Source organism: Pelophylax lessonae (genome assembly GCF_965119305.1).
Source record: "Pelophylax lessonae genome assembly, chromosome: 9".
Classification (NCBI taxonomy): Eukaryota; Metazoa; Chordata; class Amphibia; order Anura; family Ranidae; genus Pelophylax; species Pelophylax lessonae.
This window is the reverse complement of record NC_138776.1, coordinates 101,748,326-101,892,504: the sequence shown is the minus strand read 5'-3', so window position 1 is coordinate 101,892,504 and position 144,179 is coordinate 101,748,326. Positions and strand designations below refer to the sequence as shown.

At 43.0% G+C, this 144,179-nt stretch overlaps 1 protein-coding gene across 1 annotated transcript; it reads left to right on the top strand.

Annotated features, from left to right (window-relative positions):
- The first annotated feature begins 37,638 nt into the window (after positions 1-37,638).
- LOC309564242 (uncharacterized protein) lies at positions 37,639-120,309 on the top strand. The gene is made up of 8 exons (XM_082268868.1): positions 37,639-37,814; positions 53,738-53,798; positions 63,037-68,614; positions 79,192-79,344; positions 85,657-85,807; positions 108,460-108,596; positions 119,505-119,609; positions 120,036-120,309. Exons 1-8 carry the CDS (start codon positions 37,781-37,783, stop codon positions 120,177-120,179), a joined length of 6,363 nt encoding a protein of 2,120 aa, XP_082124994.1. The 5' UTR covers positions 37,639-37,780; the 3' UTR covers positions 120,180-120,309.
- Positions 120,310-144,179: the final 23,870 nt, after the last annotated feature.

Genomic DNA, 144,179 nt, shown 5'->3' with positions numbered 1-144,179 from the left:
GCAGGTCTAATACAGGATAGAAGGAGATGAACTGCAAGTCAAATTTATGTCATTAAATTCTAAATGACCTCTGAAGCCTCTCCTCCATCAACACAAGCCCAAAGCCCATCAAGACAAACACAAGCCAAAGCCCATCTTATCGCAGTATAAAACACTCAGCAGTTTTTAGCTTGACACAATGAGCACCACTAAATAAACATTTACCAGTAAACTATTTGTTAAAATTCTTACTCCAGCACACGCAGTTTACAACTTTCATTGCTGCTGGTTCCTGCTCTCTCAGTACCGCTTCCCTGAACTTGTGATCTTTACAGGAAAGAGCTAACACTGCAGTCTCCAGCCAGCCTGTTAGCTTGGAGAAGGGAGGGGAAGGCGAGTTCCTTGCCACTGTAACATTTGTCGCATATGTATGTATGAATGTGAGTTAGGGACCTTAGATTGTAAGCTCCTTGAGGGCAGGGACTGATGTGAATGTACAATGTATATGTAAAGCGCTGCGTAAATTGGCAGCGCTATATAAGAACCTAAAATAAACAAATAAATAATTGCTTTAGGGCAATGCAGTACCTATCATTTTGAATGAACCCAAACACCCATTGGCAATGGACATGCATTGCAGCGCACCATAATGCACAGAAACTCATTACCTTGCATCATAAAAAATGGTGCTTGGACTATTCAAATGAATAAGCTGTCTTAAAGGATAAGTTCACCTTTTGTGTTATATTTATGGTGTAACATGTTACAAATGCACCAGCCCCCCCCTCCCCAAGTCCCTGTTTTGACAGTGAGCTGTGGATCTTTTCCCTCTGCTTGCTGTCACAAACTAAAAAAAAAAGAAAACATGACCATGTGGGGCTCCCCCTACCCGGCCGCATCATTTATTCACAGATTCCTGTGAATGGGAAGACTACAGGGTCCAACAGCCTTTGCGGCTGTCACATTGTAGTTCTCAGTGAACTATCAGAGCGCTGTTGAGCACTCCCAGATAGCAAGGATAAATTGCTCCAAATGTGTGGCAGTGTTGAATTGAAGGTCTGTTAACTTGCTGCACATTTTCACTGGCAAGTTGTACACTTGCAGAGCACTTGAAGCACAAGTTCTAGTAGACACTTTTCTAATTTGTAGCAAATTTGCATGGCAGGTTTCTAGCATTGAGTCTACAGCAAGAGCTCTCCAAGTCTACAGCATGAAAATTCAGGAACAGTGACCCCTGTGGTGGGATGACTATAGCACAACAGCACTGAACCAGAACTTGCAGCAGACTTGCAGAATGTTTGCAAAGAAAGTGGATCTGGAGTCATGCAATGTGGACTTGCTGCAATTGTTCAACAAACTTGTGAAGCCTGGCAAGTCTAGAAATAGCTTAGAAAGTCATTTTCAAACTAGCAGCTCAATTGCTTGCTATCTGCGACTCCAGGTAGTTCATAGAGCTTCCTGTCATTGTGTACCTGCCTGCCCGTATCGGAGATATGAGCAGACAGCTACACAGACAGTCTACAGTAATGTGGCATTACAAGCACAATCCGTTGATTGTGGATGCAATGCTTTACAAGCACATAGCATAAAAAATTATAAAAGCACATTTTTTTCCCCTGCAAATGTGCATTTAGTATTTTTTTTGTAAAAGTGAACTTATCCTTCAATGCAACCCACATTAATGTGCAATATATGCAGCACAACAGTTTCAACAGTTTCCTGTTAAATCACTCTGTCCTTTTCTTGTTACCTGTTCCCTTTTTACATTGTTTTTCGGGGATATGATGTATAGAGATAAACCTTTATAAGTAAATGTGTTGTTTAAGAGCCTGTTCACACTGGGGTGACCTGTCAGGTGACCTGGTCGCCTGACAGGTCGCCGTAGGTCGCCTGCCATAGAGAAGCTGTGGACCCGTTCTAATAGGAGCGACACAAGTCGCTCCGACTTGGAAAAAGGGTCCGGAGCTTCTTTGGGGCAACCCGGAGCGACCTGCATTGACTTCAATTATACTGTATGAAGTCCGTGCCGGCCGCTCCGGCAGGTCGCCCGGCAAAGTCGGCTCGCCCCAGTGTGAACGGGGTCTAACTGTTACATGTTTCATTTTAGCCAAAAAGTTTCCTTTTTGGTTTGAAATAGAGTAGAACATCATTAAAATTCTGTTGTAAAGATTCTCTTTCCTGTCTTGTTCTTAACACACAACAATAAGTTCTCCAGAATATAACACCACAATGCATGGTAGTTTTTTTTTTTTTGTAATTGATATTACATATGTTTTTTTTTTTCAGACATGTCGCTCTTTTTTTTGTTAATAGCGCAAAAAATAAAAATCGCACAAACAAATGCCACCAAAAGAAAGCTCTATTTGTGGGGAAAAAAGGACATCAATTTTATGCAAGTACAGCGTTGCACGACCGCGCAATTGTCCATTAAAATAACGTAGTGCCGAATCGCAAAATATAGCCTGGTCATTAAGGGGCAAAATCTTCCGGTCCAGAAGTCAGGGCTGGCCCAAGACATTGTGCTGCCTGGTTCCAAGAATAAAATGCTGCCCCCCCCCCCAAAAAAAAAAAAACAACAAAAGGCCCCCCCCACGTCCATTATTTTATATAAATATAAAATTTAGAAAATATTATATATATACTGTTATCTTCTTCCATAACTCATCACCGGACCGGTCCACCAAACACCCCCTGTCTGTCCTCAGTCCTCCTGTCACTCATGTGTCTGCAGTGCCCACCACCCTAGAAGATCCAGCCTGCCCTGCGTGAGATGAAGTGCGCTGAGGCCTGATGTCATTTTGTACACCACAAACACGTGGGGCAAGTTCCCCGGAAGAGAGACTCCGCCTCCTCATACTCATCAGTTTGCACAATGGGCGGCAGCATGAGATGGGACAATGCCGTCCGTAACACGCCGCAAACTGATGACAACACAAAACTGCTGGAAAAAAAATATTGGGAGTCAATTTGCTGCCCCTCTCAAAGTGCTGCCTGGGTCCAATGGACCCAGGGGGACCCATGGTAGGGCCAGCCCTGCCAGAAGGGGTTAACCACTTGCCGACCGCCGCAAGTACATATACTGCGGCGGTCAGCCCCCCCCCCCGGGCAAAGTGACGTATCGGTATGTCACTCGCCCACGAGCCAATAGGGGAAGAGCGCGCGCCGCCGGAGGCGCGCTCCCGCCCCCGCTCGGTCACTGCCATCCCCGCGCGAGTGACCGGTGGCTCCAATGTCCACTGCTCACTCGCGATCTCCCGCTGGAGAGGGAGAAAGGCAGACGGCTAATGTATAAAAAGCCACCTGTCATTCTCCCTGGTGTAACTGCAGAGATAATACGATCCTGCTATGTAGGATCGTATGTCTTTGTGGTTACATCAAAAGCCACACCCCTTGACAGTTAGAAGCACGCCCCTAGGGACACACTTATCCCCTGGATCTCTAATAAAGTGAACCCCTTCCCTGCCAGTGTCATTTTACAGTAACAGTGCATATGTATAGCACTGATTACTGTAGTAATGTAACTGGTACCCCCAAAAGTGTCAAAAATGTCAGTCAAGGGTCCAATCTGTCCGCTGCAAAATCGCAGTCCTGCAAAAAAAAAAAAAAAAAATCGCAGATCGCCGCCATTACTAGTTAAAAAAAAAACAATAAAAATGACAGAAATCTTTCCTGTAGTTAGTAAGCGCAATAACTTTTGCGCAAACTCGCCTATTGCAACTTGTTTCACCAAAAATATGTAGCAGAAAACAAATTGGCCTAAAATGTTAAAAAATTTTGATTTTTACTTTTTTTTGGGGGGAATTTCATATAAAAAAATGTGAAAAATATTGTTATTTTTTCAAAATTGTCACTCTTTTTTTGTTTATAGCGAAAAAAGTAAAAATCGCACACAGGTGATCAAATACCACCAAAAGAAAGCTCTGTTTGTGGGAAAAAAAGCACGTCATTTCATTTAGGTGCAGCGTCGCATGACCGCGCAATTGTCTGTTAAATTCACGCAGTGCCGAATCGCAAAATAGGCCCTGGTCTTTGAGCAGCCAAATCCTCCGGGGCTTAAGTGGTTAAAGTAACGCAGTGCAAAATCACAAAAAGTGGCCAGGTCATAAGGGGGGTAAATCTTCCAGATGTCAAGTGGTTAATAAGGGTCTGCTCATCCTTTAATGCCCTCGGTTCTCTTTAAATGTAAGATGATTGGACTTTCTGACTTTTCTTGTTGCCCGGAATGGTTCTTTTAAGTGAGAATTACTTCCAGCTCTGGGATCATTGTACATCTTTCACAGCCACTATTTTGGTCAGGAAGTGCTGACTTACTGCAAGCAGATTACTTGTCTTGGGAACTAACTAATCAAAGTATTTGACACTTGTGTTGTGAGGGCAGCTGTACTTTTTAATGGACTAACAACGTCTTGTATTGATGATGTAACCTGTCCCTTTCATTCTGTCAGATATAATGCACTGCCAGGCATTTCTCGCATCTCCTGAAAGGACAGTCCTTCAGCCCCGCTAATCCAGCTGACAAATAATACTGTTAGACCAATAAACAGCAATCGCTGGGACCTGAATGGCTCCCCCTTATTTATTGATCATGTATGCCCTGATTCTTTGGAGATGATCCAGCTGCCATATAGTCTGACACATAAAAGAAATACTTTGTTGACAGTGGCACGGCTGCGATCATGGAAGGATGTTCTATGTGAAAGGTTTAGCATTTATTTCTTTATAGTAAGATGTAGGTTTCGGATTGGTACATTCGTTTTTCAGTGCTGGGATACACAATTGTTTTAGTAGGAAATAAAATAAACATTTAAAGCCCAACTCTGGGAAATCTGAAAATCCTCCTTTGCAGTAGGGCTACACACGCACTGCAGGGGTTGACTGCTTGTTCAGTCTAGGGGGGAGTAAAGGCACTTTGACTTATCTGATCCTCTGCTTCCCCATGCTCTGGCAGTGGACTGTCCCTCAATGTCATCATGTCCAATTCAGGCCTATGGACCCTGTATCGGTCTTGATGACGTCAGGACCAGAGACCAGTGGAGCATGGGACAAGAAGATGCTGTGGAGACTGGTCTAGCAGCATAAAGGATCAGGTTCAGGTAAGTAGATCTTCTTTTCCGTGATGCCTAGACCTAAACGAGTAAGTAACTCTTGCACTGCAGGAGATCGTTTTTCGTTTTTCCAGAGTTGGGCTTTAAAGCTGAACTCCAGACAGAAATAAAAGACACAAGTGACTGCATCATTAGATGTATTTTTTTTACAATGGAAACAGTGTAAGTACCTGAATTTACCTTGGTATAAGCCTCTTGTAGCCAACTGTACGGTCTGAACAGCAGAGCTCAGAGAGGAGAAGGAAGAAGCAAAAAAAGACAATCAGGTAGGCTGAATAATTACTAAAATACGTCTACCCTGCGCTTGAGTAAGTTTCCCGCACCTCAAATACTGCTGCCGCTGCTCATCAATCAGTGACTCAAAATTATATGACAAAACCACTGCGCAAAAAAACAGATTTTAAACCCCTAAAAGTGTGACAGGTGCTACCACATATGACTAATAAAAATTAAATCAAAAACAAAGGGGTTCCCCTGTAGGTGGGACTTTAAAGGCACTGATATTTCAGAAATTACACATAGGTAAGAATACAAAAATGTAGCTTTATTGAAATTGTTTATACAAAATATATAAAAGATAAAAGCAGAGGCAAGCAAAATTATACATCACATTACAGGGTTGAACATCCACCATAGGACCCCCATGTAAACACCCGACGCGTTTCGGAGAAACACTCCTTCTTCAGGGGTGCCTTGGGAGGGTGGTCTGTAAACAATCAGTGTAGATGTACATATTATACATAATTACAGAGTCAATCTGGCAAGAAGAAATCATAATCAAGTCAAAAAAGTTTCACTTACATGTTTCACTGTAATGGTTGAAGAAAGAGTGCCTGCCTGCAAGGCTAAAAACAGAACATCGACAATGCCAGCGTGGGTCTATGGTAAGCCGATTAAATTCGATGGAGTTGGCTTCATACAAAAGGAGAATTTTTTAATTTGTAGAATTGAAATTAGATCAAGGTTGCTTGCTACCAGACGACTATGTGGGTCTGGGTGGGGACAGCTGAGATCCCAAAAAGGAGGCAATCCTGCTGGGCAAAAAGCCGAGATAGAGAAGAAAAAAAGAAAAGAAGTATATGGTAAATAGTGTGTCATGTGAACAAGTCAGGGGACACACAAGACACCTAGGGGTTAATCTCACCAGAGAGCTGCTACCCATATAAGAGCTACAGGCTCTCTGAGGTAAGGGAATCACCCTGGAGGCTCCAATGCTCATAGATATATAATATAGATTAATTATTGAGTAATTTAATAAAAAGAGGGGGGGGGGGTTTAGTTCTTTTTTCTCTAAATGAACATTGTAACTACTTAAGAGCAGAGGAGCCAACAAAAATGGAGATCCCAAAAACAACAGTCAAAAAAGGGTAAATTATGTTTAAGAAGTATAGAAATACCTTTTCAAATCCAATCTTGGTAGAATGAATGCAATGTCAGGATAGATGTTGCTCCACGCTCGGCAAAGGAACATATGAGTCCGACGCCGAGCGTGGAGTATAAATGAGGAGTTGCTAATCAGCTGAGAGCAATCTCAGCTGGGCGGCTATTGCGTCCAGCTGACTGCCAAAGGGATCTCCCGGGTCACATGGGCCAGCGCCGCCCCCAGCCGGAAGGAGTCCGGCGGAAGTGATGGCAAGTCAACACCGCCGGAAATGATCCGGCGGAAGTGACGTCGGCCCATGCGTCCCACCGACACGGTACAGACTTCCGCCAACGTTGAATACGTCAGGCGGAGTCCATTGGGCATGCGCAATGGGAATGTCCCATGAGCCAGGTGTGCAAGGCTGCTGCCCCCATTGGCGAACGCCACGAATGGCGTTCGCCTTACCGTGCCGGGCTGTACCCATAGCAATCGCAGAAGGTAGTTATTTTCTGCGCAACAAACTTGATAAGAATAAAAAATCATGTCAAAAGTGTATATTATCTGTATGCCAAAGGCAACATATTGGTTCAAAATACATCTCTGTATGGATTTATAGCCATTTAAACAGAGAAAGAAAGAAGAAAAAAAATTAAATTGGCAACCATAATTACAACCCAAGGGCAAGTCGATGTTCATGTGTACAAAGCAAGACAAATGCTTAATACAATAATGTAATCACAAAGGCTAACTGTAGAAAAAGAAAAAGAAAAAGGGGAAGGGGGGAGGGAAAAAGGAAAAAGGGGAAAGGGAAAGAAACTAATAATAAATAAAATGGGTATACAAGCAGCATATTTCTATACAAGGAGTCTATTGTAACAAAGACAGAGCCGGGGATTTCCTCCAAGAGGCAAGTGCTAGATCGAGATGTGTTCCCCAGGAGGCATAAGAGAGATTATTTATCTCTCCATGCCTCCTGAGGTGAATCCCTCAAGAAATGGCTTGAACGAAATCATCTCGTTCAAGCCAGGAGGTTCTGTAGCCCTCAGGCGGTAAATCCACCGCAGTTCAAGTTGGAGGAGGGTCTTATTCCAATCCCCTCCTCTTGGACTGGGGTGGACTCTATCCAGGATCAGAAACTTTATTTTTGGAAAAATCCCTGCATGGACTAAACTGGTATGTCGGCCTAGTGGGAGATCCGGATTGCAAGTTTGCATGCTTTTTATGTGTCTGTTAGCCCTTTTGGTGAAATCTAGTTTTGTTTTGCCAACATAAAAACAGCCGCACCCACAGAGGAGTAAATAAACCACCCCGTGGGTGCGGCAGTTGGCAAAGTGCTGGGGTATAAATGTTTGCCCATTCGGTAAAATGGGATTCTTTTTAGTCAGCATAAATTTGCAATATTTACAGGCACCGCATATAAAGGTGCCTTTGGCCTTGCAGGGATCTCTCCCATTTTGAGCTGTGTATTCGCTACGTACCAATTGATCTTTTAGAGCGGGAGCTTTTTTGAAAGTAATTTGGGGAGCAGGTGGAACATGTTTGCCCACGATGGGATCGAGGGACAACAGGTGCCAATACTTCCCCACGATTCTCCTGACCTCAATATGTTGTTCTGAATATTTCATGATTACTCTCAGTGTTTGGTCAACTGGTCTGGCTGTGTTTGTGGCTATTAATGAGGTTCTATCTTTCATCAGGGCCTTTCTATAAGCCTTCTTTAAGGTGGTAGGGGGATATCCTCTAGTCAAAAGTCTCTGTCTCAAATCGTCAGCTGCCTTCTGGAAACTGATGAGGTCTTTACAATTGCGTCTAGCGCGAAGGTACTGTCCGTATGGAATGGATTGCACCAATGTAGATGGATGAAAACTAGAGGCATGGAGGATGGTGTTACCAGCAGTGGGCTTACGATAAAGCCCACTGTGGAGAACACCATCCTCCCCCCTAGTCACTGTGACATCAAGAAACGTGACACAAGAAATGTCATATTGCATTGTAAAAGTTAAGTTAAAGTCATTTTTGTTAATTCGGTCCATAAATGCATTCAAAAGTTCAGGGGGTCCATGCCAAAGCATGAACACGTCATCGATGTATCGGACCCACAATCTGATGTGGTCCGTGTACATCGAGAGCATGTCATCATTCAGAAGAGCTTGTTCCCACTCCCCCAGGTACAGATTGGCGTAGGATGGGGCACAACATGTGCCCATCGCTACGCCCTGCACCTGGAGGTAGTGGGAACCATCAAATGTAAAGACATTGTGAGATAATATGAACTGTAACATGGACAGAATAAACTCTCCGTACGCATCCAAAATTTGGTTTTCTATTAGTGTGTGTCTAATTGCCGAAAGGCCACGATCGTGAGGAATAGAGCTATAAAGTGCCTCAACGTCAATTGTGACTAGGAGACACTCATCTGGAATCCATATGTTTTCAATTCTTTGTAAAAAGTGTATCGTGTCGCGTACATGGGATGGTAGTTGTGTGACCAGTGGTTTCAAGAAAGAGTCAATAAGCCTGCTAGCGTTGTCTGTTATAGAGCCTCGCCCCGAAATAATGGGGCGCCCTGGTGGATTAGTGGCGTCCTTATGTATTTTGGGGAGGGCATAAAAGGTCGGGGTAATTGGAAAGGTTGTGCGTATGAATTCCCATGTATGTTTGGGAATGACTTCGTTCAAATAGGCAGTATCAACCAATTTGTAAAACTGGAGCTGATACTTACTGTTAATATCAGCTGGAATTTTACGATACCAGTTATGATTCTTCAGAATCTTTTGGCACATAGTCACATAGTGAACATTGTTCATAATCACCACGTTGCCCCCCTTGTCAGCCTGCTTAATAGTAATCGAGTGGTTGGTTTTTAGGCTTTCAATGGCCTGTCTTTGATTGAATGTTATATTTGTTTTTGTAGGTTTTTTGATGTTGAGTTTATCAACATCTTTAGTTACCAAGCTGACAAAGGCGGCAACGTGGGGATTGGAGATGCACGGAAATTTATCTGATTTTTTCCTCAATTTAAGATTATCTTTTTTATGTATGGATTTTTCGGAATCTAAATCTGTCAAAAGAGAGGGCAAGTCGACTCTGTCAATAAGATCCTCATTTTCCTCCAAGAGAGAGATTAGTGTTTCTAATATAGGGTCTTTGTCAGAACGTGTAGTCTTGGATGAATTCTCTTTGTCGAAAAGAATTTTAAAATTCAGTTTCCGAGCAAAGAGATTTATGTCTTTGATAAGGTCAAATTTGTCTAGCTTTCTACTCGGGCAAAAGCTTAGACCTTTTTTGAGAACATCAATCTCATCTTGAGACAAACGGTAATCTGAAAGGTTAATGACTGAAAGATCAGTGTGTGAAGTTTTAGAAGTAGGTGCCTCTGGGGGGGGTGAGGGGGGTGGTGCTGCGGTTAAATTTAAAGGGGAGTGGTGGGAGTGAAGGTTGGTGCTTGTGCATGAATAAGCTCTAAAAAAGTGGTGTCTTGCAAATTAATTGTGGAAGCTAATGAAACAGGTGCTGAATTCAAATTGGAAAGTGATGTTTTGGTGTTAGATTTTGTGCCTTCTTGAGGTATGTCAGCGTTGTAATCTGATCTCTGTGTCGTGGGTTTGAATAAAGATATGTTTGATCCTGTGTCGTGTAAAACGTTTGTTTTTTTAGAAGATTGTTTTAGGTCATGTTCATCATGATAAGCCCGTTTCGTTGTTTTTGATTTGGGCATGTTTGAGGGACCATTTCTGGATGCATTTTTGGAAGGAAGTTGAGAGATAGAGAAATGTTGTTACTTCTGTGTAGGTGGAAAATAAGGAAATTTATTTATATTCCATCTGTATGCTTTGTTTTGATCAAATGCAATAGTGTCACGTACTAGTTTTTGTTGTTTTTTTATAAGAATATTGCGGTTGAAAACCTCTAAGTGGTCTTTAAGCTGTTTTTCTTTAGTTGAAAACAGTTTGTGAGATTTGTATTTCTGGAGCTTTTGACAGAGATTGGTGACCTCAGTATCCAGCTTGGAGGCGCGAGTGGTATATTCAGTAATGAGGAGAGTCATCAGAGTGGCTGAACATTCACTTAAAGTGTGCTCCCAATTGGTTTTGAACTCTGGACTCAGGTCCTCAAGGAGAGGAAAAACCTGTATCCTGAGGCCAATTGGGTTAGTCTTATTTTTGATGTAGTCCTTAAAAGACTTTACATGCCAAAAATAAGCAGACTTTTTTTCAAGGGTTTTGGATAACTGAAAAAATAGTGTCGATAAATCAGCTTCTACATACTCTTTGTTTCCGAAATCTTGTAAGTATCCAGCCATCAATGACTCCCACTCATCGCCTACATACACAGACATATCTGTACACCAAATTTAAGTGTTTGCTGCAAAAAGATAGAGAGATAAATATATGGACCAAGACAAAGACAAAGCAAAGAAAGAGGGGATTGGAATAGGAAAAGATTGTGTGATTACACAAAATATTACAAAATCTAGACAAAACTAGACCAATATTATGGTCAAAATACAAGAAATTCAGAAAATTGTAGTTTTAGTTAGGATTGGGACAACGCCACATGAACTGAGGCGGGGAATGGTATTTGCTACCTAAATCAAATTGTACATATGTAGTTCATGTGGAGTGGTCCCTAGCGTGCCACATCCCGGGTATAGAATCAAAAACAAAGGGGTTCCCCTGTAGGTGGGACTTTAAAGGCACTGATATTTCAGAAATTACACATAGGTAAGAATACAAAAATGTAGCTTTATTGAAATTGTTTATACAAAATATATAAAAGATAAAAGCAGAGGCAAGCAAAATTATACATCACATTACAGGGTTGAACATCCACCATAGGACCCCCATGTAAACACCCGACGCGTTTCGGAGAAACACTCCTTCTTCAGGGGTGCCTTGGGAGGGTGGTCTGTAAACAATCAGTGTAGATGTACATATTATACATAATTACAGAGTCAATCTGGCAAGAAGAAATCATAATCAAGTCAAAAAAGTTTCACTTACATGTTTCACTGTAATGGTTGAAGAAAGAGTGCCTGCCTGCAAGGCTAAAAACAGAACATCGACAATGCCAGCGTGGGTCTATGGTAAGCCGATTAAATTCGATGGAGTTGGCTTCATACAAAAGGAGAATTTTTTAATTTGTAGAATTGAAATTAGATCAAGGTTGCTTGCTACCAGACGACTATGTGGGTCTGGGTGGGGACAGCTGAGATCCCAAAAAGGAGGCAATCCTGCTGGGCAAAAAGCCGAGATAGAGAAGAAAAAAAGAAAAGAAGTATATGGTAAATAGTGTGTCATGTGAACAAGTCAGGGGACACACAAGACACCTAGGGGTTAATCTCACCAGAGAGCTGCTACCCATATAAGAGCTACAGGCTCTCTGAGGTAAGGGAATCACCCTGGAGGCTCCAATGCTCATAGATATATAATATAGATTAATTATTGAGTAATTTAATAAAAAGAGGGGGGGGGGGTTTTAGTTCTTTTTTCTCTAAATGAACATTGTAACTACTTAAGAGCAGAGGAGCCAACAAAAATGGAGATCCCAAAAACAACAGTCAAAAAAGGGTAAATTATGTTTAAGAAGTATAGAAATACCTTTTCAAATCCAATCTTGGTAGAATGAATGCAATGTCAGGATAGATGTTGCTCCACGCTCGGCAAAGGAACATATGAGTCCGACGCCGAGCGTGGAGTATAAATGAGGAGTTGCTAATCAGCTGAGAGCAATCTCAGCTGGGCGGCTATTGCGTCCAGCTGACTGCCAAAGGGATCTCCCGGGTCACATGGGCCAGCGCCGCCCCCAGCCGGAAGGAGTCCGGCGGAAGTGATGGCAAGTCAACACCGCCGGAAATGATCCGGCGGAAGTGACGTCGGCCCATGCGTCCCACCGACACGGTACAGACTTCCGCCAACGTTGAATACGTCAGGCGGAGTCCATTGGGCATGCGCAATGGGAATGTCCCATGAGCCAGGTGTGCAAGGCTGCTGCCCCCATTGGCGAACGCCACGAATGGCGTTCGCCTTACCGTGCCGGGCTGTACCCATAGCAATCGCAGAAGGTAGTTATTTTCTGCGCAACAAACTTGATAAGAATAAAAAATCATGTCAAAAGTGTATATTATCTGTATGCCAAAGGCAACATATTGGTTCAAAATACATCTCTGTATGGATTTATAGCCATTTAAACAGAGAAAGAAAGAAGAAAAAAAATTAAATTGGCAACCATAATTACAACCCAAGGGCAAGTCGATGTTCATGTGTACAAAGCAAGACAAATGCTTAATACAATAATGTAATCACAAAGGCTAACTGTAGAAAAAGAAAAAGAAAAAGGGGAAGGGGGGAGGGAAAAAGGAAAAAGGGGAAAGGGAAAGAAACTAATAATAAATAAAATGGGTATACAAGCAGCATATTTCTATACAAGGAGTCTATTGTAACAAAGACAGAGCCGGGGATTTCCTCCAAGAGGCAAGTGCTAGATCGAGATGTGTTCCCCAGGAGGCATAAGAGAGATTATTTATCTCTCCATGCCTCCTGAGGTGAATCCCTCAAGAAATGGCTTGAACGAAATCATCTCGTTCAAGCCAGGAGGTTCTGTAGCCCTCAGGCGGTAAATCCACCGCAGTTCAAGTTGGAGGAGGGTCTTATTCCAATCCCCTCCTCTTGGACTGGGGTGGACTCTATCCAGGATCAGAAACTTTATTTTTGGAAAAATCCCTGCATGGACTAAACTGGTATGTCGGCCTAGTGGGAGATCCGGATTGCAAGTTTGCATGCTTTTTATGTGTCTGTTAGCCCTTTTGGTGAAATCTAGTTTTGTTTTGCCAACATAAAAACAGCCGCACCCACAGAGGAGTAAATAAACCACCCCGTGGGTGCGGCAGTTGGCAAAGTGCTGGGGTATAAATGTTTGCCCATTCGGTAAAATGGGATTCTTTTTAGTCAGCATAAATTTGCAATATTTACAGGCACCGCATATAAAGGTGCCTTTGGCCTTGCAGGGATCTCTCCCATTTTGAGCTGTGTATTCGCTACGTACCAATTGATCTTTTAGAGCGGGAGCTTTTTTGAAAGTAATTTGGGGAGCAGGTGGAACATGTTTGCCCACGATGGGATCGAGGGACAACAGGTGCCAATACTTCCCCACGATTCTCCTGACCTCAATATGTTGTTCTGAATATTTCATGATTACTCTCAGTGTTTGGTCAACTGGTCTGGCTGTGTTTGTGGCTATTAATGAGGTTCTATCTTTCATCAGGGCCTTTCTATAAGCCTTCTTTAAGGTGGTAGGGGGATATCCTCTAGTCAAAAGTCTCTGTCTCAAATCGTCAGCTGCCTTCTGGAAACTGATGAGGTCTTTACAATTGCGTCTAGCGCGAAGGTACTGTCCGTATGGAATGGATTGCACCAATGTAGATAGATGAAAACTAGAGGCATGGAGGATGGTGTTACCAGCAGTGGGCTTACGATAAAGCCCACTGTGGAGAACACCATCCTCCCCCCTAGTCACTGTGACATCAAGAAACGTGACACAAGAAATGTCATATTGCATTGTAAAAGTAAAGTTAAAGTCATTTTTGTTAATTCGGTCCATAAATGCATTCAAAAGTTCAGGGGGTCCATGCCAAAGCATGAACACGTCATCGATGTATCGGACCCACAATCTGATGTGGTCCGTGTACATCGAGAGCATGTCATCATTCAGAAGAGCTTGTTCCCACTCCCCCAGGTACAGATTGGCGTAGGATGGGGCACAACATGTGCCCATCGCTACGCCCTGCACCTGGAGGTAGTGGGAACCATCAAATGTAAAGACATTGTGAGATAATATGAACTGTAACATGGACAGAATAAACTCTCCGTACGCATCCAAAATTTCCTTGAGGACCTGAGTCCAGAGTTCAAAACCAATTGGGAGCACACTTTAAGTGAATGTTCAGCCACTCTGATGACTCTCCTCATTACTGAATATACCACTCGCGCCTCCAAGCTGGATACTGAGGTCACCAATCTCTGTCAAAAGCTCCAGAAATACAAATCTCACAAACTGTTTTCAACTAAAGAAAAACAGCTTAAAGACCACTTAGAGGTTTTCAACCGCAATATTCTTATAAAAAAACAACAAAAACTAGTACGTGACACTATTGCATTTGATCAAAACAAAGCATACAGATGGAATATAAATAAATTTCCTTATTTTCCACCTACACAGAAGGAACAACATTTCTCTATCTCTCAACTTCCTTCCAAAAATGCATCCAGAAATGGTCCCTCAAACATGCCCAAATCAAAAACAACGAAACGGGCTTATCATGATGAACATGACCTAAAACAATCTTCTAAAAAAACAAACGTTTTACACGACACAGGATCAAACATATCTTTATTCAAACCCACGACACAGAGATCAGATTACAACGCTGACATACCCCAAGAAGGCACAAAATCTAACACCAAAACATCACTTTCCAATTTGAATTCAGCACCTGTTTCATTAGCTTCCACAATTAATTTGCAAGACACCACTTTTTTAGAGCTTATTCATGCACAAGCACCAACCTTCACTCCCACCACTCCCCTTTAAATTTAACCGCAGCACCACCCCCCTCACCCCCCCCAGAGGCACCTACTTCTAAAACTTCACACACTGATCTTTCAGTCATTAACCTTTCAGATTACCGTTTGTCTCAAGATGAGATTGATGTTCTCAAAAAAGGTCTAAGCTTTTGCCCGAGTAGAAAGCTAGACAAATTTGACCTTATCAAAGACATAAATCTCTTTGCTCGGAAACTGAATTTTAAAATTCTTTTCGACAAAGAGAATTCATCCAAGACTACACGTTCTGACAAAGACCCTATATTAGAAACACTAATCTCTCTCTTGGAGGAAAATGAGGATCTTATTGACAGAGTCGACTTGCCCTCTCTTTTGACAGATTTAGATTCCGAAAAATCCATACATAAAAAAGATAATCTTAAATTGAGGAAAAAATCAGATAAATTTCCGTGCATCTCCAATCCCCACGTTGCCGCCTTTGTCAGCTTGGTAACTAAAGATGTTGATAAACTCAACATCAAAAAACCTACAAAAACAAATATAACATTCAATCAAAGACAGGCCATTGAAAGCCTAAAAACCAACCACTCGATTACTATTAAGCAGGCTGACAAGGGGGGCAACGTGGTGATTATGAACAATGTTCACTATGTGACTATGTGCCAAAAGATTCTGAAGAATCATAACTGGTATCGTAAAATTCCAGCTGATATTAACAGTAAGTATCAGCTCGAGTTTTACAAATTGGTTGATACTGCCTATTTGAACGAAGTCATTCCCAAACATACATGGGAATTCATACGCACAACCTTTCCAATTACCCCGACCTTTTATGCCCTCCCCAAAATACATAAGGACGCCACTAATCCACCAGGGCGCCCCATTATTTCGGGGCGAGGCTCTATAACAGACAACGCTAGCAGGCTTATTGACTCTTTCTTGAAACCACTGGTCACACAACTACCATCCCATGTACGCGACACGATACACTTTTTACAAAGAATTGAAAACATATGGATTCCAGATGAGTGTCTCCTAGTCACAATTGACGTTGAGGCACTTTATAGCTCTATTCCTCACGATCGTGGCCTTTCGGCAATTAGACACACACTAATAGAAAACCAAATTTTGGATGCGTACGGAGAGTTTATTCTGTCCATGTTACAGTTCATATTATCTCACAATGTCTTTACATTTGATGGTTCCCACTACCTCCAGGTGCAGGGCGTAGCGATGGGCACATGTTGTGCCCCATCCTACGCCAATCTGTACCTGGGGGAGTGGGAACAAGCTCTTCTGAATGATGACATGCTCTCGATGTACACGGACCACATCAGATTGTGGGTCCGATACATCGATGACGTGTTCATGCTTTGGCATGGACCCCCTGAACTTTTGAATGCATTTATGGACCGAATTAACAAAAATGACTTTAACTTAACTTTTACAATGCAATATGACATTTCTTGTGTCACGTTTCTTGATGTCACAGTGACTAGGGGGGAGGATGGTGTTCTCCACAGTGGGCTTTATCGTAAGCCCACTGCTGGTAACACCATCCTCCATGCCTCTAGTTTTCATCCATCTACATTGGTGCAATCCATTCCATACGGACAGTACCTTCGCGCTAGACGCAATTGTAAAGACCTCATCAGTTTCCAGAAGGCAGCTGACGATTTGAGACAGAGACTTTTGACTAGAGGATATCCCCCTACCACCTTAAAGAAGGCTTATAGAAAGGCCCTGATGAAAGATAGAACCTCATTAATAGCCACAAACACAGCCAGACCAGTTGACCAAACACTGAGAGTAATCATGAAATATTCAGAACAACATATTGAGGTCAGGAGAATCGTGGGGAAGTATTGGCACCTGTTGTCCCTCGATCCCATCGTGGGCAAACATGTTCCACCTGCTCCCCAAATTACTTTCAAAAAAGCTCCCGCTCTAAAAGATCAATTGGTACGTAGCGAATACACAGCTCAAAATGGGAGAGATCCCTGCAAGGCCAAAGGCACCTTTATATGCGGTGCCTGTAAATATTGCAAATTTATGCTGACTAAAAAGAATCCCATTTTACCGAATGGGCAAACATTTATACCCCAGCACTTTGCCAACTGCCGCACCCACGGGGTGGTTTATTTACTCCTCTGTGGGTGCGGCTGTTTTTATGTTGGCAAAACAAAACTAGATTTCACCAAAAGGGCTAACAGACACATAAAAAGCATGCAAACTTGCAATCCGGATCTCCCACTAGGCCGACATACCAGTTTAGTCCATGCAGGGATTTTTCCAAAAATAAAGTTTCTGATCCTGGATAGAGTCCACCCCAGTCCAAGAGGAGGGGATTGGAATAAGACCCTCCTCCAACTTGAACTGCGGTGGATTTACCGCCTGAGGGCTACAGAACCTCCTGGCTTGAACGAGATGATTTCGTTCAAGCCATTTCTTGAGGGATTCACCTCAGGAGGCATGGAGAGATAAATAATCTCTCTTATGCCTCCTGGGGAACACATCTCGATCTAGCACTTGCCTCTTGGAGGAAATCCCCGGCTCTGTCTTTGTTACAATAGACTCCTTGTATAGAAATATGCTGCTTGTATACCCATTTTATTTATTATTAGTTTCTTTCCCTTTCCCCTTTTTCCTTTTTCCCTCCCCCCTTCCCCTTTTTCTTTTTCTTTTTCTACAGTTAGCCTTTGTGATTACATTATTGTATTAAGCATTTGTCTTGCTTTGTACACATGAACATCGACTTGCCCTTGGGTTGTAATTATGGTTGCCAATTTAATTTTTTTTCTTCTTTCTTTCTCTGTTTAAATGGCTATAAATCCATACAGAGATGTATTTTGAACCAATATGTTGCCTTTGGCATACAGATAATATACACTTTTGACATGATTTTTTATTCTTATCAAGTTTGTTGCGCAGAAAATAACTACCTTCTGCGATTGGTATGGGTACAGCCCGGCACGGTAAGGCGAACGCCATTCGTGGCGTTCGCCAATGGGGGCAGCAGCCTTGCACACCTGGCTCATGGGACATTCCCATTGCGCATGCCCAATGGACTCCGCCTGACGTATTCAACGTTGGCGGAAGTCTGTACCGTGTCGGTGGGACGCATGGGCCGACGTCACTTCCGCCGGATCATTTCCGGCGGTGTTGACTTGCCATCACTTCCGCCGGACTCCTTCCGGCTGGGGGCGGCGCTGGCCCATGTGACCCGGGAGATCCCTTTGGCAGTCAGCTGGACGCAATAGCCGCCCAGCTGAGATTGCTCTCAGCTGATTAGCAACTCCTCATTTATACTCCACGCTCGGCGTCGGACTCATATGTTCCTTTGCCGAGCGTGGAGCAACATCTATCCTGACATTGCATTCATTCTACCAAGATTGGATTTGAAAAGGTATTTCTATACTTCTTAAACATAATTTACCCTTTTTTGACTGTTATTTTTGGGATCTCCATTTTTGTTGGCTCCTCTGCTCTTAAGTAGTTACAATGTTCATTTAGAGAAAAAAGAACTAAAACCCCCCCCCCCTCTTTTTATTAAATTACTCAATAATTAATCTATATTATATATCTATGAGCATTGGAGCCTCCAGGGTGATTCCCTTACCTCAGAGAGCCTGTAGCTCTTATATGGGTAGCAGCTCTCTGGTGAGATTAACCCCTAGGTGTCTTGTGTGTCCCCTGACTTGTTCACATGACACACTATTTACCATATACTTCTTTTCTTTTTTTCTTCTCTATCTCGGCTTTTTGCCCAGCAGGATTGCCTCCTTTTTGGGATCTCAGCTGTCCCCACCCAGACCCACATAGTCGTCTGGTAGCAAGCAACCTTGATCTAATTTCAATTCTACAAATTAAAAAATTCTCCTTTTGTATGAAGCCAACTCCATCGAATTTAATCGGCTTACCATAGACCCACGCTGGCATTGTCGATGTTCTGTTTTTAGCCTTGCAGGCAGGCACTCTTTCTTCAACCATTACAGTGAAACATGTAAGTGAAACTTTTTTGACTTGATTATGATTTCTTCTTGCCAGATTGACTCTGTAATTATGTATAATATGTACATCTACACTGATTGTTTACAGACCACCCTCCCAAGGCACCCCTGAAGAAGGAGTGTTTCTCCGAAACGCGTCGGGTGTTTACATGGGGGTCCTATGGTGGATGTTCAACCCTGTAATGTGATGTATAATTTTGCTTGCCTCTGCTTTTATCTTTTATATATTTTGTATAAACAATTTCAATAAAGCTACATTTTTGTATTCTTACCTATGTGTAATTTCTGAAATATCAGTGCCTTTAAAGTCCCACCTACAGGGGAACCCCTTTGTTTTTGATTCTATACCCGGGATGTGGCACGCTAGGGACCACTCCACATGAACTACATATGTACAATTTGATTTAGGTAGCAAATACCATTCCCCGTCTCAGTTCATGTGGCGTTGTCCCAATCCTAACTAAAACTACAATTTTCTGAATTTCTTGTATTTTGACCATAATATTGGTCTAGTTTGGTCTAGATTTTGTAATATTTTGTGTAATCACACAATCTTTTCCTATTCCAATCCCCTCTTTCTTTGCTTTGTCTTTGTCTTGGTCCATATATTTATCTCTCTATCTTTTTGCAGCAAACACTTAAATTTGGTGTACAGATATGTCTGTGTATGTAGGCGATGAGTGGGAGTCATTGATGGCTGGATACTTACAAGATTTCGGAAACAAAGAGTATGTAGAAGCTGATTTATCGACACTATTTTTTCAGTTATCCAAAACCCTTGAAAAAAAGTCTGCTTATTTTTGGCATGTAAAGTCTTTTAAGGACTACATCAAAAATAAGACTAACCCAATTGGCCTCAGGATACAGGTTTTTCCTCTCCTTGAGGACCTGAGTCCAGAGTTCAAAACCAATTGGGAGCACACTTTAAGTGAATGTTCAGCCACTCTGATGACTCTCCTCATTACTGAATATACCACTCGCGCCTCCAAGCTGGATACTGAGGTCACCAATCTCTGTCAAAAGCTCCAGAAATACAAATCTCACAAACTGTTTTCAACTAAAGAAAAACAGCTTAAAGACCACTTAGAGGTTTTCAACCGCAATATTCTTATAAAAAAACAACAAAAACTAGTACGTGACACTATTGCATTTGATCAAAACAAAGCATACAGATGGAATATAAATAAATTTCCTTATTTTCCACCTACACAGAAGGAACAACATTTCTCTATCTCTCAACTTCCTTCCAAAAATGCATCCAGAAATGGTCCCTCAAACATGCCCAAATCAAAAACAACGAAACGGGCTTATCATGATGAACATGACCTAAAACAATCTTCTAAAAAAACAAACGTTTTACACGACACAGGATCAAACATATCTTTATTCAAACCCACGACACAGAGATCAGATTACAACGCTGACATACCTCAAGAAGGCACAAAATCTAACACCAAAACATCACTTTCCAATTTGAATTCAGCACCTGTTTCATTAGCTTCCACAATTAATTTGCAAGACACCACTTTTTTAGAGCTTATTCATGCACAAGCACCAACCTTCACTCCCACCACTCCCCTTTAAATTTAACCGCAGCACCACCCCCCTCACCCCCCCCAGAGGCACCTACTTCTAAAACTTCACACACTGATCTTTCAGTCATTAACCTTTCAGATTACCGTTTGTCTCAAGATGAGATTGATGTTCTCAAAAAAGGTCTAAGCTTTTGCCCGAGTAGAAAGCTAGACAAATTTGACCTTATCAAAGACATAAATCTCTTTGCTCGGAAACTGAATTTTAAAATTCTTTTCGACAAAGAGAATTCATCCAAGACTACACGTTCTGACAAAGACCCTATATTAGAAACACTAATCTCTCTCTTGGAGGAAAATGAGGATCTTATTGACAGAGTCGACTTGCCCTCTCTTTTGACAGATTTAGATTCCGAAAAATCCATACATAAAAAAGATAATCTTAAATTGAGGAAAAAATCAGATAAATTTCCGTGCATCTCCAATCCCCACGTTGCCGCCTTTGTCAGCTTGGTAACTAAAGATGTTGATAAACTCAACATCAAAAAACCTACAAAAACAAATATAACATTCAATCAAAGACAGGCCATTGAAAGCCTAAAAACCAACCACTCGATTACTATTAAGCAGGCTGACAAGGGGGGCAACGTGGTGATTATGAACAATGTTCACTATGTGACTATGTGCCAAAAGATTCTGAAGAATCATAACTGGTATCGTAAAATTCCAGCTGATATTAACAGTAAGTATCAGCTCGAGTTTTACAAATTGGTTGATACTGCCTATTTGAACGAAGTCATTCCCAAACATACATGGGAATTCATACGCACAACCTTTCCAATTACCCCGACCTTTTATGCCCTCCCCAAAATACATAAGGACGCCACTAATCCACCAGGGCGCCCCATTATTTCGGGGCGAGGCTCTATAACAGACAACGCTAGCAGGCTTATTGACTCTTTCTTGAAACCACTGGTCACACAACTACCATCCCATGTACGCGACACGATACACTTTTTACAAAGAATTGAAAACATATGGATTCCAGATGAGTGTCTCCTAGTCACAATTGACGTTGAGGCACTTTATAGCTCTATTCCTCACGATCGTGGCCTTTCGGCAATTAGACACACACTAATAGAAAACCAAATTTTGGATGCGTACGGAGAGTTTATTCTGTCCATGTTACAGTTCATATTATCTCACAATGTCTTTACATTTGATGGTTCCCACTACCTCCAGGTGCAGGGCGTAGCGATGGGCACATGTTGTGCCCCATCCTACGCCAATCTGTACCTGGGGGAGTGGGAACAAGCTCTTCTGAATGATGACATGCTCTCGATGTACACGGACCACATCAGATTGTGGGTCCGATACATCGATGACGTGTTCATGCTTTGGCATGGACCCCCTGAACTTTTGAATGCATTTATGGACCGAATTAACAAAAATGACTTTAACGTAACTTTTACAATGCAATATGACATTTCTTGTGTCACGTTTCTTGATGTCACAGTGACTAGGGGGGAGGATGGTGTTCTCCACAGTGGGCTTTATCGTAAGCCCACTGCTGGTAACACCATCCTCCATGCCTCTAGTTTTCATCCATCTACATTGGTGCAATCCATTCCATACGGACAGTACCTTCGCGCTAGACGCAATTGTAAAGACCTCATCAGTTTCCAGAAGGCAGCTGACGATTTGAGACAGAGACTTTTGACTAGAGGATATCCCCCTACCACCTTAAAGAAGGCTTATAGAAAGGCCCTGATGAAAGATAGAACCTCATTAATAGCCACAAACACAGCCAGACCAGTTGACCAAACACTGAGAGTAATCATGAAATATTCAGAACAACATATTGAGGTCAGGAGAATCGTGGGGAAGTATTGGCACCTGTTGTCCCTCGATCCCATCGTGGGCAAACATGTTCCACCTGCTCCCCAAATTACTTTCAAAAAAGCTCCCGCTCTAAAAGATCAATTGGTACGTAGCGAATACACAGCTCAAAATGGGAGAGATCCCTGCAAGGCCAAAGGCACCTTTATATGCGGTGCCTGTAAATATTGCAAATTTATGCTGACTAAAAAGAATCCCATTTTACCGAATGGGCAAACATTTATACCCCAGCACTTTGCCAACTGCCGCACCCACGGGGTGGTTTATTTACTCCTCTGTGGGTGCGGCTGTTTTTATGTTGGCAAAACAAAACTAGATTTCACCAAAAGGGCTAACAGACACATAAAAAGCATGCAAACTTGCAATCCGGATCTCCCACTAGGCCGACATACCAGTTTAGTCCATGCAGGGATTTTTCCAAAAATAAAGTTTCTGATCCTGGATAGAGTCCACCCCAGTCCAAGAGGAGGGGATTGGAATAAGACCCTCCTCCAACTTGAACTGCGGTGGATTTACCGCCTGAGGGCTACAGAACCTCCTGGCTTGAACGAGATGATTTCGTTCAAGCCATTTCTTGAGGGATTCACCTCAGGAGGCATGGAGAGATAAATAATCTCTCTTATGCCTCCTGGGGAACACATCTCGATCTAGCACTTGCCTCTTGGAGGAAATCCCCGGCTCTGTCTTTGTTACAATAGACTCCTTGTATAGAAATATGCTGCTTGTATACCCATTTTATTTATTATTAGTTTCTTTCCCTTTCCCCTTTTTCCTTTTTCCCTCCCCCCTTCCCCTTTTTCTTTTTCTTTTTCTACAGTTAGCCTTTGTGATTACATTATTGTATTAAGCATTTGTCTTGCTTTGTACACATGAACATCGACTTGCCCTTGGGTTGTAATTATGGTTGCCAATTTAATTTTTTTTCTTCTTTCTTTCTCTGTTTAAATGGCTATAAATCCATACAGAGATGTATTTTGAACCAATATGTTGCCTTTGGCATACAGATAATATACACTTTTGACATGATTTTTTATTCTTATCAAGTTTGTTGCGCAGAAAATAACTACCTTCTGCGATTGCTATGGGTACAGCCCGGCACGGTAAGGCGAACGCCATTCGTGGCGTTCGCCAATGGGGGCAGCAGCCTTGCACACCTGGCTCATGGGACATTCCCATTGCGCATGCCCAATGGACTCCGCCTGACGTATTCAACGTTGGCGGAAGTCTGTACCGTGTCGGTGGGACGCATGGGCCGACGTCACTTCCGCCGGATCATTTCCGGCGGTGTTGACTTGCCATCACTTCCGCCGGACTCCTTCCGGCTGGGGGCGGCGCTGGCCCATGTGACCCGGGAGATCCCTTTGGCAGTCAGCTGGACGCAATAGCCGCCCAGCTGAGATTGCTCTCAGCTGATTAGCAACTCCTCATTTATACTCCACGCTCGGCGTCGGACTCATATGTTCCTTTGCCGAGCGTGGAGCAACATCTATCCTGACATTGCATTCATTCTACCAAGATTGGATTTGAAAAGGTATTTCTATACTTCTTAAACATAATTTACCCTTTTTTGACTGTTATTTTTGGGATCTCCATTTTTGTTGGCTCCTCTGCTCTTAAGTAGTTACAATGTTCATTTAGAGAAAAAAGAACTAAAACCCCCCCCCCCCTCTTTTTATTAAATTACTCAATAATTAATCTATATTATATATCTATGAGCATTGGAGCCTCCAGGGTGATTCCCTTACCTCAGAGAGCCTGTAGCTCTTATATGGGTAGCAGCTCTCTGGTGAGATTAACCCCTAGGTGTCTTGTGTGTCCCCTGACTTGTTCACATGACACACTATTTACCATATACTTCTTTTCTTTTTTTCTTCTCTATCTCGGCTTTTTGCCCAGCAGGATTGCCTCCTTTTTGGGATCTCAGCTGTCCCCACCCAGACCCACATAGTCGTCTGGTAGCAAGCAACCTTGATCTAATTTCAATTCTACAAATTAAAAAATTCTCCTTTTGTATGAAGCCAACTCCATCGAATTTAATCGGCTTACCATAGACCCACGCTGGCATTGTCGATGTTCTGTTTTTAGCCTTGCAGGCAGGCACTCTTTCTTCAACCATTACAGTGAAACATGTAAGTGAAACTTTTTTGACTTGATTATGATTTCTTCTTGCCAGATTGACTCTGTAATTATGTATAATATGTACATCTACACTGATTGTTTACAGACCACCCTCCCAAGGCACCCCTGAAGAAGGAGTGTTTCTCCGAAACGCGTCGGGTGTTTACATGGGGGTCCTATGGTGGATGTTCAACCCTGTAATGTGATGTATAATTTTGCTTGCCTCTGCTTTTATCTTTTATATATTTTGTATAAACAATTTCAATAAAGCTACATTTTTGTATTCTTACCTATGTGTAATTTCTGAAATATCAGTGCCTTTAAAGTCCCACCTACAGGGGAACCCCTTTGTTTTTGATTCTATACCCGGGATGTGGCACGCTAGGGACCACTCCACATGAACTACATATGTACAATAAAAATTAAATATGCATCGAGGTAATAAATAAAACTAGCAAGTGAAGTCCATGTTCTAAAAATTCCAAATGAAATCCAAAAACACTTGTGTTAGAAACAATCCATATATAAGCAAATGTCCAGTGAAAAATCCAAGAAAAAGTAGTCACAAAAAATTGTGTGCTGAAACGAATGAAAAAATCAAGCAAGTGTCCAGGGAAAATTTGTGAAAAGTGCTTCTTAATCCAAGATATCCATGTGACTTTAGTGCAAGGTGAATGTGTTTCATGCCCCCCAAAGTGGTTCCAATTTACCAGACAATGTGGACCCCCCGGGCAATACTGCACAAGGGCCAATCAGGCTTGGGATGGTAAGTCTGGTGGGTGCAGGTTCTTGGATACCTCCTAGTGACCAATGCTCACAATAGAAGAAAAAGAATAGCCCAAATAGTGAAATATGTATTTAATATGTATAAATAACAGAATTGCACTTACAATATTCCAGAGAAGTAAATCGCATAAAAAATCTGCCAATGTTTGTCGGAAGCGCTGTAATGATGAGAACACAGCGGCGTGCGTTCCACCACACTTCTGCTTGTGTTCCAATACCCCGGAATTAACGTTATTCTGAAAAGGCCGTAATCCACGTCAACGTGTTTCACCCCTCCCAGTGAGCGTTCTCACCGTTTTGCCCCTCCCAGTGGGCGTTCTCACAGTTTTGTCCCTCCCAGTGGGCGGTCTCACAGTTTTGCCCCTCCCAGTGGGCATTCTCACAGTTTTGCCCCTCCCAGTGGGCGTTCTCACAGACCGTCTGAGAATGCCCACCTGGAGCGATGATACGCCTCAACAACATTCCCAATAAAAAAAGCATTCCCAATAAAATAAATGTAAAAATCAAATTTTTTCATAATTTTAGGCCAATTTATATTCTGCTACATATTTTTGGTAACAAAAAAAAAAATTAAAAAAATTGCAATAAGCGTGTTTTGATTGGTCTGTGCAAAGGTTACCGCGTCTACACATTCACCTTGCACTAAAGTCACATAGATATCTTGGATTAAGAAGCACTTGTCACACATTTTTACTGGGCACTTGCTTGATTTTTTCATTTGTTTCAGCACACAATTTTTTGTGACTACTTTTTCTTGGATTTTTCACTGAACACTTGCTTGTATATGGATTGTTTCTAATACAAGTGTTTTTGGATTTAATTTTAAATTTATAGAACATGGACTTTACTTGCTAGTTTTATTTATTATCTTGATGCATATTTTATTTTTATTAGTCATATGTCGTAGCACCTGTCACACTTTTAGGGGTTTAAAACCTTTTTTTCGCGCAGTGATTTTGTCATATAATCAGTTATGCTACACTTCAAGGCACATACTCAGGAAGAGAAAGAAGAGTGACAAAGAGATGAGCTCATAATTGTGCTTCTTGGCTCACTAAGGTGGATTTACTAACATTAGAGAGTGCAACATCTGGGGCAGCTCTGCATTATTTTTATTACTATACAGGATTTATATAGCGCCAACAGTTTGCGCACCGTTTTACAACATGAAACCAATCAGCTTCCAGGTTTTTTTTTTTTGTCAAAGCTTAATTGAACAAGCCGAAGGTAGAAGCTGATTGGCTACCACGCACAGCTACACCAGATTTTGCACTCTCCAGTTTTAGTAAATCAACCCCACTGTCCATTCACAGGCTGGGGGAGGGAAGAGGACCTGTAAAGTGAAATGGCAGCAGAGAAAGATCAGATCCCCCCCTTTAGACAAGGCTGTGCTGTGGAACAGAAAAATTATGTAAATTTTGGGATTGGATAGAAATGGAACATACTTTGTCAAGTACAACTGCTCCTATGACTGCTCCTAAATATGTATTTCATCTGTGTATTTATTAGTTTGGCGTTCCTGACCCTTTCTCAAGCCTCCCTCTGAAGTGGCTTGAAAAAGGGACAGGAACACCCTGTCATCACGCCATTCTGGTGCCCTTTTTCTACCCTGGCAATCCCTATGCAGTCCACGGCGAACCTCCTGGTTCCTGGTAAGAGGCTATCTGCATGAGGAAGTGCCTGGGCTGGGGAAAGGCTGCCATCTAGTGGAATTGAATTATGCTGCTTTTTGGGTCACACGCTGTGAGTGCAAACCTTCCAGCTTTCTGAGATTTGAGCAAGGGACACTTATTAGCAAAAGTATGTAGGCATAAGACACACCCCCTTCTATGCCTCCCTTAACCACTTACCGCCCGCCCGCCGTCATATGATGGCGGGACGGTGCGGCTATTATCCTGGGCGGACGTCATATGACGTCCGCAGGAAATGCAGGGCAGGCACGCGATCGCGGGCGCGCCGCCGTGCACTGCCGTTGTCGGCGTGTCCCCGGGACACAGCCGGTCACCGGCAGGGGGGAAACAGCCAATAGGTATGGCTGTTTCCCACGTGATCGGCTGTGTTCCAATGACACAGCCGATCACAATAGCGGAGCCCGGAAGATGACCGCGCATGCGCGATCGGGAGCGCGCAGCGCGGTCATGTCGGTGGCACTGTGTTCCGTAGGAACACAGCTGTCACCGGCGGTAGTAAACAGTCACTGACAGTGACTGTTTACTAAGTGATCGGCTGTGAATCCATTCACAGCCGATCACAAAATGTAAACACAGAGCAGTAACTGACTGTTACTAGCTCTGCTCCCCTCATACAGTTTCCAGTATGAGGGGAGCAGAGCTAGAAATAGTGAGTTATGCCCCGTACACACGTGCAGATTATCTGCAGACTTTTGTCTGCAGACTTACCTTTTCTATGTAGTGCAAGGGCCTGCCGGATTGCATACAAATTGAAAGTGTTTGGGTTTGACCTCATATTATATGGTTTTGGTAAGTCTGCAGACAAAAGTCTGCAGATAATCTGCACGTGTGTATGGGGCATTACTGCTCTGTACACAAGTAAAAAAGTAAAATCACACAAATAAAGGTCCCCCCACACAGTCCTCAGCCCCCCCCCCCAATGTCACCTGTCACCCAACAGTCACCTCATCAGTGCCCAGAAATTGACACCCATAAGTCTACGTTCACATGTGAGCGCAGCGATCGCAGGCAGAATCACCGCGATTCTGCCCGCGACCTGGAAATCATTGCAAATTGCGGGACGCCTGTGCGTTGCCCGTTTTTTGCAATAGCACCCCAAACGCTGTGCGATGTTGCCGCCATTTCCGCCTTCCGAATCGCGGTAACATCGCGCAAACATCGCATGACGCCCAAAAAAGGTACAAGAGCTTCTTTGGGGCGCCATGCGTTGTTTGCGTGATGTTACCTCGATTCGGCAGGCGGAAATCGCAGCAACATCGCACAGCGTTTGGGGTGCTATTGCAAATCACAGGCAACGCACAGGCATCTCGCAATTTCTGGATCGCGGGCAGAATCGCAGTGAATCTGCCCACGATCGCTACGCTCACATGTGAACGTAGCCTAAAGTTCACCGGTCACCAGAGACTGCCATCAGTACCGCCGTGCACTATCGCCCGTCACCTGTCACCCATCAGTGACCATCGCCTGTCACCTGTCACCCCATCAATCACCGTCACCTGTCACCCCATCAGTCATCGTCATCTGTCACCCCATCAATCATCGTCACTTGTCACCCCATCAGTGATCGTCACTTGTCACCCCATCAATCATCGTCACATGTCACCCCGTCAGTGATTGTCATCTGTCACCCCATCAATCATCGTCACTTGTCACCTCATCAATCATCGTCACTTGTCACCTCATCAATCATCATCACCTGTCACCTCATCAATCAACATCACCTGTCACCTCATCAATCATCGTCACCCCATCAGTCATCGTCGCCTGTCACCCCTTCAGTCATCGTCACCTGTCACCCCATCAGTCATCGTCACCTGTCACCCCATCAGTCATCGTCACCTGTTTGCCATATACATGCAATCACTTACTGACCGCCTAACGACTATATGCGTCGCCCATTAAAAGCTAAATACTGGGGTTATGGCAGCAGATAGCCCCCATAACCCCGGTATTCTTTTAAACGGCGGGCGGTCGGCTTTCAGATAAGGGTGGTCCCAGTGGCGGATTCGCCGCGGAATTACCCTTACGGTGCAGGGGAAGAGGTGCCCCCCCCTCCTGCCGCGTCCCAGACGTTTTCCCAGCTTACCGGACCCGCCGGCAGCGGGGAAAACTATCCGGTCCCGGATCCTCAGAGACAGGAAGTCGAGTGAGGGCAAGATGGCCCTCACTCGACTCTATGGTCTTGGAGGACCGGAGCTACGTCAAAAGACGTTGCCTAGCAACCGGTTTGAAGGGCCACTTTTTTTTTCTTTTTTTTTTTTTTTCCTCTTTCAACAATTTTTTTTTTTTTCTTTATTAGTGTAGTTGTGAGGTGTGAGGTCTTTTTGACCCCAGATCTCACAATAAAGAGGACCTGTCATGCCTATTTCTATTACAAGGGATGTTTACATTCCTTGTAATAGGAATAAAAATGATCAAAACATTTTTTTTTTTAAACTGTGTAAAAATAAAAAAATAATAAATAAAATAAATAGGAAAAAAAAAAAAATTAAAGCGCCCTGTCCCCGTTAGCTCGCGCGCAGAAGCAAATGCATACGCAAGTCCCGCCCACGTAGATAAACGGTGTTCAAACCATACATGTGAGGTATCGCCGTGATCGTTAGAGCGAGAGCAATAATTTGAGCCCTAGACCTCCTCTGTAACTCTAAGCTGGTAACCTGCAGAAATTTTTAAAATGTTGCCTATGGGGATTTTTAAGTACCAATGTTTGGCGCCATTCTGTGAGCATGCGCAATTTTGGCGCATGACATGTTGGGTATCTAATTACTCGGCGTAACATTATCTTTCACATTATGGAAAAAAAATGGGCTAAATTTACTGTTTTCTTATTTTTTAGTTCAAAAAAGTGAATTTTTTTCAAAAAAATCGCATTTGGAAGACTGCTGCGCAAATATGGTGTGATAAAAAATATTGCAACGATCTCCATTTTATTCTGTAGGGTCTCTGCTAAAAAAAAAATATATAATGTTTGGGGGTTCCAAGTAGTTTTCTAGCAAAAAAAATGATTTTAGCTTGTAAACACCAAGTGTCAAAAATAGGCCGTCTTAAAGTGGATAAATGGACAACTTTGTGTAAAGCGCTACTTGGATGTTAGGCCTATGTATGTGGCCAGGCTGTGAAAAAGTGTTACACATGTGGTATCGCCATACTCAGGAGGAATAGCAGAATGTATTTTGGGGTGCAATTTTTGCTATGTACATGCTATGTGTTAGAAATATTGCATAAATGGACAGCTTTGTGTAAAAAAAATGTGTTTTCATTTTCTTTCCACATTTTCCAAAAACTTGTGGAAAAAAATGACATATTCAAAAGACTCATTATGCCTCAAAAATTATACGTTGGGCTGTTTGCTTTCCAAAATGGGGTCATTTTATGGGGGTTTCCATTGTCCTGGTGCTCCAGGGCCTTCAAAAGTACGATAGGTTGTCAGGAAATTATATGTGTAATTTGTGGTCCTAGAATGCCGGACGGTACTACTTGGATGTTAGGCCTCTGTATGTGGCCAGGCTGTGAAAAAGTCTCACACATGTGGTATCGCCATACTCAGGAGGAGTAGTAGAATGTGTTTTGGGGTGTAGTTGCAAGTATACATATGCTGTGTGAGAGAAATAACCTGTTAATACGTCAATTTGTAAAAAAAAAAAAAAAAAAAAAATCTTCATTTTGCAAAGAGTTGTGGGAAAAAATGACAACTTCAAAAAACTCACCATGCCCCTTATTAAATACCTTGGAATGTCTACTTTCCAAAAAGGGGTCATTTGGGGGGTATTTGTACTTTCCTGACTTTTTAGTGTCTCAAGAAATGAGATAGGCCTTCAGTACATCAGGTGTGGTCAAGTGTGATCAATTTTCAATGAATAGCACCATAAATTGTGGACTCTATAACTTTCACAAAGACCAAATAATATACACTTATTTGGGTTATTTTTACCAAAGATAAGTAGCAGTATAAATTTTGGCCAAAATTTGTGAAGAAAAATTACTCATTTGCTAAATTTTATGACAGAAACAAAGAAAAATGCGTTTTTTCACAATATTTTCAGTCTTTTTTTATTTAAAGCGCAAAAAATAAAAAACCCAGTAGTGATTAAATACCATCAAAAGAAAGCTCTATTTGTGTGAAAAAAAGGACGCAAATTTTTTATGGGTACAGTGTTGCATGACTGAGTAATTGTCATTCGAAGTGTGAGAGCGCTGAAAGCTGAAAATCAGTCTGGGCAGGAAGGGGGTGAAAGTGCACTGTAGGCAAGTGGTTAAAGGAGAATTGTACAAAAAAATTATTCCCCAAACCCACAAGTGCTTTTTTTTACCACTACTATTCCTTTATACCGGATTTTGAAATTTTCAAATGCAGCAATTTAGAAATCAGATAAAAGGTTTAGCACTGGGAAACACTTTTTGCTAGATAAGTAGTGCATTTTATATACAACTATATAGATCAGACCAAAATGAGGGACAAGAAGGACAGAGGGACTTTGTTCCAAATGAGGGACTGTCCCTCGAAATCAGGGACAGTTGGGAGCTATGTGAGTCCATACTGTCTTATCTTTGTTTTTATGAGAGCTAATAAACTACTATAAAATACTATACTTTAACCACTTAAGCCCCGGAAGATTTTACCCCCTTCCTGACCAGGGGGTATTTTGCGATTCGGCACTGTGTGACTTTAACGGACAATTGCGCGGTCGTGCGACGCTGTATCTAAACGAATTTGGCGTCCTTTTTTTCCCACAAACAGAGCTTTCTTTTGGTGGTATTTGATCACCTGTGCGATTTTTTGATCACGCGCTATAAACAAAAAAAGAGCGTAAATTTTGCAAAAATAGCAATATTTTTCACATTTTTTTATATGAAATTCCCCCCAAAAAAATGTAAAAATCAAAATTTTTTAACATTTTCGGCCAATTTGTTTTATGCTACCTATGTTTGGTAAAAAAAATCACAAAAAGCGTATATTTGATTGGTTTGCGCAAAAGTTATCGCGTTTACTAACAAAGGGAAAGATTTTTGTCATTTTTGTTGTTTTTGTTTAACGCGTAATGGCGGCGATCTGCGATTTTTTTTGCGGTACTGCGACATTGCGGCGGACAGATCGGACCCTTGACTGACATTTTTACCACTTTTGGGGTTACCAGTGACATTTCTACAGTAATCAGTGCTATATATATGCACTGTTACTGTAAAAATACACTGGCAGTGAAGGGGTTAACTTTTTTTGAAAGGGAGGGGCTATGTGTGTCCCTAGGGGCGTGCTTTCTACTGTGATTGGCTGTGGCTTCAGGTGTATGAAGAGTGATCAACGGTTCTACATAGTAGAACCGTATGATCATCCTTCATACACAGGGGAGAATGACAGGCAGCTTGTTTACACAAGCCGCCTGACTTTCTCCCTCTCCCCCGCCGATCGCAGAGTGACCGGCGGACATCGGGTCCGCCGGTCACACGCGCGGGGGGGTCCGTGACCACGCGGGAGCGCGTCTCCGGCGGCGCGCGCTCGCTCCCTAGACCCTCACAAGCTAGTGACGTAGCCCTACGTCACTTTGCCTGTGAGGGGCTGACCGCCGACGTAGATAGTCGTGCGGCGGTCGGCAAGTGGTTAATAAACTACTATAAAATACTAAACTATAATAAACTCCTATAAAATACTATACTATAATAAACTACTATAAATTACTATACTATAATAAACTACTATAAAATACTAAACTATAATAAACTACTATAAATTACTATACTATAATAAACTACTATAAAATACTAAACTATAATAAACTTCTATAAAATACTATACTATAATAAACTCCTATAAAATACTATACTATAATAAACTCCTATAAAATACTATACTACACTATAATAAACTCCTATAAAATACTATACTACACTATAATAAACTCCTATAAAATACTATACTACACTATAATAAACTACTATAAAATACTATACTACACTATAATAAACTCCTATAAAATACAATACTACACTATAATAAACTACTATAAAATACTATACTATACTATAATAAACTCCTATAAAATACTATACTACACTATAATAAACTCCTATAAAATACTATACTATAATAAACTGCTATAAAATACTATACTACACTATAATAAACTACTATAAAATACTATACTACACTATAATAAACTCCTATAAAATACAATACTACACTATAATAAACTACTATAAAATACTATACTATACTATAATAAACTCCTATAAAATACTATACTACACTATAATAAACTCCTATAAAATACTATACTATAATAAACTGCTATAAAATACTATACTATAATAAACTCCTATAAAATACTATACTATAATAAACTGCTATAAAATACTATACTATAATAAACTCCTATAAAATACTATACTATAATAAACTGCTATAAAATACTATACTACACTATAATAAACTCCTATAAAATACTATACTATAATAAACTGCTATAAAATACTATACTATAATAAACTCCTATAAAATACTATACTATAATAAACTGCTATAAAATACTATACTATAATAAACTCCTATAAAATACTATACTATAATAAACTGCTATAAAATACTATACTACACTATAATAAACTACTATAAAATACTCAGCAGAGCTCCCCCTCATTTACTAAACTCTACAGCACCTGCAATGTGCACAGTCTTATTTGCCTTTAGTAAATCAACCCCATTGTGTAATATACTCTATTCTTTAATCGTATCTGCCTCCTCTCAGTTGTAACTATAATTAACCACTTCTGGACCAGAAGATTTTCCGCCTTAATGGCCAGGCCATTTTATGCGATTCAGCACTGCGTTACTTTAACAGACAATTGTGCCGTCATGCAAGGCTATACCTAAATAAAAATGTTTTTTTCCCCACAAATAGAGCTTTCCTTTGGTGGTATTTGACCACCTCTGCGATTTTTTTATTTTTTGCGCTATAAGCAAAAAAAGAGCTACAATTCTGAAATTTTTTTACCTTCTGCTATATAACATTCCCAATAAAAAAAAATGTAAAAATCTAATTTTTTCATCCTTTTAGGCCAATTTGTTTTCTGCTACATATTTTTTGGGTAAAAAAAATTCCCAATAAGCGTATTTTGATTGGTTTGCGCAAAAGTTATCGCATCTACAAACTAGGGGAAAGATTTATGTTATTTTTAGTTATTTATTTTTACTAGTAATGGCGGCGATCAGTGATTTTTTAGTGGGACGGCGAGATTGCGGCGGACAGATCGGACCCCTAACTGACATTTTTGACACTTTTGGGGGAACCAGTGACATTACTACACTGTTACTGTAATAATGACACTGGCAGGGAAGGGGGTTAACCCAGGGGCGATCAAAGGGTTAAATGTGAGCCTAGGGCAGTGTTTTCTAACTGTGGGGGGTAGGGTGGGCTTATGGAATCAACACAGAGACCTGTGATCCTAAATAGGAAGAACACAGGCTCTCTGTATTTATTCCTGAGAGAACAACGGTCTGCTGTGTTTACAACAGCAGACTGACTTTCTCTCTCCACTGGGAGCGATCGCGGGTGCTGGCGGCAATCATGGCCGCCGGCCCCATGGATCGGCTTCCCCGCTGGCGAGTGGGTGGGTCTGCGTGCATCCCCTGGGATCGCTCCCGCGGACTGCCGTACAGGTATGGCGATTCGCGGGAACCTGCCGCCCTATATACTGTGGCTGGTCGGCAAGTGGTTAAATTAGATCTCTGTGCTGTTAGACTGGTCCCTGCAGCCTCTTCTCTATGCTCTGGAGGTTGTAGGTCCTCTGACATTATCGAGTACAATTCAGGGCCCTTGCACTGGACATGAGGATGCCGAGGAACAGTACCCGCTGGAATGTAGGGGAGAAGGGGACAGTGCCTGCTGCCGAGGGTGCAGGGATCATGTATGTAAAACGGTGTTTTCCGGTACCCTAAATCTAAGCAAGCATTTAGCCCTCATTAACATTGAAGCGACTTGTCTTGCGATTTGACAGGTCAAATCGCATGACAAGTTGCACCTTATTGACAGTAATGTTCATGTACAAATTGATGCAATGCCCACTCTGCGTTGCCGCATCTAGTTAAAAAAGTAGCTCCTGATCTACTTTTTGCGATTTTGAGTGTGACTTGCATAGACATCTGAGCATGAAGCCGCACAGAAGTCTTCAAAGTCGCACCTGGAGTCGCACCGACATGCGGTTTTGAAATTGCACAATTTCAGATGAAGCTGCATGATTTCAAAGCTGCATTCAATGTGAACCAGGGCTTAATGGTTGCAATGCAGAAACAACCCCAATATGAGGGACGGTTTTCCTTTCCCTAGGGATGGAAGTCACACTTTAAAGTGTTTGTTACCCCAACACTTCATATGCCTGATATGTGCCTGCTATACCATGTACAGTACTTGTATGATAAAGTCTCCTGTTCTCTCTGTATTACTTCCTTTGTGTGAAATCCCTGGTGTTCCTGTCATGCCCTCTGCTTTCCTATTAAAAACTGACCCCACTGAGCAGGAAAGCCAAGTGTGGTTAGTTCCTCTAGCTATGCTGGGAACTCAGTCAGTATGCTCTCCTCCAATGATCAGACTTGTCCTGACACCCCCCCCCCGCTGCACAGCCATTCACTGGGAAGCTCAGTGTGCTGCTGATTTTCCTCCTCCCCGAGCCATTATGCAGCTGAGAACAGAGTGACTGTGACCACTTATAAAAAAGGAAAACAGATATTTATAATATTTTTTTATATCTATACAAAAAATAGTTTTGCCTTTCATTTCTATTTTAAACTACATGGGTTGTTTTACAAGTTGATCGTTTACAATCCCTTGAGCCAGGGTTCACACATATACGATGCGGGAACCAGTGCGATTCTAGTGCGGGTTCCCATATCGCATCCCCCCTTCAGGCAGTTTACACTGCCCTCTGCGAACCGCTGCGGGTGTCAATACAAAAGTAGTGACACACCCAGATCGGATCGCAGATCGCAGTGTGAGCTGTGAATTTGGACAGGAATCGGATTGCATGGGTGTGAACACCCATGCAATCCGATTTCAGTGCGGGGAAAAAAAGGTTCCCGCACCTTTTTTTTATGTGAATCCAATGCGAGTTCAGCCATACAAACTGTATGGCTGAATTCACATTGCACAGACATTGCATGTTATCTGCACAGCAATGCAGTGCGAATCATGGGCGATGTCTGAAATTGCAGCGGTGTGAACCCAAGCTTAAGGCTGTAGCAGGAGATTTTAGGGTTCACTTACTAGCGTTCTTCAGAAACAGTTTGGTTGAGTTACTAAAATTGAAGAGTGCAAAATCTGGTGCAACTCTGCATATAAACCAATAAGCTTCCAGATTTTATTTTTGTCAAAGCTTAACCACTTGCCGACCGCCGCACGACTATTTACTGCGGTCGTCAGCCCCGTACAGGCAAAGTGACGAAGTACTATGTCGCTAGCCTGAGAGCCTCTAGGGGGCGAGCGCGCACCGCTGGAGGCGCGCTCCCGCCCCCGCTCGTTCCCTAACAAGTCCGCGCACGTGACCGGCGGACCTGATGTCTGCCGGTCACTCACGATCTCCCCGTGGAGAGGGAGAAAGGCAGGCAGTTGATGTAAACAAAGCCGCCTGTCATTCTCCCTGGTGTAACTGCAGAGATCATACAATCCTGCTATGTAGGATCGTATGTCTCTGTGGTTACATCACAAGCCACACCCCTTTACAGTTAGAAGCACGCCCCTAGGGACACACTTAACCCCTGCATCACAAATAAAGTTAACTCCTTCCCTGCCAGTGTCATTTTTACAGTAACAGTGCATATGTACAGCACTGATTACTGTAGTAATGTCACTGGTATCCCCAAAAGTGTCAAAAATGTCAGTCAAGGGTCCGATCTGTCCACCGCAATGTCGCAGTCCCGCAAAAAAAAATCGCAGATCGCCGCCATTACTTGTTAAAAAGAAAAACACCAAAAATGACAGAAATCTTTCCCTTAGTTAGTAAACACAATAACTTTTGCGCAAACCAATCAAAATACGCTTATTGAGATTTTTTTCACCAAACATAGGTAGCAGAAAACAAATTGGCCTAAAATGTTAAAAAATTTTGATTTTTACATTTTTTTTGGGGAATTTCATATAAAAAAAGGTGAAAAATATTATTTTTTCAAAATTGTCACACAGGTGATCAAATACCACCAAAAGAAAGCCCTGTTTGTGGGGAAAAAAATTTCATTTGGGTACAGCGTCGCACGACCGCGCAATTGTCCGTTAAAGTCACGCAGTGCCGAATCGCAAATTACCCCCTGGTCTTGAGCAACCAAATCCTCCGGGGCTTAAGTGGTTAATTGAAGAAGCTGAAGTTTGAAGCTGATTGGCTACCATGCACAGCTGCACCAAATTTCACACTCTCCAGTTTTAGTAAATCAACCCCAAAGTGTCCTATCCCTATTATCTATTATAAATCAGCTCCACAGATTGTCTGCACAATTCCTATAGGTGGCCTGCGCCTGCTCTGTGGAAATTGCTTTCACTTTCATTCTTAGTCTACGTTTCTACTTTGACGAGTAAGGAAGTGTGTCGTTAAATCGCTTCTAATCAAAGTATTGTAAAGAGTTCTCTCTGATTACGGTGGTCCTCATTGAAGAACAGAAGGGTGTCCATGCGTTTGGTGAACTTTATAGCAACTTTGCCTGAAGCTGTAAACCTGGAGCTGCCTGTGGCTTGGAGCTGGCAGATCCTAGCAGAACTGTCATGGACTACTCTGCATGTGAGAGGGCAGGCGATGGTGAGTGTGTACATCCATTACTGTGCTACTTAAAGGGAACCTGTGCTGTAAGGCCTCATGTACACTGCTGCTGATAAACGGACGTTTAGGAGCAGTTGGGCGTTTTTGTTCAGCAGCCCCTGAACTCTCCTCTATTATCCTATCTGTCCATGTACACTGAGACGTTTATAGTCATATAGAGGCAGATAGTTGAGTTTAGTGGCATTTTTGTAAAGCAAAAAATTGCGTTCAGAACAGAAGTTTATTGGCATCTGAAACGTGAAATGCTTGTAACAGCGCGCAAACGCGTCTAAAACGCGGTAACTCTTGTTTGAAGGCGTTCCGTTTATAGGCATTTTCAATGGGGATACATTTCTCAGGGGTGTACCATGGGGTTGGCCAGACGCCAGTGATTTTTGCACCCTCCGCTCAGCCGATGCCCCCAGGCAATGTACGGGCTCTCCGGAGCTCCGTCTCCGCCTACACATACAGGTGGTCAGCAGTCACATGATGGTGACATCATTAATTGGCTCCAGCTCGGCAGGCTGGGGATTGGGACTGCACTGAGCTATCAGAGGAGCCCGTTATGCCGCTCTCAGCACCTTCAACCTCCTCTCCACTCCCAGCCCGAAAGACAGGCTGACCGGGGGACTCCCCCCTCCCTCCCTCTCTCTCTCTGTCACCCCTCTCTCTGAGGGGGGGCGCCCATACAGCTCCTTGCCAAGGGTGCTGGAGACCCTAGGTTTGCCTCTGACATTTCTGACCATTTTACAATGTAAAAAAGCTTCTAGGGCAGCACAATGGTGTAGTGGTTAGCACTGTCTACATTAATCCGTGTGCCTGCGTGGGTTTCCTCCCACACTCCAAAGACGTACTGGTAGGTTAATTGTCTCCTGTCTAAATTAAGGTGACCAGAATTTTAAAATGAAATCCGGGGACATAGTTTTTTATTTTTATTGGCAAATGGCACAGAACTGCATAATACACAGAGCATTGGGCACAGGACTGCATAATACACAGAGTGCTGGGTATAGGACTGCATAATACACAAAGTGTCGGGCACAGGACTGCATAATACACAGAGCACTTGGCACAGGACTGCATAATACACAAAGCGCTTGGCACAGGACTAAATAATACACAGAGCACTGGGCACAGGACTACATAATATACAGGAGGGTGTTAGGCATAGAGTACAGGGTTCTGGGCTTTGCTATGAACAGAGGACACTTCTGCCCCCACATTCATAGCTCACCTCTGCACCCTTCTCTCACAGATTATCTCTGTAGCCACCTCTTAGCTCTTCCCCAACAACAGCTAAACTCTCCATCTCTCCATGCAGCTGCACTGCATCAGCTCTGACCCCTTCCCCCCACTACCCTCACCTGTGCATAAACAGATCCCCCCATCTACTCATCTGCCATTCTCCCCCCCCCCCCCCCCCACATTTTTGGCTCTGCCTCTCCTCCACTGAACAGCAGCAGGAGCGGCAGTGAGATCGTCCAGCAGGGGGCGTCTGCATCCGAGCCACCAGGCTGTTTCTCAGCCAGCATGGGATGCCCTGTCTACATTAATCCAGCCCTGGACCGGGACAGTGTCCTCAATCCAGGGACTGTCCCTGGAAATCGGAGTAGTCTGGTCACCCTAGTCTAAATTGGCCCTAGTATGTGTATGTATGTATGTATGTATGTATGTGAGTTAGGGAGCTTATTATTTAAATTGTAAGTTCCTTGAGGGTAGGGACCAATGTGAATGTGCAATGTATATGTAAATGCACTGCATAAATTGACGACGTTATGAATCCTAAGGCAGACTGAACAAAATTTTGAAATTACTGTATTTTGTTTTTCTAGTCAGGATGTCGTGTTCAAGAAATCCAATTTGTAAAAGCTCAAACTGTTCTTTGTTGCTAGTACTGTTTGATTATGACACTGGGGTGGATTTACTAAAACAGGTGTACATCAAGATTCTCTTGTACCATGCCCGCAGCACTGCATCTCCTGTGCCATGCCTGTACCATCTCCTGTACCATGCCCACAGTCCTGCATCTCCTGTACTATGTCCGCAGCCTCTGCACTATGCCCGCAGCCCCTGTTTTGGGTCTCATGGTGGTCCAGTTGGGTCCAGTAACTGCTGCATTTCTCACCCTAGGCTTATACTCGAGTCAATACGTTTCCCCAATTTTTTTGTGGTAAAATTAGGTGCCTTGGCTTATACTCGAGTATATACGGTAAGCTTTGACAAAAACCTGGAAGCTGATTGATTTCTATGCAAAGCTGCACCAGATTTTGCACTCTCCAGTTTTTGTAAATCAATCCCAGTGTGCACTGAAGGTGGTTGGTGTGCTTGTAAAACTTTTTAGTAACACTCCTTGAGCCCCTGTTCACATCGGGGCGATTTGACATGTCAAATCGCCGCCTATTGCCGGCAATGGCACTGTCTGAATCGGTGCGACACCGCACTTATTCCCAAAAGTAGTTTCTGCACTTTGGGGGCGATTTCAATAAACATCTGTGCAGGAACCCACACTGAGCCCCCGAACTTGCACTGAAATGCTGGTTTGAAATCGTGCGGGTTCAGCTGACAGTGATTGGAAACTTATTTTCCAGTTGTTACCAAATCAGGAGGTTTAGGAAATCCTCTACTGGGATACCTGTCTGAAGGTCCCTTTATTTGGAGAGATTTCTTTTCTTTCCCGTTGTTCTTGTAACATTCCTGTTGTTCTTGTAACATTCCCGTTGTTTCTAGGTTTTTTTTTGGTAATGCCACAGAAAAGCATTATTTCTGGAGTCTGTTGCCATTTACATAAATGTATTCACATGACCAATCCGTTTTCCATTGTAAGCAGGCAATTGTCCTGATGTACACTCACCGGCCACATTATTAGGTACACCTGTTCAATTGCTTGATAACACAAATTGCTAATTAGGCAATCGAATGGCAGAAACTCAATGCATTTAGGCATCTAGACATGGTGAAGATGACTTGCTGAAGTTCAAACCGAGCATCAGTATGGGGAAGAAAAGGAATTTAAATGACTTTGAACGTGGCATGGTTGTTGGCACCAGATGGGCTGGTCTGAGTATTTCAAAAACTGCTGATCTACTGGGATTTTCACATACAATCATCTTTAGGGTTTACAGAGAATGGTCAGAAAAAGAGAAAATATCCAGTGAGAGGCAGTTGTGTGGATGAAAATGTCAGAGGTCAAAGTAGAATGGTTCGAGATGATAGAAAGGCAACAGTAACTCAAATAACCACTAGTTACAACCAAGGTATGTAGAATACTATCTCTGAACGCACAAAACATCAAAGCTTGAAGCAGAAGACCACACCGGTTGCCACTCCCTGTCAGCTATGAACAGAAAACGGAGGCTACAATTCACACAGGCCTACCACAATTGGACATTAAAAGATTGGAAAAACGTTGCAACATTTAGATGGTAGGGTCAGAATTTGGTTGTAAACAACATGGAAGCATGGATCCATCTTGCCTTGTATCAACAGTTCAGACTGGTGGTGGTGTAATAGTGTGGGGGATATTTGCTTGGCAAACTTTGGGCCCCTTAGTACTAATTGAGCATCGTTTAAACGTCACGGCCTACCTTGCTTGCCATGTCCACCCCTTTATGACTATATTGTACCCTCTTCTACTTCCAGCAGGATAATGCACCATGTCACAAAGCTCAAATCATCTTACCACTACTTTTTTGAATATGATAATGAGTTCGCTGTACTCCAATGGGAGATTTGCATAATGGATATGCAGCCAACAAATCTGCAACAACTGCATGATGCTATCATGTCAAAATGGACCAAAATCTCTGAGGAATGTTTCCAACACCTTGTTGAATTTATGCAACAGAGAATTTAGGCAGTTCTGAAGGCAAAAGGGGGTCCAACCTGGTACAAGCAATGTGTACCCAATAAAGTGACCAGTGAGTGTATTTTAATATTTGTATTTTTTCACAGATTTATTAAGTTACTATTTTTACGTATTAAATTATTAGGTTGTTTTGCACACAAATACACTAATACACCTTTAGCACCCTACAGGTAGGTGCTAGGTAAATGTATAGTGAGCCTTGTCTGCCTAACAGAAGGGTTGTGATTATCTAGGTAGGGTGTCATGGCTTCCAGATGTGCCTGCTGAGGGGAGAAGTATCCCCACTGGCTCCTGTGAGAGGCGTCTCATAGGGCAGTGTGGGAAGCCCAATCAGGGGACAAATCCCAGCTTGTAACTACCCCAGAAGGCAGATTATGCTGCAAAGAATTCTGGGAGTGGGTATAAGTTTGGGGGGAAGTGCGTGGCACGGTGTCTTTGGCGGGAGCAGAGTCCCAGGAGGGAGAGTGCGGCTGTCTCTCCTCCTGTCTGAGGAAGGTGGATGTCTCGGGGGGGGGGCCCGAGCATCCAGAGAATGCTGAGTTGAGCTGTTGGGATCCGGTGTGCCGAGAGCCTGCAGAGAGCAAGAGGGGTCCAGTCCCAGGAAAGCCTACACAGGTCGTGAGTACTGAGGATTGCCCCTGGGGGTCTGCATGAAGTTAGAGGGGACCACTCCGAAAGAGGTTCTGGGATCCAGTGTAAGCTAGCTGAAAAAGGGGGTACATAGTCAGTGGACCCTGAAGAGTTCAAGGTTAAAGGGGGCACCTGTAGTTGGGCCTGGAAGTGTACAGAGTGTGTCAGTTAAAGTTACAGCCATACAGGATTCTACATCATACTACCTCAAGCCAGTCAGGCCGGGGGAGAGTATTCAGTGACTTTTACAATACAACAGTGCCAAAGGTTCTACAGTTCTTAGTGCTGGATTTTCTGGACTACCAGTCGAGGATTCAGCACTTTTATAGTTCTACAGAGTGTTCTCAGAGATAAGCCCCGTACACTTGTATTGATCGTCGGCCGAACGATCGGCCGTCTTTTGTCCAGGGCTGTCGTGTCTGTTGAAAACTGCAAAAGACTGCACACGGATTTTGTCGGCCAACTGCAGAAGTGATGTCATGTGATGGTTAACTTTCCTTGTCTTTTTTTCTTTTCTGAGCATGCCCAGTCTTGCAAATCTGCTGTCTGTCGGCCGAAATCTGTACTGACTGGCGAACAATCGGCCGTTCTGGTGTTGGCCAACAAAAATTTTAATGCCTGCACGACAGATTCTGTTCGGCCGAAAATGCGCTGTCGGCTGTCGGAAGCATCATACTAACAAGCCTACAATCGGCCGATCGGTCGTCGGCCAAATATTTACGGCCGACAATCGGTACGTGTGTACGGGGCTTTAGTGAGCATTGGCTGGCGTCTGCTGGCGTCAAGGAAGCGCTAACGGGCATTTTTCAGAAGCAAAGTCCCAAGTGTAATTAGTTGGAGCCCAAAGGAGTATCCCACTCATTCCCTTCTCCCATCCCCTTTAATTCAATAAAAACCACAAACAAAGATGCCGGAGTTGTCGCTGTTTCAGTTCTCACACCCAGGGTCGCAGCTCACATGGGCTGGAGAGGTTGCTGGTACTGATGGCAGACCCACATCAGGCCATAGGCCTGGAAAACTTGCTACACACATTTTAGATAAAAGGAAGAGGTTGGGACTTTGAATGAGAAGCACGACACGGCTGGTAAAATTCATACACAGTACCACATTTATTGTTGCATAAGAATACATGTAAAACATAACATGTTGTAAAATGTAAAAAAGGAAAAAATATGAGCTGATAAGTGATCCCCAAGTACAAGTTGTATAGAAACCAACATCGCACAATTGCATAAATAAATTGGATTTGTGATCACTTAGTAGTATAATAGCTGCATCAAACAGGCTCAATGCGTATTGTGGACCATGTTTCCACTTCCTTTAGGAGCAGGCACATAATGCGTATCTGCAAAAATACATGAGTATATAGAAAAATGCCAATATGATCTTATGGGTAAAATGGAGAGAGGGGGGGGGGGGTGATGCTATTATGTCAAAATGGACCAACATCTCTGAGGAATGTTTCCAACACCTTGTTGAATCTATGCAACAAAGAATTAAGGCAGTTCTGAAGGCAAAAGGGAGTCCAACCCAGTTCTAGCACAGTGTACCTAATAAAGTGGCCATTGAGTGTATTTTAATACTTTATTTTTCACAGATTTTTTTAAGTAACTATTTTTACATATTTAATTATTAGGTTTTTTTGCACACAAATACACTAATACACATTTTATAACATTTCTTATGCTGGTTCTCCTTTGTGCACATTTATTTCGTGCAAAGAAATTTTTTTTGACTTGTTTTTAAGCACAACAAAGTTTTTTCTTTTAAATAGATAAAATAAACCTAAGTGAGGAAGATGAAAACTGATATGAGTGTGCTAAAATGGAGTGGTATAAGGAAGTGTTCTAGGAATAACACCATGTCTGATGCTACGCCCTTGTGTGTTTTATAGAGCCTGGGATTGTGCAATTCTTGAAGTGCCATGGCTGCATATCTGTATTTTGTCTGTAGTCAGAGATTGTTTAATGATTCTTTTGATGTATTGTCATTGTTACAGTGAGGGGGATCCATTACACTCTTCATGGCAATCATTGCCTAACAGGGCCAGATTTTTGTCACAGGAGTCCGTAGGCACACAAGCTTGGTGCCCAAAGCAAGACTCCTCTGCTAGGATTACCTCTTTTACACATATTTTTTTTATTGGTCACAAATAAGGTTAGAATATAGAGAAAATATCCACATAAACATATACGAGTAGGAAATAAAATAACGTGCAGCGCTAAACCATAAATAAGCACAGTGAAAGTCTTACAAATGAATAGTAAGATGTGGATCGTCTAATATAAATATGTAAATTAAAAATGAAAAATAAAAACAGTGAAGGAAATAAGTCCAGTGATGAACACATTAATGCATGTTAAACATGTTTGACTGTCCAGCGACTTAGTTTTTTATTGTTTTCATTTGTGTCATGTTTCTGCACTCTTTGAGCCTCGTCAGCTGCTGTTTGAGTTATTCCCAGTAGCCATGGTGACCTATGCTCACTCTTCCGGTTCTCTGTGTGGAGATGCGGCGGGTTAGTATTCACGTTACCATGGCTCCCCTGCTTAAACTTCTGTCCTCCCAAGAGGAGGTGCTGTTTATGTGTGGGCATGGATTGGCGGCTAGGAGCTGAATGACTCCGCCCTCCTCGAGTCTTCTTACGATCACTGGAAGTGAGGCAGTCTCGCTGACAACTTCCTGTTTTGAAGTCGAGGCTTGGTTCGCACGCCGGAGCTATCTTGGATGACGCAGAAGCGGACGTTTTACAGCTGACCTGCATGTAGAATCATTATGGACATTATAAATGTATGTACTGATCAGTTGGGCACTTGGCAATACCCTATGAGTATGTTATATTTAATGAAACGCGTTAGAAACGCCATGAGTGCCACCCTGTATAATGACTGACTGCCTTATCCATTTGGATGTTTGTAAGTGTACTCCTGTATTCACAATAAATTGTTCATAGCAGTTTTAGGCTCCATGTACACGGGACGTTGTTAAAAGTCCCTTTGAATGCTGGAATTTTTAGGACGTTTGAAACGTCCGTTCAGTCGCGTTTGTACCCGCGTTTAGTGGGCGTTTAGCAGCGTTTGCGGGCGTTTGCGTTTAGAAGCGTTCCTGGAGGTCATAAAAATTATTCCCCTTTAAAATGGAAAAACGCGAACGCTAAACGCGGGTCATCGCGTTCAGACGCGTTCGGCCGCGTTTGTGCGTTTGAAACGCCGGGAGACACACGTTCGAACGCAAATAATTGCATTCTAAAAACAGTCCCTGAATGCAACTGCCTGCAAATGACTGTAAACGACCCTGTGTACATGGACAGATAAGATAAAATGTAGATGGGTTCAGGGGCTTCTGAAAAAAACGCCCAACTGCTCCTAAACGGCCATTTCCAGCGTCCCGTGTACATGGAGCCTTACACTATGTCCGTGTTGTTTTGGTTTATCCCTATATATTCATCCGTCAATGGGATTTCCTAGTAACCTCCTTGGGGAGCTGTGGGGATTTCTACCCTTGATATCCGGAGTTCCAGCCACGTTGGGGGACATCTATATTTTTCAGCCTGTATGACCCATTTACTATACTGTAACTTGGGTTCATACATTCCGGTGAGTGCATTCATATCAAGTTGGTGTGGGGATTTTCTCAGTTCACTATCGCCTTATGATTTTTGTGGATGCCATGTCTTGACTTTGGACTATGTTTCACATGCATTAATGTGTTCATCACTGGACTTATTTCCTTCACTGTTTTTATTTTTCATTTTTATTTTCTACATGTTTATATTAGACGATCCACATTCTTTCTTACATTATTTCCTACATTTATACAATGAGTGTCAGTTGTGGTGTCAGCAGCTTATCCCCATGTATTTGATATAGTCATCACTTGGTTAGCGCAGTTGGATATCTTCATTTTTTTCAAACATATACGAGTTACCTGTATTTTTGCTAAAGATAGGAATAAAATGTGTAGTCTGACTATATGCCGTACCTCTAACAGCTTATAGGCACAGGCCTACTGCGTTGGGCTGAAGAAAACATTACGCTTGCGGTGTTCCTCTTCCTCACTGCAAGGGTTAAATGCTTGCTTTGGCCAAGGGGATGGGAATAAGCACAATGCTTACTTTATTCTTCGTTCCCCCAGCAGCCAACACTTTCTGTTTCTAGGAGTTGGGTGGGCTTTTTTCTTTTTTTTAAATGCTCTTTTGGTAGCCCCCCACACCCCCAAAAGTAAGGCTGAAATGCTCATTTAGTCTACAGGGTGTACATGACACCAGGGATAGGTCCTGGATAGGAGATATATTTCCTCACTATTTGGGTTGTAGTCCCTTTAAGGGAGAATTCAAGGGACAGTTTTAATACTCAGGGGTTCTCACCCATGCAGGGTGAGGGGTTCCGGGGTAGTCCAGTCAGGGACAGAGGAGGGAACTTAATTCAGTCATCTCTAGATTGAGAAGTCCTGATTTGAGACCTGGAATTTGAAGGCTCTGAAAGACTTTGGATGGGAAGCGCCTCCAAACTCTGATTATAGGTTCCCAAACGGGTTAACTCACTAGCAAGGGGGGCATGAAAAGCAACAAAGTCGTCAGCAGCTGTCTATGAGGTGGAGATGAGAAGTCCACAACTTAGAGTCTCAGTTGCCAGACAGCCCAAACAATCTCAGTTTTGCTGAGCTCTTGCAGTCTATCTTGCACCCTGAAACAGACAGGAACCCTAATCCCAAGTGCAGGATTAGGATACTGGCAGTGAGCCATTTTTTTGTGGTCTTCATTATTACCAGGACTAAGGACTGTTTGCCTTTATTTGAGGAAAACTATTTGTGTTTGCTTGTTTTGATAGATTAATAAAGATTATTTATTTTTACAAGCATCTGGCTGGTGATCCTGGGCTCTCCAGATTACTGGGGGGTTCAATTATATGGAATAAGTACACGTTGTATTTTATTTTTTACTCTCTGACAGCCGTCACTCTCCAAGATTTCCGGGTTGAGGGTGGGGTGTGGTAATTGAGGTGTCTATGAGGTGGAGAGGAGAAGTCCACAGCTTTGAGATTGTGTGAGCTGTCTGGTGACTCAGACCCGGTTTTGCTGAGCTCCTGCAGTCTGTCTTGCACCCTAAAACAAACGGGAACTCTAATCCCAAGTGCAGGATTAAGATACTGGCGGTGAGCCATTTTTTCGTGGTCTTTATTATTACCAGAACGAAGGACTATTTGCCTTTATTTGAAGAAAACTATTTGTGTTTGCTTGTTTTGAGAGATTAATAAAGACGATTTACTTTTACAAGCATCTGGCTGGTGATCCTGGGCTCTCCAGATTACCGGGGGGGGGGGGGGGGGGGAGGTCATTTAAGTGGAATAAGTACACATTGTATTTTATTCCTTACTCCACTGACAGCCGTCATCACTCTCCAATACTCACAGGTTGAGGGTGGACCCTCAGTATCCTCACATACAATACAGAACCACTGATTATGCATATGTGTGATGACATTAGAGATATGTGACCAGTCAGCAGCATAGAGGAGTGGCTACCAGGAACTGGTCTAAGGTAATTATTACTCATTGTTCCTATACACCCTAGACAGGCATTTAACCTATCACCCAGCATGGAGGGGGCCCCACTGCAAAGGTAAGTTTTTCTTTAGCCTAGATTTTTTTTTCTTTAGCCCAGCTTTAACTCTAAAAGGTGCTGCTTAACGAATGAGCTCCTATGGACAGATTAAAATAGAGTTTATTGGGTTTTATGAAGAGGGCCAATCTTCCAAAAGACACTCTTCCTACTGAGAAAAAGAGGCTGTCTTATGGGAAAAATTGGACACAATTACACTTGATGTACTTATCGTTTAGTCCTGCGGTATACACAGCCCTGCCACAAGCAGAGCCAGGTGGTGACATCATTTTTTTCACTTGCCAATACATCATCTCGCTGCCCCCAGCCTGTGGCTGGACAGTAAAGCAACAGCAGCGCACTGATTCATTTCTCTGCTCTCTCCTCCAGTCAGCATATTCCTTGCCAACACATGACCATGCAGCTCACCGAACCAGCCAACTTTTAGTATCTCAAATGTAGCTTTTGTCCCCCACACTTTCTAGCACCTGGAAGCTGCATTATAGCTAATTGACCATCTAATGCAGCCGTCACTAAATGGTGGCACGCAGTCCATTGGCGGACCGCACGATACTTTCGCCCAGACCGCGAGGCCGCTACCTGTATTCAGTCATTGGTTTGCTGGGACCGCGGGTGTCCCAGCAACCAGTGACGTGCTGTGTGTGCCCAACGCCCCCTCCTTACTGTGACTCCAGGCCGGTGTCCTGTCGGGGCCGTGAGTAGAGGCGTGACGTTACGCACGCGCTCCTCCCCCTGCTCCTGACTGCAGCTCCCATTCAGCCAGGCAGCGAGTTGGGGCGTGACATTATATGCGTGTCCTGCCCCCCTGCTCGGCGCTTCTGGCTCGGCTCCTGGCTCCAGGTATGTGGAGCACATTTTTAAGGGGAGAAAGCAATGTGGTCCCCAATGTAATAGCTGCACTTTAAAAAAACCTCTCATAAGCTTTAACAAGTGTGCAGACTGGTGGGCATATTTTGTTGTGCTCATTAGAGTGCCCCATAAAAAAAAAAAAATGTGCCCATCAGAGTGCCCCTAACATAAAATGTGCCCATCAGCGTGCCCCTTATTTTATGCTAAGGGTCACGCTGATGGGAATATTTTATGTTAAGGGGCACTCTAATGGGCATATTTTATGTTAGGGTGCTCTCTAATGGGCAAATTTTATGTTAAGGGGCACTCTAATGGGCATATTTTATGTTAAGGGGCACTTTAATGGGCATATTTTATGTTAGGGGGCACTCTGATGGGCATATTTTATGTTAGGGGGCACTCTAATGGGCATATTTTATGTTAACAGCAACGCTGATGGACACGTTTTGTTTTGCCCATCTTTCTGAGTCATAGCACAGACTTCAGATTCGGACCTCGGCCCAAAGAAAATTTTAGCGACCGGACCTCCTTGAATTTTAATTTATTACCCCTGATCTAATGTAATCATTATCTTGCTTTGTAATAGCCACAGAAGCTGGGCAGACCTGGGAATTCTACTGCAGGGCTTGACAAATTTGCTTTACGTCTAGGGGCCAGCTATAAACGTTAGGAGCCAGTTTATTTTACCTGACAAATGTTTATTTTCAACTACAAAACCCCTTCTCGTATTTAGCTAGAAGCTGGCTAAGGAAGATTGAGTATTTCTTCTTAATATTCATCTTTAATAATAATTTTTTTATTTCAGTTTTTGATATTGCACGTTTTATATAAATTTATTGATGCATTAATTGGATTTTTTAAAATATTTTTATACTCTTTATTGTTCTGATTACAGTAGCTCACAAAAGTGAGTACATCCCTCACATTTTTGTAAATATTTTATTATATCTTTTGATGTGACAACACTGAAGAAATTACACTTTGCTACAATGTAAAGTAGTTAGTGTACAACTTGTATATTTTATGTCCCCTCAAAATACCTCAATACACAGCCATTAATGTCTAAACTGCTGGCAACAAAAGTGAGTACACCTTGAAGTAAAAACGTCCAAATTGGGCCCAAAGTGTCAATATTTTGTGTGGCCACATTATTTTCAAGAACTCCCTTAACCCTCTTGGGCATGGAGTTCAACAGAGCTTCACAGGATGCCACTGGAGTCCTCTTCCACTTGGCAATCTTCTTATAGCCTAGGCCATCTTTATGTAAAGTAACAATTCTTTTTTTCAGCTCCTCAGAGAGTTCTTTGCCATGAGATGCCATGTTGAACTTCCAGTGACCAGTATGAGAGAGAAAGAGCAATAAAACCAAATTTACCACACCTGCTCCCTATTCACAACTGAGACATTGTAAAACTAAGGAGTCACATGATACCGGGGAGGGAAAATAGCTAATTGGGCCCAATTTAGACATTTTCACTTAGGGGTGTACTCACTTTTGTTACCAGCAGTTTAGACATTAATGGCTGTGTGTTTGAGAGGACAGCAAATTTACACTGTCATACAAGCTGTACACTCACTACTTTACATTGAATCAAAGTGTAATTTCTTCAGTGTTGTCACATGAAAAGATATAATAAAAGATTTACAAAAAATCTGAGGGGTGTACTCACTTTTGTGAGAGACTGTATATTGCACAGATAATGTTTGGTATTTATATTTTTTAAATGGCCATTTTTTTAAATAGCCCTTTATTGCACTGTTTTTTTAGATATGAGTATTGTAAAAGACTTATGAGGCACTGTGATGCATTAACACTTTAGATGAATAGATAACATTATTCACTTATAGAGGGGAATACAAAATTGTGCTGTTAGATTTTTCTCCTATTTTTGATGTGGGATCACCTGCAGCTAATTGGCAGCAGTTTGTTTTGACTCCCTCATTTGTGTTCTATGATCATTAATTACCTGGGCGCCTGATCCCTTTTTTTTTTTTGCCTTGTTTTCCCTTGATCATGTGAGCTACAGAGGGAAGGGGAGGTTTGCATCCATATAAGCACTATTTGCTTAAAAGCTAGTTTCTTGCAAAACAATTCTTACATACCTGAGCCAGAGATCTTCATCAAACAAGCCCATAAGACAAACTTCTGCCATAAATAGAATCAGGGAGGAGATCAAAGAAATTAGCAAATCAATAATTTATTTCCAAAACCGGGAAATTAGTGGAGAAGACCAAATTAGACAAATAAAATCTGCTCTAGGTTGTGCATATCCCACACAGTTAGCTGTGGGTATAAGGCCCAGAGTTTATGCTGCAAAGTAATGTATTTGTTGCTAGTGGGGTAGGAATGAAAAGCATGGCCAAAAGCAACGATGACATTGGACCGAGTACAGAAGGTAGAATTGTGAACATTGATTGTGTGTGCTAACAACTTTAGAGAAAAAGGTTTCCTTCTGTAACGGAATTGCCTACCCACACTGTACTTGTTTTCGTCCATCAGTATACGGCTTCCTCGCAGTCATGAACATAAATATCAAATCCTACCCGCCCCCATACAAAGCTAGCCAACAACTTAGCGTGTACAAGTTAAGGAACCTTCTCCTTTATTGAACAGGTTTACACTCAATTTATACACACATGAGCACATCCCCCTCCTGATCAAATTACCACACACAGGTCAGGGGTTGCCTGATTACATTATCCTATGCAGATGAAATTGTAATCAGAAATATAATTACCATATCTAAAGAACATCCAACACAAACAGTATATTTCCACTCAGCAACTAATAGATGACAGTGATTCAATCAACCTGAGCCAATTAAGTAGCAGAAGGCCGTCCTCTAGCTCCTGCAATACAATACACAAACAATAGGTGTAAATACAGAACCTATTGTAGATAACAGGTGAGCACATCAGCATATTCAACGATGTCTGGAAGACAGGTGGTTGAGCTGATGATATTAGCATATTGTTTGTCTTTCATTACCAGTGACAGTGAGTACTGTCACACCTTCACTTCTGCAATGTCCTCTTTAATTAAGTATGGGATGTTTTTAGACCACCTTGACTTTCCTGCAGCAAGACCCCAGTTTTCATGTTTATGATTTTTTTATTTCCTTTATTATATTTATTATTTCCCTATATTATTGTTTGCCAAAATCCAGCTATTTTATGTCATATTTTCAATGTATTATTGCTTATGTTATTTTGCCTTAGGGGAAATTGTACGCAGGTTATGTTTGGTTCAAGTTTTTTGAGATTTGTACCTGTTTAGGCGAAGCCAATGCTCGTAGAAGCCCTTTAAAGGGAGAAGCCTGTATACCGTATTTAAAGGTTACAACCCCTGCCTGGGCCTGAGCAGCAGATTGAGGAATGAGATATTTAATATGATGATGGCTATTCATCTCAAATCTTTTTTTTCTAGTGTTCAAAACAGACAAGCATACTCTGATCAAGTAAATGGTCAAAACACAAAGTAGAACTATAGACAACATTTTTTTGTTTTCAATTTGGATAGAATAAGGTTATAACCCCTGTCAGGTTTTTTTTTTCTTTTTTCCAGAGATTTACCTTCACTTCCTGTCCCTTGCCCTCAGGTTAGCAGAACAGGTGTTCTCATTGGAAGATTTTTCCCTCTATTACTTTTCTGGAGACAACCCACAATTTGAGATTTTTTTTTTACTTTCAGTTTTAATGATAATGGTACACAGGACAAATAGAGTGAATCTCACTAACGGGGACGTAGACAGCAATGTAAATCTAATAGGTGTTCTAATCCCTCTCCACTCTACCCAAAACAAAAACAAGAAAAGTTTTGCCTTTAGTTATACTTTAATTCCCTTCTGGGCCTACCACAATGCATCTCACAAAGGGAGTTATACCTTGAGAGGTATAAGAAGCACGTATGTGATTTAACTCCCGGCTACTGCACAAATCAGACAAAGACATTTTGTTGTTGGTGGTGTCTTGAAGAAAGTAGCTACAAGCCTGTACTACACTAGGCAAATATCAGGTATTACACTTTGTGTTTGCTGAGTTTCCAAGGTAAGGCTGTTTTCCTCTGTTAGCATGCTATTTATACAGACATAGGTGGAACAACTAATGTCATATATTATAATGTGACTATTAATCCTGCCACTAGGTGGTAGTGTGTTTTATGTTTAACACTTAAATAATGTAATGTTCTCTCTAGGAACTACATGGTTATGATGTCATTTCCTGTCTCTGTGTTCTTGTTGCTTTCCTGATGTTGCTGGACACATGGCTAAGTCATTTATCCAGCAACATCTGACTGGTAAAAGAGTCATACCTGCAGCAGGTTTCCAACATTCTCAAGACAGAGATGGTTGAAGTGCTGTTGCAAGCTTGACTGCTACTTTATCCTCGGCATATAGCTGAGTTGTGGGGTTCTTTCCAGTGTGCTTGGCAGCGGAGAGCCAACATCTACTTAAATTAGTTAGTTTAATTTAGTCTAGTCTAGATTATTTGCTGATCCAAAATAGCTATTTGCCTGCTTAACTTCCGACTTTTAAGTTCACATCATTTGTAAGCTTTTCTCTGTTTTTCTTCCTTACATTTTTGGTTGATGGAGTTGAAAACAGAGACTTCAGCACAGGCTGAGACCCAGGAGAGCTGACGATGGAATTCATCAGCTTGTTTTTGTCTGGTGCTCTCTGGATTTTAATGTCTGGCTGCTCAGCTAAAACCTTAGGAAACGAGTGTATCTGGAATGGATTTCAAGTGACCCTCCTCTCCCTTTCACTGTCAGAGACATCTGTCCTGCTCTTCCTGTTCATCCTGCAGGGACGGAGGCAAGTGTCAGCTACTGGGATAATTATACTAAACCTGACTCTAAAAAGAGAGAGTAATAGACCTGCCTATGCATGTGGTAAATAGTTTAAATTGCATTATTACACTCTCAGTTTACCTGACAAAGTACATTTGTTTGTTCATTAAGGTTTCCCTGTTGAGACTGCCGCAGATTCCGCAGAAAACTGCAACAAGGATTCCTCTACTGAGTAAGTTATTATTACTTATACATTTAGTATAGAAACCTATAAGGACAGAAATAGGGGACCTACCGCTGCTTACTGCAAGCATATAGGATGGGAGTTGTGACTTGTCAGACTTCACAGGCTACTTGCTCATTCCAAGTCATTGACTAGTTATATTGTAAAAACAAGATTAGGAAGGCATCCCTGGAGTCTGCACCCTTACAAACAAGTCAGCAAAGAATGCTCCCATATTTATGTGCCCACAGGTCTTCTTTGAATGCATATGTATTTGAGAACTAATTTAAGTTAATGCCACAGATTTTAGGACAGTTACACCTATATGGTGGTTTCACTTGCCTTCAGTTTCTTTATCAGTGTTATACTCACTTATCCCTGATCCAGCAAGATATTGTTGGTTGTACAGCCAATTGTCAAAATTCTCTGAGCCCTGCTCATGCCCTGTGCTCTCTCCATTCAATATTATGAAGGGTTCTTACTTGATCATGGAGCACAAAGTCTCCCTGAATGGAGAGTGCAAATTGCATGCATGGGCCAAGCTCAAAACACTTTGACAAGTGGCTTTGCAGCTTCGTCAGCAATATCAGGGTGGATAGGGAACAGGTGAGTATAGGACTGGCTGGGGCGAAGGGGGAAACAAGAGGCAGAGGAGGTGTAGTATGGTAAGCAACGGGTTAAGTTGCTGTCTGCAAAATGTTACAATTATGTATATGTCTGGGAGCTGGGTGTGGCTGAAGTTTAGTTGCATGCTGATGTGCAGTGAATAAAGAAGCAACCTGTACAGGCTGTCTGTGTTAATACACTACATTTTGGCGACGAGGATGGCTAGCTTTCTGGATCTACCGGCTATCGGACCGTTTGATGTGTCTGGAGACCACACTAGTCTCTCACAGCGCTGGGACAAGTGGAAGAAGGGATTTCAGCTCTATGTTATAGCCACAGGAGTGACTGCACCTGCTCAGAAGAGAGCCATGCTGCTGCATCTAGCTGGACCTCAAGTTCAGGACATTTTTGAAACCCTGGGAGCAACAGGGGAAGATTCAGACTATGGGACAGCCATGAATAGACTGAGTGAGTACTTTGAGCCAAAGAAAAATATTCCCTATGAAAGATATAAGTTTAGACAGGCTGTGCAAGAACTGGGAGAAACCACAGACAGTTATGTGACTAGGCTGAAATATCTGGCAAAGTCTTGTGATTTTGGGACTGTAACTGAGGAGATAATCAGAGATCAGGTCATAGAGAACTGCACATCTGTACACCTCAGGAGGAGATTATTGAGAGAACCTAGTCTCACACTTACTAGTCTGCAGGAGATTGCAAGAGCCATTGAACTGTCTGAGCTCCAGGCTCTGCATATTGAAACCAAGAACACTGCATCTGTCAATACAGTCTCCAAACCTACCTATAATAATAGGAATATCTGGAGTAGGAAAGAGAGTTTTCCAAAGAGGACTTTACATATCACCTGCAATAAATGTGGCAGGGCGGGACACACAAGTTAGGACTGCACTGTGGTACAGAATAAAATGTGCTTTGCTTGTGGAAAGACAGGTCATTTTGCAGCTGTGTGTAGAAGTACAACCAGAGATAACAAAACCAAAGGACAATCTGCACAAGTAAATGTTATAGCTGAGGATAAAGAGAGGGCTCCTGACTGTGAATTTATATTCTCCCTGTGTTCTCTGCAAGCTGGGACATTAACCATTAAGATTGGAAATACAGATGTGTCAGTGTTGATTGACTCTGGAGCTACATGCAATGTTATGGACTTGGCTTCTTGGCACAGTCTTAATGGCAGAGAAAATCACCTTAAATTGTGTAACACCACTAAACAGATTTATACTTATGGCTCCAGTACACCACTGCAACTTAAAGGCAAATTTTATACCTCTGTTCAAACACATGAGACTGGTCCTCCATTGCAGACCGAATTCTATGTTGTAGATGGCACAGGGTCGCCTCTGCTTGGTCGTCAAACCGCAATGGCACTAGGGGTGTTACAGATTGGCCGTGATGTAGGCAGCGCAAGAGTGAATATGGTGTCTCCTGCTATTTCTGCATTGAAAGAGGAATTTAAAGATTGCTTCTCTGGGTTTGGAAAATTAAAGGATTTTCAGTTGGAGCTTCACATTGATCCACATGTAAAGCCTATTGCACAGCCAGTACGCAGACTTCCTTATAGCCTGAGATCACCTGTTGAGCAGAAACTGGCAGAGCTGCTAGACCTTGACATTATTGAACCTGTGGAAGGGCCCACTCCGTGGGTATCGCCGTTAGTTGTTGTACCAAAGGGCACAGATATTCGGATTTGTGTGGACATGAGATGTGCTAACCAAGCTGTGCAGAGAGAGAGACATCCAATTCCCACTATTGAAGATGTTCTGCATGCAATGAATGGGGCAAGTGTCTTCAGTAAACTGGATTTGAAATGGGGTTATCATCAGATTGAATTGACCCCAGCATCTAGAGTCATCACTACATTTGCAAGCCATAAAGGTCTTTTTAGATACAAGAGGTTGATGTTTGGCGTATCGTCCGCACCGGAGGCCTATCAACATGTGATTCAGCAAGTGCTACATGGTTGTGAAGGCACGCATAACATTTCTGATGATATAATTGTGTGGGGAACAAACACACAGGAGCACGACGAACGTCTCCGTGCAGTGCTAAATCGCTTGAAGGAGAAAGGGTTAACATTAAATGAGAAGAAATGCACATTTCAAATGAATAAAATGACTTTTATGGGCCATGTGCTGTCTGACAGGGGCATTGGTCCAGAGGACTGTAAAATTAAAGCTGTGTCTGATGCCAGAAATCCTGAAAACCCTGCAGAAGTACGCAGTTTTCTTGGGCTAGTGAATTACTACGCCAAGTTTATTCCAGATATGGCGACTGTCAGTGAACCTTTGAGAGTGTTGACTCGCAAAGCAGTCCCGTGGAAGTGGGGCTTTTTGGAACAAGGTGCATTTGATGAACTTAAGAGACGGCTGACTTGCGCCACAACTTTGGCTTATTTCAATCCTACTGCACACACCCAAGTTATTGTCGATGCTAGCCCTGTGGGGTTAGGCGCCATCTTGGTTCAGAGACAATGCACAGGCGATTACAGGCCTATTCAGTATGCAAGCAGATCCCTCACTGATGTAGAGAGACGTTATTCTCAGACCGAGAAAGAAGCTTTGGCTGTTGTTTGGGGATGTGAAAGGTTTCACACCTATCTCTACGGCCTTGATTTTGAAATCATCACAGACCACAAGCCTCTGGAAGTGATATATTCGCCACGCTCAAAACCATCCGCCAGAATTGAGAGATGGGTTCTCAGATTGTTACCATATCGCTTTACAGTGCGGTACAGACCTGGACCGACTAATGCGGCAGATGCACTTTCCAGATTGCCTCAGTCTTCTGCACCTGTTCATAACCTGGCAGAAGAGTACATTCGTTTTGTGGCTACTAACGCCATGCCTCAGGCATTGACACCGCGGGAGGTTGAAGAATTGTCATCTGTGGATCCGGAAATTGCTCGGTTGAGAAAATGTGTAAGACAAGGGGTTTGGGTGGATTGTGACCCAAGCTATCACAGAATCAAACAAGAGCTGAGTATTGCAGGACAACTAGTTCTACGTGGCAATCGTATTGTGATGCCTAAAGATTTACGGAAACGTACATTACATTTAGCCCATGAGGGCCATCAAGGCATTGTACGCACCAAACAAAGATTACGTGAGAAAGTCTGGTGGCCAGGAATTGACAAGGATGTGGAACGTTTGGTTTCTTCATGTCGAGCATGTCAGTTGGTGGGCAGCAAACCTAAACCAGAACCAGTAACTCACACTGTTCTACCTGAGGGACCATGGGAAGATTTAGCCATTGATCTGTGCGACATTCCATCTGGACACCATCTTTTGGTTGTTGTGGACTATTATTCAAGGTGGCAAGAGGTGGTAGTTCTCACTAAAGCTACATCATCAACTGTAATTGAGGGGTTGGAGAGCATTTTTGCATCTCATGGCTTGCCTAAACAGATTGTGAGTGATAATGGTGCCCAATTTACTTCTCAGGAATTTCAGGATTATCTGAAATCAAATGCTATTGAACATCATCGTACAACTCCATACTGGCCACAGGCTAACGGGGAAGTGGAACGCCAGAATCGAACCTTGCTGAAAGCTTTGCGGATTGCTCATTTAGAGAGAAGAGACTGGAAAAAGGAACTGTGGCGTTTTCTTTTGGCTTATCGCACAACTCCGCATACTGTCACTGGCGTTAGTCCTGCGGAACTTCTTTGTAGTCGCAAATTCAGGACAAAATTGCCAGATATTGGGGGTCCTCCTACAAGTCAGAAACCCTTTCGGCATATTGATGAGGAAAGGAAGATCCGGGCTGAACAGTATGCAAACCACCGCCGCCATTGTCAACCTAGTGGCCTTCAACAGGGTGATAAGGTGTTGCTTCAAAGTGATCGGTTTAACAAACTGGCTCCGTCCTTTGAACCTGAGCCTTATGTTGTAAAGGAGAAAAGAGGTACTCAAGTGGTTTTAGAGGATTTAGATGGACACACAAAAGTGCGTAATTCCTCATTTGTGAAGAAATTTATTGAGTCAGAAGGTCAAGTATCGGAAGATGGCGAACAGGCAAAGAGTAGTGATGATACTGCCAGTGATCCAGACTTCAATCCACAACCATCCACATCGGAATGGCCAAGAGAGAAACGAGCAACAAATCCACCGGCCTACCTTAAGGACTATGTGTATAGTCAGGAGTTTATAGGTTAAATTTTTAGTTGTTCATCCATGCATTTTGTTAATCTTATTAATACGTTGTGCATGTTATGTTTTATTCAAAGAGAGGAGGGAATGTAGTATGGTAAGCAACGGGTTAAGTTGCTGTCTGCAAAATGTTACAATTATGTATATGTCTGGGAGCTGGGTGTGGCTGAAGTTTAGTTGCATGCTGATGTGCAGTGAATAAAGAAGCAACCTGTACAGGCTGTCTGTGTTAATACACTACAGGAGGCTACAATATAAGTGGAACTATACTAACTTTTGGAAGAAAAACTGCAATTATTTCGGACTTTATATAGACTGACTAGGTTGATAACAGTGTTTGGCAATGCCCATATAGACAAAGGAGATGGCTGCACATCCAGCATTAAAAGTCCATATTTATTAAAAAATCATTAAAAACATGGATGAGGCATGCACATGTAGCTCTTAGGAAAGACAGCAAACGCGTTTCACACTCCTGTGCCTAATCATTGCTGCAGTCCTTTGTCTATATGCTATCCCTCGGTCACGGACCATGCTGGCACCCAGCACTTTACAGCAGTACAAGATTCCCACTAGGTTACCTTCGGGAGTGGTGCACCCTCTCTGCTTTCCCTGTTTAGCAGTAGCTATACTGGCCTAAAATATTGTTTACAATTCTTTAAAGCTATTGAATTTTTGACATATTTGTTTAATGAAAAATACACTATTGGGATGCGGCAACCAGAGTAATTCTAGTGCGGGTTCCCACATTGTGTCTCCCTCACAGGCAGTTCACACTGCCCTCTACGAATCGCTTTGGGTATCAGTACAAAGGTAATGACACCCCCCAGATCAGCTCGCAGATCGAATTTGGACAGGAATCAGATGGCATAGGTGTGAACACCCATGCGATCTAATTCCAGTGTGGGAAAAAAAGGTTCCTGCAGCATTTTCATGTGAATGCAATGCAAGTTCAGCCATACAAACTGTATGGCTGAATTCGCATTACACAGACATCGCATGTGATCAGCACAGCAATGCGGTGTGATTTACATGCAATGCCTGTGTTCACAATAGTGTGAACCCAGGCTAAATATTGACAAATACTCTGTAGTTAAATATTAATGTGAAAGCATGTTAACAGATTTGTAAGTAAGGATACATAAAGAACAGCAGGAAAGCTGAATATTTACCTTTCCTGGTTTTCATCAGTGCTGTCCGTCTCTGTTGAAGGGGAGCATCAACCAAAAAATGTTATATAACCAAATCCCTTTTATTTAACAATGCTTTTACCTTGCACTACAGGAAACAGTGCGTTGTGACACGTTGCAGAAAGTTGGAACGTACTGTGTGATCAAAAATTTAATTTATTTCAGTAATTCAATTCAAAAGTGAAACTCATAAATTTTATATAGATGCATTAAACACAGAGTGATCTATTTCAAGCATTTCTTTCTTTTAATTTTGATGATTATGGCTTACAGATAGTGAAAACCAAAAATTCAGTATCTATGAAAATTATAATATTGTGAAAAAGCCTAATTTTGTAGACTCATGGTGTCACACTCTAATAAGCTAATTAACTCAAAACAAGCAACAGGGATAACAGCAGCCTTGAGAGGAGTGTGAAGCAAAGGCCATTCAAGAATTTTGGGGGAGATTCACAAGGAGTGGACTATGGCTGGTGTCAGTGCTTCAAGAGCCACCACACACAGACAAATTCAGGACATGGGCTACAGCTGTCGCATTCTTTGTGTCAAGCCACTCCTGAACCAGAGACTACGTCAGAAGCGTCCCACCTGGGCTAAGGTTAAAAAGGACTGGACTGTTGTCCTCTTTTCGAATGAAAGTACATTTTTCATTTTATTTGGAAATCAAGGTCCCAGAGTCTGGAGGAGGAGTGGAGAGGCACAGAATCTAAGTTGCATGAGGTCCAGTATGAAGTTTTTACAGTCAGTGATGATTTTGGTAGTCATGCCATCTGCTGGTATTGGTCCACTGTTATTTCAAGTACAAAGCCAGTGCAGCCCTCTACCTGGAAATTCTAGGGCACTTCATGCTTCCCTCTGCTGATGAGCTTTATGGAGATGCTGATTTCATTTTCCAGCGGGACATGGCACCTGACCAAAAGTACCAATATTTGGTTTAGAAACATAGAAACATAGAATGTGTCGGCAGATAAGAACAATTTGGCCCATCTAGTCTGCCCAATATATCTGAATCCTATGAATAGTCCCTGGCCCTATCTTATATGAAGGATAGCCTTATGCCTATTCCATGCATGCTTAAACTCCTTCACTGTATTTGCAGCTACCACTTCTGCAGGAAGGTTATTCCATGCATCCACTACTCTCTCAGTAAAGTAATACTTCCTCATATTACTTTTAAACCTTTGCCCCTCTAATTTAAAACTGTGTCCTCTTGTGGTAGTTTTTCTTCTTTTAAATATGCTCTCCTCCTTTACCGAGTTGATTCCCTTTATGTATTTAAAAGTTTCTATCATATTCCCTCTGTCTCTTCTTTCTTCCAAGCTATACATGTTAAGGTCCTTTAACCTTTCCTGGTAAGTTTTTTCCTGTAATCCATGTACTAGTTTAGTAGCTCTTCTCTGAACTCTCTCTAGAGTATCTATATCCTTCTGGAGATATGGCCTCCAGTACTGCGCACAATACTCCAAGTGAGGTCTCACCAGTGTTCTGTACAGCGGCATAAGCACTTCTCTCTTTCTACTGCTTATACCTCTCCCTATACATCCAAGCATTCTGCTGGCATTTCGTGCTGCTCTATTACATTGTCTTCCCACCTTTAAGTCTTCTGAAATAATTACTCCTATGCCACACTGCATTGATGCAGTAATTCATGCAAAAGGAGCCCCGATCAAGTATTGAGTGCATACTATACTGTACATGGACATACTTTTCAGTAAGCCAACATTTCTGGATTAAAAATCTTTTTTTTTTTTTTTTTATTGGTCTTATGTAATATTCAGATTTTCCAAGATACTCAATTAAAGCCATAATCATCAAAATTAAAAGAAAGAAATGCTTGAAATATATCACTCTGTGTGTAATGAATCTATATAATATATGAGTTTCACTTTTGAATTGAATTACTGAAATAAATTACCTTTTTTTTCTAATTTCTTGAGATGCACGTGTGTGTGTGTGTGTGTGTGTGTGTGTGTATGTGTGTATATATGTACTGTATGTATATATATATATATATATATATATATATATATACACACACACACAGTATATGTATACACATACTGTATATAGTCCTTTATTTTTGACCCTGCTCCTGCTATTAGGATGAAAGCAGCCTTCTTCCTCACATAACAGCAGCTTCTCACCCAGAGGCTCCACCCTGGGCTGGAGAAGCTGAGATTTTATAGAGATGGCCATTGAGATCTTCAGATCTCACCTTCTTAAACCAGCCATCTCTGTAAAAGAGAATGACAGAAGGGTGTGTCCTGTGATGCTGTGATAAGAAGTGAAGAACATGTTCTCCACTCCTCATCTCAGCTTCATAAACTGGCACACATGACATCAGCCAAGTTCTTCAGGGGCTCAGCTTTTCTCTCTTTCATAAATAGACCCGGGCCCTCTTCCCTTTTTCAGCACACAGAACTGGAGAGTCGGACCCAAGAAATCCCGCCAAGGAAAACCCAGGAAATGTAGTTAACTTCTAAAGTTTCTGCTGGGGCAGCATTAACCACTACCTGCCTACACACTGATCATGTCAACAAGTCCTAAATATTCACCCTATGTCAAGGGGTCTGTGGTAGTGAGCCCTTGTAGTTTGCCAGCTCCCCAGGGTGTGGAGTCTAAGCCCCAGCCTGCTTCTTCAGCAGAGCCCCTGATGGTGGGGATGGACTTGCAGCAAGCTGGAACCAGGTCACAGCCCCCAGGTAGACCCAGCTGAGGATGTGGAGACCACTGGCTTGTGCAGAGTACAACCAGCAGATGAAAGGATATCCAGGAGACAAGCCGAGGTCAGAGCAGGTAGCAAACAAACACAGACTGTAAACAAAGCCAGAGTTGATACACGGTTAATCAGACACAGGAGCCAAGGGGTATGCAAATGGGAGCTCAGAGAACTTTGAAGTTGCTCAGGCAAGTAGCACTGCACTGAGCATGTCTATATATTGGGAAACAAACAGGGAGGTGACCCAGGAAGTAATAGAAGGGAAAATTACATAAACCCACAGTGGAGCAGGCGATGCCCATAGGTGAACAGAGAAGCCAAACACCACATGTGAAATAGAGTCACAGATCTAACAGAACCCTGCAGCAAGGAGGTAAGGACTTCACAAACAATCTGCAGGCTAAACCGTGACACCCTAATTATAATTGAATTATAAATAGTTATTACTGCAACATACTGTAGTTTGACTATTACAAGCAAAGTTGACTGTTAAAAATTACTAAATCAAGAAAAAAACTGAAATGATTCACAAAATTGTTCTAATAATGTTTTCCTTTTTACAGCATCATGATAGAAAATGGGGATAAGTGCAGCGACCTCTCAAGAGATGGTTTTAATCCACATATTCTTTGCCCAACGTCCCGAGTTCAACAAGAAGGAAAACAAGAGACTTCCATGGCTCAAGAGAGTATTGGTACAACTATGAAGCATCAAATAAGAACTGAGACTGACATTGATATTACAGCACAGATGTTGCCTTCTGGGGGAACTCAAAGCCATGTTCATGTGGTTAGAACAGCAATTAGTGAAACCTCAGCTCAACAGCCCACAAATGTTGGCCAACAAACCAGCAAACTTCATAATTTAATAGAGCATCAACCAATCTCTTCTGCACCATCACACGGCGAATATATAGGTGACAGTGGTATAGGGGACTCTGAACTTCAAATAGACAATACCACTGATCTTTATAGTGATTTGGAAACACCACAGCTAAATATACTGAAGCAAAATTTGAAAATCAGTGAAAATGATATGAAAAATGAAGATTTAAGTGATTTGTTTATGAGCACACCAGAACAATGTCAACTTAAAAAATGTGATCCTACAGAAGAAATGAAATGTACGTGTGAAAGACACTCTGATCCACAACTTTTTAATGCACAAAGTCCTTATATTTTAAATTTGAATGTCAAAGATTGTGTCTCAGACAAATTGTATAATGCATCTTCTCTGGGTAAAGTATGGCATGTGCCAAGATCTTGTCTGCCTGGGAATAGCTGCAAGGGTATGCCAACCTGTGGCACAGAATGTGTGGGAAAATGCTGTGGTGAAATCCTTAGTGAAAATCTTGTGACATCAAAACCTTCAGGAACTTTATGTGGTCCATTCGGGCACCCAATAAATTCATCTATGCAAACAATGTCAGTTTTCACCTTACTTGAACAGAAAATTAATCTCCAATGCCCTACACTCACTAAAGATCATAATTCTTTTGATAGTGAATGTAAAGAAGGATCTGAAAGTCAGAAGGATCTTGATTGTGATTTAGTAAAAGGCTATTGCACAAAAATAAAGCAATGTGAAGAAGATGAAATATATTCTTTTGCAGAAAAAGGACAACAGAACCAACCTCCATTCATTAATGTAAATAAGGGCATACACAATATGGGCTTTAAAAACATGGACACTACACATGTGGAAACATGTTCTAAGGAAACAGGTGTTACACTTGGAAGGCTAACAGCACAGTTAGGCATATCCAGTGGTGCAGACACTAAAAACAGTAACAGCATTACTCCTGTAAAACCAGCATTCCTTAAAGACGGTGAGCTACAGGACCATATAACATCTGTATTTACAATTCAAACCAAGGGCACTGAAAAAAGCACATTTTCAGATATGTGTTCTCAGCTGGAAGATATAAAGGAGATATCAAACATAAAATCTGTGCTTTGTCATAGTCCATCCAATATGGGGACAAACACACTATTGGAGATTCAAACTTCTGTGTATACGAGAAACTCAACAGCAATGAACAATTCTATCAAGACATTCGAACACAATGATGCTTCTAGTGGTGTAATGAATGCAGAACATCACAGCGATATTAAACCTTCTAAACTAAGGCAGAAACCTTGTTTTAGAGACACCGGGCAACAGAATATTTGTTTCTCGGAATGTACTAGACTAATTAGATGCCAACATTTGATTCATGAGGTAGACACTGAGTGCTTAGCTGAAAAGGAAACAACCAAGCCTTATCCTAAAGATTCAGAGATGTGGAGCTTTAATATACAAGAAGAGTTAGGTGAAAAGGAAGTGACACCTATTAGCATTTTACTGGAAAAAGAAATGAATGCCACAGGTCTTTCTTCACATTCTTCATTCCAAGGCAACAATACATTTGCTGATCCATTGTACCAGAAAACAACCTTTTCTAATGATCCAATTTTGCAGAGCAAATTCTGCACTACTGATATGACCAACCAGAGCACAGCCCCCACCCATACAAAATTCAAGATTCCAATCTATCAGAGTAAAACTTCCTCTTCTGAGCCATTCAGCTGGAGCATAACATTCTCTCCTGACCCACCCTATCACAACCCAGCTTCATGTTTTGATCCACACTATCACGGAGTAGTCCGTTCTTCTGAGCCAGTTTACTGCAGTACAACCTACACTCCTGATCCAGTCAACCAAAGCACAATCTCTTCTGAAACACCATTCCAAAGCCTACTTTCTGCTGATCCTCCCTACCATAGCACAGCCTCCTATGATTATCCACCATACCAGAGAACAAGCTCCTCTGCTGAACACAGCACATTTTCCATTCCTGATGCAGCCAACAATAACACAACATCTTCTACAGTTCAATCCTACCAGAGCACAGACTTCTCTCAAGATGCATCCTACCAGAACAAAGCTTCTTCTAAACCAGTTTACCAGAACATGACCGCCTCTGATGGTTTGCCATACCAGAGCAAACCCCCCTCTGATAATGCACCATACCAGAGCACCACATCCTCTGGTGATCCACACTATCAGAGCACAACCTCATTTGATCATTTGCCGCATCAGAACACAACATACTCTGCTAATCCACACTACCAGAGTGCAGCTTTCCCTCCTGATCTAGTCAATAACTGCAAAGCCTTTGGTCCTGGTGCATCTTACCAAAGCACAGACTTCTCCACTTACCCATGCTACCAAAGCAAAACTTCGTTGGATCCAACTTACCAAAACATGACCTCCTCTAATGATCCACCACACCATGGCATAAATTCCTCCTATGATCCACCCCATCTAAGCACATCCCCCTCTGATGACCCACCACACCAGAGTACAACCTCCTCTGATAATCCACAACACCAGAGCACAACCAACTCTGATGATCCTCCATACCAGAGCACAACCTCCTTTGATGATACACCACACCAGAGCACAACCCCCTCAGATGATTCACAGCATCAGAGCACAACCTCCTCCAATGATCCTCCATACCGGAGCACAACCTCTTCTGATGATCCCTCACACCATATCACAGACTCCTTTTTTTATTCCCACTGCCAGAGCATAACTTCTTCTCTTAATACAGCCAATGATAGGGCAAGGCTCTCCACTGATACATCCTACTGCAGTCCAACTTTTTTGGATCCAACTTACCAGAACATGACCTCCTCTGGTGATCTAGCATACCAGAGCACAATATCGTCTAATGAGCCCATACACCAGAGCACAACCTCCCTTAATGATCAACCGCACCAGTGCACAACCTGCTCTGATGATCCACCACACCACAGCATAACTTCCTCCAATGATCCTCCCCATCTGAGTACATCCCTTTCTGATGACCCACCACACCAAAGTACAACCTCCTCTGATAATCCACTACACCAGAGCACAACCAACTCTGATGATCCTCCATACCAGAGCACAACCTCCTCTGATGATACACCACACCAGAGCACCACCCCCTCAGATGATCCACAGCACCAGAGCACAACCTCCTCCAATGATCCTCTACATCAAAGCACAACCTCTTCTGATGATCCTTCACACCATATCACAAGCTCCTTTTTTTATTCCCACTGCCAGAGCACAACTTTCTCTCCTAATCCAGCCAATAATAGGGCAAAGCTCTCTACTGACCCATCCAACCACAGCACAACCTTTTTGGATCCAACTTACCAAAACATAACCTCCTCTGGTGATCTAGCAAACCAAAGCACAATATCCTCTGATGATCCCATACCCCAGATCACAGCCTCCTCTATTGATCCTCCACACCAGAGAGCAACTTCCTTTGATGATTTTCCACACCAGAGCACAACCTCCTTTGAGGATCAACCGCACCAGTGCACAACCTCTTCTGATGAACCAACACACCAGAGCACAGGCTCCTCTCTTGAATACCACTACCAGAGCCAAGCTTCCTCTCTTGATCCAGCCAATGATAGGACAAACTTCTCTACTAATCCATTCTACCAGATCAAAGCCTCCTCTGATGATCCAACTTACCAAAACATTACCTCCTTCAATTATCCACCACGCCAGAGCACAGCCACCGCGGATGATCCACCACGCCAGTACACAACCTCCTTTGATGATCAACCATATCAGTGCACAACTTCCTCTGATGATCCACCACACCAGAGCACAGGCTTCTCTCTTGATTCCAACTGCCGGATCCCTGCTTCCTCTTCTGATCTGAGCAATTATAGGACAAACTTTTCTGCTGCCTCGTTCTACCAGAACACAATCTCCTCTGATAAACCACCCCACCAGAGCGAAATCCAATCTGAAGGTTCTCCACACCAGAGCACAACCTTCTCTGATGATACACAACACCAGAAAAAAAACTCCTTTTATGATCCACTACATGGGATCGCAGGCTTTTTTTTAAATTACCCAGCTTCCTCTCCTGATCAAGCCAATCATAGGCCAATCTTCTCTACTGACCCATCCTACCAGAGCACAATTTCTTCTGATCCATTGCAAAAGAACATGACTTCCTCTAAAGATTTGCCATACCTGGGCACAACCTCATCTTATGATCCACCATACCAGATCACAGGATCCTCCCTTGATTCTTATTACCAGAATCCAGCTTTCTCTCTTGAGTCAGCCAATATTAGAACAAACGTTTCTACTGATCCACCCTGCCAGAGTAAACTCTCCTGTGATATTCCACCACACCATAGCTCAATCTCCTCTGACGAACCACCACACCAGAGTACAACCTCCTCTGATGATTCTCCACGCCAGATCACAAGCTCTTCTGATTCTGACTACCAGAGCACAGCTTCCTCTCCTGATCAAGCCAACGATGGAACAAACGTTTCCACTGACCCATCCTACCAGGGCACAACGTCTTCTAATCCAATTTACCAAAACATGACCTCCTTTGATGACTTGCCATACCAGAGCACAACTTCCTCTGAAGATCTGCCACACCAAATTACTAGTGTCTCTGCTGATTCAATTTGCCAGACTACAATCTCCTGTCCTAAGCTACCCTACCAGAGCACAGCATCCTCTCCTGATCCAGCCAGTGATAGTATAAACTCCTTTCCTGATCCATTCTACCATAGTACTGACTTCTCTTCTTATCCACCATACCAAAGCACTACTTATTCTAATCCACCATACCAGAGCATGTCCACCTTTGCTGATTCTCCGTGCCAAAGCGTAACCTCTTTTCCTGATCAACCCGACGAAGTCACAAGCTCTATACTAAAATCAACTTTTCCATCCAATAATACCTCTCAATCTGGTCAAAGAGAAAACATTTACTTTGATCTAAGTAGCCAGGGCTTTTGTACTAACACTGTTAAAGGTAATCTACGCACAGGTTCCTCTCCTGATGTATCTTATAATTGCACATCAGACTCTTCTGTTCCATCAAGTCTGTGCCGTGCTCTGACAACACACTTTCCAAATTCTTCAGATTTTAATCTATTAGGAAAACCAATACAAGATGAATATGGAGCTTTAATCAAGAAGAATGATGATGCATTCCTAGAAGAATTAAGAAGAATATTTTTAGATTGCCAAGGTCAAGGATTAACAATTTTAGATTCAGGGATTGTCTTAACAAAAAATGTGACTGTGGACAACAGCGCTGCTCTCGTTGCTCTGGTGAGTTCTCTTTATGAAATTCAGATGGTAATGCAAAGTTAAGTTAACTGAAAATATTTTGGGACACCAAATAAAATCCAAAAGAGCCCCAATACATTTTTACTTAATTATAATTTATGTACCAACATTCTTACAATGCAAAGCAACAAGATAAAACCAAATTTTATGGTGTTTCAACAGAGCACTGAATAAAAATATAAGACAAGATCATGTGATCCAAGGCTGAAATGTAAACATAACTACAAATTCTTAAAATATATTATAAATTAATTCTACCACCGAGAAACATTACCCATATGCGTATTAAAGAACAATACACTAGTACATACACTGGATTGATTTAATAAAGGCAAATACAGGGAGTTCAGAATTATTAGGCAAATGAGTATTTTTGAGGATTCATTTTATTATTGAACAACAACCATGTTCTCAATGAACCCAAAAAACTCATTAATATCAAAGCTGACTATTTTTGGAAGTAGTTTTTAGTTTGTTTTTAGTTTTAGCTATTTTAAGGGGATATCTGTGTGTGCAGGTGACTATTACTGTGCATAATTATTAGGCAACTTAACAAAAATCAAATATACAGTATACCCATTTCAATTATTTATTTTTACCAGTGAAACCAATATAACATCTCAACATTCACAAATATACATTTCTGACATTCAAAAACAAAACAAAAACAAATCAGTGACCAATATAGCCACCTTTCTTTGCAAGGACACTCAAAAGCCTGCCATCCATGGATTCTGTCAGTGTTTTGATCTGTTCACCATCAACATTGCGTGCAGCAGCAACCACAGCCTCCCAGACACTGTTCAGAGAGGTGTACTGTTTTCCCTCCTTGTAAATCTCACATTTGATGATGGACCACAGGTTCTCAATGGGGTTCAGATCAGGTGAACAAGGAGGCATGTCATTAGCTTTTCTTCTTTTATACCCTTTCTTGCCAGCCACGCTGTGGAGTACTTGGACGCGTGTGATGGAGCATTGTCCTGCATGAAAATCATGTTTTTCTTGAAGGATGCAGACTTCTTCCTGTACCACTGCTTGAAGAAGGTGTCTTCCAGAAACTGGCAGTAGGACTGGGAGTTGAGCTTGACTCCATCCTCAACCCGAAAAGGCCCCACAAGCTCATCTTTGATGATACCAGCCCAAACCAGTACTCCACCTCCACCTTGCTGGCGTCTGAGTCGGACTGGAGCTCTCTGCCCTTTACCAATCCAGCCACGGGCCCATCCATCTGGCCCATCAAGACTCACTCTCATTTCATCAGTCCATAAAACCTTTGAAAAATCAGTCTTGAGATATTTCTTGGCCCAGTCTTGACGTTTCAGCTTGTGTGTCTTGTTCAGTGGTGGTCGTCTTTCAGCCTTTCTTACCTTGGCCATGTCTCTGAGTATTGCACACCTTGTGCTTTTGGGCACTCCAGTGATGTTGCAGCTCTGAAATATGGCCAAACTGGTGGCAAGTGGCATCTTGGCAGCTGCACGCTTGACTTTTCTCAGTTCATGGGCTGTTATTTTGCGCCTTGGTTTTTCCACAAGCTTCTTGCGACCCTGTTGACTATTTTGAATGAAATGCTTGATTGTTCGATGATCACGCTTCAGAAGCTTTGCAATTTTAAGAGTGCTGCATCCCTCTGCAAGATATCTCACTATTTTTGACTTTTCTAGGCCTGTCAAGTCCTTCTTTTGACCCATTTTGCCCAAGGAAAGGAAGTTGCCTAATAATTATGCACACCTGATATAGGGTGTTGATGTCATTAGACCACACCCCTTCTCATTACAGAGATGCACATCACCTAATATGCTTAATTGGTAGTAGGCTTTCGAGCCTATACAGCTTGGAGTAAGACAACATGCATAAAGAGGATGATGTGGTCAAAATACTCAATTGCCTAATAATTCTGCACTCCCTGTATACTGTGCACTTTGCATAATGCAGTTGCACTCAAGTGCAGATGTCCCAGAGTTTAGTAAATGAGGAGAAGCTCTGCTGACTTCCATCATCCAATCATATGCAAGCAAAAATTCAGTTTTTTTTTTTAAAGTTTCCTTGCACGCGATTGGGTATACTTTGCAACGTGAAACTTCGTCTCATTTACTAAGCTCTAGAGCAACTGCACATGTAGAGTGCAACTGCACTTTGCAAAGTGCACAGTCTATTTGCCATAAGTAAATCAACCCCAGTATGTTTATAGTGGATCTGCTTGTATTCAGTAAGCACTGATATGGTTCTATTGATCTCATGGAGGCTACTAAACATGTCTGGCTTCTTGATATACATTGATTTTTTATCCAAAAATATGAAAAAAATACAAACCCATATGGCCATTTCCTCTTAGATTATTTGCCCTGTTTTAAACTGTGGGACCTGTACCAACTGTACCAAAGCAACATTGTGATTTACATGAATCCATCATCTGTACCTACTCTAGATCTATGGTGTATAGTACCTGTAATTTGATATGTGGCCTTCAGAATATTTTGGTATACAGTACAGTACAACATACAGTGCAGTATACTGCTGCTTTGCCTTTTAGGGTACAGACAGGGATTCATATGGCACAGTATTCATACAATGTGAATATATAGAGAGAGTGCTGTGCATGTGTAAACTAAAAAGTTTTGAAACGCATATATGGTGTAGGAGAACAGGTATGCCTAAATATACCAATTAAGTGAATAATTATGTTCAGATGTGATGTGAATACAAATTCCACTATGTGTGATCATATAAAATGATGACCCTGTGTGAATAAAAATACAAATAAAATACCTGTGAAATTTTAACAAAATCAAACAAGAGGTACAAATGCTGTGCAAATATCCAATCCTTGTGCATATAAAGTGAAACCAGTGTCCTTAATCCACAGCGATATTCCCCAAACGATTCAACATATGGTGTAACACAATGATAATCAATTACTACTAAGATAACACAAAAATCAAGTCCTTCAAAATGAATAAAGTGTTGGAATGTAAATGTTCGTGGTGAAATGAAATATAATCGTGGTTAGGTGTTGTGCAGGGACAGTTCCCAATCACTAGTGCTTGAATCTCCCATAGATTTAGGGTGCAATTGATCACCTCCACTCCCGTGACACCCCTTCAGGTGGGTACCTCACTAACAGATCCTGCTCTCCCATAGGCAGAGAACAATATAGATTTACCTGCAGCCCCTCTGGTAAGCAGACAGAGCTCAAAATTATACTCTCTCACTAGCACCTATCTAGGAGGGTGCTACATATGGCTAGTTTGACCCTTTGAGGTTGATTTACTAAAGGCAAATAGACATTGCACTTTGCAAAGTTGCAGTTGCCCTCTGCAAGTGCGGTTGCTCCAGAGCTTGGTAAATGAGGCAAGGCTTCACTTTGCAAAGAGTATCCTGTCACGTGCAAAGAAAATTTAAAAAAAAACTGAATTTTTGCTTGCACATGATTGGATGATGGAAGTCAGCAGAGCTTCTGCTGATTTACTAAGCTGTGCACAGTTATTTTGCCTTTACTAAATCAACCCTTTGTGAGATAAGTAGAACCATATTAGTGACAATTACCAATTATAATTTTATGCCATAAAAATAAATAAATTCCTTATTTGGGTATTGTGGTATTATTTAAATATGGGGATTGTGTTTCTTTAAATGTATTTGTTTATGTGTTTACATTTCAACACTGGATTTTATGCTTTTTAATCACTTCTCGTCCGCCCTATAGGCAATTGACGCGGGAAGGGGGTTGCATTATCCTGACCCGCTGTCATTTGACATTGTGCAGGATAATGCGCTCTGTGCACCCCCGGGGGCCGCACAGAGTGGCGATCGGTGCTGCGGTGTGTCACTCTGACACATCGCGTCTCTGATCTTGGTAAAGAGCTTACTGACGTAGGCTCTTTACCATGTGACCAGCTGTGTCCATTCACAGCTGGCCACATAATAAATAGGAAGAGCCATTGATCGGCTTTCCTCAGTTCGTGCCTGACAGGCACGAGTAGAGGAGAGCCAATCTGTGGCTCTCCTGACAAGGGGAGTCTGTGCTGGTAATCGGAGCATTGATTACCAGTGCAGACCCTTGGGGGGGGTGCCATTAGAGCCACCAGGGATGACCTCCAGGGATGACCACCATGGCCACCAGGGATGACCATCATTGCTCAGGGAGCCTGCCAGTGCTGCCCACCAGTGCCCATCATTGCCATTTATCAGTGCCGCCCACCAGTGCCCATTATTGCCAACCAGTCCCACTCATCAGTGCCGATCAGTGTCCACCAATGATGCATATCAGTGCTACCTATCAGTGCCACATATCAGTGACCATCAGTGCTGCATATCAGTGCCACCTATCAGTGCCCATCAGTGCTGCATATTAGCGCCAGTCCATCAGTGCCTCCTCATCAGTGCCTGTCAGTGTGGCCTCATCAGTGCAGGAAAAAACGTATTTATTTACAAAATTTTATAACATAAACAAAAAACTTTTTTTTTTTTTTCAAACTTTTCGGTCTTTTTTTATTGGTGTAGCAAAAAATAAAAAACCTTGCAGCGATCAAATACCACCAAAAGAAAGCTCTGTTTGTGGGGAAAAAATTACATAAATTTGGTTTAGGTACAGTGTTGCATGACCGCGCAATTGTCATTCAAAATGCAACAGCCCTAAAAGCTGAAAATTGGCCTGGGCAGGAAGGGGGTATAACTGCCCTGTATGGAAGTGGTTAATTGGGTTAGAAATTCTGTCATGGCTGTTATCATGGTCTATGGCTTCATTTGGAAGATCTCCCCTGTGTTTTTATCCTGAAACACAAGGAAAAGAAATTAAAGGAAAGGGAGTCAACAGAAAAGTACTGACAGAAATAAAAATCTCATTGGGATTCTTCTATGTAGCACATCCAACATTGTTCCTTTTGAACTAAAATAGAAAAACAATAATATAATGATGCCTTTAAATTATAAGGATGGAAAAGTGGATTGAGTTAGGTGTTACTTGTCAAAGCAACATTTTACTGCGGCATCTGCAAACAGTAGATGCGTTCTTCACTCCTGACACTGAAAACTAAGAAGGACATTCCTTCATGATGTCACTACAAGAAAAAGAATTCGTATTGGCTAAAACCAAAAATGCATAACACATGCAAGCTCATGTAAAACACGCTTAAACATGCAAAAAGGAATGTTAAAAAACACAAGGAAAAATGAAAAACAGATGTGAACAAGACTTAAGAGGGAAAATCCCTTACTTTGTGACATGTTTTAACTATTTAATAACTAAAAAGGAGGTGCACTATCTCAATATTTGCAGACTGCCAGGCTAATTAAAGCTAATGGACAATGTTAAGTATAAGAAGTATGTGCCTTTAAGAGAAAGCACACCCTGACGTTATGTGATACGTTACAAAAGGTGTACAAATACCCAAAAAAATGTTTTCACAATGTGAACACAAACATGGTACACATCATATACATATGCAAATAATTCTTACATATAAACATAAAAGTGAATATATAATAAAGAACAAAAATATATTATTTAAAAGTAAAAAAAAAGCATAAAAGTCCCACAAAAGAACTATATTGGTGATTGGTGAGGACCAATCTTACAGTCCCAAATGGTGCTGAATTGGTGCTGAAATGATGACATTCAATAACCATTGAAGTGGCGAGTGCATCACCACCACGCTCAAGTGAAAAATGGCCGCTTGTTCAACCACGCCCCTGACGACGTCACTCTGACGAAACCGGTCGGGCGGTTCCGGACACCACGCTTACCACGCCCCCCTGACGCCGGCCAACTTTGTCTTTGCGGGACGCCGCAAATTTTACGCTATGGTCTCCTTCCTTCTCTCTGCATTACCATATATATTGGAGCCATTCATTGATCCATGATTGAGTATGCTGTATTGGGAGATTTAAGAAACGCATGGAGGTGATCCTTGTCTACCATTACGGAAGAGAGAGCCCATCCTGAGTGTTTTCACCATATGCCTAAGTGGCCTGTCCATTAAATTGGGGGCCCATTCCCTGTGGTAAGCAGCCACTTTAAATCCATCTTCACGGGTGTTTTTCCTCCCTGCTCACCGTATCTTGGGATCTCACCCCCTATTTGGACTTTCTGGCTTTTCTTACATCAGATCCATTATTCAGGATTTCTATGGACTTTTATCCCCCCTGGTCTGTTCTAATTGCACTGCACCAATGTTTTTTCTGTGATTCATTAATTACAGGTTTTTAGCGCTGCACTATTTGATGTATATTACCGTTTGGATTTCTATAGGTCCAGTGTTCTAGCTGCTATTGTTGCTTTTCATCTTATTGTTGTCATCTAGCGCAGGATTTTCCCCTTGATTACAAAAATGGCCGCTTAGCAGACCACAAAAGTCAATGTTTATATGTAATGATCACAGCCGTGTAAAAAAATCTGTGTTGCCGGCTTTATGGAACTCCGGACAATCCCTGGCTCCCGGCTCACAGGTAGATGTATAAATGAAAGAAGGACTGATAGTGCATTATCATTTAAAATGAAGACTTTATTATAAATTATTGCACTTACAGACTACGTTCTTGGGTATTAGCACAGAGTATTGTGTTGGCACCGCGGTCTGCAGTGCAGTGCGTGTGCGCTGATGTCACCGCTGACAGCACCGATTCAACACCATTTGGGACTGTGAGATTGGTCCTCATCAATCACCAATATAGTTCTTTTGTGGGACTTTTATGCTTTGTTTTCACTTTAAATCAATACATGCTTATATGTAAGAATTATTTGCATATGTATATGCTTGTGTACCATGTTTGTGTTCACATTATGAATACTTTTTTTTTGATTTTTGTACACCTTTTGTAACGTATCCAATAACCTTAGTGTGCGCTTTTTCTTAAAGGAACATACTTCCTTTACTTCACATTGTCCATTAGCTTTCATTAGCCTGGCAGTGTGCAAATATTGAGATAGCGCACCTCATTTTTAATTATTAACCTCTTATCTCCCGTTATTCAGGGAGCTCTAGGTGCAGCAGTCTGTGTATTTGATTGGCCAGCACACTCAAGTCTTTTTTTACCGAGTTTTAACTATTCCCCATTCTATCCAAACTAAAACAAGTTTGGCTATACATAAATATTAAAGCTATTAAAGCAAATTTTATGTTTACTGCTGATTAAAAAATACTAGTTCTGACTCAGCAGGCTGCAGGGGGCATGTCTGATCTCTGCGGAGAGACTACTGTTTTCAACAAGAGAGCAAGGTTCCTTCTCTGTAGCATGCTGGCAGAAGTCTCAGTCTGTGGCTGCTTTCTAAAGAAAACAAACTGTAAGACATTAAAAACATTTTGTTTTAATGCACCTGAAATTTATTTAGCTGAGCTTAAAGCTTTAATATTTACCCAGCACAAGCCCAGTTGATGTTTCACATATTTTCTCTCTTTAGAGGCCTATATCTCTGCATTTCATTATTTTGTGACCTAGTTTCCATAAAAAAAATGTTCTCTGTATGAAATGCTGCTTTCTGCCCTCACTGCAGTGCTCTATGCTGGCAGAGTACCAACCACACCCCCAAGAAAGTGTCCTCACAGAGATTTTTATTGCAGATAATAGGAGGCGGCGGATCTGACCAGCTGTGTTTCATTAGAGAGTGCACTTATTCTAAAACTGGTGCCTATTGGTTTGCACAGTCTCATTAGTATGCACTACAGGATAATGGAAGAATGCTTATAAAAATGGAAGTTATTAGTACAAAGTCTATCTAACTAGATATCTATCTATTATGTCTTGCTCCCGCTGGATTCCGTCTTACCAGATGACTGATCTCCAAACCCGCTGCTCTTCACTGACCACCCCCTTTGCCAACGCCATCATATACAGTGTACATAAGAACATTGAAGGCCCATTCCCATTCCAGGTCTGGAATGTGAGCAGAGTAGACTGACAGCTGATGAGGGAGTGACGAGTAAAATAAATACCCATTTTTGTTAACCCCCCCAACAGGCTAAACAAGCATTAGGATTTTATCCTTTGTTTACTTAATTTTGCTATGAAGCACAATTATTTTTGGTACGGGGGACAGTACTACCTCCAACAAAGAGGAGTTGCCATGGGAGCCAAATTCGCTCCTTCTATGGCTAACTTATTTATGGCCAAGTGGGAGGATGATGTCGTCTATTCGGGGGTGTTCCCGGAGCTCCTCTTATGGAGGCGCTATATAGACGACATCATCCTCCTTTGGAGGGGGGATCACCCCTCTTTGGATCGGTTCATGTGTACTCTGAATGCCAATACCAGGGGCATAGAGCTCAAATACGAGGCCATTGAGTGTGAGATCAATTTTTTGGATCTTCGTATCAGAGTAGAAGGGAGTCATTTGATTACCTCGACACACTTCAAGGACACCGACCGCAATGGCTACATTAGCCTGGACAGCTGTCATCACCGCCCATGGCTTAAAGGGGTGCCGAAAAGTCAGTTTCGACGCATCAGGCGGAACTGTTCCAGGCTGTGTGACTATTGGGATGAGGTCGGTGTCTTGAAGGAACGTTTTGTCTCCAAGGGGTATAACCCTGATGAACTTGATTCCATCGCTAGGGAAATTGGGTCCATGCAACATGAGCATATTCTGGATCCGGCATCCAGACCATTGGTTCCAGTGGATTCCTCTGTATCTTTTAGGGGCCCCCTAAATTCACTTTCTTTACAAGCTATTCGTCCCAGCATTATCTAGTAAAGAAACTCCTAAGGAAACACTGGAGTGTTCTGAGGAGCGACAGAGTCTTGGGGCCGTTATTACCTGAGGTTCCAGCTATTACATATAGAGGTTTACCCCCGTTGCGACTATCTATTGCTCCCAACATTGTGGATCCCCCTAAAAGACCAGTCCCTTTCTTTCAGATGAAGGGTTTTTACCCTTGCAGGCGTTGTTCCACCTGTAAAATAAATGTGTTGAAATCTAGGAAATATACCAACTTTTCATCTAATGTCACTGGGAACACCTACCAGATTGAGCATTTCGCCACTTGTACCACCAAAAATGTAGTGTATCTAATTACGTGCTCATGTGGACTCCACTATGTTGGCCGCACCATTCGACCTTTTCAGGTGCGGATGAATGAGCACGTGGCCAATATTAGAAAGGGATTCCCCAAACATTCCCTTTCTAAACATTTTGCTCTAAAACATGCTAAGGATCCCAGAGGCACCTCCTTCATGATCATTGACGTTTTACAGCCCCATTGGAGAGGGTGTCATATCAGGAGAGAGGTGTCACGACTTGAAACAAAATGGATATATCGTCTCAAGGTATACAGGCCTTTTGGCCTAAATATTGAATGGGACGTCAATGCGTTTTTGAATAATAGTTAGTGTCTTTTGAGCATTCAATTTTGTTTACATCCATTACCTTTTCTCCTAAGGGTGTGTTTCATGGCTGGATTATTTTATCATATTTTTGTAACATTTGAGTTAAGTGTTTTGATGATTTTAATTCCATTTTATTACATGTATTATGTTTGTTTAAAAGTTATGTGGTTATAATTTTAACCTCTTATCAATTTTAATTCTTTTTTTAACTTTTATGCCTTAGCCCATTGTGTTGCTTGGATCGAGGGGGTCTTTCCGGTGTTTTGGGTTAAAGGGGTGATTTCATTCAATTTGGTTCCCCCGGCTACGTTTGCAGCCGCATGAACTTTATATTTTGCAGCCGGTGTGTTCATTTGCGCCCCTGCACTTACTACTTCCGGGTATATTTCGTTGTTTGCGCTCCTTGTTTGAAGCGCTGAGGTCATTTCCGGTGCTTCCTGTCTCGCTCGGTTTGACAGCTGTATGCTATTGGCCTCATTAGGTGTCCTTATATGTAGTATGACGCCGACGCTCGCTCACGCCCCCTTGAGAACGTCCATCCGACGAAAAGCTTCGGGGAGGAGCGGAACGAGCATCACTCCGTCATACCCGGAACCCGGAAGTACCCTGCACCGTTCCACTGCCCATGATGTGGCTAGAGGCTTGATGTTATTATATTTGGGTGAGTGCAATACCTTTTTCTACCTAATAAATTACCAAGACAGTATCACGCTATGGGCCGTTTTTGTCTTTTTCCATATTACACTCTGAGAGTGGGTCCTTAAAGCGTCAGCACATCTTTTACATTGGTGAACACCGTATGATTGGATTCGTACCGGAGCTGATTTTCTGGATACAGGCGAAGTAGTCCTCTAACTACTTACCGTGTATGTCCCGTCTCTCTCTGGTAAGAGGCTATATGTGGTGAAGGGCTTCACAAGCGTCTGTCTGCAATTTACACCAGGGTGGAAATTTACCTTGCATTTTCATGAACTGTATACTCATCAAGGCTGAATGTGGCTGTGATGTGATTCTCAGTTTTTGCTGCTCTTCTTCCATGGGATATATTGACTGTTCTACCGAGTGCGACTCCTTTTATATCATAAACAAGCATTAGTCCCTTATGTTTAAGTTCACATGTAATATGGATTGTGCTTAATTACAGTATATTTTGTAATTACCACCTATAATGTAAAAATGTTGAAGTCGCTGTGATCTTCTCATACTGTACATGATTTTTAACCTGGTTTATTGATTTTCAGAGAGATGGATCTGAGCTGGGAATGCTGGCTCCACCGTCAAAGCTTTTCTTCTACTACCAGTTGGGAAAACATTTTTACATCACTAAGCAGTGGAGTGAGCAGTGGTATTGCGCACAAGACCGAATAACAAACGTTACCATGCTTGTGAAAAAGGTAAATTATATTTTGGGACCTATAGCAGGAACCAAAGCCTCATCTATGACAGTACCTTCCTTCTATGCATTTTAAATAAATTACACACAAAATACATCATTAAGAACATACCCCCAGCCCCAATGTTTTAATATATTAGTCTGCAGTGCAGGATATGAAAAATTCTAAAACTGAAAAGGACCCTTTCATATCAGTCACCATGCCATCTTTATCTTGACCTTATAAGGAATCATGCACACAGGGCGTCTGAACACCAGAACTCTTAGCAGGAGAAAAGCTGCTTAAAAAACGCACCTAAAGTGTGTATTACACATGTCAAGCATTTGAACTTTAAAAGATTCCATTGGTCAGCATATTAATTTATTCCAGCCACTGGAATACATTAATGCTCAAATGTGTCTGGTGTATAATTATATTCAAAAGTGGCGCCACGCTCCCAAATGCTAATGTGCTAGTGTCCCTTTAAATCTGTTAGCAAAGATCAGGATTAAAGGGATACTAGCACATTAGCATTTTGAGCATGACACCACTTTTGAATACAATTTTGCACATTGATACATGTTTAGAGAATGTGTATAGGTTTTGTAGTCTTATAGCACTCAATAGCACAACATAGCAGCTTGCAAGTACACTCATTTTTAATTGCATCTGGTGTATAGGTGCACTTACGCACATTTACACGCCTTTAGGCATGTTCAGCGCTTTTTCTGTTGTTCAGCTTCTCTCCTGAATGTGCATGTGGGTGGAGCCTACTCAGCGTACACGCTGGAGCAGCTTTCACAAGGAGCGTGCTCATCAATCCCCGGGACAAGGTGGAGACTGCGGTCATGTGGAAACCTAACATTAAGGCAGTTCCGCGTCTTAGAGATAAGCCCTCATTGTGTGCAGTATATAAATACAGAGTTTCTGTTAAAAGTGACTTGTCCCATGTCACTACGCACAGTAAGATGTATGTTTAGATTAAGAGGGGCATGCTGAGCCTGCGCCCATTCCACCGTTCCTTTGTTACCTCACTCCCAGTAAGAGAATGGGGTCCTGCTGTGTGGGCCTCATGCGTGCTTTTACTCAACTCCTTCCTTCAAGTACCCCATGACTAGGCCATGGATCTCTGTATGCAGGTTTAGATCCAGTTGCTACTGGAAACCGAACGCTAAGGAGGGAGCCAGACATCGACCCTCTTGCTACTAGAGAACCTGTTACTTTACCAGGTACCACGCCTAACAACTGGTTGCTTTTAGTTGTTTTTTTCACTTGGTAACCCATAGCAACTATACTCTTATTGTATTTTCTGAGTAAACCCTTTGTAATGATGTTACTTCATACCCCCTTGTGCTGTACAGACTTAGAACCAACATGTGCCACTTTAAATAACTTCAGACCAGGCTCATAATGGTTAAGGTAACTTTTACTGATCAGGTTGCAGCATACAGTTCAATATGAACACCATCCTTCCCCTAACCCTAACTATTGTGGCTTGGCTGCTCAGGCATACCTCTGTGAGGTGAGAGTCCATTATAGCATTGTTCATGGCTTGGTGTCTCCAGAAGCCTGCTGATGTCTTCAGCAGCAGTCCCGATTCCACATACAGAACAAAACCAACCAGTTCTGCTAGGAAGAGCCAACTTCTGGACCTCAGCCTTTCCTCTTTTTATAGCACAGGTGGGCTGGCTTGGACCAAATAGCCCAGGAATGAAACTTCAACAAGTTAACCCCTTTCCCTGCCTGAACCAGCCACTAACTTACTAGAACCAAACCCAGTTCAACTTGCCTACACACTTTTAGTCTTTTTATCCAGCCTGTTCTAATACGGCTGTAAACACCTATGTGTGCATGGACACATAGGGTAATATAGATGTGCTTTTACAGGCAAAAAATAACACCAAACGCCTGTTTTAGAAACCCACTGTGCACAAGGCCTGAATTTCCTTCATTTGCTAACCTTTAGCGAAGGTGATGCTTCAGATGCTGTCTCTGGCTTCTCAGGGAAGTCATATGCACAGCAGTTGCAGAGAACAGCTTCTGCGCAGGCCAAACTTTTGCAGAACTTCCAGCATACGGTTTACCTCATAATTGGCATCATAAATTGTTCGAAGGAGAAAATTCAGCAAGTAGAATCGGAGAAGGAGAAACAATTCCATTTGGCTTCCTTTATTTAAAATTATTGCTCAAATTCATCTTTTTTACCCTCCTCCTCCATAACTACATCTCCCCACTGCATTTCCCTAATCATGATAAATTCCTGTTCATATTCTCTCCCGTCTCAAGTGCGATAGCTCAAAAAGGAAGTTCTTTCCCCCCCTTGCTCGTCTCAGCAGCCATTTGGCTGTTTGCCGTCATTATTTCTTTAAAATATTTACTCATGAATATTAAGCACTGCTATTAACAAGGGAACCTGCTGACAGATTCCAGGGTAATGGAGACTATCATTTCTAGATATTCTCAAGCCCAACGGGAGTGTGGCAGGCTGAGGGGGAGGGAGCATTTGTAATTAAAATTTGAGACTCTTCGATTAACTTGTGGTTAGTGTATTTTTGTTTTCACTGGCTCAGAACAGATAACAGTAGGTACTGCAGGTTGCTCTTTGGAGAGTTTGGTTTCCACTATTTTTACAGATGTGGTCGGCTGTATATAATTCACGGCATCCATGTTGTTATGGTCTATTAGGCTTCCATGTTACGTTTGCCCGTGTTCCACCCACCAGAACAACTCAGGCAACAAGTGAACAGCTAATGCAGTTCAGCTAGGGCTCCATTAATAACAGATACAGCGTTCCGCTAACCTCAGTATTACTCAACATTGTGGGCTGCATTTAAGAGCCATTCATAAAATGCAGCCCATGGTGGGGATCCTGTGGTGAGTTTTCTCAGCAGATGACTGGAGGACAGCCCAGTCACATGACCTAGCCTTTTTTTTTATTTTTTTACAAACGTATTTTTAATCAAACTGTGTTTGCTTCAGAGTACCAGAGCAGGTGAAGAGCAATGCATTTTTTTTAAACCACACTACTGTTCGTTTTGTTTTTGAGCAGCTGTATAACCTTGGTCATACCTTGGCTTTATACCCAGACCCCTCTGTTAAAATTAGTTCACAGGCCTCTGGATAGTACTGCACCCTCTTCATATTATTTGCTTACAGCGTATAGATGTTAGCAAAAATATTTTTTTTTTCTGTCTTTTTGCATATGCCCATTAGAGTACCAACGTTTAATGATAACTCTGTCATATACACAGGTGCAGCCATTTGTGTCAGTCACAAACTGTATGCTGTACCTGGGCTGCGTGGGCGGAGAAAATATGGCGGCAATTACGTTAAACATGTTCAGCCAGCTTATGAACCAAGGGCCCTTTAATATGTAGCTTTCTTCCCTCAGAAAAGCATGTGTCTGTCTGTATGTAATAGTTTGTGTGAATTGACCACAACATTTGGTTTGCAAGGAATTATTTAACATGTTAACTGCAGATTTCACAAAAATTCCCTGGACCTGGAAATGTCCCTTTCCATTTTCATCATCTTCATTCTTTTTAGTGTGGGCTAAACTAAAAAAAATGTACAGTACTGCTCTAATGATACAGAAGTCCTGTGGTTGGTGACACTGTGTACTGTTTGGGATATAAGGCTCGTCAGGCTTAGCTTAGACTACATGAAAATGGCGCCTGGCCACACACAGGATTAGCAGACTGTAGAGCTAAGATAGTAAAATATAATGAGAATTGGCTTCAGCTTGGTTCTCCACCCATAGAAGACCCCAACTCAATGCATTTCGCCTGAAATACATTAAAGGGGTTCTTCTATGGGTGAGAACCAAGCTGAAGCCATTTCTCATCATCTTTACTATCTTAGCTTTATAGTCTGTTGATCCTGTGTACGGCCGGGTACCATTTTCCTGTAATCTTCACTATTTTTCAAGTGGTTCATGTTATATCATTTATACCTATCCTTAACTGATTTTTTTTTTGCTGTTTTGTCACTTCACTAATCACTTGGATGAACTTTTGATGTGAGTGCCACAATTTAGACAAGCAATTGTTTTTTGGGGGTGGGTGATAGAGGATGGTACTAACAGCAGCTTGCAGTGAGTACAGTGACAACAGGGATGTAAGCTTCTTAAAATTCTGAGGTTAAAAAATAAATACATATATAATGAAGTGCTATATATATATATATCTATATATATATATAGTTTTGTGAGTTTAATGGCAATGTTGTGCAAACTTTTACGGTACTAAATGGTTATGAGATCCAAGAAGAAACACAGGGAACTGCATCAGTGGGATCAATGAGAGTTCAAGGTCCCGCCTAATTATGAGGGGCCACAAAAACATTAAAATGCCTCAATTGTTGTCAGACGAATCCCAGTAAAATCGCGCAAACAGATTTGCGAGACACTGGTCGCCCAAAATATGTACAAGAGCTTATTTTGGGTGGCAGGCGGCCCGCGTTTCTGTTTCTGAGATTTTACCACAATTCATTGCAAATTTATGGGAATCGTTCGTGGCGTCCCACGACTTGCAATGGCTTGGGATCGCAGGCAGATTCAAACCAATTCTGCCTGCGATCCGAGACACCTATATGTGAATGGAGCCTAAAGATATATTTAGCTAGAATTACAATACAAACATTTTTTAGCAGACACAAATACAACATAACTCACATAATTCCTGCTAAATCTAAAAGAATAAACTGAGTTATTAAATAAAAATGAAGATGGGATGAAAAAATATACAGGCTGGGCAGTTGGAGCTCCGGGAGAGAGACAGAGGGAGAGAAACAAAGTTAGAGATGAACTCAGGAGCAGAGTTAACAATAGAGCCAGGGCTGGGAGGGGGGCCCACACAGGGAGGGGGTTTAGTTAGGGACAACTGTACCTTTCTTAGCAGACAAAAGCTGGGAGAGGGAGAGAAATCAGCTTTCAGCTGCTGGAGGAAGAGTTCTGTATTTGTTGTCCATCGCTAATCCCCCTCCCTGTGTGGGAGCCCCTGTGTGCTCGGGCCCCCTAAAAGAGGACCAGTGGTCCCCACCTTCAGAAGCCTTGGCTATATACCTCCAATATATTGGAGATGCTTTTGTGCAATAGGTTTAATTTAAACTGGTGTTATTCTTCCAGGCACTAATGGTACCCAGTTTGATCTGCATTACAGCAGGATTAAATTCTGACAGGTTGGACCTATTGGTCTCTTCTGTCATAAGTACTTATACCTGCCTGTTTGTCAATGTTAATGGTTAATGTACAGTAAGCCGCATGTGTACATTTACGACAGAACTCGGTGCCATGATGATGTGACTCCTGTCATCACAGCCCGGTCAATCATGTGGCTGAAGTGTCAAAACCCAGAAGGAAGACCTGTAGCGCTGAAGGAGATAGTGTATAATGTGCTAATTTGTTGTGCATACCAGTGCTGTATCTTGGCCTAGGCCAACAAGGCCCAGGCCTAGGGCAGCACTTTGCAGGGGGGCAGCAAAAAAGCTGATGGGGCAGCCCTGATGGGCACTGATATGTTGCACTGATGGGCACTCATAGACTGCGCTGATGGCCACTGATGAGGCAGGACTAATAAGCTGCACTGATAGGGCTGCACTTATAAGGCAGCACTGATGGGTACTGATATAATGCACTGATAGGCTGCACTAATGGGCACTGAGAGGCTGCACTGGTTGCTACTGATGGAGCTGTACTGATGGCCACTGATGAGGCCGCACTGATATCCTGCACTGTTGAGGCTGCACTGATGATCAGTAATAAGGCTGCACTGATAAGGCTGCACTGATGGGCACTGATAAAGCTGAACTTATGGGAACTGATGAGGCTGCACTGATGGGCACTGATAGACTGTGGTTGTGGTCTGTGGTTTACAGGTGACAGGGCGGGTCATAAACAGGAAAGGGTGTGGCCTTTACAGGAAGTAGTGGGTCATATTTAAATTAGGGGTGCCCAAGTTTAGTCAGGCCTAGGGCAGCACAAAACCTAAATACGCCATTGGTGCATACTAGTTCATTATGACATAAAAATCCCTGGGGCCATTTAAAAAATATATTTTTAAGAAAGGGTTTATTCTGCTTTAACGTGCATGCACCTACTAAAAACAAACTCCTCTTATTTGCTCCCTTTGTTCTATTAAATGTACTGTTGAAAGCATTTTATCCTATCTAACCAAAAAATGCAAAAAAAAAAAAAAAAAACACAGGTTAGCAGGGGTCTTTGTATATCTAGCATTTTACCTGGAGTTCTACTTTAATTTATTTATAAACCTCACTTTGATCATAACAATCCATTTTTTTTTAAATCAGCTAAAACTGAACTTCTCTGTTTCCTAGGTTCCTGTCACCTCCAACTGGATGAAGCAGTTACATAACTTCTTACTTCTCCCCAAGCACCCCCGACTCTTGACTCCATATGCAGCGATCAGTAACAGGACTGGCTCTATCCTCTTTCTGATGGAAGACAAACCTCTACTAGACACTAGAAGTAAAATTCTTAGCAATCAATTCATTTATTATATGTAGTTATAATTTCTGTTTGGCACAATGACATAAGCATAGCAGCAGAATTTGATTTGTAGCTTTCCCCAGATCCATGTCCTGCAATATTCCTGTCTCTGAGGTCGGCAGGCAGTTCCTTTTGACCTTATGGCTTCTGCTCTGATACAGAATTCATTGTCAGCTGTGAGGCCTTTTATAGAGAGGTGGGTGCCTTTCAAATCATGTCTAATCAATTTAATTTACCACAGGCGGACTCCAAACAGGGTGTAGAAACATCTCCGCAACGATCAAGAGAAATGGGAGGCACCTGAGCTGTGTTGTAGCAAAGGGTCTGAATACTTATGCCAATGTGATATTTCAGTTTTTCCTTTTTCATACATTGCCAAACATTTCTAGTTTGTCGCTATAGGGTACTTAGTGTAGATTATTGAGAAAAAATAAGTGATTTATTTAAACAACTGCAGTATTAGGATGCAATATAAAAAAACTGAAAAAAAAAAGCGAAGCGGGTCTGAATACTTTATGAATGCACTGTATGTACAGTATATGTCTGTTCTGAAATTTTAAGAGATCCAGCCCAAAAACTAGCATTTTTCCAACTACAAGGATAAAGGAAGTTGTGTTAACAGTATGCCCCCTGACATTTTCAACTGTACCTCCATATCAGACAGGCTAGATCCGGCCCTGCTTGAACCATATACAGGTAAATGTGGCTACTACTCTGGGTTGATAGATCCAGGATGCCCACCAGAGCCAAGGCTGTTTTCTGGATGTTTTTCATGTTGCCATTAGCCTGAAGGCACCAGGTTCAGAAAGTCAGCAAAAACATTTATCTAAAACATTGGTAAACCTGTATGTAAATATGCGTGCCAGTCTTTCTAGTAACCAGATATTAAATCTCAGTGGCACCAGGAAGGGGGTTAAAAAAACAACTGACATATCAATACATGAAATAAATCAATTCTTTTCCTGATCTCCATATGGCGCTACTACTAGTGGAACTACACATTCGAGCATCCACGGAGCATGTAGCTCTCTCTTACTCTATATCTGGTATTTGCATGCTTTTTTATGTTAAGTAAAAAGATGGGATGGGCAGTCAATAAACAGTGCTAAAACAGACCTATAAGAAGTTTTAGTTTTGGTCCAGAATAGTACAGAGACCAGTAATTAGATTATGTTTTAAAACCATTGGGCCTTATTACAATTTCTAGGGGACCCTCCACGTACAGGTACACTATATTACCAAAAGTATTGGGACACCTGCCTTTACACGCACATGAACTTTAATGGCATCCCAGTCCTAGTCTGTATTGAATTTTGACCCAGATGACTTAAATGTAGCCATAGTTGGCAGATCATTTATTGTTCATCAAGTGAAGGCTTTTACAAACAGTCACACTCTGATTCCACAACTTTTTCCTATGAAATATACAATTAATTACATTTTCTGACATTACCCTGTAGACCAGGAGTAACATTTTCTTCCAACAGAGTTGGAATCACACGTTTGAGGTATTTATGATTAGGGATGATCGAACTTTTGAAAAGTTCGGTTTGACCAGAACACCCGAATTTCCCGAAAGTTCGGTTCGGATTCCAGAACCCCTTTGAAATCAATGGGACCCGAACTTCTGGAATCAAAAAACACCCTTTTGAAGCCCTAAAACCCAATAAATGCCCCTAAAAAGTGCCTAGGGTTCTGGGTCATGCCCCAGGGACTATTAATCACACAAAAAAAAGTTCTTAAAAATTGTCGTTTTTGGTAGAGAGCCAATTATTGAAAAAATTATTGGAAAAAAAAAAAAGACATTTCTTTGGATTTAGTGTCTGGGGGGACTAAAAAGTGTACCTGTAGCTCTGTAGCATGTCCAGGACCAGAATTATAGCATGCCAAACCTTCAAAAATGACTTTTTTGCTTAACCGCGCCTTTCTTTTGCTCCTAATCAACTGCACAGCCAATGTGTATGATGGGGACATAATGCAGTGCACTGGGAACAAGATTAGAGTTTTTTTTTGAAAAAGGTGCTGTCTCTTTAAATGTGCATATAATTAACGGGTGTATTTTCACAATGGGGCTATTATTACCAAATGTTTTCAAGAAGTCAAAAGATGTATGTAGATGCACTTTATTTCATGTAAAATGGTGTTTGGTGCACTTTAACTTGAATTCTCACAAGAAACAGACATATATGCACGGACACATTGAGGGTTAGGGTTAGGGGTAGGGGCCACAATGTAGTGCACAGTGTACAAGATTAGAGATGTTTTGGATGAATACTGTTGTCTCTTGACTTTGAATAGAAGTAAAGGATGCTTAAAAATTGGGCCTTTTTAAAGGAGTAATTACGACATCCCAAAGTCTCATGGACACAGAGATGAGGAAACCCTGACGATGACTTGACACCATAACCCTATGAAAGTGCTGGTCATGAAGGCAATAATTGCCTTTGTAAGGAAAAAAATTGCAATGATATGCATCTGTGAGACAGGTGCGCAAAAATTGTTGTTTGGGTGTTGGCGGAGCCATACCACTGTAAGCCCAAAGAGCTGGTGTTGAAGAAGGCGTAAAAATTATGAAGGTGAGCACCTGTGGAACAGGTGCGCAAACATGGTATTTTTTGTTTAGCGTAGCCTCCCCACCGTAAGCCCAAAGAGCTGGTGTTGAAGGAGGCCAAAAAATTATAAAGGTGTGCACCTGTGGAACAGGTGCGCAAACATGGTTTTTTTGGTATAACTAAAATGAGGTTCTGTGAACCTAAACAGAATGAGAGGAGGGTTGGAGGGTGGCACCATGGTCCAGGCTTAAACTGAGGCTCAGCAGCCACATCGCAACGATAGACTAGTCTACAAGGTCTGACAAGAGGGAAGACAGCGCAGCGCCTTCTAAGTGCAGCAAGACATTTATTGAAGTATGTGCAGCAGTATTACACTCACATTTAGTCGGTGAATAAGATGCAGTTAGTCAAGTAATGTTGATCATCAGGAGCATCACTGGAGCGGGTCCTGGTGGTGGAGGCAGTGGATCCCGGTGAGAGCGGCAGGGGGTTCCTCCGTGTGTACAGGGATGGCCTCGGTGGTGTCCGTGGGCTCCTCGTCAACTGGTGGAACGCTGGCACTCGTGGGTCCTGGGATCCTGGAGTCACTCCTGGCGGTGATGCGGGATGCTACGGCGACGCGTTATCGGAGCATGCGCTCCTTCCTCAGGCCGTGGATGCACCATGTTTGGACAGGGCATTTATGCAGTGATAAGGACGGTGGCTCAGGGGAGGCAAAAAGCATGGCTTGAAAGTCTGCAATAGGTGGAATATCGGTGTTTGGCCACTAGGTGGGGTGTGTGGGTACACAAACTGATGTGGTTAAATGCATGGGGAGGGGAATAACAGACCATGTGGGAAACTATAGTGTAATAGGACCGTAGTTGAAAACTGAAAAGGGGGGGGGGTTTGTTTTGGGGGGTTTTTTCACTGGGAGGGATGGAGATGACAAGGGAGGGGGGTTTTTTGGGGGGATTATGTGTATAAGTGTCACGGATATGTGTTGCTGTATGTATGGTGCTATGGGATAAGAATAGGGTACATGGTTTGGGCACGGGGACATATTGGGGGGGGGGGGACATGTTGGGTGTTGGGGGGAGTGGAGGAGGGGAAGATGTGATGAAAAAAAGAAAAAAAAAAAAAAACGCATGTACAATAACTGGGGATGGTTTTGGTTGTAGCTGTTTTGGGGGGGGGGGGGGGGTTGTGGGGGTTTTTGTTTTCACGGGCAGTTTGATCCAAGGGGAGGGGGGATTGGAAGGGTGGTGTGTTGTCTTAACAAAAAAAAAAAAAGCACAAATCAATAAATATCAAATCCGAACTTTTGCAACAGGCGATGGGGGGGGGGGGGGATGGCTGGGGATAGTTTTGGTTGTCTTTGTTTGGGGGGGAGGGAAGGGTTGTGGGGGTTTTTTGTTTTCACGGGCGGTTTAATCCGGGGGGGGGTTTAGTGGGGGGCGTGGAAAGAAGGTGGGTGGGGTGCATGGAGAAGCATTACAGTAAGGTGTTGGTTTCTATTTCCTCGTTAAGGCCTCCAGGCGCGAGGGTGTCAAGTGTGTAGATCCAGAACGTTTCTCTGCGACAAAGTCGCTTGTAATGTTCCGTTTGTGGGAATGAGTTGGGGATGGACTCGATGACCCAGACACGCAGACCTGTGGACGATTTCTCATGGTGTTCGGCAAAATATCTGGGCACACTATGTTTGTCTTTTCCGGCCTCGACTAGGCGGCGGTGTTCGCCAAACCGCTTTCTTAGGGTCCGGATGGTTCTCCCTACATAGAACTGGCCACAAGGGCAGGTGAGGCAGTAGATCACGTATTCGGATGAGCAGTTGTGGAAGTGTTTGATGGTGTATGTTTTGCCTTTTACGTTGAATTCTTTTTGTCCATGTTGTATGTGCTTGCAGGTGAGGCAAAGGGCTTTGCGGCATTGATACATCCCAACAAGCGGGATGAGGCATAGGGTGGCTGTGGGGGTTTTTTGTTCTTGTTTTAGTTTGCTCGGTGCTACAAGAGTTTTGATGCTTCTGGCCTTTCGGTAGGATACCTTAGGCTTTGGGGGGATGGTGGATTTTAGGTGGGGATCTTCCAATAGGATGGGCCAGTGTTTGGTGAGAATCTGTTCCATTCTGCAAAATTTTACATGGAATTGGGTGGTGAAGCGTATGGGCTGTGTTGTGGGTGCGTCTTTGGGGGTGGGGGCAGGGATGTTTGTGTACTGGGAGTAAGCTTCATTGATGAGGGGTTGGGGGTAACCTTTTTCAACAAATTTTTGGGTTAGCAGGCCGCTCTGTTCGATGTAGTCATGTTCTTTGGTGCAATTTCTTCTGAGTCGGCAGTTCGGATTTGATATTTATTGATTTGTGCGTTTTTTTTTTTTTTTGTTAAGACAACACACCACCCTTCCAATCCTCCCCCCCCCTTGGATCAAACTGCCCGTGAAAACAAAAACCCCCACAACCCCCCCCCAAAACAGCTACAACCAAAACCATCCCCAGTTATTGTACATGCGTTTTTTTTTTTTTTCATCACATCTTCCCCTCCTCCACCCCCCCAACACCCAACATGTCCTTCCCCTCCCCCCCCCCAATATGTCCCCGTGCCCAAACCATGTACCCTATTCTTATCCCATAGCACCATACATACAGCAACACATATCCGTGACACTTATACACATAATCCCCCCAAAACCCCCCCCCCCCCTCCCTTGTCATCTCCATCCCTCCCAGTGAAAAAACCCCCCAAAACAAACCCCCCCCCCTTTTCAGTTTTCAACTACGGTCCTATTACACTATAGTTTCCCACATGGTCTGTTATTCCCCTCCCCATGCATTTAACCACATCAGTTTGTGTACCCACACACCCCACCTAGTGGCCAAACACCGATATTCCACCTATTGCAGACTTTCAAGCCATGCTTTTTGCCTCCCCTGAGCCACCGTCCTTATCACTGCATAAATGCCCTGTCCAAACATGGTGCATCCACGGCCTGAGGAAGGAGCGCATGCTCCGATAACGCGTCGCCGTAGCATCCCGCATCACCGCCAGGAGTGACTCCAGGATCCCAGGACCCACGAGTGCCAGCGTTCCACCAGTTGATGAGGAGCCCACGGACACCACCGAGGCCATCCCTGTACACACGGAGGAACCCCCTGCCGCTTTCACCGGGATCCACTGCCTCCACCACCAGGACCCGCTCCAGTGATTCTCCTGATGATCAACATTACTTGACTAACTGCATCTTATTCACCGACTAAATGTGAGTGTAATACTGCTGCACATACTTCAATAAATGTCTTGCTGCACTTAGAAGGCGCTGCGGTGTCTTCCCTCTTGTCTCCCCCCAGAGATCTCTTCTGTCTCTTCCGCCGGCAGCCGCTACAGTGGACAGCTACCCCCTGAACTGTTTGGGGGTCCCCCCACCCCTGGTGTTTCCCTTCTCCCCCTCCCCGGGTCCCCACGACCAGACTTTTTTTTTTTTTTTTTTTGAGACCTCTTCTTGCGCCAATTCACCACCAAACCATAGTCTACAAGGTCTGCATCAGGTGCATTAAAGCTTGATATTCACGACTGATTCATTTTAATGAATGTCAAATGGTCGACTGAGTCGGTGGAGAGTCTCGTTCGATGGTCTGTGACGAATCCTCCTGCTGCGCTGAATGCCCGTTCCGATAGGACACTGGAAGCAGGGCAGGCCAACAACTCCATGGCATACTGGGCCAGTTCTGGCCAGTGGTCTAATCTTAAGACCCAGTATGCAAGTGGATCGGATTCGTCACATGAAAAGCCCTCTGTGTCACTTTGTGCCCTGACGTAATCGTCCACCATGTGATGCAGACGCTGTCGATGCGATGTGGCAGCTGAGAGGCCTGGGCGGTGAGGACTAAAAAAAGACTGAAAGGCATCCGTCAACCGCATGCCTTCTCCAACGCTCCTCTCGTGACCCGCAGTAGAGTCCATGGTAGGTTGTCCCCACCCCTGCACCCTACGGGAGTCGGGGAACGTGTTCACCAGAATCCTCTTGAGACTGTGTCAGGGTCCGGACTGGCGGCAGGTGATGGCACTGGAGGTGGATCCTCTGTGTCAGTGAGGGATTGGCGTGGACCGTACCAGGGGACCGGTTCTAAGTTACTACCGGTTTTCACCAGAGCCCGCCGCAAGGCGGGATGGACTTGCTGCGGCGGTAGCAACCAGGTCGTATCCTCCGGTAACGGCTCAACCTCAAAGACAGCTGATTCAGGCGCGGTACAGAAGGACAAGGCAAAGGCAAGGTCAGACGGAGCAAAGGGTCAAGGCAGGCGGCAAGGTTCGTAGTCAGGGGCAACAGCAGAATGTCAGATACACAGGCAGGGAACGATACACCAAAAGCTTTCTCAAGGTACCAAAGGCAACAAGATCCGGCAAGGACAGGAAGGGGAAGTGGGTTTTTATTGAATTTGGGCTGATTGGACCAGGCACCAATTAGTGGTGCACTGGCCCTTTAAATTTACATGCTGCGGCGCGCGCCCTAGGGAGCGGGGCCGCGCACGCCGAGAGGAGGAAGGAACCCGGCGTGCGCCGGGAGCAGAGAGGACCCGGCGGGTGAGTTCCACTAATGCGGGGGAACAGCGCTCATGGTCGGGGACGCCGACCGGAGCGCTGCAGCCCGCAGGACGCCTTGAGTGCTCCGGGGAAGCCACGGAACCCGGAGCACTCGGCGTTACAGTACCCCCCCCTTAGGTCTCCCCCTCTTTTTGGAGCCCAGGTACCTGTGGATGAGGTCCTTGTCAAGGATATTGGACTCGGGCTCCCACGACCTCTCCTCAGGACCACAATTCTCCCAGTCAACCAAAAAAAACTTTTTACCTCTGACGACCTTGGAGGCGAGGATCTCTTTTACTGAGAAGACGTCAGAGGACCCAGAGACAGGAGCAGGAACTATGACCTTGGGGGAAAATCGGTTAAGAATGAGGGGTTTGAGGAGGGATACATGAAAGGAGTTGTGAATACGGAGAGAAGGAGGAAGATGGAGTTTGTAAGAGACAGCATTAATTTGGCTTTTGATTTTAAAAGGCCCAAGATAACGTGGACCCAGTTTGTAGCTGGGGACCCGAAACCGGATGTATTTGGCAGAGAGCCACACTCTGTCCCCAGGAGAAAAGACAGGAGGAGTTCTTCTTTTCCTATCTGCATGTCTCTTCATGCGAGAAGAGGCGAGGGTGAGCGACTTTTGAGTCTCTTTCCAGATGGAGGAGAAATCCAGGGTCAAGTCATCAACGGCAGGAACTCCAGAAGAAGTGGGAATGGGGAGGGGGGAAGCGGGTGACGGCCGTACACCACAAAAAACGGGGATTTGGTGGATGACTCAGAGTCTCTAAAGTTGTAAGAAAATTCGGCCCAGGGCAACAAGTCGACCCAATCATCCTGACGGGAGGAGACGAAATGTCGCAGGTAGTCACCAAGGATCTGGTTAACCCTCTCCACTTGTCCATTGGACTGAGGGTGGTAGGCAGAGGAGAAGTTCAATTTGATCTTCAATTGGGTGCAGAGAGCTCTCCAAAACTTTGAGATAAACTGAACGCCTCTATCGGAGACGATGTGTGTTGGAAGACCATGGAGACGAAAAATGTGTAAAAAGAATTGCTTTGCCAGCTGTGGCGCAGAAGGGAGGCCAGGGAGCGGAATAAAATGTGCCATTTTAGAGAACCTGTCGACAACCACCCATATGACTGTGTTGCCATGGGATACAGGAAGATCCGTGACGAAGTCCATTGCTATGTGGGACCAAGGCTGTTCAGGCACTGGCAGAGGGAGAAGAAGACCTGCAGGCTTCTGGCGGGGAGTTTTATCACGTGCGCAGACAGTACAGGCCCGAACGAACTCCGTCACATCTTTCTCAAAGGAAGGCCACCAATAGTGTCTGGCAATTAGTTGAGTCGTCTTTTTAATTCCAGCATGACCCGCCAGGTGAGAGGAGTGACCCCATTTGAGAGTCCGCAGGCGAAGACGTGGAGGAACAAATGTTTTCCCTGGAGGAACTGGTACCAGTGAAGCAGGGGCAGTTGAAATTAGACACTCAGGAGGAATGATGTGTTGAGGAACGGTTTCATCCTCGGAGGCATCGGTGGAGCGTGATAGGGCATCCGCCCTAATGTTTTTATCAGCAGGACGAAAATGGATTTGGAAGGTGAATCGGGCAAAGAACAATGACCACCTGGCCTGGCGTGGATTAAGGCTCTGGGCAGACTGAAGGTACGAGAGATTTTTGTGGTCAGTATAGATGGTGATCGGATGAGGGGATCCTTCCAGAAGGTGTCTCCATTCTTCCAGTGCCAATTTAATGGCTAGAAGTTCACGATCTCCGATGGCGTAGTTCATTTCAGGGGGAGAAAAAGTTTTTGAGAAGAAACCGCAGGTGACGTTTTTCCCTTTAGCAGATTTTTGAAGAAGAACCGCTCCGGCTCCAACAGAGGAGGCATCTACCTCCAGGAAGAATGGTTTCAGCGGATCAGGCCTATTCAAGACTGGAGCGGAGGCGAAGGCGGCTTTAAGACGAGTAAAGGCTTCTTCAGCTTGGGGAGGCCAGGATTTCGGATTCGCTTCTTTCTTGGTTAGGGCCACAATAGGCGACACGATAGTGGAGAAATGGGGAACAAACTGACGGTAATAATTGGCGAATCCCAGGAAGCGCTGAATAGAGCGAAGGCCTGAGGGGCGTGGCCAATCCAAGACTGCAGAGAGTTTGTCAGGGTCCATTTGAAGACCCTGTCCAGAAACTAGGTATCCCAGAAACGGCAGACAGCTATGTTCAAAAATACATTTTTCCATTTTGGCGTACAGATGGTTGACACGAAGGCGCTGGAGCACTTGACGAACATAGCGACGGTGTTCCTCCAGGGTGGAGGAGAAGATTAGAATGTCGTCGAGATAGACCAATACACAAGTATACAACATGTCCCGGAAGATCTCGTTGACAAAGTCTTGAAAGACTGCAGGAGCGTTGCACAGGCCGAACGGCATGACGAGATACTCAAAGTGGCCATCTCTGGTATTAAAAGCGGTTTTCCACTCATCTCCCTCACGGATTCTGATGAGATTATAAGCGCCCCTGAGGTCAAGCTTGGTGAAGACCCTTGCTCTGCGCAGACGGTCAAAGAGTTCCGAGATGAGAGGCAAAGGGTAGCGATTTTTTACCTCGATTTTGTTAAGACCGCGGTAGTCAATACATGGGCGTAGTGACCCATCCTTTTTGGCAACAAAGAAAAATCCTGCTCCGGCAGGAGAAGAGGATTTCCTGATAAAACCTTTCTTAAGGTTCTCCTGAACGTATTCTGACATGGCCTTGGTTTCAGGGATGGAAAGAGGGTAAATCCTGCCACGGGGTGGCGTGGTACCAGGAAGCAAATCAATGGGACAATCATAGGGTCTATGTGGTGGTAAGACCTCCGCCTGCTTCTTGCAAAAGACGTCAGAGAAGTCCAGATAAGCCTTAGGAAGGCCGAGCAATGGTGAGGAAACGGAGACTTGTCTAGTAGGTACCGACTTGAGGCAATGAGTGTGTCAGGTAGGCCCCCATGATTTAATGTCCCCAGAGGTCCAGTCGAGGGTAGGAGAGTGGCGCTGGAGCCAGGGCAGGCCAAGAAGGACGTCAGAGGTGCAGTTCGGTAGAACAAAAAATTCAATGGTCTCTTGGTGGAGGACTCCTATGGTCATGAGCACAGGTTCTGTGCGATAACGCACGGTACAGTTTAGATTCTCACCGTTAACTGTAGAAATGAAGAAAGGCTTGAGGAGACGGATCACAGGAATGTTAAAGCGGTTTATGAAGGAGGCTCTAATGAAGTTTCCTGCAGAACCAGAGTCCAAGAAGGCCTGTGCAGGGAAGAAGACTTTAGCGGTAGAAGAAATCCGTACTGGAACCATCAAACGTGGAGAGGAAGACTCTACACCCAGCGACGCCTCTCCTACGTTCACTAGGTGCGAGCGTTTCCCTGACGCTGTGGACGAACTGGACAGTCCTTTAAGAAATGTTCGGAACTCCCACAATAAAAACATAAATTCTCATTCCTCCGGCGAGACCTTTCTTGCTGGGTCAGGCGAGCCCGATCCACTTGCATGGCCTCCTCGGCGGGAGGCGCAGCAACCGGTTGCAATGGTTGCTGGAAGAGAGGTGCCAGGCGTGGATAACGCCTGTTGCGAACAAGATTCTTTTCTTGGCGAAGTTCCTGGCGTCTTTCAAGGAAGCGCATATCTATGCGAGTAGCCAACTGGATGAGTTCCGTCAGGGAGTCAGGTATTTCTCGTGCGGCTAGAGCATCCTTGATATGGCTGGATAAACCTTTTTTAAAAGTTGCGCAGAGGGCGTCGTTGTTCCAAGTCAGTTCGGAGGCCAGTGTGCGAAATTGTATAGCATATTCGCCTACTGTAGCGTCTCCTTGGACGAGGTTTAGCAAGGCCGTTTCTGCTGACGAGGCACGGGCAGGTTCCTCGAAGACACTGCGAACTTCAGAGACGAAAGACTGGACGGAGGCAGTGGCAGGATCATTGCGGTCCCAAAGTGGCGTGGCCCAGGCCAAGGCCTTCCCAGACAATAAGCTGACCATGAAGGCCACCTTAGATCGTTCCGTAGGAAACTGGTCGGCCAACATCTCCAGGTGTAGGGAACATTGGGACAAGAATCCCCGGCACATCTTAGAATCCCCATCAAACTTGTCCGGGAGAGACAAACGGATTCTAGCGGAGGTGGCGGCCACTGGCTGCGGAGGTGGAGCGGAAGCAGAAGCAGAAGCAGGCGGCTGCTGCGGTGCGGGAAGAAGCTGTTGCAGCATGGCGGTCAACTGTGCCAGTTGTTGTCCTTGTTGGGTAATCTGCTGGGACTGCTGGGCAACCACGGTAGTGAGGTCAGCGAGACTAGGCAGCGGCACATCAGCGGGATCCATGGCCGGATCTACTGTCAGGGACCGGACTGGCGGCAGGTGATGGCACTGGAGGTGGATCCTCTGTGTCAGTGAGGGATTGGCGTGGACCGTACCAGGGGACCGGTTCTAAGTTACTACCGGTTTTCACCAGAGCCCGCCGCAAGGTGGGATGGACTTGCTGCGGCGGTAGCAACCAGGTCGTATCCTCCGGTAACGGCTCAACCTCAAAGACAGCTGATTCAGGCGCGGTACAGAAGGACAAGGCAAAGGCAAGGTCAGACGGAGCAAAGGGTCAAGGCAGGCGGCAAGGTTCGTAGTCAGGGGCAACAGCAGAAGGTCAGATACACAGGCAGGGAACGATACACCAAAAGCTTTCTCAAGGTACCAAAGGCAACAAGATCCGGCAAGGACAGGAAGGGGAAGTGGGTTTTTATTGAATTTGGGCTGATTGGACCAGGCACCAATTAGTGGTGCACTGGCCCTTTAAATTTACATGCTGCGGCGCGCGCGCGCCCTAGGGAGCGGGGCCGCGCGCGCCGAGAGGAGGAAGGAACCCGGCGTGCGCCGGGAGCAGAGAGGACCCGGCGGGTGAGTTCCACTAATGCGGGGGAACAGCGCTCATGGTCGGGGACGCCGACCGGAGCGCTGCAGCCCGCAGGACGCCTTGAGTGCTCCGGGGAAGCCACGGAACCCGGAGCACTCGGCGTTACAGACTGTCCTCAAGGGATTTGATCCTGTGGACTCTCTGGGTGGATGGGAAAAGCTCCGAGACTTTTGACTTGTACCGGTGGTCAAGTAGGGTAGCCAACCAATAGTGGTCAGTCTCTTTGATGGCCTTGATTCTGGGGTCCTTTCGCAGGCTCTGAAGCATGATGTTTGCCATGCGTCGCAAATTAGCAAAGGCCTCAGAAGCTGACTCCTCGGGGTCACTCAAAACGAAATTATCTTGAACGTGCTCCTCCTCCTCCCAGCCACGTACTACTCCAAAGTGTCCCGAGGGAGTCAAACTAGGCCTTGCAGATTGCCGCATGTCTTCCTCCTCCTCCTCCTCAAAGCCTGCAAAAGTTCCCGAAGAATCGTCCTCCTCCTCCTCCTCCTCCTCCTCTTCCACCCCTGGATCCTGCTCGGGCCTCTGGGAGCTAGGCATAATGGGGTCAGGATTCTCAGGATAAAGGCGGCCTTGAGAGGCAAGGAAGTCCTCCTCTTCCTCCTGCTGCTCTGCCTCCGGTGCCCTGTCCATAATGCCACGAAGAGTGTGCTCCAACAAAAACAGTACCGGTAGGGTGTCACTGATGCATGCGCTGTCCCGGCTGACCATCCTTGTGGCCTCCTCAAATGGCGAGAGGACAGCGCATGCATCCTTAATCAAAAGCCACTGCCGTGGTGAAAAGAAGCCCAGGCACGCTGAGCCAGTGCTGGTGCCGTACTCGCAGAGATATTCATTGAGGGCCCTCTGCTGCGTGTACAGGTGCTGCAGCATAGCCAAGGTGGAGTTCCAGTGGGTGGGCATGTCACAGACGAGGCGGTGTACCGGCAGGTGAAACTCGCGCTGCACTTCGGCCAAACGTGCAGTGGCACTGTACGACCGCCTGAAGTGACTGCACACCCTTCTTGCCATCCTTGGCACATCCTGCATTCCCGGGTACGAGTTCAAAAACCGCTGTACCACGAGATTCAGGACATGCGCCAGGCATGGCACATGGGTCAACTTTCCCTGACGAAGGGCGGCCAGGAGGTTTGACCCATTATCGGTAACCACCATTCCTGGCTGCAGCTGGCGTGGTGTCAACCACCTCTGGGCCTGTGCCTGCAGAGCCCCAAGAATCTCAGGGGCAGTGTGCTGCCTGTCCCCTAGACACACAAGCTGCAGCACTGCGTGACACCTTTTGGCCTGAGACATAGAATAGCCCTTTGAATGCTTACGTGGTACCTCATCATATTCAAAGGACCATGCTGCAGAGGAGGGCATGGAGGAGGATGAGGAGGAGGAACAGGAGGGGGTAGAAGTAATCAATCTACCCAGATCAGCGACACCACCAGCTTTTTGCAGACGTGGGGGCAATACTGGCTGCAGCACCGAGCTCTGGCTACAATCCCTTCCGCTGGCAAGCTGTGTCACCCAATGAGCAGTGACAGAAATGTACCGTCCCTGCCCATGTTTGCTTGACCAAGTGTCAGCCGTCAGGTGTATCTTACGGCTGACTGACTTGGCCAGGGACTACACTACATTGCCTTCCACATGTTGGTATAGGGATGGCAGGGCCTTACGGGCAAAGTAATGCCGACTTGGCACCTGCCACTGTGGAACTGCACATTTTGCAAAGTCACGGAAGGGAGCAGACTCTACCAGGTTAAATGGTAACAGTTGCAGAGCCAGTAGTTTTGCCAAACTACTGTTTAGACGCTGGGCATGTGGGTGGCGGGGAGTATACATTTTTTTTCGTTCTAGCATGTGTGGAATCGAAATTTGCCGTCTAGATGTTACAGCTGGTGGTGTGCTGGAGGTAGATGCGACACTGCCTGCTATATCATCATCCCTGTCAGTGGAGGCTGCCAACAGGTGACGAGTGACTATAGCAGGGACAGACTGATGTGCAGGTGGAGCACGAGGAGGAGCGCGAGGAGGCCTAGGAGGCCGACTGACCGATCTTTGGCCCTTTTGTGGGTTCTTCAAATGCTCCTGCCAATGGGCCAAGTGGTGGGTTGTCAAATGCCTGTTTAGGCAGCTTGTACCCAGGTGGTTGACATTTTTGCCATGTTTTATACCCTTATGACAAATCTTGCAGATCGCAACTATTCGGTCTGCATGAGATGTCTCAAAAAAGGCCCAGCAAGAAGAGGTTTGTATAGTGGCCCAGGAGACAACAGGTGCGGCCTTAGATGGAGTGGGCCATTTGCTCTCCCCTCTTGCTTGCTCTGCCTCCTCCTCAACCTCAGACCCAACATCAGACTCCATAAAGGACTGAGCATCAGGCGTGGCCCGGGAGACAACAGGTGCGGCCTTAGATGGAGCGGGCCGTCTGCTCTCCCCTCTTGCTTGCTCTGCCCACTCCTCAACCTCAGACCCAACATCTGACTCCATAAAGGACTGAGCATCAGGCTGGAGTAGATGGCCGACACTGTGGTCAAACAGCTCAGCTGACTCCTCTGCCATGTCTGAAGTTGGGTTTAAGGGAGGACGAGAGGTGGACATGGACTCATCTCTATTTGTTCTGCCAACTGCAGAAGACTGACCACTTTTCTCTGCCTGGGTCACTGTAGTTGCAGAGGATGCCGATAATGAGGGTTTGGTAATATAGTCCACCACCTCCTGTACGTACTATGGATGTATAGCTTGGCCACTGCGGGAGAACAATCGCAATGGTGGCCTGGCTGAGGACTGACCACCACGTCCACCCCTGTCTCTAGACACCCTAGAAGCTGTGCCCCTTTCCGCAGCCGGGCCACGTATGCCTTTCCTTGGTCTACCTGACATATTTGTCACTGAGGCTTTGGCAACTCTGTGCGGTGAAAAACGCACACTGCTATGCGACCCAAAGTTGTCACTGAATACAGCACAGCAGATGCATGTCACGCACAGTAGCAAAGCCTTTTGCACAGTGGACCCAACGCTTTCAAGAACAGGCGTTAAGTTTGTCACTGAGACTTTGGCAACTCTGTGCGGAGAAAAACGCACACTGCTATGCGACCCAAAGTTGTCACTGAATACAGCACAGCAGATGCGTGTCACGCACAGTAGCAAAGCCTTTTGCACAGTGGACCTAACGCTTTCAAGAACAGGCGTTAAGTTGTCACTGAGACTTTGGCAACTCTGTGTGGTGAAAAACGCACACTGCTATGCGACCCAAGTTGTCGCTGAATACAGCACAGCAGATGCGTGTCAAGCACAGTAGCAAAGCCTTTTGCACAGTGGACCTAACGCTTTCAAGAACAGGCGTTAAGTTGTCACTGAGACTTTGGCAACTCTGTGCGGTGAAAAACGCACACTCTATGCGACCCAAAGTTGTCACTGAATACAGCACAGCAGATGCGTGTCATGCACAGTAGCAAAGCCTTTTGCACAGTGGACCTAACGCTTTCAAGAACAGGCGTTAAGTTGTCACTGAGACTTTGGCAACTCTGTGCGGTGAAAAACGCACACTGCTATGCGACCCAAAGTTGTCACTGAATACAGCACAGCAGATGCGTGTCACGCACAGTAGCAAAGCCTTTTGCACAGTGGACCTAACGCTTTCAAGAACAGGCGTTAAGTTGTCACTGAGGCAATGTATTTTGCCGACTAGCAAGCACGTATACCTGCTGTGGATATATCAGCAGTGCAACGTGCTCACTACACGGAACCCTGACACTTTTACTTTCCCTACAGAAACTAGATTGTTGAATCTAACTACTGTGGTATATAGTACCCTAACTACACTACATTTCCCTTTCCTCACACTAAAAGAACAGCTCCATACAGCAGAAGACTGACACTGTCCCTTTAAATTTTTTTTTTTTTTTTTCTAACTCAAAAAAACAGCACAATCGCTGTATTTCTAACTACATTGACTGGCTGTAAGCTGAATGCAATTCTGCTTATATGGAGCTTTAGAAGCACTCGTCTATGCAGCAAACGTAGTGTAACAAAGCAGGAGTAAGAGAAATGCTTCCACTCTCTTCAACAGACTCTGTATCACTGTGCTAGGGGTTAGGCAGGGCTATGTTATATACTGTGGGGCGTATTCACTACTGATTGGCCTCTGGTCCCCGTAGTCACTCCAATCACGTTCTTAGCAGACTCCAGCCCCCTCATTGGCTTTTGCTGACGTTTCTGGGTCAATCACAGGCTTTTAAAGCCCAGTTCCTTTCCCGTTGCATTTTGGGTGGTTCTGGTGGCTGAATACCGAACTTTTACCGCAAAAAGTTCGGAATTCAGCTGCATTTCGAACACTTAAAGTTCGGGTCGAACCGATGGTCGACCCGAACCGTTCGATCATCCCTATTTATGATTATAATTTATATCCTAGTATACATGCAGTCATTGTACAGTATGCCTATCAAATAGCAGACACACACTGCAGTCCCCCCATACATCAGGTGTCCTTATCACAGTGCCCCCTTACATCAGATGTCCTCATCACAGTGCTCTTACATCAGGTGTCCCCATCACAGTGCCCCCTTACATCAAGTATCCCCATCACAGTGCCCCTTTACATTGGATGTCTCTATCGCAGTGCCCCCTTACATCAGATGTCCTCATCACAGTGTCCTCTTACATAGTTACATAGTTTGTAAGGTTGAAAAAAAGGCACCAGGCCATCCATTTCAATCTGTGGTGTGTGAGTGTGCTTGTGTTTATGTCAATAGTACATGTTATATCAGGTGTCCCATCAGACTGCCTCCTTACTTCAGGTGTCCCCCTCTGCGTATCCCCATCACGGTGCCCCTTATATCAGGCGTTCCATCAGAGGGCCCCCTTGCTTCAGGTGTCCCTCTCTGGGAGCCCCCGTACATCAGTTGTTCTCACTAGCATACCCCCTTATATTAGGTGCCTCATCATAGTGCCCCATTTATTCAGATACCCCCATCAGAGTACCCTCTGAGATCAGGTGCCCCATAAGGTGCCCACATCAGAGTACCCCCTTTCATCAGGAGCCCCCATCGAAGTAACCCCTTCTATCCAGTGCCCCATCTGAACACTTCCTGTACCATAGCTATTTGTCTTATCTTTTGCAGTATTTCCCCAAAGCCAGTAGTCTTTACACATCAAGGTCAGCCATAGATGGTTCAAATCTTGGCCGGTTCGAATCGCGGCTGGTTCAGCAGGAACCGTCTGAGATTCAAACTGTGTATGGGAGGTTGAATGTAAAAAGTTGATCGATCATCCTGGGTACAACCAGCCTGCTGGATTAACTTGCGATTATCCCTAGCAGCTGCTATAGCCACTAGCAATAATCACTGTTTTCTCCCAGCGGGGAAGGCTTTCCCCATCCCCCCTTCTGGGAGAATACAATGCCTGAGCAAGAGGGATTCTCCTGTCAGCACTTTCTGTGTTAATGGGGGAATCGTGCAAATTTATTTCCTGCAACCCATGGCTGTAGGAAAGAAATTCCACCATCTATGGCTTGCCTAAGCCAGGCAGGCAGAGGGCAGGAGCTGGGAAGCAGAGTAGGCTGCAATGGGGTGGGGTATGCACGTGACGTCATTGGTGGTTTAGATGCTGGCAACTGTAGCAAATAATGACTGCTGTGGGGGTGGGGATCCTGGACTGGCGGTCTGAATAGGACTGTCATGTGGTCCGCCATTTTTCTTAATGTTTAATCTCATGTTAATCCTTGTATTGCCAATATTACAGTTAATCCAAGCACTGGTATATGGGAAATGCAAGTATGACCTAAAAATCTTTCTTATTACACTATAACTTTCTATTTCTGCTCTTGGTTAAAAAATATAAATTTTGGTAAACAGTTTGAATGCTTGACAAGATATATGAATTTGCTTTGAAATGATGCAATGAGAATAGAGGGAGAAAAATATAGAATTCGAACTGAAAGTCTAATTTCTACTTAATTTTATTTAAGAAAAATAGCAATTGTGCTGCATATTTAAAAATGACTTGCTAAGCCATTGCTAGACTTGCAAGGCTTCAAAAGTTTGTTGCACAATTGCCGCAAGTCTGCATTGCATAAATCCAGATCAACTTTCTTTGCAAACATTCTGCAAGCCTGCTGCAAGTTCTGGTTCAGTTATGTTGTGCTATAGTCATCCCACCACAGAGGTCACTGTGCCTGAATTTTCATGCTGTAGATTTGCACAACTCTTGCTGTAGACTCACCACTGGAACTTTGTTCTTGCTAGGGATTTGTCATGCAAATTTGCTACAAATTGGAAAAGTGTCAACTTAAACTTGTGTTTCAAGTGTTCTGCAAGTGTACAACTTGCCAGTGGAAATGTGCAGCAAGTTAAAAGTCTTACAATTCAACACTGCCACAAATGTGTGGCAAGTTATTCTTGCTATTTAGGATTTAAAGTAATACTAAAGGTATTTCTTTCCCTTTTAAAATAACAAACATGTCATACATACCTGCTTTGTGCAATGGTTTTGCGCAGATCATCCTCGATCCTCCTCTTTTCGGGTCTCCCACCAGCTCACGTGGCGTCTCCCCCCTTCTGAGTGGCCCCCTAGCAAGCCACTTTCTATGGGGGGCATTTGTACCGGCTCGCTTGTGAGCTTTGCTGTCTGCATCTATTGACAGACCGCAGAACTCAGCCCCGGCCTCCATTCCCTTGTCACTGGATGTGATTGAAAGGAGCAGGAGCCAATGGCTTCTGGTGCTGTCTTTGAGCCAGTGGGGAGGGACAGAGCAGAGGGAGCCTCTGCTCTCACATAGATAGCAAGCAATTGAGCTGCAAGTCTGAAAATGGCTTGCTAAGCTATCGCTAGACTTGCCAGACTTCACAAGTTTTTTGCACAATTGCAGCAAGTCCACATCGCATGACTCCATATCAACATTCTGCAAGTCGGCTGCAGATTCTGGTTCAGTTATCTTGTGCTAAAAGGGTCACTGTGGCTGAATGTTCATGCTGTAGACTTGCAGAGCTCTTGCTGTAGACTCACCACTGCAATTTTGCTCTTGCTAGAAACTTGCCTTGCAAATTTGATACAAACTGGAAAAGTGTAAACTAGAACTTATGCTTCAAGTCCTCTGTAAGTGCACAACTTGCCAGTGAAAATGTGCAGCAAGTTAACAGATTTACAATTCAACACTGTCACAAATTTGTAGCAAGTTATCTTTACTATCTGGGCAGGCACAGCGCTGGAGTAAGATCGGGCTGATCAGACTTCTAATGGCACCCCAATTGTGCCGTGATTTTGCCACGATTTTTGCGTGGCAAATCCCACTGCATTCGAAGCAAATCACAATGCCCGATGCTGTCGCCCAAAAGAAGCTCATGTTCCTTTTTGAGCAACAAGCATCACGCACTGCGATTGCAGCGTGATTTACCGCACGACAATTGAGGCAAAATTGCAGCACGATTGGGGTGCCAATAAAAAGTAATGGCATCACAAACGCGTCCCGCGTTTTGAAGTGATTTGGAATTGCGGTGATTCCGCCTGTGATAAGGTGTGAATGGAGCCTGCATTTCAGAAATTATCTGTCTTACATTTTTAGAAGGTTAAAAGTTCTTTAATGTGACCATGTATCTCTTCTTCCTGATAGTGGGGGATGGGGCTACAGGACATTGTGCAGACACAAAGAGTGCCTGTAAGTGGTAAAAGATTTCCGCGCTGATGGGAAAAATTATATATGACTGCAGCCTACCTCAAAATATAGCAAGCTATATTTAACAAATATGGGTGGATGTGGAGGTAAGTGGCGCTGTCAGGAATAGGAAGTAGGAAAAATAAATATATCGGTGGGTCACTTTTTATATTGAATAATAAATAGAGTTATGTGTATTAAAATATTAGATCCTCATAAATAATGTGTGATATACAGTGAATAAATGTAAGAAAATACAAAAATATATATAAAAAATGTTTTCCAGTGAGTGAATAGTGGGAGATAAAAATGTAAATGTATAAAATTATTCCAATATAAGTGTCACAAAATTAAATAAATAAATTCTGTATATAACAATCAAATGTGTAAAACTGAGCCACCAATAAAAATCACACTTGTAAAATCAATAAATAGGGTGATACATTATTGCATAAATTGGGTGACAAATTTTAAAATAAAAAATTAAGGTGCTCTGTTCAAGTGCATAAGAGTGCTAGTGATAAAAAGACTATATAGCAGTATTTAAATTAGGTGAATGAAACTTTAAAAAATTCAAAAAAAACTTTAAAAAATTCAAATCATAAACAGTGTCGATGATCACTGTTTATGATTTGAATTTTTTAAAGTTTCATTCACCTAATTTAAATACTGCTATATAGTCTTTTTATCACTAGCACTCTTATGCACTTGAACAGAGCACCTTAATTTTTTTATTTTAAAATTTGTCACCCAATTTATGCAATAATGTATCACCCTATTTATTGATTTTACAAGTGTGATTTTTATTGGTGGCTCAGTTTTACACATTTGATTGTTATATACAGAATTTATTTATTTAATTTTGTGACACTTATATTGGAATAATTTTATACATTTACATTTTTATCTCCCACTATTCACTCACTGGAAAACATTTTTTATATATATTTTTGTATTTTTTTACATTTATTAACTGTATATCACACATTATTTATGAGGATCTAATATTTTAATACACATAACTCTATTTATTATTCAATATAAAAAGTGACCCACCGATATATTTATTTTTCCTACTTCCTATTCCTGACAGCGCCACTTACCTCCACATCCACCCATACAAAGAGTGCCTGTGTTCTGCAGTCTGCTCAATCTAAGGCAATATGCAGACTGTGCTGGAGCAGAGGGTGGGTTCAAGAGGCTGCAATTGGGAGGGTGTGTGGGCCAGAGGCAGGCTGCGATTAGTTGGGGGTGTGGTGGCTGAACAGACTACCTATTGCAGGCATGATGCATGTATGCACAGTATCTTGTACCTCTAAATGGAAGGCGTAAGGATTAAAACTGACCACCTAACAATAATCAGCCTCTGTGCTTTGTGTGGTCAGTTTAGAACAAGAAAGAAAGGTGACTGGCAAGAGCAACTATGTACTGATTAGACTGTTATACCTAAAGGAGATTGCACATAAAATTGTATTGTGTATGCTGAACTTTAAAGAAACTTTAACAATCTGGGGCATAGTGGAAGAACACTCCCCCCCCCCCCCCTTCCCACCCAACACACACACCTTCCCCCTTCCCGCTCCATTCTTCCATTGGACCCAGAAGAGCCCAACCCTGTCAGTTTTGTGTTAGAGCTTACACAGGGTGAATAGCGTTCTCCCCCTCCACGAGTGACAGTATTCAGGTCTGATGATTGTCTGCTCAGGCCTGAGCACTGCATCCTGGGAAGAAGGGGAAGAGGTCACATACTCCTCTTTACCTAGGAGCATGGAATATTTCCTGAAATCAGGGGAGTTCAGCAAAGCTGAATACCAGTGGGGGGTTTTCCTTTTAGACTGCATTCACACCATGGGGTTCTGGATCGCGGGTGGTATCGCCACGATTCTGCCCGCAATCTCGAATCGCTGCAAATTGCCGGACGCGCTTGCGATCCCTGTTACTTTCAACGGCACCCTAATCGCCGCATGATTTTTCCGCGATTGTCCATCAACGAGTCACAGTGAATTATGCAAACAGAATCGCAGGACACCTGTTGCCCAAAAGAAGTTCTGGGATTGGGGTGAAATTGGGTGCCATTGGAAGTAATGGGGGATCACAAAAATGTCTGGTGATCAAGGGCAAAATCGTGGCAATTCTGTCCACGATCCGGAACGCCAGGGTGTGAATGTAGCCAAAAAGAACATGAGAAAACTGACTGATTCTCTTTATATATGTCATGGATGAGCTGTGCCACCTGTCCTCACCAATAGGAAGGCACTGCAGCTAAATTGTGAGATATTGGAAAACTCATTGGGGGTGATTTACTGAAGCGGGAGCACACAGAATCTGCTGCAGCTGTGCATAATAAACAATCGGCTTCTAGGTTCCCATCGGGCTCCCGTTCACATCAGGCAGATATTAAATGCGATTTGACATGTTAAATCGCATTCCAAATCGGAGCCTATTGCCTGCAACAGCACTGTCCGAATCGGTGCAACGCTGACTTTGCAGCGTGCACTGATTCCCAAAAGTGTTTTTTGTGCACTAATTTTTGGCGACTTCAGGGGCCATTTCAATAGACATTTGTGGATGAACCCGCACAGATGTCTGTCAAATCTCCCCTGAACTCACACTGACATGTGGGTTTGAAATCGTACGAATTCAGCTGAACTCAAACGATTTCAAACCCGCCCTCAGTGTGAATGAAGGCTAATTATCAAAGCTTTATTGGTTACTATGCACAGCTTCTGCAAATTCCTTGTGTTTCAGTTTAATAAATCCCCCCTTTTAAGTGAGTAAAGGCAAGTCTGGAGTAAATATCTGTGATCTTTTTAGGTGCTCAGTGATGATTGCTACAGCATGCGTGTCTTTTGTAATTCTTAGAAAAGAAGGTCTGCAAGTGTGTGTCTTGCTTGAAAATCTCACCTCTTTTTTATTATTTAAAATTTGCATGATTAAAGAAGTTTCACCTTTATTTTGCAGCTTTGGGAATGCCACCATTGAGGTACGAAGTAAACATACCAGCAAGAATTTTGGAAATAATTATTTTCCTGCGATATTGCAAAATAAATGACGTATTACCAAGAAACATAGAAGACTCTATCTTGTATACCCCACAGGTAGGAAGTTCTGGAAATCATATTTTATTTCAATATATTGCTGTTGAGTTTTATAATACAAAAGTGACGAAAGGTCAAACGAATGTCAGAGAGTTCCGCCATGCAGAGCAATAACACACCAGTTGAGGATAGAAAACAATGGCTGAAATGAGGATTAAAGAACTAAGTGCTTCGACATATCAAGAGCTTACGTAGCATGACATATATCATCAGCAGATCATTTAGCGTATCAAAGTACCCATGGTTTCCAGGATTTCTCAAAAGCAGCTGATCTATGAGCAAGCAATTTTTCATGCATATAATTTATCTGAATCAAAGCAATAACCTCCGACAGATCAGGTACTATCTACCTCTTCTAACGTATCATTATTGTGAGTTTCCCTGCTAGCAGAACATAGGCCACTACAATGTGCAAAATATTCCATATTCCATAAGTCCTCACTCTGGAAACTTTAACATTATAACCTATTAGGCTTATTTAAAATGATTGTAAACCCTCGCTTTTTTTTTTTTTTTTTATATATATAAAAATAACAAACATGCCTATACTTACCTGCTCCTGATCTTTTTCTTCTGGGGTTCTCTGTTGATGCTCCAAGCCCCTCCTCTATATCTGGTGCCCCCACGGAAAACTGCTTTTCATGGGGTTACCCATGAAGGCTTGTTCCCAAGTCCAGCTGCTGCGTCCATTGACACAGCCAGTGGGACTCGGCTCCGCTCCCATCTCACAGCTTTTGATTTACAGCAGCGGGAGCCAATAGCTCCTGCTGCTATCAATCTATCCAATGAGGAGAGCGACAGCAGCTGGAGCCACTGTGCTTGTGCACATCGCTAAATCAGATCGGTTTCAGGTAAGAATAAGATAGGGGGAGGGGGTGTGGGGCTTTATAACCCCTTTAACCACTTTAATACAGGGCACTTCCCTCCCTTCCTGCCCAGGCCAATTTTCCCCTTTTAGCGCTGTTGCAATTTGAATGACAATTGCGCGGTCATGCAACACTGTACCTACACCAAATTTATGTCATTTTCCCCCCACAAATAGAGCTTTCTTTTGGTGGTATTTGATCACCTGTGCGATTTTTACTTTTTGCTAAACAAATAAAAAAAGACCGAAAAGTTTGAAAAAAAAAAAAGTTTTTTTGTTTATGTTATACAATTTTGTAAATAAATAAGTTTTTTCCTGCACTGATGAGCACTGATGAGACTGCACTGACAGGCACTGATGAGGAGGCACTGATGGGGTGGCACTGATGGGGTGGCACTGATGGGGTGGCACTGATAGGCGGCACTGATAGGCACTGATATGCGGCACTGATAGGTAGCACAGATATGCAGCATTGGTGGGCACTGATAGGCGGCACTGCTGGGCACTGATAGGCGGCATTGATGGACACTGATAGGTGGCACTGATGGGCACTGATAGGTGGCACTGACGGGCACTAATGGGCACTGATAGGCGGCACTGGTGGGCACTGATGGGCACTGATGGTGGCACTGACGGGCGGCACTGATAGGCACTGATGGGCACTGATAGGCGGCACTGGTGGGCAATAATGGGCACTGGTGGGCGACACTAAAGGATGGCAATGATGGGCACTTGTGGGCAGCACTGATAGGGAGGACACTGGTGGGCATCACTGATGAGGAGGGCAATGGGGGGCTCCCTGAGCCCTGATTGCCATCCCTGGTGGCCATAGTGGGCATCCCTGGGGTCATAGTGGGCATCCCTGGGGTCATAGTGGGCATCCCTGGTGGATCTAGTGGCATCCCCCCCCCCGAGGGTCTGCACTGGTAATCAATGATCTGATTACCAGTGCCGACCCCCCCCCTGTCAGGGGAGCCGCCGATCGGCGCTCCTTTGCTCGTGCCTGTCAGGCACGAACTAAGGAAAGCCGATCAAAGGCTGTTCCTATTTACTATGTGACCAGCCGTGATTGGACACGGCTGATCACATGGTAAAGAGCCTCCGTCAGAGGCTCTTTACCGAGATCGGAGATGCAGGGTGTCATCACCGATCGCCGCTCTGCGCGCCCCCGGGGGGCGCCCAGAGCTGTGTTATCCTGCCGCCGTCATATGACGTCCGGTCAGGATAACACAACCACATTCCCGCCGTCAATTTGTAATAGGGCGGGCGGGAAGTGGTTAAAGGACACATGAAGGGCTATTAAAAACATCCATAAATATACACTATATTGTCAAAAGTATTTGGACTCCTGCCTTTACACACACATTCATTTTTTTGTTTTTTTTATCCAAAGAATAACATTTTATTTAGGAATATATAGATACATACAGCCCATATCAGTACAGTTTGCCAAATGATCATTAAGACACGTAAATACACATAGTAGTAAAGAACATTCCATTACCATACACAAGTTCAAGGCACTTACATCGTAGATAGATCTCTTTTCTAATCTAGGGTTATCATATTCCCTCAACATCAAAACCTCCTTCTCTTCTATTAGCATATTTTTCTCATCCTCATCCAGAATTCCCGCCAAGCAGCCTATCCATGACCAGATCCACCGGGGCTAACCCGGGCGCATCCAGCCATGGTGTCCATAGTTTCTCGAATTTACGTATACTTCCCCTATGCTGATAGATTATTTTTTCCATTCGGAGCGTATTGCTAACATTGTTGATCCACTCCTTAACAGTAGGAGGGCTCTCTGATCTCCCGTGTACCAATCAGTTTGCGTGCTAAAAATTGGGATCGAATCATCGCCTCTCTAGTGTGTCCATCCAACTCAAAGTCATCTAATAAATTGAGCAAACATGGTTTAGGGTCCAGAGGGATAGAGGTCTGAAATATTCTGTTAAGAGTGTCCAACACCCCCTTCCAATAACAGTTCAGTTTTGGGCACCTCCATAGTAGATGAATCAGATCTCTGTGATCCCGTTTGCATCTAGTGCATATTGGGGTGGACACCAAGCCCATGGCTTGTAGTCTATGGGGGGTGTAGTATACCCTCAGTAGTATGTATAGTTGCGTTAGTCTTTGCAAAACATTCAGAGAATTGGTCGTTACGGCCTGAAGGGCCTCTTCCCAAATTTCCCCTGAAATTGGTCCAACATCTCCCTCCCATTTGGCCAGCACTTCTGAGAGGATGCCTTTTAAGAAAAGTCTGCAGTAGTATGTTATAACTTTGAGATATAAACCCCTTGGAATTATTAACCCCTTTGATCAAACTAAACAGTGATGTCAGAGACAGGGACCACTCAGAAAACCTATCTTGAGCCAATAAGGCATGCCTTAATTGTATGTAATAGAAATGAAAAGAGGGCGGCAAAGCAAACCTCTCCCAATTTTTAGTGCCTCAAAAGTGCCAAAAGTAAAAATGTGTCTCATATATAACACTCTCTTCCATAACACCCCGTGCTGCAACTTAGCTATTTCGAGCTAGGTCCCATTCGACCAGATTGGGTTGAATTCTGTATATCTTGTCACTCCTTGAAGGTATCTAGCTTTATTCCATACCTTTTGGATTAAATTATATGTCAGAATTGCTTTGTGTGGTTTTCCGAAGGCCTGAGCCTCTGGAACAGATGTACCCCGCACTGGGTGTAACATTACAAGCCTTGGCTGAGCTACCATCGGCAGCTTCCTGGTCCACATGCCCCCGCAGCATGCCTATCAGTTGTTGCAGCTGGGCTGCTTTATAGTAGAGCCAGGGGTTTGGCAAAGCCAGCCTTCCCTCATCTTTGGGGCGTTGCACGTACTCAAGTTTAATTCGGGGAGGGTGGTTTTTCCAAATTAGATTGCGGAATAGGGAGTTTACAGTTTGAAAGGTTTTGAAAGGGACCACCACTGGTGAATTATGGAGGGCGTATAGCAACTGGGGCATAAGGGTCATCTTAATTAGATTTACCCGTCTCGCTACTGACAGTTGTAGAGATTTCCATGTTTCAATTCAAAACCTTTGAAACAATGGACAAATATTGACCCTTCCATACTCCCAAATATTAGGCATCACCTGGATTCTAAGATATTTGAAAGAGGTTGTTAATGGTATGGAACCCTGTGACTCTACACAAGAACCACCCCCAGTGTCAATGAGCATTAAAGCCGATTTTGTCCAATTTATCTTAAGTCCAGACGATTCACCTAATTCCACTATTGTGGACATGGTCTCCTTAAGAGAAACATCCACATCTCCAAGCAGAATCATTGTATCATCCGCATATAGCATCACCTTTTCCTGCCTATCCCCATAGCGGAAGCTAACAATATCCGGATTGTCCATGATCTTTATTGCCATAGGTTTTATGGCTAGGGCGAAGAGCAAGGGTGACAAGGGGTACCCCTGTCTTGTGCCCCTTCCCAAGGAGAAAGTGTGTGACATTCTACCCGATGCACATATAGCTGCTTGAGGATGGTAATACAGCAAACGCACTCAGGAAATGTAGATTTCACCAAATCCAAACTGCTGGAGCACGCCCCAGAGATACCTCCACTCTATGCTATCGAAGGCCTTCATAGCATCCAGTGTAAGCAGAGCCTCATCCCTGGTGATGCTCTGCCAGGCCTCTATCTTCAGTTCCTGCTTGTTCTTGGGGCATTTCCCTTTCAGTTTTGTCTTCAGCAAGTGAAATGCATGCTCAATCGATTCAGATCAGGTCATTGACTTGGCCATTGCATAACATTCCACTTCTTTCCCTTAAAAAACTCTTTGGTTGCTTTCGCAGTATGCTTCGGGTCATTGTCCATTTGCACTGTGAAGCGCCGTCCAATGAGTTCTGAAGCATTTGGCTGAATATGAGCAGATAATATTGCCCGAAACACCTCAGAATTCATCCTGCTGCTTTTGTCAGAAGTCACATCATCATCACATCATGCCCACGCCATGACACTACCACCACCATGCTTCACTGATGAGGTGGTGTGCTTTGGATCATGAGCAGTTCCGAATCCTTTCCTTTTCCATACTCTTCTCTTCCCATCACTCTGGTACAAGTTGATATTGGTCTCATTTGTCCATAGGATCTTGTTCCAGAGCTGTGAAGGCTTTTTTAGATGTTGTTTGGCAAACTCTAATCTTCCTGTTTTTGAGGCTCACCAATGGTTTACATCTTGTGGCGAACCCTCTGTATTCACTCTGGTGAAGTCTTCTCTTGATTGTTGACTTTGACACACATACACCTACCTCCTGGAGAGTGTTCTTGATCTGGCCAACTTTTGTGAAGAGTGTTTTATTCACCAAGGAAAGAATTCTTCAGTCATCCATCACAGTTGTTTTCCGTAGTCTTCCGGGTCTTTTGGTGTTGCTGAGCTCACCGGTGCATTCTTTCTTTTTAAGGATGTTCCAAGCAGTTCATTTGTCCACGCCTAATGTTTTTGCTATCTCTCTGATGGGTTCGTTTTGTTTTTTTCAGCCTAGTGATGGCTTGCTTCACTGATAGCGACAGCTCTTTGGATCTCATATTGAGAGTTGACAGCAACAGATTCCAAATGCAAATAGCACACTTGAAATGAACTCTGGACCTTTTATCTGCTCCTTGTAAATGGCATAATGAGGGAATAACACACTCCTGGCCATGGAACAGCTGAGCAGCCAATTGTCCCATTACTTTTGGTCCCTTAAAAAGTGGGAAGCACATATACAAACTGTTGTAATTCCTATACCTTTCATCCGATTTGGATATAAATACCCTCAAATTAAAGCTAAAAGTCTGCAGTTAAAGCACATCATGTTTGTTTCATTTCAAATCCATTGTGGTGGTGTATAGAGCCAAAAAGATTAGAATTGTGTCGATGTCCCAATATTTATGGACCTGACTGTATATTATTATCATACTCCTGGAAGTCGATTGAGCTATGAACCAAAAACGCTCACACCCATGGAAAAGAAGGTGTGAGTGGAACGGTATGCTCTTCCCACCCATGAGTTTTTAAGAAAATTTTGAGTCTCCGCAGTTAGATGTGCCTCCTGGAAACATAAAATAGCAGGTTGGCATAAGAGGGGAACATAGACCTCTAATATTCCACGATATTACAGGATCCTTAGCCATTGTACACAATTATAGGTAATCAAAGGCCACTGCATTTGGCCTATGGCACTGTAACCTGTAATATACAGTATCTCACAAAGTGAGTACACCCCTGACATTTTTGTAAATATTTTATTATATCTTTTTGTGTGACAAAACTGAAGAAATTACACTTTGCTACAATGTAAAGTAGTGAGTGTACAGCTTGTGTAGCAGTATAAATTTGCTGTCCCCTCAAAATAACTCAACACACAGCCATTAGTGTCTAAACCATAGGCAACAAAAGTGAGTACACCCCTAAGTGAAATGTCCAAATTGGGCACACAGTGTCAATATTTTGTGCGGCCACCATTATTTTCCAGTACTGCCTTAACCGTCTTGGGCATGGAGTTCACCAGAGATTCACAGGTTGCCACTGAAGTCCTTTTCCACTCTTTCATGATGACATAATGGAGCTGGTGGATGTTAGAGACCTTGCGCTCCTCCACCTTCCGTTTGAGGATGCCCCACAGATGCTCAAGAGGGTTTAGGTCTGGAGACATGCTTGGCCAGTCCTCTACCTTTACCCTTAGCTTCTTTAGCATTGGTCATCTTGAAGGTGTGTTTGGGGTCATTATGTTGGAATACTGCCCTGCAGCCCAGTCTCCGAAGGGAGGGGATCATGCTGTGCTTTAGTATGTCACAGTACATGTTGGCATTCATGGTTCCCTCAATGAACTGTAGCTCCCCAATGCTGGCAGCACTTACGCAGCCCACACCATGCTTGACTGTAGGCAAGACACACTTGTCTTTGTACTCCTCACCTGGTTGCCGCCACATACGCTTGACACCATATGAACCAAATAAGTTTATCTTGGTCTCATTAGACCACACGACATGGTTCCAGTAATCCATGTCCTTAGACTGCTTGTCTTCAGCAAACTATTTGCGGGCTTTCTTGTGCATCATCTTTAGAAGAGGCTTCCTTCTGGGACGACAGCCATGCAGACTAATTTGATGCAGTGTGTGGCGTATGGTCTGAGCACTGACAGGCTGACCTCCCACCCCCTCAACCTCTGCAGCAGTGCTGGCAGCACTCATACATCTATTTCCCAAAGACAACTTCTGGATATGATGCTGAGCATGTGCACTCAACTTCTTTGGTCGACCATGGCGAGGCCTGTTCTGAGTGGAACCTGTCCTGTTAAACCGCTGTATGGTCTTGGCCACTGTGCGTCAGCTCAGGTTCAAGGTCTTGGCAATCCTCTTATAGCCTAAGCCATCCTTTTAAAGAGCAAAAATTCCTTTTTTCAGATCCTCAGAGATTCCTTTGCCATGAGGTGCCATGTTTAACTTCCAGTGACCAGTTTGAGAGAGTGAGATTGACAACACCAAACTTAACACACCTGCTCCCCATTCACACCTGAGACCTTTGTAACAGTAACGAGTCACATGAAACCAGGGAGGGAAAATGGCTAATTAGGCCCAATTTGAATATTTTCACTTAGGGGTGTACTCACTTTTGTTGCCAGCAGTTTAGACAATAATTCTTGTGTGTTGAGTTTTTTTGAAGGGACAGCAAATTTACACTGTTATACAAGCTGTACACTCACTAATTTACATTGTAGCAAAGTGTCATTTCTTCAGTGCTGTCACATGAAAAGATATAATAAAATATTTACAAAAATGTGAGGGGTGTAATGTACTCAGTTTTGTGAGATACTGTATATGTTACATTTTTATGCTGCCTCGTTTTTGTTCAGTTAAACTGTAACTCCACTTTTGTGGGGGAAAAAATAGCAAATAAAGCAAAACTAATATAACGCAAACAATTGCGACACAAGTCATATTGTAATTCAATTTTATTAAAAATTACCTTTCCTTTTTAAATCTGCAGCCGCTGTAATTTTCTGAAAATGCAATGCAATATGGGTACCTGGAGGTGTTCTGTACACAGAATGTGTACTGACCACACCACAGAAACATAATTTCCTGCTTGTGTGATTTTTGATCCAAATTGTTCATTGTGGTAGCCCAACAGCCCCTCAACATTTTGATATATGTGCCCAGAGGTGCCCTGGTCTGTTCCTAGAAACACCCCTGGAATAATCGCAGCATGATGTGTTTAGGTTTTGGTTTGTTTCTGTAGCCCCCTCAGCACTGTTTATAAGATCACTGTACTTTTAGAACAATTACTCTTTTCATTTCCTGAACCCTCCCCAGTAAACCCCCACAATCTTATACTTGTCCCTGTTCCTTAGAAATCTACTCTGTGTAACCACATTGGAGCTGCAAACCTGCTGTTTCAGAGTTCTCCCAGTTTGGCTTTTTTTTTTTCTGAACATGCGCGCTGCAATCTCTATTCAGCTCTGTGAATAGGCCTGTTTCTGTAAATATGAATAATGAACAACCTTCAAAGGCAGACAGAAACAGCTCCAGGAGTCCTCAAAAGATGTAAGAACCCAGCCTACCAGTCTCAGCCTACAACTGAAACATCACTTTTGGGGGAATGTCGTTTTAATGACAGGAGTTTTATATTTTGCCTGCACCTTTCTTAGAAGCACTTATAAAGCCATGCCCCTACCACAAAATTCCAAGTAGACTCTTAATTTTCAAAATGATAAGATATGTGCACCTTCTTTTATGACTCCATGATTTCTACATATGCATTTTTTTTCATTTTTTATAAATAATTAATAGGTGGATTGTTCAAATATGCAGAGGGTAAAAGTGCATCCCATCCCTTATCCTTACTTCCCAACTGCTCTTCCCTCAGCCCCATCTTTTCTGAGTGAACACCCTTTTGGTAAGTTTACTCTACTGCTGCAGAGCAAGAAATTTCACGTTTCCCTCAATAATATATAGAATTTAATTCCCCATTTGATCCCAAGCGGATGCTGGGGCTACTGTAGTTGTGTTTTATTTTTCTGTCTAGATAATTTCTCAACATCATAAGCTGATGCCTGAATGAGGTATTACCTCAGCACTGGTTTGCAGGCAGATAGTGGTTTACGCTGCCCCTGGAAGGTAGAAGTAAATTGTCTTTCCTGGCTCTTTCTTGGTGGGTATTTCCTGGGTCTGACCCCCCCCCCCCCCGGTCCTGTGTGCTAAAAAAGGACAGAGGCCTTAACCCTGGGGGGTTACATTGGTGCCATTCTGCCTGTTCGGTTCTGACCTGTTCAGACCTTCTCACTGCCGTTGCCGGATTCTGGATTTCCAGAGTGCCATGCTGAGGTCAGAGTTTCCACTGCCTAGGAGGATTGCTAGGACTTGCAGTCCTTCCAGAAGATACTATCAATGGCAAGAATAAGACTCTTTTCTGAGCAGATATGCTTGGGCAGCCACAAGCTGTTAGGGACTAGGCATGTTAGGGAAATGACTGCACGTTATTTTGGGTTGTTGTCTGTACAGTATATGCCATTATGTTCATTTGTTCATGTAAAGCCTTTGAAACGTTGCCTTTGCCTGGTCTGAAGTTACTCAAGGGGTGTGATGCAATTAACTGACACATATAGTCTAAACACACCAGGGTATGAAGATAACGGTACAAGAGTTATTACAGTGTGAAGATACAGTGGTTACCAAAGATAACAAAGGTCTCTCTCACTAACAAAGCATGTACATGAGACAGGTGAGATAGCTTCTTGCAGCGAGGGAGATATTTGCATTTCTTCAGCTGCAATCTTTCTCCCATAGCAACAGGAGCTGATCTTCACCACGGGGCCCTTATCCTGTACGCGGGTATGAAAGAGAAAGGGTTAGGTGAATTGCATACATGCAGTCTGCGCTAGGTGCACAGCAGGACCCCATACCATTACTGGGAGTGACATATCGGTGATATGCTGGACAGGTGGAGATAGAAAGGGTTCTGCATGTCCCTCCTAAATGCATAAGTGACAGTGGTGGTGTACAGTAACATCAAAAGAGTTTATTAGAGATTTGTCGGCTGTTCCAGTGAAGGTACCCCCTCCCCCCGGTGTAAGGCAGTTACCCTATTCAAAGTGCCTAGCATAGCCCAGAAGAACCCACCCTGGGGTAGGCCTCTCATGTGAGCCTTGTTTGGCGCCCAACGAGGGGAGAAACATAGAAGACGTGACAACCAATCACACCCCACCTACCTAATAAGGTTGCTGATTGTCTTATGCTCCCCAAACTCCTGGAGGGGGACGCTTTCCCTATCTGGATGCCTGGTGCAGATATGTTATTGTACCTCTGAAAAGGTGGATGTTGATCCAGGAAACATGTCAGGAACTTGTAAAATTTGTAAAATTACATGCATAAATATATAGCCTCTAATAGACATTTGGGACATGAATATTATGTGAAAGCACTCTATAAAAAGGAGCCTATGTGAACAAAGTTGTAATATACAATATGTTCGAAACAATTAAATTGCTATTCCTGCATGTTCTTTCAAGTCTTCTTATGTTTTAAAGAATTTTATCAAAAATAAAAATGAAATGATAAGATTTGTACATATCAGATAGATTTTAGTTACTCTTTATATAACACAACTGTTAAGCTGGGTACATACTGTAAGTAAATCGGAAGAAAATGTTTCGTATAGTGTGTACACAACTTTTGACACCTGATTCAGGCTTTCCAAGTGAAAATTTCCAAAGGGACAAACTCCCAATTTTTTTCTCCTACATGAACAGAACTAACTATTTTCGTTTAATGTGTACTGTTTTCATACAAGATAAATTGGTTAAACAAAAGACTGTGCATGATCAGAAATAATGAGCAACAATATTCTACTCTGCAATGTTTCTATGTCAAATTAAAAAAAAAGCCTTTGTTGTTCGAGAATTTTCCTACAACTAGTACCATCCTCGGATTCGACTTGCTGTAAAACATTGAGGAAAACCAGACAATCGTTTACCCAATTTAGTGGGTAGTTTGAAATCCAAACAATCTATTTGTATTTTACTTTTTTAGGGTATATGGTTTGACCCCAGCAGCCTTGATAACAGTGATGACCTCTACGAGCTTCGAAAATGTCTGAAAGCTTCTCTATCGCTTTTTCTATGCAGGGGACAACAGGTATGTATACACCACCTCAGGAGTAGTGAAATTTGGAAATGTTTTTTGAAACTTTACTGAGACAATAAAAAATAGTCAACGAACTATCATACCATATTTTCCAAAACATTTTTGTATGCTGTATTTTATTTTCTTATGTGAAAAAAGAATTGTAATTTTGGTCCCTATAGGCGAACAGTTACAAATACTAGGCATATGGATTGATTTCCATGTAAGAATTGGACTGGGAACAAGCAGGCCCCTCCTTAGGCAACTTTTCATTTAGTGGTATATAGTTGTAGGCACTAATAATTGGTTTATATATGTACTAGAAAAAGTTTGCCACTTCATTGACTAAGCTAAGTCTTATCTAATCTCTGGAGTATCTGTAAAATAATATGCATCAAATATTTGTTTAGCTTCTAAACTTTTCTTTTGCATTGTCAGGAATTTGAGCCATGCTTAGAGGTTTTGCTCAGCATCGCATGCCATCTTCTGGAGGAAGACCAGATACATCAAGCACATTTTTTAATCGCATCCCACCAAGGACCTTTCCCATTTTCCCTTCCTCCTTTTCCAAATGGGAATTAGAGAGTTAAACATCTAGTTCAGAAAAACACTTGAAGAACCACTTGAAGAATACATCTACTGTTATGCTTTTCTGTTTTGTAGAATATACCTTGTATTGTAAATGCAAAGTGTATAGATTCAGAGAAGTAAAGAGGCCAATAGGTCCTTTTTTGTAATTTAGCTATCATTTGGAATGTCCATGTAATATGACTAAGGCAGGCCATACACGATGCGAATTTCAATCGATCCATCGTTCGATAAATGCAAGCAGCACTCGTGTACATCATCCGAGTATACCATCAATGTGATCCGAAAATCGTACTGCCAAACACTATTTTAGTTGTGCCAGTATAGGAAGTGATGCAATGTTGTCTTGACCTTTTAACTACACCTCTACTGGACACTCCCCCTACTGTAAAAACTCGGGTCCTGTCAATTAGCAATTCACATACTTTTGTGTTTAGTCCACTTTTCATGCAGACATATTGGCCCCTCAGCAGAGTTTGCTGTAACCTATAGTATTTGCTGCATTACGTTATGTTGCAGACGAACACTCGTTCGTGTTATTCCTTTTGTTGTATTTTCCCTCCGGGTCGACCTTTTCGGGAATCATGCGCAGTTGTGTCTTGTTCTGTGGAATCGCATGACTCAACCACTAATGATATGAAATTTGGCCGATTTTCTCAGAAAAAACCAACATGTTGGATATGTGAATTTTGGCTGTCATACGAATATCGCCTGTCACACATACCACACTAAAGTTACGAAAATCCATTTCACTGGCGATTTGGATTTCCGTTTGAAATTCGCATCGTGTATGGTCTGCCTAAAACTGGATTGTATTTGTTTAAATCACATCCTGAGGATAAGTGGAAAGACCGCAGAGTTGTCGGGGGAGGCAGACTATTCATTCTTTCTTTTCATTTTTAACTAAGCCTTCAGGAAAAAACGTGAAATTAAAATTTCACATCACAAAATTACTTATATTATTATACAAGATTTATATATTATCAACAGTTTGTACAGGCTTTACAACAATGCCACTGTCTCTGTAGAATATAGCTAAAATCTGGACCTCAGTATGGAATAGCTTGCACTGGGAAGCCTCCATGTGGTAAGGAGGGTTTCCTCTTCTATATCATTAGCCTTATAGTGTTGCAAGTGTATGCACACTATATTACTAAAAGTATTGTGACACCTGCCTTTACATGCACATGAACTTTAATGGCATCCCAGTCTTAGTCCGTAGGGTTCAATATTGAGTTGGCCCACCTTTTGCAGCTATAACAGCTTCAACTCTTCTGAAAAGGCTCTCCACAAGGTTTGGGAGTGTGTCTATGGGAATGTTTGACCATTCTTCCAGAAGCACATTTGTGAGGTCAGTCACTGATGTTAGAGAGAAGTCTGTCTCGCAGTCTGCGCTCTAATTCATCCTAAAGGTGTTCTATCGGGTTGAGGTCAGGATTCTGTGCAAGCAAGTCAAGTTTCTCCACCCCAAACTCGCACATCCATGTCTTAATGAACATTGCTTTGTGCACTGGTGCGCAGTCTTGTTGAAGCAGGAAGGGGCTATCCCCAAACTGTTTCCACAAAATTGGGGGCATAAAATTTTCCAAAATGTCTTGGTATGCTGGAACTAAGGGGCCAAGCCCAACCCCTGAAAAACAACTTCACACCATAATCCTCCCTCCACCAAATCATTTGCATGGGATGCCATTAAAGTTGAAGTACATGTTACATAGTTACATAGTAGTTGAGGTTGAATAAAGACAATAGTCCATCCAGTTCAACCTGTGTAGGTGTGTATGGCCGTAATCATCTCTCATACCCCTGAATGTTCTGATCCTTGAGATGTACGTCCAAGAGTCTTTTGAAAGTAGCCATACTTCCAACAGAAACTACCTCTTGTGGTAGAGAATTCCACAATCTTGTAGCCCTAACAGTAAAGAACCCCCTGCGTTGCCTGAGGTTAAAATGCTTCTCCCCCTAATCGCATTGTATGCCCTTGAGTCCTCATGATGCAATCCTTTCGACTGAATAGCTTTTTTTTTATGCTGAGATCACCATTGAGGTATTTATAAATTGCTATCATGTCCCCTCTCAGGTGTCTCTTCTCCAGGGAGAATAAATCAAGCGATTGCAGACGCTCTTCATAATTAAGGTCCTCCAATCCCCTAATTAGTTTAGTTGCCTTTCTCTGGATTCTCTCCAGCTCCAACACATCCCTCCTGAGGACTGGTGACCAGAACTGGACAGAATACTCCAGATGCGTTCGGACCAGATTTTTATAAAGTGGTAGGATTATAGTTTTATCTCTGGAATACATCCCTTTCTTTATGCATGCTAATATTCTGTCGGCTTTGGCATTGCATGCTATTGCTTAGTCTATCCTCTACCAAGACTCTCAGATCTTTCTCCATTTTTGATTCCCCCAAAGGTTCCCCCCCCTTAAGTGTATTGTGCTTTTATGTTTTTAGTCCCCAAGTGCAAAAACGTACACTTCTCCACATTAAACCTCATTTGCCATGTCGTTGCCAACTCTGTTATTTTGTTCAGGTCATTCTGTAGGATATCTGCTTCATGCTGTGCAGTAATTGCCCTGCCCAATTTTGTGTCATCTGCAAAAACTGATATAGAACTACTGATCCCGTCCTCAATGCTGTTTATGAATAAATTGAACAAGGTTGGTCCCAAGACTGAGCCTTGGGGGAACCCCACTTACCACCCCAGACCAGTCTGAGTATGCGCTATTAATTACCAACCTTTGGACACGCCTTTTAGCCAATTCCGTATCCAAGAGCAAACTTTGCGGTCGATGCCTGCAGACCTTATTTTATAAATTAAGCGCTTGTGGGGAACTGTTTCAAACGCCTTAGCGAAATCCAGGTACACCACATCCACTGGTCTCCCCCATCTAGCTCACAGCTCACCTCCTCGTAGAATGTTAAGAGATTGGTTTGACAAGAACGCCCATTTGTAAACCCGTGCTGATTACTGCTAATGATGTTGTCTTTAGCAAACTCTACGATATAGTCCCTTATCATCCCCTCCAGAAGTTTACATACTATCAATGTCAGACTGACAGGCCTATAATTTCCCGGGACATGCCTCTGCCCTTTTTTGAATATCGGTATCATGTTAGCTTTCCTCCAATCCCCTGGTACATTTCCTGTCATAATACTGTCAGCAAAGATCAGGAACAGTGGTCTAGATATAGTTTTACTAAGTTCTTTGAGTACTCTCGGATGTACGCCATCCGGGGCTGGTGATTTATTTGTGTTAATTTTATCCAGCTTTTCCCTGATTCCACCCTCTGTTAGCCATAGCGGCAAGTCCTGTGTATTACTACTAACCATACAGTCATGGTCAGTGTACCCCTCCTTTTCCTGTGTAAAGACTGAGGAGAAAAAAGCTTTCAGCACAGTTGCTTTTTCAGTGTCCTCTGTAACCATCCTCCCATCATCGTTAATTATGTGTGCAATATGCTCTGCCCTAGTTTTTTTTGCAGTTGATATATTTAAAGAATTTATTTGGGTTCGTTTTAATATCCTCCGCTATTTGTCTCTCAAAGTTGATTTTAGCCATTTTGATTTCGTATTTACTTTTCTTATTTGCCTCCTTGTATTGCTCGAAAGCCGATACTGTGCCCTCTGATTTATATTTCTTGAAGGACAATTTTTTACCCCTAATAAGTTTTTTAACATTACGGTTTAGCCAGCCAGGTTTGGCTTTGTCTCTTCTAAATGTATTTCCCATAGGAATGCACTGCGAGATGCATTTGTTTAATATGTTCCTAAAGTATTCCCATTTTTCCTCCGTGGTCAGTGTTCCTAGGGTTTGGTCCCAGTTTACCCTTTCCATCATTGAGCATAATTTGGGAAAGTTTGCCCTTCTGAAGTGCAGGGTTCTTATGTTCCCCTCTTGCCTTGTTATATTGTTATTTACGCTAAATGTGATCATCCTGTGATCGCTAGAGCCCAGGTTGTCCTGGACTCCTACCTCCGACATTAGGTCTGGGTCATTAGTGATCAATAGATCCAGCACTGCATTTTCTCTAGTAGGAGAATCCACCAACTGAGACATGTAGTTGTTCTGTAAGGTTTCCATGAAGAGATGGGCCTTCTGTGAGTGTGTAGTCTCCTCTTCCCAGTCAATGTCGGGATAATTGAAGTCCCCTAATATGATGACTGATCCCAGTTTTGCCACTTTACCCAACAGTGATATAAATTCCAGCTCTACCTCCTCCCTTTGGTTGGGTGACCTATAGCAAACCCCCCACAATTACTTTTCCCTTTACTTCTTCCCTATGGAGCTCTACCCACACAGATTCAAACTGCATACTCATCCCTTCCATAATATCACTCCTCTCTATCACCCTTACATTAATCTTGACATAGAGACATACCCCTCCCCCTCTTTTTCCTACCCTGTCCTTCCGGTACACCCAATATCCTTGGATATTGGCCAGCCAGTCATGTGAGGGGTCAAACCAAGTTTCCGTTATTCCCACAAGGTCTATGTCCTCCTCATGTACTCCTCATGTAAAGGCATGCATCCCAATACTTTTGGTAATATAGTGTATGTCTTTTCTAGAGTCCTGATTAGACTTGATGCTCCAACCTGATTTATCCAGACCTTTGTTGCTAGGCATGTACAATGTTTACCACAGGAAGGCAGGATATGACAGGCTATACAAACAGAGCTCCTCCATTTAATTCACTGTAGGTATTATTTAGACCTATGGTAAAGAAAAGTTTACCTGGAGCATTAAGGATCATTTTAACAAGGAGGCAAAGGAGCATTTGTCCTTGGATCACATGAACCTACCAAGTCAAAATCAGCTACCTTAAAGGGTGTTGCTGTGCAGGAGTTCATACTACAGACCTTGATTAGCATGGCATGCCATCTTTTAGGGGAAGATCCGAAATGTTAAACAAATTTATTATTCTGATCAAACCAAGGACTCATCCAATTTTCCTTTCTGTTTATTCCAAATAGGAATTAGGTGGTCCTCTAAGCAGAAAAGAGTACTCTTGATTTTGAGGTGTAAATCAATTACATCAATAATAACCTAGATAATCCCTATTTTTTGCACAAAGGCATACAGTATGAGATTTAACCACTTCAATACTGGGCACTTTTATCCCTTTCCTGCCCAGGCCAATTTTCAGCTTTCCAGTGCTGCTGCACTTGGAATGACAATTGCAAGAATAAAAAAAGCTACTTTATTAAATCACATCATTAAAGTATAAAAATAGGATGCAAAAAGACATACAAACAGTCCACGGACAGCCAGTAAACACGTTTCACACGCAGTGCTTATTACTGAATGTACTAGTGGTGCACGCTCACTTAAGACAGAGTGCTAACTGATGAAACCAACTCATGGAGAGCAACTCAACCAGGAAAATCAGCTTAACCCCTACAAGCCAAAAAGCTTTAAAATCTAAGACGAAAAAGTCTACACTTAACATGAATATATTGCATATGTACAAAACAAATATTAAATGAAAAAATATTATAAACACAAAATACATAATGGCAGTTAAAGGGAAGATAGAGCTACACCCTATATGTTCTTCCCTTCATAAATTTAGCCCAAAATGTATTCTGCTACTTTTTATTTTTGGTAAAAATAACCCAAATCAGTGTATATTATTTGCTCTGTTGGAAATTCTGAACAGAGCTTCTATATTTCTTTCAAAAGCAAAAAAAAAGCCTTAAAGTGGTAGTAAACTCGCAGCTGCTGGAAAAAAAAATTCCTTGCAAGGCAATGTCATAATATGCTAGTATGCATACTAGCACATTATGAATAACTTACTCTAAAAAGAATCCCTCCAGCACCACGATGTCACCTCTGAGAGGGCTGACATCTTCCCCTGGTCTTCCTTCCGGGTTCGCGGCCTCTAGCTACATGAGTGGCTGGGGGCACGACAATGTCACTCCCACGCATGTGTGCGGGAGCCGTTTTTTACAGCATGGGCTCTGAAGGTCCAGCACTGTAAGCTGGACCATCGGATAACATGCGCCGGTGGTGTCACCAGCTGCATGCACTCTGAATATCTTAAAACTGTGCAAGTTTAGGAGATATTCACAGTACCTATAGGTAAGTTTTATTATAGGCTTACCTGTAGGTACAAGTGGTGTAACATCGTTTATTACCACTTTAAAGTCACACCAGAGAGAAACAGTTAAATACATACTTGAATACCATATACTGTATGTTTACCATTTTATCTTCAAAAAGGATTTGTAATTCTGTACATCTTGTAATTTACATACATTTTCCTGACTGCACAGCCAGGCAGGTGACACAAGTAGTTCCTGATTAAGCAAATTTGCTTTGCTGGTTCAACAATTCAGCTTCCTATGTCACCTCCAGTCTTCTCATTAGACAGTAAAATCAGCATAATGCCCTCTGCCCATGTATCAGTAATATTAGATAGGGAAGTAACAAAAGGCATGTTACTGACTGACCTATGTGTAATGCAACCATGAACGAAATTATGAATTTTTTGGGCAGGTAAGAGATGAAACTGTTTTTTATAGGTGCTAGGGGCCCACTAGAGTGATCTTTAACTTGGGCTCAATTATGTCTCCAAAAATGGCCAGTAGCATGCATTGTGCTCCTAGCTAATGTTACCAGGCTGCTATCTATACTCATTTATATTTTGCTTATTGCTGGAGCCCTTGTCTTTATTGTGGACACTTTGCAGCTTATAGTCACTGCGCACAAAGTGCTCAACTGGAAACTAGCACACCGAGGAAGACTACTGAGTACCTAATATGACAGATTTCCTTCTGTTTACCTTAGTATAATAAGGGATAACTTTTCTTATAAGGTTTTCCTTTTAACAGATGCTTTTTTCCTCTTTGAGAGAGCAAAATTACCAGAACATGAATAATTTTAATAAGTCCATGAATGTGCGCTTATATAATACTAACATAGTAGCAAGTAATATCTAATTATCTCATTTTTTATATCCTAGTATATAGCAGAATTTTCTATTAATTTCACAACAGGAAGGTAGATAGTTTTCTTTTTTCTCTTATTAAATTTAGGATTTAATTTACGTTACTTTTACAATGAATCTGCAGCCATTAGCTCTTTGTGGCCAGTGATGTCTCTTTTTATTTAATGAGCTGCTGTTTCTATTGATTACTTTTTTCTGATTTATATCAATGTGCCAATGTTTTCTGTAAAATCACAGCATTTTTAATCTTTTCTTGAAAGTTTTAGACTAGAAGAATAAAAGTAGTGGATTCAAACATGGTATTGATTATCATTTGAAACAAATCAAATGCAAACTTATATTGTCTTCTTAGACAAGCAATCCTATATTATATTATATTATATTATATTATATTATATTATATTATATTATATTATCTTACAAATATTACAAAGTCATTGTTGAGTGTTTTCTTTTTAGGTCCAACTGTACAGCTGATTATACTGTAAATTAAAAGCCCAATTTCAGGCTCCTCTCTCCTTCTTAGAGCCCCAATAATATAATGTTTGTGTTCTCTATTTGCTATTTCTATTTTTCAGAGGCCCTTCTTTTCCATACTTGGTCCTCACTGATAAAGAAAGCAGCAGTGATATCACCGCTCTCAGGACAATTACACAGTGAATGTAGGACACTGTGGTGAGGCCACCTCAAGTGGAAGTTCCATGATGCTATGTACTCACAGTAGATCATCAGTCCCCCAGATCATATGAAAATCGGACAGATATGGAAAATTCAGTCGGGGGTCGGCCAGCTATATTATGTATAAAAATATGATAGTGTTCAGGCAGGATAGAAAATGCTATCTGTGCGGGGGGGGGGGGGGGGGAATTAACCCTCAGAAAGTAAAAGGCACCCATAGTTTATATTCTTAGCAGAGAAACTCTATAGCAAGCCTTCTCTAGAGATAATCTGCACTTGTGTCAGCATCCTTATGTCCTTATGCCCTGTGTCAGTGGGTTTTTATTAGTTCAAAGGGGTTTTGTGCTCCCATGCAGGTCTATGGGTATGCAAACCCAACTTGAGGCAGGTGAAATGCAGACCAGCAGTCAGGCCAATGCACATGTCAATGTATTCTGAGTAATCTCAAAGCATCTTAAATTGATGTCATTGATAGAAGCCCAAAGCATGTCAACACAGAGTGTTAAAAATAACTTTTAAGGTGGTCATAGATATAATAGTAGGGAGACTGTACCTGCATGTCCTAGCATAACAATGCATGTTGGGATTGCCCTAATGTGCATGTTTATGACTCAAACTTGTTTTAAACATTTCTTTGTTTGGGACTTTTTAGATATTAACCTTACCTAAACCATCAATTAAATATAAAAAAAAATAATAATAATAATTCTCTTTATTGTAGTATTTCTTAATAAGAATGTATAAAACAATGTGCACACAATATTCTTGCTGCTCAGTTATGCATTTTGCATATATTTGGACATTATACAACCTCTAGTATCCATGTTTTTACCCATCAAACCTACTTTGCACATATTGCATAATCAGCATAGAGTACACATAATAACGTTCATATTCATTTCTAAGTGGTTGATGGAGGCACCTCTCTATGAATCTCCCAAGCCAATGGTCTACTTCTTCAGGAGAAATACTGAGGTAAGTATTTAGAACTGCAATGATAGTAGTACAATAGTATTGTTAAAACTTTGAATGGCATTAAAGATGTCATCCAAGCCCATGTCCACCAAGCAGTAAGCCGAAGAAGGTCCCAGGAGGAGTAATATTTATGTAGTGGTCCCTGGTGAATCCTGTATACAGTGGGTACGGAAAGTATTCAGACCCCCTTAAATTTTTCACTCTTTGTTATATTGCAGCCATTTGCTAAAATCATTTAGGTTCATTCTTCTTCCTCATGAATGTACACATAGCACCCCATACTGACAGAAAAACACAGAATTGTTGACATTGTTGCAGATTTATTAAAAAAGAAAAACTGAAATATCACATGGTCCTAAGTATTTAGACCCTTTGCTCAGTATTTAGTAGAAGCCCCCTTTTGATCTAATACAGCCAGGAGTCTTTTTGGGAAAGATGCAACAAGTCTTTCACACCTGGATTTGGGGATCCTCTGCCATTCCTCCTTGCAGATCCTCTCCAGTTCTGTCAGGTTGGATGGTAAGCATTGGTGGACAGCCATTTTTAGGTCTCTCCAGAGATGCTCAATTGGGTTTAAGTCAGGGCTCTGGCTGGGCCATTCAAGAACAGTCACGGAGTTGTTGTGAAGCCACTCCTTCATTATTTTAGCTGTGTGCTTAGGGTCATTGTCTTGTTGGAAGGTAAACCTTCGGCCCAGTCTGAGGTCCAGAGCACTCTGGAGAAGGTCTTTGTCCAGGATATCCCTGTACTTGGCCGCATTCATCTTTCCCTCGATTGCAACCAGTCTTCCTGTCCCTGCAGCTGAAAAACACCCCACAGCATGATGCTGCCACCACCATGCTTCACTGTTGGGACTGTATTGGACAGGTGATGAGCAGTGCCTGGTTTTCTCCACACATACCGCTTAGAATTAAGGCCAAAAAGTTCTATTTTGGTCTCCTCAGTCCAGAGAATCTTATTTCTCACCATCTTGGAGTCCTTCAGGTGTTTTTTAGCAAACTCCATGCGGGCTTTCATGTGTCTTACACTGAGGAGAGGCTTCCGTCGGGCCACTCTGCCATAAAGCCCCGACTGGTGGAGGGCTGCAGTGATGGTTGACTTTCTACAACTTTCTCCCATCTCCTGACTGCATCTCTGGAGCTCAGCCACAGTGATCTTTGGGTTCTTCTTTACCTCTCTCACCAAGGCTCTTCTCCCCCGATAGCTCAGTTTAGCCGGACGGCCAGCTCTAGGAAGGGTTCTGGTCGTCCCAAACATCTTCCATTTGAGGATTATGGAGGCCACTGTGCTCTTAGGAACCTTAAGTGCAGCAGAAATCTTTTTGTAACCTTGGCCAGATCTGTGCCTTGCCACAATTCTGTCTCTGAGCTCTTCAGGCAGTTCCTTTGACCTCATGATTCTCATTTGCTCTGACATGCATTGTGATCTGGAAGGTCTTATATAGACAGGTGTGTGGCTTTCCTAATCAAGTCCAATCAGTATAATCAAACACAGCTGGACTCAAATGAAGGTGTAGAACCATCTCAAGGATGATCAGAAGAAATGGAAAGCACCTGAGTTAAATATATGAGTGTCACAGCAAAGGGTCTGAATACTTAGGACCATGTGATATTTCAGTTTTTCTTTTTTAATAAATCTGCAACAATGTCAACAATTCTGTGTTTTTCTGTCAGTATGGGGTGCTATGTGTACATTCATGAGGAAGAAGAATGAACTTAAATGATTTTAGCAAATGGCTGCAATATATAAAGAGTGAAAAATTTAAGGGGGTCTGAATACTTTCCGTACCCACTGTATATCCTAAAAGTGTAAAAGTGATGGGGAATGTGCATGTATCTGTTGTTTCCTAATGTGATTCAATCCTTTAGTAGTTTCCCAAATCTCGCTCTCCATCCTACCCTATTAGACCTAAGGAGTGTTTTTAAAGCAGGACTCACACTTTTGCATCGATGGGTAGGGAGAGAGTATTTCAACATGTCTCCTCTCCACTGCCAGCCTCCATGTAAAAACTGAAAAGTTCCAAAGAAATGTTAAGTTAATAAACCTAACCTGCTTTTTAACCCTCCATTCTACTTTGTTTCCATCTGCTATTGATTGTTTTTACCGTATGATCATATTTTTATGTCAATATATAATATGGAAAGTCTCTGGCCTTATAATTAGACCAAATACAGCGCTTGCGCAAACCAGTGAATCCCAATATCTACATATTTGTTACTATGGTAAGTATAATACCAGTATAAATATTGCAAATTAATACAACATTTGATCAAAAAATTCCATCTGATAAATCATGTGCAGATTATTGGTGGCTAAACCTATAAATATATATAAAAGATCAAGTATAAGTGAAGTAAAAATTCTAAGAAATTATCCGTGAATGATCAACGAAAAAAATATATATATATAGTCCCAAAGAAAATTTTAAAGTGACTTCAGTAGTCAAAACATGGTGAATGTCCTTGATGATAAAAATATATGAATCTTCAATTCAAAAGTGCACATGCTTTAGCATATTTTGCTGTGACATCGATCCCTTTGTGAATAAATAAGCTGGATCACTTACCAGATTGAGTGGGTTCTATATACCGTATGGCATTAGAACCATTCACGCTTGAAAAGCCCCCTGGGCTTAATAGGTATCCCCTTGGAATGATCCCACAATTGCAGATGGTTCCGCTGTATTCCGGGGTATCAATGATGGTATATGGGAGAAAATATATATAATATATTTTCAGTGAATGAACATATTTTGCTGGTGGATATTGCTAATGTAATTGTATATTTTGTATCCATATACAGTATCTCCCAAAAGTGAGTACACCCCTAACATTTTTGTAAATATTTTATTATATCTTTTGATGTGACAACCCTGAAGAAATGACACTTTGCTACAATGTAAAGTAGTGAGTGTGCAGCTTGAATAACAGTGTAAATTTGTGGTCCCCTCAAAATAACTTAATATACAGCCATTACTGTCTAAACTGCTGGCAACAAAAGTGAGTAAACCCCTAAGTGAAAATGTCCAAATTAGGCCCAAAATGTCAATATTTTGTGTGGCCACTATTATATTCCAGCACTGCCTTAACCCTCTTGGGCATAGAGTTCATCAGAGATTCACAGGTTGCCACTGGAGTCCTCTTCCACTACTCCCTGATGACATCATAGAGCTGGTGGATATTGGAGACCTTGCGCTTCTCCACCTTCCCTTTGAGGATGCCCCACAAATGTGCTATTGAGGGTTTAGGTCTGGAGACATGCTTGGCCAGTCCATCGCCTTTACCCTCAGCTTTTTTTGGCAAGGCAGTGGTCGTCTTGGAGGTGTGTGTTGGGGTCGTTATTATGTTGGAATACTGCCCTGCGGCCCAGTTTCCGAAGGGAGGGGATCATGCTCTGCTTCAGTATGTCATAGTACATGTTGGCATTCATGGTTTCCTCAAGGAACTGTAGCTCCCCAGTGCCGGCAGCACTCCTGCAGCCCCAGACCATGACATTTCCACCACCATGCTTGCCTGTAGTCAAGACACACTTGTCTTTCTACTCCTCACCTGTTTGCCGCGACACACGCTTGACGCCATCTGAACCAAATAAGTTTATCTTGGTCTCATCAAACCACGGACATGGTTCCAGTAATCCATATCCTTAGTCTGCTTGTCTTCAGCAAACGGTTTGCGGGTTTTCTTGTGTATCATCTTTAGAAGAGGCTTCCTTCTGGGATGACAGCCATGTAGACCAATTTGATGCAGTGTGCCACATATGGTCTAAACACTGACAGGCTGACCCCCCACCCCTTCAACCTCTGCAGCAATGCTGGCAGCACTCATACGTCTATTTCCCAAAGACAGACTCTGGATATGATGCTGAGCATGTGCACTCTACTACTTTGGTTGACCATGGGAGGCCAGTTCTGAGTAGAACCTGTCCTGTTAAACCACTGTATGGTCTTGGCCACCATGCTGCAGCTCAGTTTTAGGGTCTTGGCAATCTTCTTATAGCCTAGGCCATATTTATGTAGAGCAACAATTCTTTTTTTTCAGATCTTCAGAGAGTTCTTTGTCATGAGGTGCCATGTTGAACTTCCAGTGACCAGTATGAGAGAGTGAGAGTGATAACACCAAATTTAACACACCTGCTCCTCATTCACAACTGAGACCTTGTAACACTAATGAGTCAGGTGACACTAGGGATGGAAAATGGCTAATTGGGCCCAATTTGGACATTTTCACTTAGGAGTGTACTCATTTTTGTTACCAGTGGTTTAGACTAATGGCTGTGTGTTGAGTTATTTTGAGGGGACAGCAAATGTACACTGTTATATAAGCTGTACACTCACTACTTTACATTGTAGCAAAGTGTAATTTCTTCAGTGTTGTCACATTAAAAGTTATAATAAAATATGTACAAAAATGTGAGGGTGTACTCATTTTTATGAGATACTGTATGAAGCTTGTGTCAGAAGCCTGCAGTTTGCTTCCATTGCTTAAATATAAACTCAGTTACATTATAAGTATAATATGACAATTAGGTGTTTGGCAAAGAATAGCCATGAAAGTATTAGAAGACAGTTATCTCTAACAGACAGTTTTATTATTAATTAAATTCTTATAAATGCCAGCAACTGGCGCACCCATCTCTACTGATTACTTTATTAGGCTGCTTTCACACAGGCGGTCAAAACAGGCAGTATTACCACCCACCAAACACACAGAATACAACTGGATGGGAATGTACACGTTAAGGCTGTGATGCTTTGCATCATGACAAATTTAATGTGGCTTGCCAAATTGACAGGTGGCACTACCTGTCAAACTCACCCATTCAAGTCCATGGAATTGCGAGCCAACAGATTGGCTAACGGTTGTGGTATGTTAGTTACATTCATAATTGCCGTTACATTCATAATTTCCATTAACAAAGGAAAAAAAACAAAGAAAAACAGCAGGCACTGAGAAGGTGGCAGGATCACCTCCTGAATGCCTGGATTCCGCAGCTTCGCTTCCCTCTTAAAAGGGATCTACCTTAGTGAATTTAGCCTTTTAAACCATTTATTCGAGAATATGTGAGCTATAGGGCTTCTTCCTAAAAGAACCCACCAAACTTTTTGCCTTATCTCTGATACTCCTCTTGCAGTGATATGACATAATTTTACTTTCCTTTGGCCTTTGTGGTTAACCTACCATCCTATTATGAGTTTTATTTTTATGAGTGGCTTCTGTTTGAGTAAGGCCAACTGAACAGCTAGTTATCACCCTCATAGAGAGTTTTGATCTTAAATGCTCTGCTTGTTCTGTAACATATTCAACTTTATGAGTACTGGTGTTTGAGTATAGTCCTGACTGGGTGGGGAATTAAAATCTCAGCCAGTCAGATGCAATTAGGCAGAGTGCATTTTTTTGCAATGGTGTTCAAGAAAATATGTTTTAGAGAACAGATGTCTAGTTGGAAAGCTTCATTGTTAAGACAATTCTTATAAATACCAACAAGACTCAGAAATGTCTTCTATTAACTTTATTATATAGCCCCTGTAATCCAGGTTACAGAAACTGAAAAACTTGGAGATTAGAGGGTTCTGCAAAGGCCACAAGGGGCTGACCTCAGGATTTGAACCCAGGTCTCTTGGAAAATCTCATAATGTTCGCAATGACCTAAAAGTTATGGCCCCTTTACAAAGTGTATATTTCCAACGTAGTGTATAATGAATCACATATCACAGATAAAGTGCATCAGTGTAAAATAAATTAATTAGTGAAAACTGATCAAAAGTTCATATTCAAAAATCTATGTAACACCACCCAAAATCATTCCTTATCCCAAACCATAAATAAAGTGCATCAGTGTTAAATCAAATCAATTATTGAATAATATGTATCATTAAATATTATAAATAAGCAAAACCTTTGTATCCAGTATTTAGGATATAAGAGTGCTGCTGTTCATGGCACACATAATTTAAAGACACAGAGACCAGGATTTTGGATTCATTTACTTTCACAAGGGAACCCACCAAACGTTTACTTGTAATTTTAAATCTTTCTTTGCATGTTATTTGCACTAATGTAAAGCCATGTAGGCTTCTCCCAATAATGTGATCATAGTATTGATTAAGTACAGTGCCAGAAGTTTTATTCCTAGTTTTATACCAGCCAAGAGCAAATAGTTGCTACCCTCACACAATGGCGTATTTAGGTTTTGTGCTGCCCTAGGCCTGACTAAACTTGGGCACCCCTAATTTAAATATGACCCACTACTTCCTGTAAAGGCCACACCCTTTCCTGTTTATGACCCGCCCTGTCACCTGTAAACCACAGACCACAACCACAGTCTATCAGTGCCCATCAGTGCAGCCTCATCAGTTCCCATAAGTTCAGCTTTATCAGTGCCCATCAGTGCAGCCTTATCAGTGCAGCCTTATTACTGATCATCAGTGCAGCCTCAACAGTGCAGGATATCAGTGCGGCCTCATCAGTGGCCATCAGTACAGCTCCATCAGTAGCAACCAGTGCAGCCTCTCAGTGCCCATTAGTGCAGCCTATCAGTGCATTATATCAGTACCCATCAGTGCTGCCTTATAAGTGCAGCCCTATCAGTGCAGCTTATTAGTCCTGCCTCATCAGTGGCCATCAGCGCAGTCTATGAGTGCCCATCAGAGTAACATATCAGTGCCCATCAGGGCTGCCCCATCAGCTTTTTTGCTGCCCCCCTGCAAAGTGCTGCCCTAGGCCTGGGCCTTGTTGGCCTAGGCCAAGATACAGCACTGCCCTCACAGATGGTGTTGGGACTAGATGTGGAGAGAGGAGAACTTTCTAGAAGAACAACAACAATCTCTGCAGCACTCCACCAATCAGGCTTGTATGGTTGAGTGGCCAGACGGAAGCCACTCCTTAGTAAAAGGCACATGACAGCCCACCTGGAGTTTGCCAAAAGGCACCTGAAGGACTCCCAGACCATGAGAAACAAAATTCTCTGGTCTGATGAAACAAAGATTGAAATCTTTGGCCTGAATGGCAAGCGTTATGTCTGGAGGAAACCAGGCACCGCTCATCACCTGGCCATTACATCCCTAACAGTGAAGCATGGTGGTGGCAGCATCATGCTGGTGGGATGTTTTTCAGTGGCAGGAACTGGGAAACTAGTCAGGATCAAGGGAAAGATGAATGCAGCAATGTACAGAGACATTCTTAATAAAACCCTGTTCCAGAGCGCTCTGGACCTCAGACTGGGGCAAAGGTTCATCTTCCAACAGGACACAGATCGTAAGCACACAGTCAAGATAACAAAGGAGTAGCTATGGGACAATTCAGCGAATGTGCTTGAGTGGCCCAGCCAGAGCCCGGACTTGAACCCGATTAAACATCTCTGGAGAGATATGAAAAAGGCTGTGCACTGATGCTCCCCTCCAACCTGATGGAGCTTAAAAGTACCCTGCAAAGAAGAATAGGAGAAAACTACCCAAAAATAGGTGTGCCAAGCTTGTAGCATCATACTCAAAAAGACTTGACTGTAATTGGTGCCAAAGGTGCTTCAACAAAGTATTGAGCAAAGGCTGTGAATACTTATGTACATTTGATTTTTTTTTTTTACATAATAAATTTGCGAAGATTTGGAACAAACTTCTTTCACATTGTCATTATGATGTATTGTTTGTAGAATTTTGAGGAAATAATGAATTTAATCCATTTTAGAATAAGGTTGTAACATCACAAAATTTGGAAAAAGTGAAGCGCTGTGAATACCTTCTGGATGCACTGTAGGATGTTCAAGCTGGACCATGTGGACATGGAGCCAACATTAGGCTTAGAACTCAGGCTTGACTTAAGACTGTAACACTGGGCAATTTTACTGAATTGCAGAACCTTATTTACACGATAACGTTGCCAATTATGTCTTGCCTAACCTTGACTGGGTTTGCACAGGTGGCACAGACTACAGTCTGGGAGATATAGTCTTGAAGAAGGATTCCAATTATAGCTGCCCTTGGGCTGCAACTACAGGGCCCATAATCACCTGGGAGCAGGAGGGACCAGATAAAAGCAAAAGGTCTTGAAGGAGCCAGGCAGCTGGGGGAAACACACAGCCAGGGAGCCTCATTGAGCTGAGCCGAGCTGTGCCATGCTATGCAGTGCCAGAAAGAGAGCGGGCTTCCGTGCTGGACACTGGCAGCAGGAGGCTGATCTGAACAGAGACATCTGCACCCAGTTGCAATTTTAAAGTCCTCCAGCTACCAACCCAAATTCTAACATTATAGCTGGACAGGGATGCACACATGTTGCAGCTGGGATTCTTTGCATCGCGGCTGCAGTCATTTTAACTTAGTTTGCAAATTTGACAGGCAGCACCACCTGTCAAACTTGCCTATTAGGATCAATGGGAATGCGCTGCAACTATGAGCCAAAAACTTGCTTGAGAGCACAATCAATGTAACAGTTACATTCCCGTCAAGCCGGGAAAGTATCTGTGTTTTTAAATTGTTAAACCCATGGAGTAAACTTCCACTTTAATACAAGATACCACTTGGGATTACAAAAAAAAAGGTAGAGTAAGGAGGTGGCAGGATCGTCTGAATGCTTTGTCAGCTACTGCTAAATTGCCCGCTGTGGATCACTTTTCAGAAGAAGGTACGCACAGCCACCATCGTAAAAGAACCCTTTAAACTCATTGGTATCCACTATTTTCAGGAATCTCTATGTGCCTGTATTTATTTCTGGATGGCAGTTTATTGGCTGTAAAATAAATACAGATTCACTTTATTTTGTTGCACTGATTTCTATAGAATAGCCAGCAGAGGGAGCCAGGAGACCAGTGAACCATCCCAGAGTAACAATGGTTTCAGCTGACAATTGATATATGTGAGGCCAAAACAACATGAAGCATTTCTTTGTATTTGTAGCTCAGAGGGCTATTTGCTTTGCTGACATGGTGCTAATATGAATCAGAGGCTCTGAGCAACTGCTGCTATGTTTTCAGACAATTCATTTAGTATTTGTAATAACCTGCGCTGTATTTACAGATTGATTGTTATGCAGAGCAAGGGGGATATGGAACTCAGTTAACCCCTCCATAACTGGGACTCCTTAATGCCTTTCTAAGTTGGGGCACATAAAGTCTTTGCTCTAATTCCTTTTACAATGGGCTTCGTGCCTATTAGGTGGAGATGGGCAGTGTTCAATCCATCACCAGATCTTCATTGCTGCCTGAGAACCTGCTACAGAGATCTCCACTCACCCCTTCAAAGCCAGGGTCTCCAAACTTTTCATTATGAGGGCCACTTCTAATATTCATGGCCCGAAAAAAAAAAATCAGTTTTAGAAATGAACAAATAAGATTTAACCACTTCTGGAACGTGCCTTTTTCTGACACTTGTTGTTTACAAGTTAAAATCATTTTTTTTTTTGCTATAAAATTACTTAGAACCCCCAAACATTATATATATTTTTTAGCAGAGACCCTAGAGAATAAAATGGAGATCATTTTAATATTTTCTATCACACCGTATTTGCGCAGCGGTCTTACAAACGCAATTTATTTGGAAAAAAAATAAGAAAACAGTAAAGTTAGCCCAATTGTTTTCTATAATGTGAAAGATAATGTTACGCCGAGTAAATAGACACCCAACATGTCATGCTTCAAAATTGCACATGCTCGTGAAATGGCGACAAACATTGGTACTTAAAAATCCCCAAAAGGGACATTTTAAAAATTTCTACAGGTTACCAGTTTAGAGGTGCAGAGGAAGTCTATGGCTCAAATTATTGCTCTCGCTCTAACGATCGCGGAAATACCTCACAGGTGTCGTTTGAACACCGTTTACATATGTGGGCACGACTTGCGTATGCATTTGCTTCTGCACACGAGCTACTAGGGACAGGGAGCTTTAATTTATTTTTTTTCCTATTTATTTTATCTTTTATTTTTTATTTTTAGACAGTTTTTAAAAAAAAAATTTGATCACTTTTATTCCTATTACAAGGAATGTACATCCCTTGTAATAGAAATAACAGGACAGGACCTCTTTAATGTGAGATCTGGCGTCAAAAAGCCCCCAAAGCATCTTGTAAAACAGATTGCTGCTCCTACAGGGATTTAGAAAGCCCTGTTTTTTATTTTGCAGAAATTTCCTGTAAAGCTGCCCGGGTCCCCCAGTTTAGCTGATAGGGCCAGTCGTGGTACAACAGGACTGGCTGTACTGCCTTATTAGAGGCCCTAGCTTCCGACTGTCCCTGATATCAAAGGACTTTCCCTGATATCAAAGGACTGTCCCTGATCTGGAACAAAGTCCCTCTTTCCTCCTCATTTGTCCTTCATTTTGGTTTGATCTATATAGTTGTATATAAAATGCACTACTTATCTTTCAAAAGGTGTTTCTCAGTGCTAAAGCTTTTTTCCAATTTCTAAATTGCTGTATTTGTAGATTTCAAAAGCCAGCATAAAGGAATAGTAGTGGTAAAAAAATTCACTTGTCGGTTTGACCAATATTTTTTTTTATAGAATTCTCTTTTAAGGGGCGTGGCAGGGTGTGTGTCCTATGCCTACATGCTTTTGCTTATAGGTGTCCCTTGTTCCCATCTCAAAAAGTTGGGAGGTAGGTTACACAAGAGTCCCCATCAGAGTCCCCCCTACAGGAGAGTCCCCCCTTCTTTAGGGTCCTCTACAGAGTCTCTATGTGAGTCCACCCTCATCTCACAAACTTACAGGCCTTGTAGGCCTTTTCCCTCCCCTCCTCCAGAAGCCTGACCAAAAAAACTCTGTTAGGCAGGCCATAGATGATGCAACCACAGGTTGCAGGAAAGAAAATCTCTTGATTCCCCCATCAACACAGACAGTATTGACAGAGGAATCCCTCCCACCGAGCCATTGCGTTCCCCCACTGGGGGAGGGGTGTGCGAGGGGGGCATTACTTTTGGGAGAACACAGTGGTTATTGCTAGCAGCTGTAGCCACTGGCAATAATTGCATGCCGAAAATCCGACATGCTTGTTGTACCCAGCCTGCCTATAGATGGATCTCTGCTTGTCCCTGCTGAACTGGCCAAGATTTGAACCATCTGTGGCCGGCTTTAGTGTTCACATATAAATGGCCAATTTCCAGGACACTGCAAGAGTTGCCTTCCTCAACCTTTTTATTACAGGGAACCCCTTGCAATAATTTTTCGGTCTCAGGGAACACCTGCTAAAAATAACTTCATCTACAGCTCACTGTACATTAGTGTGATTGTCAAGGAGAAGAATGTGCCTAACATTTGTGGAATAACCCCCTCTTACAGAGAGCTAAAAAGTTCAGTGGTGTCAGTGGCACCTTATCTGAGTGGCAGAAATTGCTAATTTCTCAGGGAAACCCCTGGCAACCTGTGGAGGAACCTTAGTTGAGAAATGCTGCATTAGATGCTCGCTTCCAGCATCACAGAAGCAATACAGATCTCTGCAGCAAAGTCACAGAAAATAACCCTTTATCTGGGCTGCCTCCACCCCCTGAGTGACATTAGCAGCCTGGCTGCAGCTTAGCTGTGGGGATTTGAATCTTCCTCCTGCTTCTGTGATACTGGTAGTGAGCCTCTAACAACTGCAATTTCCCAGAGCTTGGCCAGGACACATCAACACTAACTTGATGTTTTTTGGCTAGTATTCTGGAGGCGGGGGCATAAATGGCCTACAGGTTACATAGTTACATACATAGTAGTTGAGGTTGAATAAAGACAACAGTCCATCCAGTTCAACCTGTACAGGTGTGTGTGTGTGCAGGGCCGGTGCAAGGATTTTTGCCGCCCTAGGCAAAATAAAAATTGGCGCCCCCCCATCATATGATCTACCTTCACTACATCAGCCAAGAGCCAGAAGATCTCTGCATTACGCAAGTGTGAGCATGGTGGTTGATGTAATGGAGGTGGGAAGCAGTTTAAAGGAACACTGATGGGAGGTAGTTTCTGCTGTGACCTGTGTACAGTCCACACCAGCCTCTCCCGGTTGGCGGTCGGTAATAATGCAGCTTCGAGGTCAAAGGTCAGCATTTGGGTAGACAGGGACACTGTCCGCCATACACAGCCCCCCCCCATATCACACAATACAGCCCCTCCATATCACAACACATCCCCCATATCACACAATACAGCCCCTCCATATCACAACACACCCCCATATCACGCAATACAGCCCCCCATATCACAACACACCCCCCACCCCCATATCACACAATACAGCCCCCCCCCATATCACACAATACAGCCCCTCCATATCACAACGCCCCCCCATATCACAAAATACAGCCCCCCCATATCACACAATACAGCCCCCCATATCACACAATACAGCCTGCACAAAACAACCTCCCCATATCATACAATACAGCCCCCTCCATATCATACAATACAGCCTCCCCCCCCTCAGATAATACAATGCAGCCCCCTCACCTCAGATGATATAATGCAGCCCCCTCACCTCAGATGATACAATGTAGCCCCCCACCTCAGATGATACAATGCAGCCCCCCCCATGTATGAAGAGAAGACAGTGAGGCCAGTGTCCAGATAGGGGAGTGTACTGTGTCGTCTGTATGAGGGGTGGGAGAGGAGGGGACACACATCATCTCACCTGGCTGGCTTTGTGGAATTGTTTCCTCATCCCGGCGGCCACCGACATGCTGTCCTAGGCATGTGAAGGGGGAGGGGAGTCCGGTGTCCAGCAATCTGCTTCTGCCAGAAGTTGAACACGGAGCAGAGGGGGGCGTCTGGAGAGGCACAAGCCCCGCCCCCTGGGTATGATTGGAGATCGGCTCCTGATCTACAAGCAGAAATCAGCAGTAATCGTCTGGAGGGGCGGAGTGCAGCGAGCGCCGAGCTGGACCCCAAGGAGGAGCTCAAACCTGTGAATTCCATGGAGGGCACCTCCGGCTCCCCGACAATTCTAATTTGCGCTCTAGTGGTGTGTGCTGCCTGAGGCTTGCTGTAGCGCTCAGGCGGCACAGCATGAGGAGTGCCACACCGGCCGGTCCACTACTGATTCGGGGTGCAGGATGGCGGTGCCCCTGTTAAGTTGCGCCCTAGGCAGGTGCCTAAGTCGCCTTACAGGTAGCGCCGGCCCTGTGTGTGTGTCAGTGGCCTGATCATTTCCCATAACCCTGAATGTTGTGATCTGTGAGATGCACGTCCAAGAGTCTTTTAAAAGCAGCCATACTCCCCGCTGCTACCACCATTTGTGGAAGAGAGTTCCACTTTCTCACCGCCCTTATAGTGAAGAACCCCTTACACAACTTAAGGTTAAACCGCCTCTCCTCTAATCTCATTGTGCGGCCACGTGTCCTCTTGCAATGCTTCAGACGAAATCGTTTTTTTACTTATGCTGGGATCGCCATTGAGGTATTTGTAAATCGATATCATGTCTCCTCTCAGGTGTATCCTCTCCAAGGAGAATAACTTCCTCCAATCTCCTAATTAGTTTAGTTGCCCTTCTTTGGACTCTCTCCAGTTCCAGCACATCCCTTCTGAGGATTGGCAACCAGAACTGGACAGAATACTCCAGGTGTGGCCAGACCAGTGTTTTATAAAGTAGTAGGATTATAGCTTTGTCTCTGGAATATACCCCCTTCCTTATGCATGCTAATATTCTGCCGGCTTTGGCAGCTGCAGCTTGACATTGCATGCTTATACTTCTACTAGAGCCCCCAGATCCTTCTCCATCCTGAATTTCCCCAGAGGTTCCCCCCTAGAGCATAATTTGCATTTATGTTTTTTGCCCCCAAGTGCAATACCTCCATTTCTCTACATTAAATCTCATTTGCCATGTAGTTGCCCACTCTGTTATTTTGTTCAGGTCATTCTGTAAGATTTCTATATCTTGATGAGAAGATATTGCCCTGCATATTTTTGTGTCATCCTCGAAAACTGAGATTAAGCTACTGATTCCATCCTCTATGTTTCTTGATGAATAAATTGAACAAAATTGTCCCAGGACTGAGCCTTGGGGGACCCCACTTACCACTCCAGACCAGGTCTGAGTACACATTATTTATCACCACCCTTTGGACACGCCCATGTAACCAGTTTTCTATCTAAGAACAAACCTTGAAGTCGATGCCTGCAGACCTTAGTATGTAGATTAAGCGTCTGTGGGGAACTGTGTCGAATGCCTTAGCAAAATCCAGATACACCACATCCACAGGTCTCCCCCTATCTAGCTCACAGCTCACCTCCTCGTAAAATGTTAACAGATTGGTTTGGCAAGAACGTCCTTTTGTGAACTCGTGCTGATTACTGCTGATGATACTGTTGATCTTAGCAAATTCTTGGATATAGTCCCTTATCAGCCCTTCCAAAAATTTAAATTGATGTCACGCTGACCGGTCTATAGTTTTTCCGAAATATCCCTCCTCACTTTTTTGAATATTGGTATCACATTAGCTTTTCTCCAGTCACCTGGTACAGTTCCTGTCAATATACTGTTTGTGAAGATTAGAAACAATAGTCTAGAAATAACCCTACTGAGTTCCTTAAGTACTCTCGGGTGCAAGCCATCCGGTCCTGGTGATTTATTAGTGTTAATGTTATCAAGTCTTTCCTTGATTTCACCATTTGTTAGCCACTGCGGCAAGTCTTGTGATGTTGTGCTAACCAGACAGTCCTGGTCTGTATACCCCTCCTTTTCGTGTGTAAAAACCGAGGAGAAGAAAATAGTTAGCACAGTTGCCTTCTCTGTGTCCTCTGTAACCATCCTCCCATCATTCTTAATTATGTGTGCAACGTATTCTGACCTAGCTTTTTTGCTATTAATGTATTTAAGGTACGCACTTACATTAAACAACATTTTACAAAAACTAACATATATTACCTACAGGTGGGATACCTGTATGTATAGGTTAATTTCTTAAAAAGTTGAACATAGTTCTTAAACATGCTTGATATAAACAGGCCCATACTCAAAAATGCTGAAACAATGTAAAGAAAAAAAGGAAAAAAAAAAGGAAAGGAACCAAAAGAAACCCCAAATGTAAAAAAATAAAAATAAAAAAAAAGCGTAGTCTTTCTCTGCCATCAATCTTGTATGTTTCTTCACACCATAGGGCTGAAGATCAAAATAGAAATACTGTTCATGTTTGTCCATTTTTAGGTCCAACCTTTGATCAAAATGTACAATGCTGCCCTATCCAGCCCTTTCAAGCTCCAGAAATCTGGTGGCATGCCTTTTCAGAACAATTGCCGCTGTCTGCTAGATAATTATATTAATGGGACTGTGAGGAACATATTTACTATCACTGGTCTCTGAATTCCCCCTTCAGAGGCCCGTCCCAGTAATGTTTTCACAGTTAGCAATGTGCTTCGTTTTCATTAGCAGGCAGGCTCTGTACCCTTAGAATTTGATAAATAACAACCAATGTCTTGACGGTGACATGCTTTATTAATTATTTGCCCT

Excerpts from the sequence above, each read along its gene's own strand:
- LOC309564242 (XM_082268868.1), top strand. The coding sequence starts at position 37,781 with ATGGACTACTCTGCATGTGAGAGGGCAGGCGATG. Across the intron at positions 85,808-108,459 it reads ACCTCTACTAGACACTAGAA|CTTTGGGAATGCCACCATTG; the intron begins GTAAAATTCTTA and ends TTTATTTTGCAG. Across the intron at positions 119,610-120,035 it reads TTCTATGCAGGGGACAACAG|GAATTTGAGCCATGCTTAGA; the intron begins GTATGTATACAC and ends TTGCATTGTCAG.